We start from the raw sequence: 144,179 nt of genomic DNA, 5'->3' as shown, positions 1-144,179 counted from the left end.
TAGGTTATTACGAAACGCGTTCAAGTGTCGCGTTAAACTAGAAATAAAAATGAGTGTTGGAGAATTTATTTTTCAATTACCATCGACAATGAAAAGAAACATAAGAAATATTGAGAAAATTTGTGTAAGGACTATGCAAGGCCTGATTTGCCTAAAATGCCAAGTTTTCATGAATTAAATGTTTTTCGACTACCTAACCTAAACTAACCTAACTTTTTCGGCTACCTAACCTAACCTAACCTATAAAGATAGGTTAGGTTAGGTTAGGTAGGGTTGGTTAGGTTCGTTCATATATCTACATTAATTTTAACTCTAATAAAAAAAAATTGACCTCATACATAATGAAATGGGTAGCTTTATCATTTCATAAGAAAAAGATTTGAGAAAATATATTAATTCAGGAAATCTTGGCTTATTAGGCAAATCGGGCCTTGCATAGTAGGCCGAAAAGTACGTTCTGGCTACTAGGTACGACATATATATATATATATATATATATATATATATATATATATATAAAACAGCTTCAGCTCCAACAGCTTCATTTCGACTGAGAATCTACTAGAAGCCATCAAAGCAACATCGGTTGGAACCTTGCAGCACATCCCTAAAGCTGCCCGGCCCCAGGCAGCAGCCAAACTATCCAGCCTCTTGAAAAAGGTCAATGACTCCCCCGGAACCATCCAAGCATGGCACAACCTTCTCCTGTTTGGTAACATATGCCTGGCTGTCCCTGCAAGGAGAGACAAATCACTAGCTTCGTCGGTCATTATGGCTATAAATAGTTTTCCTAGAGAGGACAACCAGGCACCCCTCCCCACCCGTGCCAAAAACACCCACGGTAAGAAATGTATCAACAGCAGAACCGAGGCATCCAAAATCAGAGCAACAGTCAGCAAGAAAATAAAAGAAGGCAACACAATATCAGATCAGAGTCATCACCAGTGAAGACACAGTTGCCACCAGGGATGCCCATACTGCACAAGCCCTGAGGGAAAAACACCCACCCAGAGCTCCTCGTGACGACAGTGTTCCCCTAGTCGGTGTCACCAGAGCAGAACCCCTGTGTGTGCTCGAATCCATGGTGCATAAAGCAGCTTTATCCTTCCCACCAGGATCAGCAGGTGGGTTCACAGGACTACGACCCAACCACCTCAAACAAATGCTCAACCCTGCACTGGGAGACATTGCACAGTGCCTCCTGGTGGAACTAACTAGATTCTCCAACACGTGTCTAGCTGGCAACATACCAGAGACCATACGGCCTCTCTTTTTTGGCGCTACCCTCTGTGCCCTGAGGAAAAAAGATGGAGGAATCAGACCGATAGCTGTGGGCAATTCACTCCGGCGTCTCGTCGCTAAGGCTGCTGCTAGAGCAGTTAGTCAGGCAGCAGCCGACATGCTGAAGCCAAAACAGCTTGGGTTTGGCATTCCCCAAGGGTGTGAGGCAGCGGCTCATGCAGCTAGAGCCTACATTGCCAACATTACGAATGAAAAAGCCCTGATAAAGCTGGACTTCAAAAATGCTTTCAATCTGGTTAGAAGGGATGCAGTACTCAGTGCAGTTCATCGCCTTTTTCCTTCCCTCTATCCGTTTGTAAACTCATGCTACAGTAAGAATCTAACTCTGCTTTTTAGGGAACATGAAGTTGAAACACAAGTACGTGTCCAACAGGGTGACCCCCTTGCTCCTTTTCTTTTCTGCCTAGTTATCAAGGAAGTCACCGATAACCTGTCCAGTGAGCTCAACATTTGGTTTTTGGACGATGGTACTCTAGCCGGCTCCCCAGCCTCACTCTTGGACGACATAAGAATAATTCAGGAGCATGGAGCAAGCCTAGGCCTCACTCTGAACCCTTCCAAGTGCGAAATAACCTCCACCAACCAGCACATAATAGAGCATAATAAAGGTTGTTTTGCCTGACATTCATACAACCAACCCTGAGGACAGCACACTCCTAGGTGCTCCTCTTGGAAGGAATGCCATCGACGGGGTCCTCGGTAAGAAGATCACTGACCTGAAGAGGATGAACGAGAGGATTGAAGACATCGATGCTCATGATGCACTTTACCTCATCACCAGATGCTTGTCCCTCCCCAGGCTGACCTACTTTCTAAGATGTTCGCCATCTTTCAACAATAATAAATTAGAAGAGTACGACAGCTTGCTGAAATCAACACTAGAAAAAGCCCTCAATCTTTCCCTCAGCGACTTACAGTGGAAACAGGCCTCCCTTCCTGTCAGACTCGGGGTCCTTGGCGTGCGCACAGCAACACAACTTGCTGTACCAGCGTTCCTGTCCTCTTCAGTGGGGTCTGACAACTTGGTGAAGGAAATCCTACCTGAGCACCTAGTTCAACAGGCAGGGGTACATGATCCCAGCTTCACAGACTGCACAACCAAATGGGTCTCTCTCGCAGGACCAGCACCCCAACCACCGCCTTCTGAAGCCCATAAGCAATCCAGCTGGGATCGCCCCATTGCCGACCAAGAAGCTGCGACTTTGCTAGAAGCTGCGACAACACCACATGACACTGCCCGACTTAGAGCTGTAGCAGCTCCCCATGCAGGTGATTTCCTATTAGCAACCCTAATGTCAGCAACCGGCACCCGTCTCACACCGCCGGCCCTCCGAATTGCCGTGGCTCTCCGCCTCGCTGCCCCAATCCACACCGAATACAGGTGTATTTGCGGCGAGGCAGAGGCTGACAGATACGGACGGCATGGCCTTCTCTGCCAAAGGACAGGAGGATGGCATGCAAGACACGGCGAGGTCAATGACATTATTAAGAGAAGCCTTACCACAGCCGGTTGTCCAGCAGAGAGAGAGCCCCGTTACCTAATGTCCCGCAACTCTGATGAGCCTGTCGGTCGCCCAGACGGAATCACGGTGAACCCCTGGAAGAATGGTAGACAGTTGGTGTGGGACTACACTTGCGTTTCAACTTTAGCCAATACCTATGTTGACTTCAGTGCTACACAAGCAGGAGGAGCTGCCAATCACCGGGAAGCGGCCAAGTCACGTAAATACAGAGACCTTGAGCACCACTACAATTTTGTCCCCATTGCCTCAGAGACACTTGGTGCCTGGGGTAAAAGTGCTGCTAACTTTTTGAAGGAGTTGGGGTCTAAGCTAATCGAAACAACTAGAGACCCTAGAGCTGCCAGTTTTCTTTTTCAGCGCCCTAGTGTGGCAATCCAGAGAGGAAATGCTCACTGCATCCACGGTTCCTGCCCGCCATCTGAGGATCTGGAAGAACTGTACAACTTGTGACAAGCAGCCTTGCACCCTGCATGTAATCAATATTGTAACTTTTTTTGTGTAATGACATTTTCAAATAAAGTTAGATAAATATACACACATACCAAAATAATAGGGGTGGTAGGAGAAGAAAATATCAGTGTTCAGTGAGGATCCACAAGGTCTTCTCTGAGTACTCTTTATTTTTCTTCTCCGAGGCTATGGGTCCCTACACTTGCACCAGAGGTGGTACCCCTTCTAGGTATATATATATATATTTTAAGATGAATAGGAAAACCAGGGATATACTGAACATCTTGTATCAGAATCTTTACTTTAAAAAACATAACTTTTCGAATACTTCTCGTATTCATCATCAGATCTAAAAGAAAAAACAGAAATCACAGTCAAATAGCTGGTAAACAAAGAACTCATACTGAATATAATTGCCTATCAAAGAAAGGAAAAGCTTAAAAAGCAAAACACTTAAGCGCACTTAAAGTGATCAATACAAATAAAACTTATTAACTGTCACATATATTAAAACTAATTTAAAATCCATTAAACTACAAGATGAAATTTATAACTACTAAAACAAACCATTCTATTAAACTTACGTGAAGTGATCAGAAGTGAAACTTGATACCTAACACATAGATACTAAACACTATAACAAATATTTATATAATGTCTACAAATCTACAAAAAATGTATGTAAAATACAAACAGAATAAACGACAATTATAAAGTACTAACCAAAATCTTATAAAAAACTCAAATATTAAATAAAATTAAATACCAAAAAATGTATTATATATCCTACATAGAAGATTATATTAATGTACAATGTTAAGACTTGAAATAAGTAAGAAAGGGCAAGGACATGGTAAACTAAACAAAATTAAACTACCAAAAATAAACTAAAAATCAAATTACAGGGCCTACTGTGCACTATACAGTGTACAATTGGACAGCTGAAAGGTTGCTATTTAACAGAGGCCGCAGTTCCTTTATATATAAGGATTCCATTACTCTCAAATCTGACTGGCCATTCATACAAGTGTCCAGAATTTTAAAATCAGATTCCAGCAGAGAATGATCAAACTCATAACAATGGTTTCTAATCTCCGAAAATGCTGGTTTAGACAATGGTAATCCAGTCCTAAAAGATAATCCCCGGTGCTCAAGTATCCTAATCTTAAAGTTCCGAATGGAACTCCCGACATATCCAGCATTACAGCTGGAACAATTATACATATATACGACATTTGAGCACAAGGGGATAGGCACTTTATCTTTAAATTTAAAATAAGAGCCTATGGTATTTGTGTTGACAAAAATAAATCTAAAGTCTACTTGAGGATAACACTGCTGCAACAGTCTCCTCAAACGACTCCTTACAGAAAAGCTAATACTGCCATAAAATGGTAATTTAATATATTTAAGATCCCTTTCCACTGTAGTAATCCTACACGATGGATGAAACTTCTTATTTAAGAAATTCCTTATAAAAGTATAAACCATATGCACAGGATAACCATTATTTGAAAAAAAATTCACAAAAAAATTAATTTCCTGATCAAAGTTATTCCAATTAGAACATAAAACAAAGGCCCTATTCAGTAGAGTGTAAATAGCATTTTTCTTAAAAATATCAGGAACAAAGGAATTAAAATTTAAACCTAAACCAGTAAAGGTTGGTTTCCTAAAAACATTAGTGTTGAACCCATTGAGGTTATTCACTTTTACATCAAGAAACGACAATGAATTATTAACTTCACACTCTGCAGTAAACCGTATATTACTATGTTGTGCATTAAGATACTCTCTAAAACTAGAAATTATTAGATTAGAAACCATTGTTATGAGTTTGATCATTCTCTGCTGGAATCTGATTTTAAAATTCTGGACACTTGTATGAATGGCCAGTCAGATTTGAGAGTAATGGAATCCTTATATATAAAGGAACTGCGGCCTCTGTTAAATAGCAACCTTTCAGCTGTCCAATTGTACACTGTATAGTGCACAGTAGGCCCTGTAATTTGATTTTTAGTTTATTTTTGGTAGTTTAATTTTGTTTAGTTTACCATGTCCTTGCCCTTTCTTACTTATTTCAAGTCTTAACATTGTACATTAATATAATCTTCTATGTAGGATATATAATACATTTTTTGGTATTTAATTTTATTTAATATTTGAGTTATTTATAAGATTTTGGTTAGTACTTTATAATTGTCGTTTATTCTGTTTGTATTTTACATACATTTTTTGTAGATTTGTAGACATTATATAAATATTTGTTATAGTGTTTAGTATCTATGTGTTAGGTATCAAGTTTCACTTCTGATCACTTCACGTAAGTTTAATAGAATGGTTTGTTTTAGTAGTTATAAATTTCATCTTGTAGTTTAATGGATTTTAAATTAGTTTTAATATATGTGACAGTTAATAAGTTTTATTTGTATTGATCACTTTAAGTGCGCTTAAGTGTTTTGCTTTTTAAGCTTTTCCTTTCTTTGATAGGCAATTATATTCAGTATGAGTTCTTTGTTTACCAGCTATTTGACTGTGATTTCTGTTTTTTCTTTTAGATCTGATGATGAATACGAGAAGTATTCGAAACGTTATGTTTTTTAAAGTAAAGATTCTGATACAAGATGTTCAGTATATCCCTGGTTTTCCTATTCATCTTAAAATTAAGATTCCCGAAGGGAACATCGAAAAAAATATTTTATATATATATATATATATATATATATATATATATATATATATATATATATATATATATATATATATATATATATATATTAAATATGACCGAAAAAGTAAGATTAATAATTCTAACACGAATTTTCTCAATCTTTCGTACATTACGCTTCACTGTTGGAGGTAAATCAAAAATCACTTCTCCAAAATTCATTTTTATTTCTAGTCTGACGCGACACGGGCGCGTTTCGTAAAACTTATTACATTTTCAAAGACTTCACAAATACACAACTGATTAGAACTTACGTATCTCTGATTTTATATCTACATTCGAGTGAGGTGGGAGGGGTGATGTGGCATTAACACAAGACAGAACAAGAGGGGATATTAATAGGGTATTAAAAGTATCAACACAAGACAGAACAGAAACAATGGGTATTGAATAGAAGTGTTTGTAGAAAGCCTATTGGTCCATATTTCTTGATGCTTCTATATTGGAGCGGAGTCTTGAGGTGGGTAGAATATAGTTGTGCAATAATTGGCTGTTGATTGCTGGTGTTGACTTCTTGATGTGTAGTGCCTCGCAAACGTCAAGCCGCCTGCTATCGCTGTATCTATCGATGATTTCTGTGTTGTTTACTAGGATTTCTCTGGCGATGGTTTGGTTATGGGAAGAGATTATATGTTCCTTAATGGAGCCTTGTTGCTTATGCATCGTTAAACGCCTAGAAAGAGATGTTGTTGTCTTGCCTATATACTGGGTTTTTTGGAGCTTACAGTCCCCAAGTGGGCATTTGTAGGCATAGACGACGTTAGTCTCTTTTAAAGCGTTCTGTTTTGTGTCTGGAGAGTTTCTCATGAGTAGGCTGGCCGTTTTTCTGGTTTTATAGTAAATCGTCAGTTGTATCCTCTGATTTTTGTCTGTAGGGATAACGTTTCTATTAACAATATCTTTCAGGACCCTTTCCTCCGTTTTATGAGCTGTGGAAAAGAAGTTCCTGTAAAATAGTCTAATAGGGGGTATAGGTGTTGTGTTAGTTGTCTCTTCAGAGGTTGCATGGCTTTTCACTTTCCTTCTTATGATGTCTTCGATGAAACCATTGGAGAAGCCGTTATTGACTAGGACCTGCCTTACCCTACAGAGTTCTTCGTCGACTTGCTTCCATTCTGAGCTGTGACTGAGAGCACGGTCGACGTATGCGTTAACAACACTCCTCTTGTACCTGTCAGGGCAGTCGCTGTTGGCATTTAGGCACATTCCTATGTTTGTTTCCTTAGTGTAGACTGCAGTGTGGAAACCTCCGCCCTTTTCCATGACTGTTACATCTAGAAAAGGCAGCTTCCCATCCTTTTCCGTCTCGTAAGTGAAACGCAGCACGGAACTCTGCTCAAATGTGCGTGCTGCTTCCGTGCTGCGTTTCACTTACGAGACGGAAAAGGATGGGAAGCTGCCTTTTCTAGATGTAACAGTCATGGAAAAGGGCGGAGGTTTCCACACTGCAGTCTACACTAAGGAAACAAACATAGGAATGTGCCTAAATGCCAACAGCGACTGCCCTGACAGGTACAAGAGGAGTGTTGTTAACGCATACGTCGACCGTGCTCTCAGCCACAGCTCAGAATGGAAGCAAGTCGACGAAGAACTCTGTAGGGTAAGGCAGGTCCTTGTCAATAACGGCTTCTCCAATGGTTTCATCGAAGACATCATAAGAAGGAAAGTGAAAAGCCATGCAACCTCTGAAGAGACAACTAACACAACACCTATACCCCCTATTAGACTATTTTACAGGAACTTCTTTTCCACAGCTCATAAAACGGAGGAAAGGGTCCTGAAAGATATTGTTAATAGAAACGTTATCCCTACAGACAAAAATCAGAGGATACAACTGACGATTTACTATAAAACCAGAAAAACGGCCAGCCTACTCATGAGAAACTCTCCAGACACAAAACAGAACGCTTTAAAAGAGACTAACGTCGTCTATGCCTTCAAATGCCCACTTGGGGACTGTAAGCTCCAAAAAACCCAGTATATAGGCAAGACAACAACATCTCTTTCTAGGCGTTTAACGATGCATAAGCAACAAGGCTCCATTAAGGAACATATAATCTCTTCCCATAACCAAACCATCGCCAGAGAAATCCTAGTAAACAACACAGAAATCATCGATAGATACAGCGATAGCAGGCGGCTTGACATTTGCGAGGCACTACACATCAAGAAGTCAACACCAGCAATCAACAGCCAATTATTGCACAACTATATTCTACCCACCTCAAGACTCCGCTCCAACATATAAGCATCAAGAAATATGGACCAATAGGCTTTCTACAAACACTTCTATTCAATACCCATTGTTTCTGTTCTGTCTTGTGTTGCTACTTTTAATACCCTATTAATATCCCCTCTTGTTCTGTCTTGTGTTAATGCCACATCACCCCTCCCACCTCACTCGAATGTAGATATAAAATCAGAGATACGTAAGTTCTAATCAGTTGTGTATTTGTGAAGTCTTTGAAAATGTAATAAGTTTTACGAAACGCGCCCGTGTCGCGTCAGACTAGAAATAAAAATGAATTTTGGAGAAGTGATTTTTGATTTACCTCCAACAGTGAAGCGTAATGTATGAAAGATTGAGAAAATTCGTGTTAGAATTATTAATCTTACTTTTTCGGTCATATTTAATAATATATGTCTACAGGAAAGACTGCTACCAAAATATACTAATATATATATATATATATATATATATATATATATATATATATATATATATATATATATATATATATATATATATAAAAGTTTGTGAGGGTACCACCTCTGGTGCCAATGTGGGGACCCATAGCCTCGGAGAAGAAAATAAAAAGTATTCAGAGGAGACCTTGTGGTTTCTCACTGAACACTAATATTATCTTCTCCTACCACCCCCATTCTTTTGTATGTACACATATATATTTACTTTATTTGAACTTTGTTACAAAAAAGGAGTTACATATAGGTTACAAAGATGGTTGTCATAGGTTGTCGAGTTCCTCCAGCTCCTCAGATGGCGGGCAGGAACCCTGGATGCAGTGCGCATTTCCCCTCTGTATCGCCACACTGAGGCGCTGGAAAAGAAAGCTTGCAGCTCTCGGGTCCCTTGTTGTTTCAATGAGCCTAGAACCCAGTTCCTTCAAAAAACTGGTAGCACTTTTACCCCAGGCGCCGAGCGTCTCAGAAGCAATGGGGACAAAATTGTAGTGGTGATCCAGTTCTCTATACTTACGGGATTTGGCTGCTTCCCTGTGGGTGGCAGCGCCACCTGGTTGTGCAACACTGAGGTTAATGTAGGTGTTAGCCAGGGTTGATACGCATGTGTAGTCCCATACCAACTGCTTGCCATTCTTCCAGGGGTTCACTGTGATACCATCTGGGCGACCAATAAGAGCATCAGAGTTACGGGGCGTTAGGTAACGGGGCTCTCTTTCAGCTGGGCATCCAGCTGTGGTGAGGCTCCTCTTGATGATGTCGTTAACTTCGCTGTGCCTCGAGTGCCATCCCCCTGTGCTTTGGCAGAGTAGGCCATGGTGACCGTACCTGTCAGCCACCACCTCGCCGCAAATACACCTATATCTGGTGTGGATTGGGGCAGCAAGGCGGAGGGCCACAGCAATTCGGAGGGCGTGTGGTGTGAGACCCGTGCCAGTTGCCGACATTGGGGTTGCTAACAGGAAATCCCCTGCATGTGGTGCTGCTACTGCTGTGAGGCGAGCAATGTCGTGTTGTGTTGTTGCAGCACCCAGGCACTCTGCAGCAACTTGGTCTACAATGGGACCATCCCAGCTGGATTGCTTGTGGGATTTTGGGGATGGTGGTTGAGGTGATTGGCCTGCACGAGAGGCCCACTCTGTGGCACAGCGTGTAAAATTGGGATCATGTACACCTGCCAGCTGATGTAAGTGGGCAGGTAGAATTTCCTTCACAAGGCCGTCGGATGCTGATAAGGAGGACAGGAAGGCTGGAACAGCGATTTGCGTTGCTGTTCGAACTCCGAGGCCCCCAAGTCTTACGGGAAGAGAGGCTTGTTTCCACTGTAGGTCATCGAGAGAGAGGTTAAGGGCTTTTTCTAGCATTGATTTCAGCATTGCATTGATATATATATATATATATATATATATATATATATATATATATATATAGCATTGATATATATATATATATATATATATATATATATATATATATATATATATATATAGCATTGATATATATATATATATATATATATATATATATACATAACAGAATATAACTGTGTTATATATATAACACAGAATATATATATAACACTATGAAAGAACTGAGCCTAGACTAGCCAAGTAGCAAGCCGGTATGCTAAATGATACACGACAGCATATAGTTAAAAGAGGTGTTACATTGTCTGCTATTCCAAGTCTTTCAAGCCCCCCAACGACTCCAACTGATGGTGACAGATCAGACACATGTTCTCCCAATTTAATCATATTTACTAGGGGAAAACTCAAGCCCATATAAAATCACTCACTTACATACACTCAAAAGTGTTATTTAACACACAGAACTCTTCCCCTATGAAAGAACTGAACCTAGGTTAGCTAAATAGCAAACAGGGATGCTAACCGATAAAAAACAGCATATCGTTTAAAGGCCTGTCAGACGGGCGTCTGACAGGCGCTGACGGGCGTTCCACCTCTTCCAAGCCCCAAACAATATCAGCTGATGGTGACAGATCAGACACATGTCCTCCCACTTTTAATTATATTTACTAGGGGAAAACTCGAGCCCATATATATTCACAGAATTACATACACTCACAAGGATATTTTACATTAACACACAACATGTGAGATAACATAGTAGCCTGATGATTAAATGCGACCTCAGAACACGCAAAATATTTACTGAACAAAAAATGTACCACATACGGGCTATTCCCGTGCCACCTCTTGGGTTGCTTAATCTTACAAAAAGATTCTTAATCTTAATCTTTCAATCATTCAATCAACACACACAGAACTCTTCCCCTATGAAGGAACTGAACCTGGGCTAGCCAAGTAGCAAGCTGGTATGCTAGCCGATACACCACAGCAGATAATTAAAAGTGCCGTCACACGGGTGGCTATTCCACGTCTTAAAATAGGATGAAATATTTTTAGTTAACTTTCAAACATTGAAAATGTAACAGCCTACCCGACACACATAATGCTAAACCATAATTTTGATATTTTGTTTTTATTATTAAAAAAAATATTTTTTTTCTAAAACTTAGTTTTCAATGATTTGCAACATTACTCCTTTACACCCCATCTTCATTTGCATCTTTATTATCATGCAAAATTCATTCATTTACATAGGGTGGTGGCTAGAGCCGTGCGCCACATATGCAACATGTTCACCTGCTGGCACTAGCTGCATGCATTGTTGCACAGACCCTGGGCCTGGTTCTAGTCACCATTTTCCTTAATACGCCTCACCCACCGTCCTCATGCCCAGCACCTCACCCACCGTCCTCATGCCCAGCACCTCACCCACTGTCCTCATGCCCAGCACCTCACCCACTGTCCTCATGCCCAGCGCCTCACCCACTGTCCTCATGCCCAGCGCCTCACCCACGGCCCTTATGCCCAGCGCCTCACCCACCGTTCTCATGGCCAACACCTCACCCACTGTCCTCATGCCCAGCGCCTCACCCACTGTCCTCATGCCCAGCGCCTCACCCACTGTCCTCATGCCCAGCGCCTCACCCACTGTCCTCATGCCCAGCACCTCACCCACTGTCCTCATGCCCAGCGCCTCACCCACTGTCCTCATGCCCAGCACCTCACCCACTGTCCTCATGCCCAGCGCCTCACTCACTGTCCTCATGCCCAGCGCCTCACCCACCGTCCACATGGCCAACACCTCACCCACTGTCCTCATGCCCAGCGCCTCACCCACTGTCCTCATGGCCAACACCTCACCCACTGTCCTCATGCCCAGCGCCTCACCCACCGTCCACATGGCCAACACCTCACCCACTGTCCTCATGCCCAGCGCCTCACCCACTGTCCTCATGCCCAGCACCTCACCCACTGTCCTCATGCCCAGCGCCTCACCCACCGTTCTCATGGCCAACACCTCACCCACTGTCCTCATGCCCAGCGCCTCACCCACTGTCCTCATGCCCAGCGCCTCGCCCACCGTCCACATGGCCAACACCTCACCCACTGTCCTCATGCCCAGCGCCTCACCCACTGTCCTCATGGCCAACACCTCACCCACTGTCCTCATGCCCAGCGCCTCACCCACCGTCCACATGGCCAACACCTCACCCACTGTCCTCATGCCCAGCGCCTCACCCACTGTCCTCATGCCCAGCACCTCACCCACTGTCCTCATGCCCAGCGCCTCACCCACCGTTCTCATGGCCAACACCTCACCCACTGTCCTCATGCCCAGCGCCTCACCCACCGTCCACATGGCCAACACCTCACCCACTGTCCTCATGCCCAGCGCCTCACCCACTGTCCTCATGCCCAGCACCTCACCCACTGTCCTCATGCCCAGCGCCTCACCCACCGTTCTCATGGCCAACACCTCACCCACTGTCCTCATGCCCAGCGCCTCACCCACTGTCCTCATGGCCAACACCTCACCCACCGTCCTCATGCCCAGCGCCTCACCCACTGTCCTCATGGCCAACACCTCACCCACGGCCCTTAATACCAGCGCCTCACCCACCGTCCTCATGGCCAACACCTCACCCACGGTCCTTATGACCAGCGCCTCACCCACTGCACCTGTGCTTACCATCTCACCCACGGCCCTAATGCCGAGTGCCTCCCCAACTCACCACCCTCATGCCAAGCGCCTCACCCACGGCCCTCACGTGGCCATAATGACAAGTGCGTCACCCTCGGCACTTATCCCCAGCGGCTCGGCCACCACCCTCAAGCCCAGATCCTCACCCATGGCCCTCATGCCCCGTGCCTCACCTCACCGGCAGCCAGGTGTTGCTGCTGTGAACACCACCACTGTCACTGTCACTATCACCGTCACTATCCTCAACACTGTCACTGTCAGGTGTACTAACTGCATGGTGTTGTGTTCCTGATTGGAGCTGACCGCAGATCGGGGGCGAGGGGAAGATGTTTACGCTGGTGGGAGCACCAGGTAGGTCCTCATTACTCTGCACCATCCTCTACCTTCTTCATCACTCTCACCATCCTCATTGTGGGGTTAGGTGAATAAAATAATTCTTACCTTCCCTTATCTTACCTTCGATAGACTGTTTCGTAGGTTTGTTTGTTTAAAATATTTACATAAATCCACAGTATGAAGTTCATATTGTTGTAATATTTCATTTATAATGAGTTCTCACCTGACAACAAGATTTAATTAGAACTTAAACATTCGGTCAATTAAATTTACCAAAATGCATTCTTAAATTACTTGAAGGACCAGAGTATTGATGTTTACTGAACTTATTTATGTTTGTCGCTGAATAAACTAATTGATATTATAAATTACTAATTATGCCTTATCACCTGAAATTATTAAACAATTTAAGGCAAGACTGCTGAGCTTTGAGGGCACGAGGGCCCGGGGTAGACGCCTCCACCTTACATATACGCCAGGCTGGCCTCACACTCTGGGCCACAGCAAACACACAACGCCTGTACGAAAATTTATTATTAAATTCAAGTGGTCATTGGGTGATTACTCATATTCATGAGTCAATCAGTAGACTGGAGGTATAAAGCTCACACGTTTGTTTGTGGTGAGTATACTCATAACCGGCCCTACACCTCACTTAACGTGCTGAGCATATATACGTATACTTGCCAGAACAATATATTTTTACACGAACTGGAGCCTTAAGCGTCGATCGGAGTTGGACTTGATGAACGATCGTTAGCAGTTATCAACGTCGTAAATCCTCCAATACGTCAATATTGTGTGTGTGTCACCACCAGCCATGGTATCGTCACATCCATGGCGCCACCACCAGCCATTGCATCACCACCAGCCATGGTATCGTCACATCCATGGCGCCACCACCAGCCATTGCATCACCACCAGCCATGGCATCAACACCAGCCATGGTGCCACCACGAGCCATGGCGCCCCCACCAGCCATAGCGCCACCACCAGCCATGGCGTCACCACCAGCCAGGGAGTCAACTGCTGGCGGCCGTGGAGTGAGGCCGTCCTGGTGACCCTCCATGGCTGTTGGGGTTATACCTGGTTGATACCTGGTTGATGGAGTTCTGGGAGCTCTTCTACTCCCCAAGCCCGGCCCGAGGCCAGGCTCGACTTGTGAGAGTTTGGTCCACCAGGCTGTTGCTTGGAGCGGCCAGCAGGCCCACATACCCACCACAGCCCGGTTGGTCCGGCACTCCTTGGAGGAATAAATCTAGTTTCCTCTTGAAAATGTCCACGGTTGTTCCGGCAATATTTCTTATGCTTGCTGGGAGGACGTTGAACAACCGCGGACCTCTGATGTTTATACAGTGTTCTCTGATTGTGCCTATGGCACCTCTGCTCTTCACTGGTTCTATTCTACATTTTCTTCCATGTCGTTCACTCCAGTACGTTGTTATTTTACTGTGTAGATTTGGTACTTGGCCCTCCAGTATCTTCCAGGTGTATATTATTTGATATCTCTCTCGTCTTCTTTCTAGTGAGTACATTTGGAGGGCTTTGAGACGATCCCAATAATTTAGGTGCTTTATTGCGTCTATGCGTGCCGTATATGTTCTCTGTATTCCCTCTATTTTGGCAATCTCTCCTGCTCTGAAGGGTTGTTTGCCATTTTGGTCGCCAGGTGGTGTGGGCATCTCTGCCCTCCCAGTTTGTTCCTGGCTGGCTGCATGTTGACGTGGCGGTACTGACATGGGTGGCCATCTTCCCCCTGTTGTGCGTGTGAACTCCGTGGGCCTGGAGTTTACTTGTACGGCTGGATATATTACCATCGAGATGGTGATGTGTGACATGCTTCGTATCCCGGTGGAGGCTATCTACGGTGTAGAGTTTGTTACAGCCCACGGGGATGTTATTAAGTTCGTGAGGGAGGAGGAGTTCCGGGACTTCCTCCGTCGGTACGAGGCGCGTACGTTGCCGTTGCCGGATGATGCCGGCTCTGTGGCGATTTCGGACCGCAGTGGTGCCCTGACGTATGTCAGTGTCCATGGTGTGCCCCTGGAGTTCCCTGAAAACCTCTTTCGGCATTGCTTTGGGAGGTTTGGTACAGTTGTCAGCGTGCGGGTGAAAACGCTCTCCTCGGGGCTTTATGCTGGGAAGCGAACAAACATTCGCACGTTGGGAATGCTCCTGCGGTCGGATATACCTTCTTCTGTCCAGCTTATTGCATACTACGTCTGAGTGTATTATACCCGGCAGCCTCGTACCTGTTTCCGGTGTGGCCTGTTGGGGCATCAGGCTGCCGGGTACTCTGAGGCCGCAGCTGCTCCTGTCAACTTGTTCCGAGAAGAGGATTTCCCGCCGCTCCCACTGGAGGCAGTCTCCGGTGATGATGAGGAGGTGCACGTCCCGTTCGCTGCTGCAGCTCCCCCGGCAACGTCTGACGTTCCTCCGGTTGTTGCCAACCCTCCTCCGGGTATTGCGGTACCGTCAGTTGGTCTGCCTGATCCTGTCACTGTCCAAGATGCTCCCATGGACCTTCCTGGTGCTCCCTCTGTGGCGTCACTGTCTTCTCCCTCGTCTTCGGATGCTGTGTCTGGCCCTATGTTCGTGACTCAGGTCTCAGATGTGCTGGGTGCTGGGGTGGCTGCGGAGCCTCCTGCTGTGTGTGGCCCGGTTTCCCCTGTGGTGGCGGCTCCTGCCGTTCTGTGTCGGGCGTCGGTTCATCCGGCTCGTGGTACCCGTGTTTCTGGGTCTGCTTCTGACTCTGACACTATCTGGCCGGTGCCCAAACATTCCGGGCGTTCGTCTTCTGCCTGGGCCGATGTTGGTGACTACAGTGACTGTGGGTCTTTGGGTGTTGATGGTGTGGATACGGATACGTCAATTTCTCCGCAGTTAGTGGTGGCAGAGGTCCATGTGCCTGCTGGTGCTGGTGCCTGTGCCTCGGACGTGCCTTCGGTTCTTTCTCCGCCAGGGGACTCTCCGCAGTGGGGGGTGGTGGCTTCCGCTGCCAGGGATGGTGTGGACTCTGGTGCTGGGCGTGGCCTGGTAGTGACTTTATGGAAGGATGCGCATCATCCGGGTTCCTTGCTGTCGTCTGGTGGTGTGCCCGGGGCCGTGGGTGCCCCTGTGGTGGTGCCCTGTCCCGTTCGCTCCTGTGAGGGTGCGCGTTGGGGACCTGAAGGACGTGTTGCCGGCGTCTGTGATGCAGCCGGGTCACTGGACAGAGATTGCCAAGTTACTGCTGTCTGACGGACCGGAGAACTTTCTAGGTTGGCAGGTTCCCTTCATGTGGGGGCGGGTGGTGGCTACTCGCCTCATGGGCACTACCATCTGGGTCCCCTGTTTGTGGGTGTTTGTTGCCCCGGTTCTGGATGTTATGGCGTCCCTGGTGGATGGACGGGACCCTCGGCGGTGGGTGCTCTGGGTAGCGTTCAATGTACAGTTCCCGCGGGCCAAGTTCCCGGGAAAGAATATCCACTGATTTCCTGTGTATTTGCTATATGGAATGCTGTGTGCCCCTCTGGCTGTTTGTTTGCCCTGTTATATTATGTGCTCGTGCCTCTACCATTGTGCGTTTCTTTGCCATATAACATATTAGTTTCTAGTGCTTGGCGTCACTCGTTTCACGTTTTGGCTTGTGTTTTGCCTTTCCTGGCTTCGCGATTCACCCTTAACAAGTACGCCAGGGTGCATCCGATCCCACGATTGTCGTCGCCCCTAACTCAACAATGTGGACTATGATTTTTTTTAAAAGATGGCGTCTGTTTACAAGAGCCCTGAGGAAGCTGATGTGAACCTTGTGTATCTGCGGGAGTTTTGAATGGAACGTGAAAAATAAAAACACCTGGAGGCACGTTGTGCACCCGAAGCCTGGGCCTGCAGGTGCGTTGCGCAGTTAAAGGGTTAAAATAGGGTGGGATACATAACCATTTAATAAGTAATTTACTATATTATTATTTCACACCTTTTGAGTGCTACTGAATGTTCACTATCCCATCGAATGGTGATAATGAAGGGCTAGCCAGATGAAACTCCAATAGTGACATTCAAGTACCACTCAAATCCTAGTTATTGTTGTTAGGTAGGTAAATTTATCCTCCAAAGAGGTAGTGCGTACCCTAGTGAGAATAATTTAGGCTACCTTCAAGATATTTGCCAACAAAGGAGCAAGTACCCAAGCTACTTCAGCAATACTTATTCAAGTCATGTGAAACTTGAACATAAAACCACCATGGCTACTCCTGAGAAGTTAAAGAGAACTTTCATAGGATTTAAAGGCCATCTAACCAGACTGCTCAATAAGTCTGAAGCATTATCCAAAGCAACTCACATTCATTACAACAAATTGGAAAAGTCTCTGAGAGTAGCTGATCTCAAATTTGATCAAGTCAGGTCTACAATCGAATCTTATATCACTGTACTAAATGATGCAGACAGTGATCCTGAGGACATAGACCAAGCTATAGCTGAAACATCTCAATATGAAGATAACACACAAGACAAGTTTAATGTTCTACATGATATAGTAGATAACCATAAACTGAATCCAGATGCCAATGTATCTTGAGTCCAGTGTATTACTACCAGAGGCTCGTTTACCTACTCTAGACTTGTCTTCATTTGCTGGACTGGATGAAGAAAACTGGGATACATTTAGGACTTCATCTGAGGTTCATATTCACTCAAAACCTTCTATTGATAAGGTATCCAAATTTTCTTACCTAAACAGCCTTCTCAAAGGGGAGGCTAAGAAGGTAATAAACAACTTAGCTCTCACAGAGAGTAATTATGCTGAAGCTATCTAACTGTTGCAGGAAGTCTCGTTAAGACGTGGGTCTGAATCCCCAAACAAAGTGAATATACTCAGCATTAATAATATTTATTAAATACAATAATTATTATTATAATAAATGTTATAATAATAATAAAAATATTTAATAATTATCACTCTTCTTTCACCTTGGTCTTGAAGGAGGCGAGTGAAAGGGGGTTGTGACGATCATTGTCTGGAACCCGTAGGTGCGGGACCGGGTCGTCCACATCCCGAGGGTTGTGCGGCCCAGGCTTTCCTTCATGAGGCTGGGGTCATTCATAACCCTTGATGGGGTGGTTCTTCTCCGGCCACCAACCACAGCGGTCTCTGGGGTTGGAGGTCATTGTGCCCTTCTTCACCAACTTCGAGGTCATCCCCGGAACTCACAGTTCCTGCGACGGCGCTGGAACCAATCGTATTGGCGTATGCCTTTCCATTGGAGACTTTCAGCGCCGTGGAGAGAGGGGGACCTGCTGCCTGGGTAACAGCTTCTCCCCCGAATCAACCTACCCTGTCCTTGGCCCTGGTGAGGCCACTCCAGACCAGGCCGACATCAGAGTGCAACTCCATAGTCTCCTGAGACTGATGGATGCCTACTACTACTATCTAACTGTTGAAGTTGAATTACTGCAACGCGGAGTTAAGTATAGCTAATCTGTATTATCAATTGCTAGACATGAATGCACCAAGTAACCAACCAGACTCTCTTCAGACTTTTAGGTTGAAAGTAGAATGTCTAGTGAAAGCTTTAGGTACTAATGTTGATGTACCTGCTTCCGAGTGATCTATAAAGTTGCTTCTACAGAGGAAACTTCTTCGTAGTGTTTTAGCAGAAATCTGCTCTCACAACAAAACCTAGTTTCTCACTCTCGATCAAATATTTGAGGGTTCAAGAATCACGATCAATAGGCTAAAGACTCATGATAAAATTAAACCTGAGTCCAAGCATCCTAATACTGAGAATTCAGTTAAAATAAAATCGACTTTAACCCTCAAACCACTCGGGGTCCAAATGGAATTAACACCTACACGCGCAACAAAAAAAAAAATTCTAAATTTTTTTTTTTCTTTTTAATCTCTTTATTTGTGTTCCCTGAGCACGGGAAAAATAATAAAAAAATTTAATTACACTTACCATGGACGTAAATGACCCGAGAAGATCGTCGATGACGTCACGCCTGATCTTCGCTGGACTGCTGTGCGCCCGGGGTGAGTCAGGCGCGACGGAGAAGGAGCGCGAGTTGCCGCGAATTTATTTTCGTGTTATTATTTACAGTATCTATGGCGTATTTTACACCCATTTTTTTCACTGGTGTTGTTCAATATGTTCTCACAAGATGATTTATAAACATAAAACTGTTGTCAATGTATATTGTATCCACATATTAGTGTCACAAGTATTTGCACAAAAATGTCTTATTTCACAATAAAATATACTATTTCTTATGATTTATTTCCATTATATACACTCACTTATTCTGTATTTACATGTTTTGGCACCAGTCTTGGACATTTAGAAGTCATCAAGACTGTGATACTCGTTGAAACATCGGACATGGCACAGAGGGACCTGACACGCTGTGCACCAAGTCATCACCATCTTTCTTTTCTGTTCCCTCCTCGTTGTTGACCAGCACACACACGCTGGCCTACTGCACGCTTTCCAGTTGGTGGTAAAAACCTGAGATTGTGTGTCAAAAAAGCATCCCTGAAAGCGAGCCTGGGTGTTGGGGCATGGTGCAATACCGGGTTCAGAATGGGCCTCTGTACACCAGGAATTACTTTGCCAAACTTCTGTAGTAATTGTGTTACTACAGTAAAATTGAATGCACGGAAATTACGTTTACCATCTGTTTTGACAAGATACATATTGTAACTGTTCAGCATTGTTACATCAACAAGGTGGAAAAACATTTTCTTGGTCCACTTCACTGTTTTCCGTACACACTCCACTGCCCCCACCATCATATCACATTTATCCACCAAACGCATGTTGATGTTATAGTCCAAGACACAATCTGGCTTATAGATTATTTCTCTGGTGGTTCTGTTCACCTTGCCACTGTCCAGCATTGTTCCAGCATGAATGGTGGTCAACATGTTCACTTCACGCCTGTCTTTCCACCGCACTGAAAGCATTCCACCTGTTTTTCTGAACTCGCAATCACCAACCTGCATAGCACCTGGAAACACTGGCATTTCCCTTCGTTTTGCCTTCACTGTGCCACACACACCAGTTCTATTATCAAGCAAGAACCTAGTTAGCAAGGGACTGGTATAATAGTTATCTGTGTATAAAATGTGGCCCTCGTTCAGATATGGTGCAAGCAGTGACTTCACAACACTACCTGAGAAGCCATGTTGGTCATTAGCAGGAATGTCTACATTTGTACCCGTATACATTATCATATGTAACACAATCCTGTTTCACAGTCACAGAGTACAAAGAATTTCAATCCAAATCGGTGGCGTTTGGAGGGAATATACTGCTTGAAGGCAAGACGTCCTTTGAAAAGCACAAGGGATTCGTCAATCACAAGCTTCTGAGCTGGTACGTAGAAATCCCTGTACTTTCCGATAAGTTCATTCAGTACGTGCCTTACCTTCCAAAGCCTATCTTCATCATTCCTCTCTTCATCATTTGCAAAGTGAAGACACCTGAGGATTATTGCAAATCGGTCTCGAGACATATATTTGCCAAACATTGGTGTTGGAACAGTATGGTCTTTGCTCCAATAATGATCGATTACGTGTTTGACACAATGTTTCATCAACATACACAGTGCCAAAAACACATACATTTCACCTACAGTCGTATCTTTCCATCGCTGCAAACGTGAAAAATCGGATAACTTCTCCTCATCAATGAGATCACTCGCATATTTGTTCGTCTCCTGAACAAGATGTTCCATTAGCGGCTCATCAAAATATGCAGTAAAATAGTCCATTTCACACATATCTGCACCTTTATTAGGGAAAATGTCTGTAATTCCAACATCCGAATTATCAAAAACAGGAATTTGTGGAACAAAATCTGTCCCATCACTCCACACAAAAACACCGGGTGTCTTTCTAGAGCCAATAGCGGCACCACGGCGAGGAAACCGTGTACCAGGAGCTGAAGCAGGTCTAGGAACAGTAGGGGCGGGCAGGGATGGTGATGGAAAATTCCTCGATGTTGAGGGTCTTTGTTCCTGTGGTGCCATGCGGTGCCGCATGGCTCGGCCAGATGCTGCTGACGCGACAAATTGTCGCTTGGCAACACCACACACTCCTTCACTGGCACTAGCAAAACTATTTTCCGATTCTAAGTCACTAAAACCGGAAAATGATTCACCTTCTTCAGAATCGTCGAGCAAAACATCAATATCTTGCAAGGGAGCACATGAACTGTGTGGTCTTGCTGAAATTGGGGTGGAGTGAGGGCGAGGAGGCATGGGCGAGATGCTAGGCCTAGCCCTGGTGGAGCCAGCATGTTCACACTCGTCGTCGGTCGTATCCACCTCTGAAGGCTGTGTATAGTCATGATCAAAGTCTGAGTCGTCTATATCAGACTCATCACCATCCGGGAACAAATTACGAGTAATTTCGTCCTCGGTCAGAGGTCTCGAGGAACGTCTCGCTGAGCGGGGTCGGTCGTCGGAACATGATGCGCTCGCCATGGTGTCCGCCGGGTAACTGAGCTCTGTACACAAAGGGGACCCACGCTGGATTTTTTTTCCCAGGCGGGGTTTGTTTATGTTTGGTCGAGGCTCGCTGATGACTACCCCTATCCCAGGCAGGGCGTTTAAATTATAGCGCTAGACACGAAATCATATATAAATGATGTTCGCAGTTCCGGTTTTGTCACTGATATCATTTATATATGAAATGCGTGGTTTGAGGGTTAAATAAGTCCATTAAATTTAAACCTAAGCCTACTCCATCCACTGGAAAGAGGAGTAGTGATATAGGTATTTATCCTGTATCTCTCTCTGAGACTGTAGTTGATGCATCTTGTGACGATAATCTCTTTCAAGAGAGATTGAGCCTGCTCTTCTCTACATAAAGTTATGTATATTATACAACAATAAGATGCTACCTTCAAGATACGTCTACCAGTAGCACAAAACGTTTTGACCAGGAGGCAAACGTACCCAGGACTCCCTCCCTACTCTACACTCCTTCCATGCCGGCTCTGTCATCAACCAGCAAACTACCATTCCCAGCTTGCCTGTTTCTGATTGGTGACCCGCCAACTGCACACCTGCACCTCAGCGCCCTCTGCAAGTCGATGTCTGGGCTTGAACTAACCACTGAAGTCAGAATATCCTTGGTGCTCTCAAGCCATGAACAACTAACTGATATACGCTGTCTATCAGGTGGATGTTTCTCAGTTAGCACTATATTCTCAGCACCTGTTTAATCACTTTGTCTATATATTATTGTAGAGTAACGTCATCCCTATTCTTCATTCTTATGATATATTTTTTTGACTTGTTTGTTTGCACTGTACATAGCCAAGGGATTGTCTTTGCTTTCAATTTGTTTTCTATATTAATTAAAGTTTCATTGTTCATACTATGTGTTTTGCATGTCTTCCCTTACTTTACCACAGATAAAGATCCAAACAGTCTATCTTTTTTTTTTGTAAGTGTGACTTAGGCATTGACAACAGCCATTGGAGGACTGCTGAACATCTACACTCCTACACGTTCCCGTCACATTTAATGGGGGCCTGTCCGGGATTTTCATTCAGGTACTAGTACCAGAACATCAATTTGTGGTAAGCGTACTTGGCTTTGATAAAGTTGCTTTTCAATATTTTCATTACTTTTAATATTTATATGGTGCTGTGTGTATTGTGCATTCCGTGAGTAGCATATTGTGAGTGTTGGATTACGTGGTGACTGTAGGCTGCAGTCATTCTCTTAATTGGTCATCCCTCCCTCCGTGTTATTACTCGTGTTTTCCACCTTTTGTCCCTAGGATATTTCTCAATCTCAGACAGATCATGATTTTGGTACCCTGATACTTTGGTTTGTCTTTGGGTCAGAGCACCCTATCTTCTGCAATCCTACCGGAGGAAGATAAGAGGGCCATAGTTCCTCAAGCACGGACTTTGTTGCTGAGTTGGGACCTCAGCAGCAGTTCTCGTCACCAGTTGACACTCGCACCCCTACACGTCGGTCAGAGATGATGATATTTACTTAGGTAGGGAATTAGCTTTCTTTTTTCAGAGCACAAAGTTCGCTAATTCTGTATGTATCATATTTCATTTAGTGGGAAAACTCTTGCTTCTGTCCTACAGAGACTCGGCAAGGTATGCCTACGTTCTTGGACTACCTTATTCACTTTTGAAACAATTAAATGTTTCATTTGTTTTAGAAACTATCAGTTTCATTTAATTAGTAGGATTTTCTTGCTCTTATTCTCTTACATTGAGTACCGGGTACAAGATTTCCTGTACTTTTGATTGACTAATCATTTACCCTACTAAAATTAACATTAATTGTTAACAGGATAGTTACCAGTTGCCACGTTATCCTGTTACTGACACTTCCATATCACAAGTATTCGTTGTACATTTATTTGCTATTTTTCACCATGTTTCGTCTCCAAGCTTTTCGTAACGATGCAGCAGGTGAAATTGGGAACTTAAGTTGTGCCAAGAAGACCGGATTACAAACTCTTGCACACGAGTATCAACTAGATGTTCCCCATGGAGCCAACAAAAATGAATTGCACAATTTAATATTGGATCACCTCTTAGATGAAGGGAAGATTGATTCTGAAACTCACGAAAATTATTCTATTGCAGATAGTCATGCTTTGACAACTATGAAACTCAAGCTCGAACTTGCAAAGATCGAGCGGGAGCAACAAAAAGAAGTCCTCCAACAACAAAAGGAAGTTCTACAAATGAGGGAAAGAGAGGCGGCCCTAAGGAAAGAAGAACAAGAAAGAGAGGCGGCCCTAAGGAAGGAAGAGGCTGCCATAAAGAAAGAATAACAAGAACGTGAGGCGGCCCTGGCAAAAGAAGCTCTCCATATAAAGGAAAGAGAGGCTGCAATCAGGAAAGAAGAACAGGAACGTGAGATTACACTACTCCGTGAGCGTGAGCGAGTACAGCTTGAAGCAAAACAACATCACCTGGAGATGCAACGCGAGCATGATAAGAAGCAAGCCGAGATGGCTATAGCATGTCGTCAACAAGAACTCACGTTGAAAACTACACACCACACTCAGCACCAACAATCTACAGCTAATCTTCCCGTAAGTTTCAATGTCTCCCATGCAAGTAAGTTAATGCCACCATTCGTTGAGACAGAGATTGATGTCTTTTTTCACCACTTTTGAGACCAGCAGCGGCTATGTTATGAGCTGATTAAGACGGGAATCCAGCACCTGTGGCCGGTATATCCCGTCCTCACTAGATGGCGTTGTCCATTTGGAGGGGGTTTCGGGAGTGGACTCACAGATGGCGTTGTCGTCACTGCTCCGTGCTACGACGCTGGACTCGGGTCCATAACACCTCCCCACCAACAGGAATTTGGTTTGGGTTTCTATAAAAGAAGAAACAAACCAAATTAGTACGTGGGTACAACTCCAAACGGACTCATGTACACAATGGACTGGAGTGGCGAGGATGTCTTGTCCGCAAAACTGTCCTAATGGGCACCTCTGGCATAAAGGGAACTTGAAGATGGAAGGCAATGACCTGCCTGATATGACTTCCCTCATCTTCATTGAGATGTCAAGCAGGGGCATAATCTCACGTGCCTCGAGTAAGGATCGGTATAGACGCGATCTGGGGTGAATCGACACTTCCATGTGTCGTGGCACCGTTTATGGCTGGTCACAGACGGCATTTCTGGTACCGGTCCGGTAGTCCTTCAGGAAGACGGGAACCTGGAATACAGGGGTCTGATAATCTAGAGTAACAGCGATTGTTGTTAAATCGGTACTTACAGCATAACCGTCTACTAGGTCCACGCCTAGTCCCAACAGGGCTGCTCGTATATCGAAGATGGTGTTCGCTCTGCCACCGTCAGGTCGACCAACGTTCCGTATAACGCCGAATCCAGGTTCGGCTATCACGCGGTGAGTGTCAACCTGTTGGAAACAGTTACTCATAATTTCATTTCCCATACCTCCTGTATCCACCATCACCTTCCACGTCCCTTCTTCGACTGCAACACTCACAGTGCACGTCTCTAATCCCTGGGAACTCTTTAGGATGTTCATGGGAGCCATCATCTGTCGGGTCGTCCACTGGTCCTTACTGAGAACACACACGAGAAGAAAAAATACCGCTAAGAAACATTTGGTTAACTTAGGGATAAGTTTCATGAGCCTGTAATGTCCATAGCCGGCTATATCCATTAGCCTGGTTTGGACCGAAGATGGTATTAGAACCTTCGCACATACCTCACATACCTCTGACGTCTGGGGAATCTCTGGCCGGTTCAGTATACATTGTACTTTGCCATACCGCAAGTACTCATCCGCCTTTACTCCAGACTCTTGGGTATCCGTGGGTGCTTGTACACGAGGCCTCTCTTCTTGCTCAGTCGCTTCTGCCACCATAACCTCATGCTTCTTGTCGGGAGAAGAATCAGGAGACTCTGCTAGAATGCTCTCGATCTGTCGGGGAGAGGAAAAATTAAATATGTTATCTAATTCCATGTCTGTCTGTACCTGGATATTACCAATGCCTGCTGTTACCTCAGACCCTCTTGCTGTTTCGACTGACTCTTCCACAATCTTGGGATGATTGTTGCTCCAATCTGTCAACAAGTCGTTGGCTAGTACTACGTCAATCCCAGCTATTGGCAAGGTATCAACTACTGCCAACGCACATGTGCCGCTGAAGTAAGGCGAGTCTAGATGTACCGGTACTAAGGGGCAACGTACTGCGTCATAGGAAACCCGACCAGGACAACTTTTTGTCTCCCTTCTATACTCACTCCCTCGGGTAACGAGTCTCTCACGATCAGGGACTGGGCTGCTCCACTATCTCTGAGCATTACAACTGATCTACCAGTATGATCACTCGATACATACCCGCCTGAAGTGTGAGGGGCAAATAATCTTGGTCCTTCCTGACTAGTCATAGACTGGCTTCCTACTGGTTGTGTCACACAGCTCATCAACATCACCTCCCTACGTGGGCCGCTACCTCTTCTGCCTCGGCACATAGCAGCTACATGCCCTTTCTGCCCACAAGTCCAACACACCATATTCCTCCTCGGACTACGGTGTTTCGGACTGCTAGGACTAGTCCTTCGAGGGCTACTTGGGGGCGTCTTCATAGCACTTTGTGGGACGGGTCTCTCTTCGTCTTGACGAGGTTTGCCAAACAGGCGTGGGTAATTCTTAGGGACATACCTAGTGGAAGACCTATGCGTCAAGATGTACTCTTCAGCCATAGTGGCTGCTGCACGTAAGGTCTCTACTTGTTGTTCCTCTAGGTATGTCTTCAGATCCCCCGCCAGGCAGTCTTTGAAGTCCTCTAACAGTATGAGCTGCTTGAGGTCTTCTTTGGTCTCCACCTTCCGAGAAGCACACCACTCTTGAAAAAGCCGTTCCTTGATGGTCGCGAACTCGGTGAACGTGTGCTCCGAGGTCTTTTTCAGGTTTCTAAACTTCTGCCTGTAAGCCTCAGGTACCAATTGGTAAGCCAAGCCATGAGCACTACCTTCTTCACCTTGTCGTAATCGCAGGAGTCATCAAGGGACAACGTAGAGTAGGCGATTTGGGCCTTCCCAGTCAAGACAGACTGTATCATGATGGCCCAATTCTCCTTTGGCCATTCCAAAGAGGTTGCGACTTTCTCGAAGGCTGCAAAGAACTTCGAAACTTCCTTCTCGTTAAACTTCGGGACCATTTTGATGTTCCTTACTGGATCGAAAATACCTGTGTCCGTTGTTTGCCTCCGACCACCTAATCGCAATACTTCTAGCTCATGTTGTCTCTCTTTTTCCTTTTCTTCTCTCTCTCGCTCTTCTGTTTCTCTTTCTCGTTCTTCTCTCTCTCGTTTCTCTTCTCTTTCTCGCTCTTCTCTTTCTCGTTTCTCTTCTCTTTCTCGCTCTTCTCTTTCCCACTCTTCTCTTTCCCTTTCTCTTTCTCGCTCTTCTTTCCTTTCTTCTAATTCTAAAGGCCTCATCTCCATTTCTTTTTCTTGTCTCTCTCTTTCCATTTCTAATTTCTTCCATTCTATCTCGCGATTTATTTCCAAGGCACGCATTTTGACAGTTAGAAAGCTTATATTCAGCTCACCTGCATCACTGTCAATGTTACTGCCCTTATCTTCCTTTTCAGCGGAAGCTACTTCCTCACTTTCTTTTGTATTTTGTGCCTCGCTTTCCTGTTTTTCCTCGGCCTTCAAATGCTTGTGAACCTTGGACAAGATCTCCACACGGGAATCACTGGCACGTATCTTTATCTCCAGATAGGCACTCACTTGTACAAGTTCTTGTTTTCCCAGATATTTTAATCTGGCAAGACAGTCCTCCTTGTTCAGAAAGGCCTGAACATCGTCCAGATCGTCGATGGTCGCTTTTTCTGCCATTGTCACTTAGATGGAGCACTAGCACTTAACACACCGCTTCACTTTAGCACTTAATCGCACCTAGCACCTCACTTGCTACTGTTGCGCGTAATCACACAGGGCACCGCACACTACAATATTGCACTAAATCACACCGAGCACCGCACAGGACGTACAACATCCTAATAATTACACACAGGGGGGAATTATATACAGGGGATTGCGCTACATTACTACCCCTGTCAAACATACTTGACAAGGGGTTGGATCCCGCTGGGGAAGCCAATTATGTTACGGCCCTACTAGGACACAACCGGGTTCTTTTCTGGTGTTATTAGAGTTTGGGAATCCGGCCCCAAGTTAGTAGAGGCTTTCAAGGGATGTGTTCCGTAACGCAAGTTAAATTAAAGGGGCAGGGATACAAATGTTCTGATTTATATATATAATTTCACCACCACCATAAATAAATATATATCAGTCACACGGGGGATATAAATACACTATTATGTACAATGACTTGTCTTCCTCCGAAGACCCTGGATGCTCCACGGTGCGCACTTTGGGTAGCCCTGGTTCCTTCCTCCATGGCCCACGATGAATCCTCTATGATTCTCTCGGCGAATCTACCCTGGCCACAGGCCAGCCAAATCACAGTCCCACTGGGTGCTCCGTCGTGGAGGCCTTCAATCACAATCCAGCCTGTGGCTGGCAGGTTCCAATCAGCTCCGCTGTGTAGGCCACTCCACGACCGATACTAGGGTTGCGAGCCCTAGGCAGGAGCCTCGTGTGATCCCGCTGATCACTCTCCTCACTTAAACACCACAGTGGCCAGTCTCTCCCACCAGCCAGCCCTGGATAAGGCGATTCCTGATACTGCCACGTCACAGGCAGGCTAATACTCTCAGCAGAGTTCTTCTGGGGGTGACTCACAGCTTCTTCAGAGCAAACTCGTGAAGAGACCTTGGCTGCCTTGGGTAGACTGATCCATCGTCCAATACAGCAGTCCCAGGTCGACTCTGTAATCAGACATGTCATTAATACTGGGATTAGGGAACCTCACTTACAGGCTTAGACACAAACGTCCACCTCTCTGCTCCATAGATGGTGTTGCTGTCTAAGCGCCACCTCACCAGAGGTCAGCAGCGGCTATGTTATGAGCTGATTAAGACGGGAATCCAGCACCTGTGGCCGGTATATCCCGTCCTCACTAGATGGCGTTGTCCATTTGGAGGGGGTTTTGGGAGCGGACTCACAGATGGCGTTGTCGTCACTGCTCCATGCTACAACGCTGGACTCGGGTCCGTAACAAGTATCAAGGTACACCCCCCACTGTATTGGTATCATTATCCACATTTAAAGGTTCATACCTCCACAGTGAGACCTTCCCTGCTTCTCCTCCCGAAAGCACTAACACAGAGTCAGTGCCTTCCAACTCGGAAATCTTCATACCTATCTTCATACCTATTTGCAGGACAGTAATAGTGCTCCTCTCATCAGAATCTTCAAGGAACATCAGAAGTTGTTCAGCGATGATCCACAGGAGTGTAATGTGGTTCAGCACGACATCCAGCTACTCCCTGACACCCGGTCAATTCGTCAACCTTTCTACCGAATCAGCCCGAGCAAAAAGGAAGTTATGCTTGCTGAAGTACAGTACCTCCTGGATCATGGGCTGGCCACCGCTTGTGAGTCCCCCTTGGGCCTCACCCTGCATCTTGCTGCCGAAACCGCACGGTAAAGTGAGGTTGTGTACCGATTACCGGAAATTGGATCATGTGACTATCAAGGATGCTTACCCATTACCTAGAATAGATGACATCCTTGACGCCATTGGTAATGCTCGGTATCTATCGAAGCTAGACTTACTCAAGGGATACTACCAAGTGTGCTTGACGGAGCGAGCTAAGGAAATATCTGCCTTCACCACTCCTTTTGGCCTTTACAGATACGAACGCCTTCCATTTGGACTATGTAATGCCCCGGCCACCTTCCAGCGAGTTGTCAACTGCGTCATCCAGGGCTTAGATAACACCTACGCCTACTTGGATGATATCGTTGTGGCAACCAACACCTGGAGCGAACATCTGCTTCAGCTGCAACGATTGTTTGCCAAGCTCCTGACAGCCGGCCTCACCATCAACTTGGGCAAGTCCACCTTTGCTAAAGGTAAAGTGGGTTATCTTGGTCATGAGATAGGGAGTGGCAGCCTAGCTCCGTTAAACATACATACCCAAGCCATCCAGCATTACCCACAGCCTTCCAACAGGAAGCAGCTCCTGCACTTCCTTGGTCTTGCCTCCTACTATCGTAGGTTTGTGAAGAATTTTAGTACGGTGGTGACACCATTGATCACTTTAACCAGCCCCAAGCAACGGTATCATTGGACCATTCAGCAAACCATTGCTTTTGAACAACTTAAATCCATGCTCTGTTCTAATCCTATTCTCGCCTTGCCAGATATCACGAAGCCTTTCATCCTCCATGTCGACGCCAGTGGTACCGGCATCGGGGGCGTCCTGATGCAACAACGAGGCGAGGAGGTTCTACCTGTTAGCTACTACAGCTACAAGTTAAAACCTCACCAGAAGAACTACAGCACTATCGAAAAGGAACTTCTCTCCATTGTCCTGAACTTACAGCACTTTGAATCGTACCTACAAAGTGCTCGGTCTACCACCATCTACTCGGACCACAATCCCTTACGCTTCTTGCAGCAAGCCCAATTCAACAATCAACGACTTCTATGAGGGGCTTTGTATCTGCAGAATTTCAACCTGGAGATCTTCTACATCAAGGGTTCTGACAACATCATAGCAGACGCCCTCTCCAGAGTCTATGCCTCCTCTAGAGGCAGCTCCAACTACCACTCTACTATCTGAAGACGTAACTTCACCCATTAGAGCAGGCTTCGGGGGAGAATTGTGACGATAATCTCTTTCAAGAGAGATTGAGGCTGCTCTTCTCTACATAAAGTTACGTATATTATACATCAATAAGATGCTACCTTCAAGATACGTCTACCAGTAGCACAAAACGTTTTGACCAGGAGACAAATGTACCCAAGACTCCCCCCTACTCCATACTCCCTCCATGCCGGCTCCGTCATCAACCAGCAAACTACCATTCCCAGCTTGCCTGCTTCTGATTGGTGACCCGCCGACTGCACACCTGCACCTCAGCGCCCTCTACAAGTCGATGTCTGGGCTTGAACCAGCTATTGAAGTCAGAATATCCTTGTTCTCTCAAGCCGTGAACAACTAACTGATATATGCTGTCTATCAGGTGGATGTTTCTCAGCTAGCGCTATATTCTCAGCACCTATTTAATAACTTTGTCTTTATATTATTGTAGAGTTACGTCATCCCTATTCTTCATTCTTATGTTATTTTTTTTTACTTGTTTGTTTGCACTGTACATAGCCAAGGGATTGCCTTTGTTTTTAATTTGTTTTCTATATTAATTAATGTTTCATTGTTCATACTATGTGTTTTGCGTGTTTTCCCATACTTTACCACAGATAAAGATCCAAGCAGTCTATCTTTTTTTTGTAAGTGTGACTAGGCATTGACACCAGCCATTGGAGGACTGCCGAACATCTACACTCCTACACGTTCCCGTCACAATCTAATAAGAAGACGAGGGAGAGAAATTTCTCTCCCACGAGGGAGAGAAATTGTTTGTTCTTTGAACAAAAAAATATCACTTTTTAAGTGTAGTGTTTATCCTAATTTTAATGTTAGGATTAAACATCTGCAAGAATTGCACAGATGCACTAAGTGCATGGGCTCTCATGAATCCACTTATTGAGTAATCACCTTACGTTTGTACGGCAAATGCTACAAGGGTGCACATCATTACGCCTTATGTAGAAAGGCTCAATTAAATTCTATAAATCCTCGTAAAGATTCTGCTAATTCAACATTAGTTCAATACTGCAAAGAGCATCAGGAGATTAATGTGCTTGCAACTGAGTCAGGCAACAATACTACACTGCCCACGGTTCAATTAAAGTTAATAAACAAGAAATCTAAAGTTAATACTAGAGGTCTTTCGACCATGGTTCACAGAAGACTTTTATCACCAAACACTTAGTTAAACAGCTGAAATTAAAAACTGCCAACCGAGTGAAACTAAACATCTCTGGTTTCTTGGCTAATAATGGACCCTGTGAATATCAATTAGTCAAGTTACTGGTAGGACTGGGAAGTTCCCCTAACCCAATACATGCAGTAGTTGTGGACAAGATTCCTTCAGACCTGCAGGTCACAGGTCTTGCTCACACTGTTAAACATCTCAAATGCAACGGCATGAGGCTAGCTGACTACAAAATAAATTTAGAAAATAAATCTGAGACTGTCTCAGTGACATTGGGATCCTTATTGGAGCCGACTATTATTACAGATTTATCACTGGATGCACCAGACAACTTGGTATGAATTCGTTGTCATCTGCTGGAGGCAAGTTGCTAACCGGACCAGTGCTTTTCCAGCAAAAATCTGCATTAATTGCCAAACAACCAGACCATTCTATAGTGGTGTGACTAGGCTCGAAGCAGTCACCCCTACAGATCAGTGACAAATCTGAAGATAATGTGTCTAATCCCCCCTGTGTTTAAATTGTGGGATTTAGACACTTTAGGTAGTGTCCCTGAGAAGCCTAGTCCAGATGATACATGGACTTACCAGAAATACCTGGATACGGTTGTATATAAAGACAAACAGTACTAAGTGAGACTGCCATGGAAGTTGAATCACTCACAACTTTTGTGTGTGTGTGTGTGAGGGGTGGAGGCCAGCACAACCACAGGCCCACCCCACCATCTGTTTACCCAAGAGACCGATGGTCACCTGAGGTGGCAGTCTAGGCCCTATTGTATTGTGCTATAAGGACCTTTCTCCTCTGGCATACTTAAGCCCCGGCTGTTAGTCCTACTGGGACCCACTGAGGGGGCTCTACCCCTCAGAGCAGGTTTATGACTGTTGGCGCTGATGACTGGTAAAGGCATGTTGTCTGCTCTACTATTTGTCGTGCTAATCATCATCAAATGGTTATAAAAGATTATAACCAGTTATCGGGTGAAATTACTCCAATTAACATTGCCTGAAGGAGCAAGTATGGAAGAGGCGGCTGCCGAACCATCAGGGTTCCCCCCCCCACCATGACCGGTGACACGTGTCACCCCACCACCCAGTGATGGGTTTATGCAGGTGTTAAGTAAAAGCCAGAGAAGGAAACAAGGGAAACAAAAGCCTGGTGAACAACAGGGTGGACGACGTCCAATAGCACCAAGGGGCGAGTACACACGTCTGACGTTCCCTGAAGGCACGAGTGTAGCGGACAAGATAGTGTGGAGCAAGAAACTGAGCGAGGTGTACCCACCTGACCCTGCAGGCGTGCTACGTCCACATGTCAACTCCCCATATGTGTATGTTTCAAGAAAGAAACAGGATGTTGTACTTGCTCTTCTACAAGGGAAAATAGGTGATGTAAAGCTTTCCCATCTAAATAATCCATCACGAAACAAGAAGATGGATGAATACCTAGTCTACAGATACAATCACGGGTATCCACTGGACTGGCCCTATGAGTTAGACGGAGTACACAAAGCAAGAAGATTGAACAAGAATGGAGAGCCTACTGATCAAATAGTTATAGTCAGGAAGAAGGCTGAACCGCCACCTGACAAGTATTGGTTTGCTGGGTTGTATGCGCCCCCCAGCACGTTCAGGTTGTGGGAGCCTGACCCTGTGGAGTGTTACAAGTGCTGTGACAGTGGCCACATAGCTAAGCACTGCTGGTGCCCCACACCCAAGTGTGCTCTCTGTTCCGGTCCTCATGCACTGAAGAACTGTCAGTATAAGAAGACCAGAAACCAAAGAAAGCTGGAACAGGAGCAACAGAACACTGTAACAGAAGCAGGGCAACAACCTGAAACTGTGGCTCCGTCTAAACCGCCGCTGAAGTGTCTCAGATGTGGTACGGAAGGCGTAACCATCTGGCACTCAGACTGTCCCAAACGGCCAGCCTCCCTTGGCACAAAGCGGCAAGTGCCTGAGACTCAACAAGTGCCTACTGATGCTGGCTATAGTACTGTTGACCCATCCCATAGTGGTGACAGTATCAGCAACGCCCCTGACAACACACAACAACCTGAGACAACAGTTGAAGGACAGTTGGCAGCCTTGCAAGTGCAGGTAGCAGAAATGGCCGAAATTATAGAGACGCTACGTCGGGCTCCTTCACAAGAGATACAGCAGCCTCCACACCTCTGTCACAGCTGTCGCCTGCACTGGTAAAAGTTCCTGCGGTGGTGGTGACGACGGCAATGTACACACACAGTACCATCACTTTCATGTACAAACTACAGCAGGCATTCTCATTCCTCAACGTATATGCCAAAAGCCAGAAACTCAATGTAACATTGCTCCCAGATCTAGACAATCATGGGACAATATACATGGGAGATTTTAATGCTAGACATATTACGCTGGGAGACAGTACTAACAACGATAATGGATGCAAATTTATCAAATATGTTTATGACAACAGATTAACCGTGTATACTAAGGATAAACTCATTTATTGGGAGGCAGACTTGATTATGTAATGGGTAGAAACCTTCTGCAAAAAAGTATGGAATGTTCGTTGGTAAATCACTTGGTTAGTGATCACTATGCAGTTTCTGCTTCCTATGAAGTACATTGGGGTGTACCTAATAGACATCAGATACGGAAAATGAATATATGAATATTCCATATGATTTGCATGACCACTTTATTAATTGTATTTCAAAATGGTATCAAGATTATGAAATAACGAATGTACAAGCCTTTTCCAGAGATCTCGTTGATACAATTACTACCTACTACGGCACATGGGTGTGTTGGGGAACAAGCCGTATGCCTAGCAGAAGTTTTTTTTTTTTTTTTACATGCAAATAAATACAATACAATAAATACAATAAAATAATAAACCAAGAACAAACAATCAGACAACAACAAAATACAAAAGCACAAAGCAAATGAATACAAATTAACAGAAATACACTAAATACCGGCCTGAAGGGCCGACAACAAACACACAATAATGAGCATAAACACAATGAAACACAGGAAAAAGAAACAACAACACCGGACAAAAGGGTAATGGAAATACAATAAATACAACAAGACAACGGTCATGAAAAACACAACACCGGCCTGAAGGGCGCACAATAGGTACAACACATTGCAACTAACCACAGGTCACAGCAAGCACACAGACTACTCAAATTGTTCATACTTATCCGGCCACTCCGCCGCCGGGAATCAAACACAATACGCCTCGCAAAGTAACATGACGTCATCCGGAACAGGTTCAGTATTAACCGTACGAGGATCAGGCATCAACTCCGGCACACCCACAACAAAACACCGAGCCCGCTGTACCCAGATGGAAGAAGGGCACCACGGAACAGGATGCACGCAGTCAACAATGTCAAACCGCAAAGGATGCTGAGCATCATACGCCATGCTGGAGGCCAAGACGAGAGGGAGGGGCTCCTTCCCACAAGGCCAGGCAATGGGCAGAGCACTGGGAGCCTCCTCAGCTGCCTCACAGGGCCCCTTGTCAACCACCGGACGTTGCATCTGCATGGACCCCCCACACTTTGCATTCTTCTTCAGTACCAGCTTGAGGCCTTGGCTCGCACCAGAACTCTCACCATCCACGTCCGTAGCAGCGACCACCCCCCACTGCGGAGAACCTGCTGCAGGAGAAAGAAAGAACGTACAACCATTGTCAACAACAGACACATGGACGTCAGCGACGTAGAGCGCAAAGCACCCGGAACTGCCACATCATCGCTCGAAGCTTCACCTGCGCCGAAGTCCTCCACATCAGCCCAAGCAGTTGAAGAAAGCCTGGAACGCTTGGGCACCGGCCGCACATCCTCACTGCCAGAGGCGGACCCAAAACCACGGGCCTCACAAACTGTGCGAACCGACGCCCGTCGCAGGACGGCAGCAGCCTCAACCACAGGGGGAACTGAGCCACACATTACAGGACGCTACGCAGCCCCCCCAACACCCAGCACAGCCGTAACACCTGGCGAGGGTGCAGGACCAGGGGCAGCAGCAGGAGACGAGGAAGATGAAGACGACTCGCAGAGACCATCTGGAAGACCCTCGGGAGGAACTGGCACAGCGAATTGACCAGCGATAGGAGCCACCGGAACACCCGGAGGAGGGACAACAACCACCGGAGGCGTGTCAGGTGACGCAGGGGGGGCCGCATCAGCAGCGAACGGGACCTGCTCTCCTTCATCTCCGGAATCCACGCCCTGAGGGAGCGGCGGGAAATCCTCTTCTCTGAACAAGTTAACAAGCTATGGGAGTTTGTGTAGTTCGCGGGGGAGGGGCCGGACGTGTCGTCGTCGCGCTCTGTTAAAACACTGGAATAAACTGGACTTTTTTAGGATTACAACCATGGATTACGGCCCACAGTGATCACCAAGTGCATAGTGACCCGTAAGAAAGTTGAATACAGAAATTAACAATGAAACTTTGAGTTAAATACAAAATAAAGCTGGTCCCACGTGGTGAGCCAGTGTCACCAGGCTCATGTGTACAGGCATAAGCGATATATATCAAATATAGCGAGCAGTGATACGTTGAACAGTGAAGTGGAACGTGTAACATAACATATAAATTAGTGGATAGTGTTAGAGAATTGTACAAAGAAAAAGTATAAATGTAAAGTTGTGGAGGAGGCATCACACTAGGCTGTTTACACCACAGCCACGAGGCCTACACAGTGTAGAGGACGTCCCTATACTCCCTCAGTGATAATATACTAGTAATATATACTGTAATACGGGAAAGTGGAGCTAGGAACTAGTAATAGAGTAAGTGAATAACATTGCAAGCCGGAAGAAAGCAGAAATTCCCTTAGGGTATTACAGGCAAAAAATCAGTGTATAAATCAAGTAACTGGCAACAGGTGGCATCCTGTCCCCGACCTGGGACAAACAACGGTCAACTAGACGGCCCCAAGGGGACCATAATTTCTCCACAAGGCGATAAGTACCCCCACATAAACTTGAACAAATAAACATATGTAATATTATAAATATACTGTATACATATTATATATACATACATAAAATATTATAAATATATGCATATAATATTATAACATCACAAACCCAACATGGAAGTAGTGTGGTTGAATACTAGACCCGCGCGCACCATCTGCCCAGGTGTCACTCGTGGAGTGGCACCTGGACAGATGGCGCGCAGGTGTCTAGTCCTCAAGGGTTTTGGGGGAATTTCCCGGATGTTATGACGCGTGTCTGAGGTAAGTGGTGCGCGCGGTTCTAGTCCTCGGGGGTTTTGGGGTGCTTTGGGTCAGGAAAGAGGGAAGCCATGTTGTTGGGGATGTAGGAGAGTATGTGGTATAGTAAGAAAATACAAGGAAAAGCGTTAAATATGTATTTGTGTTTGTCATAAACTTAATCCTGTGTGAAGATAATTGTTTTGATGATCGTAAGTAATGTAAGTAGAGGTTGAGGGGATCCAACATAGTGGATATGTTGTTTGGGGTGGAGGGGAGGGGGAGGAGGGAGGGAGAGGAGAACCCCCATACCTGAGAGGAAAGCCTGGACGTCCATTAGTTTTCCCCCTACAGGAAGTCATAAGTGTTGAGGGGTAAGAGAGAGAGAGAGAGAGAGCAGCAGCCTCCTGCGGAAGTGGTTCATTTGCCTTAAAGGCTTTTCGATGTCTTTAGAGTTGAGTGGAGATGTTCATCCCACCGCGGCTCCCCATACACTGCGATTCCGGTAAGGAGGGGAGCGAGGATCATACTCCGCCAGCAGGGGCCCTCACCTGCCAACCATCAATCACTCCCACCCCCTCATCCCCTCCTCTCCCCATACCATCAACCATTGTTCTGTGCAAACCCTTTTAGTATTATTTCTGTTAATATGTGTAAGCTATATCATAATGTGACCAACATGGCGAGAGCAATAAACGAGGGAAAAGTAAACACATTATATATAAATTTATTTCTTTTATTAAACACTTAAGCGATTTACAACGATAATAATAATAATAATAATAATAATAAGACTTCTTCTTGGTGGTTTAGCTAGCAGACAGATGGGGAAAGGCTTTCATTCAGTCCATCGAACCTTCCCACCACGCTAGTCAACCAGTCAATCTGTAGAAAGGGTTTAGGTAGTAGACAGATCGATTGGGAGTCATTCATCCACTCCAACGAACCTTCCCAACATGCTAGTCAATCAGTCAATCTGTAGAAAGGGGAAAAGGTTATAAGTTTTGTTGTTGTTGTCAATGTTGTCAACATAAATACAGACATTAATATGTTCATCATTCAATCCTAACATAAAGTATTACTCACCGCACTATCATCCTAGCCAACTTCGGCACACAGCGTTCCACACTCAGCATCACTACCGTTTAAGCAGAATGTTTGCTTACACACAGGCATTTTCTGAGCGTAATTGAATTTCAACACTTTTTCATCATTCTTGCGAAATTGACCATATTTAAATGCTTCATCAAAGTGAAGAGGGCGGCCTCTAAGCCTAGTCTACAAAAATGATATGCAAAATAAACGGCGTAATTCCCACAGAAGTAACTATTCAAGGATTGAATCCTTTTCTTCATAATATATAGGGTATAGTCTTGGAAGTAAGACATAAACTCTTCGAAATATCTTGAATAAGACCCTATTGCAGGATTGGCATAGCTGTCTAGTATAACTATCTCGCTTCTACCTTCATCCTTATTTACATAGAATGTTATCCAATGGCCCATTTTATTACGAGAACCAGACTCCAGAGTGTTGATTATGAACACCACAGGTCTTTTTTTTTTTATGTATTTTTGTCCATATTTTCCTTACGTCATCAGCTAGGAAACATCCTAGATAGTCTACCTTATCACCTAAATTACTTCTGATAGCCTCATTTATTTCCAAACAATTCATATTAGTATTTTATCCTCGCGTATCGCAAATAACGCGACGATCCACGTTAATGCTGATCACACCTGTTGTAGACCCGTAAACTAGAATGACTTAATTTCTAGCCACTACGCGTTTAAATTCCAAAGCGATCCTCAGATTACCACTTTTTTCAATCGGGATGGTGTCATCGATATCCTCAGGTTGTAAATTAAAGGCCAGTATGGTTCCACCATTCACATATGTGTCATAAGATAATATATTGTCTTTATCGAAGCCTAAGGCTTGTAATGCGGTGTCATACAACTTGGCGCAGTTATGAGGGAAGTCGCACCCAATATTGACAATATTAGTGCTATTCTGCGATATTAATACTTTACTAAGCTCGCAGTTTTCCAAATAAAGCGGGTTGCGATTATATGCACCAGGCACCGCCTCCATATCAAGGATGATCATATATAAATGTTCTGGTATAACAGTCCCCCACGGCTGGTCCATTGTTATAGAGCGCTGACCTGTGCCCAATATATACGTTTTGTATAAAGTTTTATTAAAAGTATACGTAATAGGAGAGTTGTTCTGCACCATGGCCTTATTAACAGCTACTAATCCTTCAGGGTATGGCAATACCCGATCCACCCATAGTCGTGTAGACTTGATATTGTATTTAAAATTGGCGTGTTCATTATCGCTGAGTATAAGCCACTTATCAGGTTGAAGTTCGAGCCGCACCCTGATGTCCACATTATCCAAAACGTATTCACTAACTGATGTGACATCCAGCATTAGTTTAAAACAAGTATTCACGCTACTCGTTTTCATATCAGTCATCCGTTGCTTCTCACCAGCCGAGGCGTTAGTGAAATAACCAGCTTCAATTTTACCAGGATCGACTTGGTTAAAAAACTGTGACAGTTTATCATAGCGGTTAGCCTTACACCCAGAAATCGTAGATAATAACTTTACGTATGACCAGAATGAGAATAATGAGCTGGTTTCAACTACTGTTTCGTTTAAATACACAATAGCGGATTTGAATAGAGTTTGCGATAATCCATTCACCAACGAAACGTTTTTAGCGTCTCCTAAAGGCGTTATTCCATCTTCTTCGGTTAGATCAATAGACAACTCCAAAGCTATAGATGATAAATCCACCAGTTGACCATTCACCCCCTTGATGATGAATTCCAGATAGGTGTCTGTAAACTTATTATTGACCCCAGAATTCACAGGTAATACATCCACCGTTTGTCTGCCTGCAATCGTTGATTCTACCAATCGAGGGGAAAATACTTTAGGAAAGGCTTCACTAACAGCAGCTGTATAATGTTCTAATGGCACCTGGAGGCCCAGAGCGTTATATCCGGCCATGTTCGCGCTTTAGACAACACCAACCGAGTGAGAAGAAGTTATGACAACACATCATTATATTTCGCTTTAGTAAAACGTTTGATGTTTACTAATTTTTTTGTTTGTTTATTCTTTTTCTGCACTCTTCCGCCTATCATTTGCTTCCCCCACTCCTTTCAATGTTTCAATTCCGCGTTTCTTAAGAGATTGTTTGAAAGTTTGTTTGTCATTATTAATATCGTCTAGTACGTTCTGCCCCAAGCTAAGCGCAGCTGGGGCCAGAGTCCTCATGATAAAGGGCACTGCTCGACGCGCTATCCCGCTTAAAAAGGAAAATATTCCTCCTCCACGCGTATAACGTCTACTGCTGTTGAAAATCCGTATATCATCAGTCCCACCACCTCTAGGAGGGGTTAACAGAATGTATAATTCCTCAACAGAGGGGGGGAATAAAGTGGACACGCATTTCTCCGCTTGTTTCAGACGAATGAGGAGTGGCTGGAAAGCGTTGGTGTTATATACCTCCTGCAACGGGGCGTACATGCAAGACTGCTATGGTGCACCCACGTTCATCGAAATGTATTGGGTTACCATCTTGATCCCTAATAGTGATGCTGACGCTGTCTATCATGTTAGTGTTAAGACGCACATATAGTTTTTTATTGTTGCTGTTATCACTTCCATTTAGGGAGATTACATCCAAAATATTTACAGACTGGTTTCCATATCTAGTAGAAGAGATTCTATCGCAATAAACACACAGAATATCAACTCCTTCTCTAGGCATTGGCGGGAATAGACATGTGTTAACTACACTCGAGGCATACTGACGTTTTGCGAATATGTCATATTCTATTTCTGGAACTACGCCCAACACTTTCCCAAAAGCGGTTCCAAATGATAATGTAACTCTCCTGATGTTTTTATGCCCCGTTGCAGAGCTAATATTCTCATCACTAATCACAGTAGTGAACTTGTTTCGATTGGAGGAAGAATCATATTTAATAAAATGCGTTCCATATTTAGCTGAAAATTGTTTTAATGACTTTCCTAAAAAACTCAGTTTAGCATTACTTGAAAATATAGCCTCTATTTCTGTATTAATCGTGGTATTAATTTCTTTTATAGTTCCAGCTAAAACATCAGATGATAATAAATGCTTTGAATGCATGTATTTCCCCTCACCCACTTTCTCATACGTAACACTTACACGTATATATGCCTCGGGATTATCACGCTTAATAACGTAATGTGAAGTGGGGAGGAGTAATTTTTGTAGACACATTTCATAACTCCTCCTGGGATCTAATTCTAGCTGGTTAAACAATCGATTTTGGAAAGATGCGGGGATGTTATTGGGGAATAAATGCGTATCTGATACGCTGGTGGCGTATATCACGTGAGTGTCCATCGCTCTGTCTCCTTAGACCGCTTTTTGCCTAGTAAGGCCAGCTACACATTACACACACATTTATATACACTCACCTGTTAATATACGATCCAGGAAGCATTCCTTTTACTGTGAGGATCAATCTTGACAGTTGCCTTTCTCTTAACAGATGGAGGCTCATACACTTGACTGCTTGCCGTAGTATTACGGAATAAATCTCGTGATGTAGATGTTAGTGTGAAAAACAGTTGAGCAATGGGAAGTTTATCCGGTAAAAAAACAGATTTAAGCACAGTCATTTTATGTATAATGTCATTAATTATATGTATGCCAGATACTGGAGCCAATACATTTCCATTCAGATCCCAACGAACGATACCAGTAGCATCATAATGGTTTAGCAAGGATCTTGCATATTCATGATCTCGCACTTTCAACTTCAAATCTATTAAATGTTTTATGGAAGGGTTGGTATGCAACTGAGGAGGAGGAGGTGGTTTGACAGTAAGATGACGAGCAACAGCTTTCACAGTGGGGTAAGCAGGGCTGTGTGCAGCTTTCCGGTTGTCCACTATTTTACGCGGTACGAGATAAAAGGCTTTCATTTTACTTACTTACTGAACAACCGTGTAATTAAACTAGCTGCAATTGGTAAAATAATGGATAAAATACTGCCTCCTCGTTTGCTGGTTAATATCCGTTTCTTAGTTGTCACAGAAGGTTTCTTACAGGCTAGTGACCGAATAAGCAATTTATATTTTTTCAACTTTTTAACGACCTTGTCAGGCACGGGCAATTTTTTTTTTTAAAAGTTATTAAAAATTTCTGATAAACAATTTATATGTGGTTTCTTCAATTTTTCAATCAACTGCTTTCTCGAGGAATACTGAAGTTTTGATAATAGTTGGATCAATTCCTTGTATTTATAAACTAAGGGCTTCTTCATTATAAATGTAATATCTCAGCAGCATCAATCCATTGATCGAATGATCGATCATAACCTGCGTACCGAACTTTATACTGGAGTTTGCCAGAGACTCTGCGTTGTCCCAATACCTTCTCAATATTAAAGGTTTGAGGCAAATGTGTTGGTGTTAATTCTTGTTTATAGAAGCCACCATCAATTTCTTCCCCATTCAGATCTTTTAGAAAGTATAAAGGGATGTGTTGTCTCCGATCAATACGTGTAACTGTAAAGATCTCTCGGGTGTTCTGCTGCTTAAACCCTTTCTTAAACTTGGAAATGCGATCAGATAGAGTGATGCGTACTGTATCACCAACACTCAATCGAGGAATGACAGCTCTCTTTGATTTGCTCGGGCTTTTATACATTAAATCAAATTGTTTGGCGTGTTCGCTGGGCGAGGATAGAGCGTGCACCTCCGTGGGTGTCTTCCCCTTCAATCCTCTGTGTGGGGTTAAATTATATGTTTTCACAATATCTGGTAGGGCCTGCATGTATTTTAAAGTGTTGCGCGCCGTCATGAACTTGTAAAGTTTACCTTTTAAAGTACGTATGAACCGCTCAGCGATTGAAGCTTTAGTCTCCTGAGAAAATACACTATATAACCGTACTTTCCTTGCTGCCAGCATTTTTTTCATAGCGGCGTTATAAAATTCTCCACCTCGATCAGAATTAATTTTGCGCACTCCCTGAGAATGCGGTGAATCTAGAATTAAAGCTAGAGCTTTACTGGTGCTTTTCCCGTCCTTGGCGCGTAAGGGTACTACTTGGGCGTACCTGGAGAAAATATCTACACATACGAGTAAATATTTCACTCCGTCATTATGTTTGTCCAATAAACTCATCTCGGCCAAGTCTATAGCTTGAAATAGTCGTGGTTTAGGGCTTAACACCCGACGCCGAGGGAATTTATGTGGTTGTAAATAATGCAGCGTATAGGAGTCAGAGCTTTTCAGATAGTCCTTTACATCGGCTAGAGTTATACTAGAGTTTGGCGGCCTTATACAATCTCTGTACCCCTCCAAGCCTCCCGCTAGATGAGGGGTCGTTATATACTCGTTCCAGTACATCTTTCTTGCTCACCATTGGTAAACTATCTCATAGGGCGGTTCGTGAACAATATTACCGTGTAATGTTATCGTAGATGGAGTGTTCGAGCCCAGATCTACTAGCAAATAGCCGTAGGGTTGGCTAATAACTTGCTTATATAACTACAAATTTCTTTGAATCCACTTTCCCAAATATTTGTCGTCCGAGTGTTTCAATTTGTGACAGGTCTCGTGATTTAACCAATATGAAATGAGAAGCATTTATACTAATATTCCTCGAATATTTACCAGGAAAAAATATATTTTGAGTAATCAATATGACGGAAACCATGAAATGTCGGCCCCTAGTAAACATGTCTGATACGATTTTTGAATTCGCAGACTGTGTAAAAAGGTCATCATAGATTACTAAGATATGCGAATCATTATCTACTCGCTCTTCCACAGGATCAATAATGGTTGAATGCTCGATCAGCTTCCCTTTAATTTGTGGATCTGATTGTAATTCAGAGTAACCTCCTCCGCATATGATTATTGAGGAGAACTTGTGTTGATACTTCCTTACAAGTTTACTGCACAAGTAGGATTTTCCGCTGTTTGAATAACCAGCAATAATAACACGAGATGGTTCTCTGAAAATATCTAGATGTTCCGCATGGATTATATCATAGGAACTGTCCATGATTAATGCTTCGTTAAGACTGCTAAAAACTAAGGAACTGAGGTGGTATTTATACAAACATAGTCATTTACAGGTGTTTATTCACATATTTTATGTACAGCAACAACATTTTTTAAACTAAACATAGTTCTTACAGTTCACAAACAATAATATTAAAAATCATATTTTAAAACTAAACATAGTTCTTACAGTTCACAAACAATAATATTAAACATCCTATTCATTTAGTATAAATAGTTCTAGTCATATGGGGCATCCATCTTAATACTACCTAACAATTGTACAACATAAAATCTAGCGAGGGTTGAATAGTTTCTGAGCTGTAGCATCGCGTTTGCTCCAGGGACGGAATATTGGGTAGAGTCTCTGTGCTTGCTCTACTTCTTCCTCCATAATCACTTCTTCCATCTCCTCCTCCTCTCCCACTTCTACATCCATCTCATCATCATTGTTATTGGGAATATCAGGATGCCCATACGCTAGGGACTGTGTGGGGCTTAAAATGTAGCGTTTATCGTCAAATGCTGACAATCCTCTGCAGGTAGTGTGACATGTACAAATCTTTCCTTGCACGTTGCGTATAGATCTCGACACATACCTGATTGAAGTGTTTGTTTCAAGAGTGTGTTGAAATGAGTCATGTGAGAGTTTCTCTTGTAGATGGTATGGTACGCCCTTACACTTACAAGTGTGCTCCCCATCATGAGTGGTGAACGAATATGTTTTAGGTCTGAGAGCAATTAACTGGTTAATAATCTTAGAGCCTATTTCAGACTTGAGCAATCCTAGTTCACCTTCTCGCGCTTTAGAGTAGGATGGATGTGTGTCATTAAAATTACTAAAATCCATACAGTCGAAGAGAGGAGACTTATTCAACTCTTCAAACACATCCTGACAGTCCAGCTTAATGATGAAAGAGTCTGTGTCTGTATATAACAGACTCGCTTTATCCCCATACGCGGGTTTGACAACATCATACCAGAACTCATAGAGTCGCCTCTTAGCAATTTGAAGTATATGATAGCCCAGATACGTAGGAGTGTTGACTAGGAGAGACTTCTGCTTGATAGTGCATATCACACGGTCCTTACTTAACAAAAGACTCCGCTTGAAGAATGGGTTTCGAGCATGTTTCAGGAAATGACTACGATCTGTGACCAAATAGTGTTTGTTCCCATATTTAGATACATCTGTGAGACTCTTTCCATATATAGAGTTTGATACGAGTTTGAAAGCCTTTTTTTTTATCGCGCATTTGGTACTGGCACGTTCACGAACATTGGTTTCAATGAAGTCTTTAAGGTAGCTCTCCTGCTCGAATTCGTAGATGTCGTGAACTTTAGCTACTTCTAATCCAATGCGCATGAGTAACTGTAACAAGTCCAGACTAACGAGGTAGTCTTTCTGAGGAAGGTGAGAAGCAATTAATTTAGTGTTTTTTTAGGCAGCCCGCGACTTTCTTCTGTAAGAATATTCTTACTGTAGGGTGAAATGTGTTCCTCAGTAATGCAAGTATGTGAAAGAACAAGGGGCAGTTCATCTGTATACCTAGCTACCTCAGGTCGGACCTGCAGTGTATCACACAACACCCAATATCCCTTGGACCCGTCACATGGGATATTCTCCAAGCCTTGCTCTAGCAGTGCGTCACGCTCATTGTGTGTCAGTTTCCGAATCCCACCACGAGGGAGCAGTTCAGTCATACACGCCCCGTAAAGACTATTAAAATCTAAGTAAATGATGTAGCTACTATCTTCCCCTAGATCTAAGCCTGTGTGCTGGTTCTCCACATTCGTGTACTGTCTCGTCACACTGGTGAACCCACCTCGGAGATTCCGACGAAGTAAATCATATAACAATGGGTCTGACACAACATCAAGTTCAACTTTCGATTTAAGCAAGAACGCATCCCAAGCAAATGAGGGTAAAGAAATGTAGTGGGAACTGTCTAATTTGTAGAGAGCAAGCATGGTATCTCGCCAGACTGTGAACACATCAACTAGCAATCCTGTGTCCACTTTGAGGTAAAGGAGCAGATACTCCCCTATGTTGCGACATTTAGCCAAATCAAAAATTTCTAAGGCTTGTTTATAATCTTTTTCTGACAACTCTTCGTCTTTTAGTGTATTGTAAAACTTATCGCGAGATGGGAGTTGTGGTTCATCTAACACAGACATAGAGGATAAATAATCATAGCAGAATGATTGTTTACCCGTGAGCAGTTTTGGGATGGCCGCTTTATTTACCCCTTTTAACATAGCCAAAGTGAATGTGGTAGGTTTCCCACTATCGATATGATCCTTGGCTATTCTTCCTAGCGAGCCGTTGAGAAGGGCTAAACTATCCAAAAATCTTAAGTTGTTCACATCAACTTTCATAAATTTAAATCCATCCTTAGCTAATATATCTATTTCACTCGCTTGTCTATCTCTCATCTCGTTTAGGATTACTCCTAAATCATAGGAAGCGTTGTGTAAAAATGAGTAAGTAAGTAAGTAAGTAAGTAATTATCAAAAGAAGGCACCAAACCGGGAAGGCTATGTAGCACCATCAAATACGCAAAATAATCAGAGGGCGCTAAATATCACCAAGGATGCCAATACGAGAACAAAAACGCATAAGGCGAACGATATCAAAAGTATCCGAGTCACCAAGAATTCTATCGAGGGACAGGTGACCGCGAGGGGCGGTCGGAAAGCAAGACACACGCTCGTCCTGGAAGTCAGGACATTCAAGAAGGACATGCACGACCGTAAGAGGGACAATGCAACTAGGACAATAACGAGCAGGGCGGCGCTCCATCAAGTGACCATGGGTTAAGCGAGTATGGCGAATACGCAACCTCGCCAGAGCTGTTTCCCACCGCCGGTTACAGTGGAAGGAGGACGGCCACGAGGAAACACAACATTTAAGAGTACGTAGCTTGTTACCAGTAACAGACAACCAAGAAGCCTGCCAACGGGTAAGGACTGAGGAATGGATAACCGGGTAAAAGTCGGAATACGGAATGCCTTTACGAGAGATGGGACAAGAGCGAACAGCTTCCTTAGCGACAGCATCCGCACGCTCATTTAAAGACACACCAATATGGCTGGGAACCCAACAAAACTCAACCGACTTAAATTTACTGTGAACGAGAAACAGCCAATGCTGGATCTCGACAACTACTGGATGAACCGGATTAAAGGACCCGAGAGCCATGAGGGCACTACGACAGTCAACAACAACCACAAAGGAAGACTGACAACGAGAAAGCAGGAGACGAAGAGCATTGAGAATAGCATAAAGTTCCGCTGTAAAGATGCTAGTCTCTGGAGGCAAGCGACACATATAAGTGCGATCAGGAAAAACAACAGAGTAGCCAACACCGTCCGCTGACTTAGACCCATCGGTGAAGACAGAAACGGAGCGGGAGTGAGAAGAAAAGTGCTCGAGGAAAAGGCGTTTTAGAACCGTAGGAGGGGTAAAAGCTTTAGTGATACGGCTCAAGGAAGTACAAAACCACGGAAGAGGGACCCTCCACGGGGGCAAAGAAGGAACAACACGAGTAGAAACATCAGAAATACGAACGGAGAGAGAATCCTGTAGGCAAGATAACTGGACAGAAAGAGGGAGGTGGTGAAGAGGAACAGGAACCGCAGGAGGGGTAAAAGTTGAAGAATGACAGAGGCGAGAGGAAGGATGTTGCAAGGACCGCGCACGATAGCGAAGACAGTAGCGATCACGGCGGTCCTGGAGAGACAGGAAGCCAGTGTCAACATACAAGCTAAGGATGGGATTCGAATGAAAGGCACCAGAACTGAGGCGCAACCCAGTATGGTGCAAAGCATCAAGACGGCGAAGAGTAGAAGGAGAAGCAGACGAGTAAGCAGGGCAACCATAATCGAGCTTAGACAGGACGAGAGAGGAATGTAAAGCAAGGAGAGTGCGCCTATCTGCCCCCCAAGAAGTATGGGACAAGACCCGAAGGAGGGAAAGGGCCTTAGAGCACTCAACACGGAGGTAAGAGATATGCGGAGACCAAGAAAAACGAGTGTCAATGAATAACCCCAAAAGCTTCGTGGAATCTTTGTATTCAAGGGGATGACCATAAAGTGACAAAGAGGGACGAAGAACAACCCGTTTCCACGTAAAAGTCATGGCACAAGTCTTAGAAGTAGAGAACTTGAAGCCATGACCTGTGGCCCAAGACGACACGGCATCAATTGCAAGTTGAAGCCGGCGTTGAAGGAGAGGCGAATCATTACCCTGACAACAAAGGGTAAGATCATCGACATAGAGAGCGGAGAAGACACCAGAAGGAAGAGAGGAAAGAAGACCATTGAGGGCAACCAGAAAAAGAGTAGTGCTCAGAACACTACCCTGGGGCACACCTTCGTATTGCTGAAAAGAGGGAGAGAGAGCGGTACCAAGGCGCACCCGAAAGGAACGACGAGAGAGGAAGCTGCGGAGAAAGAGAGGGAGATGACCACGAAGGCCAAAAGAATGAAGTTGAGATAGGATATGATAACGCCAAGTGGTGTCGTAAGCCTTTTCTAGGTCAAAAAGGAAGGCAACAACGGAGGTCTTCGCAGCAAAAGCAGTACGAATATAGACCAAGTTCACCAGGACATCTGTCGTGCTGCGGCACTTGCGGAAACCAAATTGAGAAGGGGAGAGGAGGTGATGGTGTTCCAGGAACCACATCAGACGAACGTTAACCATACGTTCAAAGAGTTTGCAGACACAACTTGTGAGAGCAATAGGGCGAAAGTCCTTAGGGGAAGTACCCAGAGACCCCGGTTTGCGAACAGGGAGGACAACGGCATCGAGCCAGTCCTCAGGGACTGACGACGACTCCCAGATCCGATTATACAGACTCAGTAAATACTGAGACGTGCTCGGAGGGAGATGGCGAAGCATCTCATAATGAATACCATCGGAGCCCGCCGCCGTAGAACCGCAGAGGGCCAGGGCAGAACGAAGCATGTCATGTTCATGACATGCCCGAAACGCTTTGCGTAATAGTGGCTTTAGGCATTGTATGTACTAGCTATACCTATAAGTTAAACAATCCCTGTAAATATTTATTGTATGTATGTACCTTACCTAAACAAAATTGTATTGTATTGTTGTAAGTTCAGAGAGAGAGAGGGGATCATTATAGGGAAGCTGAAGATGAGTGCAGAAATCTAAAGGACGAGACTCAAGGACAGGTTTACGAAGAAGGAAAGATTGGGGAAGATGAAGACCAGAGCTAACAGAAGAAAAGTGGGAACCCAGTTCGGAAGCGACCTGCAACGGGTCCGCCACAAGAGTATCATGGAGGTGAAGGACCGGTGAAACATCGGGAACGAACTTACCCGCTTTCTTGCGGATACGCTTCCAGATCTGGGCCAGAGGGGTTTCGGACGTAATTGTTGAGACATAAGATGCCCAACATTCACGTTTAGCCGTACGGATGGCCCTACGGGCCACCGCACTCGCTTTCCGAAAGAAAAGAAAAGAATCGGTCGTCTGCCTACGGCGGTGCCTCTTCCAGGCTGCACGCTTACAGCGGACAGCCCGAGCACAGTCCGCATTCCACCAGGGAACGCACTTCCGTGGACCCCGAGAGGAAGAGCGAGGAATAGAGCGGAAGGCAGCGTTGAAGACAGTGTCATGAAAAAGGAGGAGAGCGCGAGAGAGAGGCAGAAGGGAGAGGTCAGAGAGAGCAGCACTGAGGGGGAAATAGGGTCCAGTCTGCCTTAGCAAACTGCCACCTAGGGAAAGAGAGGGAAGGGCGAAAAGAGAAAAAGGAAACAAGGATGGGGAAATGATCACTTCCATGGAGGTCATCAAAAACCTGCCACGTGAAATCTAAGTAAAGAGAAGAAGAGCAGAGAGAAAGATCAAGACAAGAAAGGGTGTGAGTCCGAGAGTCCAAATGAGTGGGCTCACCAAAATTCAGAAGAGACAGGGAAGAAGAGAGGAGAAACGGCTCAAGGAGGCGACCCCAGGTATTCGTCAGAACGTCACCCCAAAGAGAATGACGACAATTGAAGTCACCCAGCAGGAGCACAGGCTCCGGCAAGGAGTCTAGGAGGTGTTTCAAATCAGGAAGAGAGAGCGGGACACTCGGGGGGAGATAAATGGAACAAACTGTGTACCATTTCCCCACAAAGATACGAGCAGCAGAACAATGGAGAGGCGAAGGAAAAAGTAAAGGAACAAAGGGAACATCAGCCCGAATCAAGAGAGCAGAAGAATTAGAAGCCCCAGCAATGGCTGGGGGGGGGGGGAGAGAAAGGAATAGCCACGAAAACGACCAGGACGAGCACCAAGCATTGGCTCCTGGAGACATAAACAAAGGGGTGAAAACCGCGAAATCAGAAGTTGGAGTTCGAGGAAATTGGCGTAATAACCTCGAACGTTCCATTGAAGAATGGACAACGACGAGAAGAGAAAGGACAAAAACAGAGAACAAGGAAGAAACAAAGGCGAAAGAGCAACAGAGCACATTAAAGAATATCAGGGTCGGGATCAGGGTCAGCAAAGTCAGGGTTAGGGGGCATGGTAAACTGAGCAAAGACGGAGGGAAGGAAACGGGAGAACAGATCAGAGGTGGGCGGGCAGGGTCCGGAGGAGGAGGAGGAAGAGGAGGAGACAACGGAGAGGAGCAGTCAAGGACAGCAGCAGGAAGAGGGGGAGTAGAAAGAGGGGAGCGCACCCCAGCAAGAGCAGCAACCGAAAGGGAAGCAGGGGCCAAAGAAACCTCCATAGCAGGAACAGGGGGCGCAAGCACTGAAACGGGAGGGAAAGGAGCAACAGAGCCAGAAGGAGGAGCTGAGGAAGAAAGCGAAGCCTTCTTACCCGCCGGGGAAGAGGAAGGAGAGGAGCCAGGCTTACGCTTCTGACTTAAAGAGACCGGTGTCCCAGCAACTACGTACCGGGCAACGGATTCCAGTGTCTCAACAGGAGAAGCCGAACGAGAGCACACACGACGGCCGTTAGGAGAGCGATGGACATCCGCCCGCACCGACAGGCGGTGGGGAGAGCCGATAGATGGAGGAAGAGGATGGGAAGGAGGATCGGAGGGGGACGAGGAAGAAGACACAGAAGACACGACAGACCGGGTAGAAGGAAGGGGAACCCCAGACAGAGGACCAGGAGGAGGATCCTTCAGGAGAGAACCCAAAGAAACAGAGGAGGGGGCAGTGGGCGCAACAGGGTCCAAGGCCCGGAAACGGTTGTGAGTCTGAGGAAGGTGGGAAGGACGAGGAAAGGAAGAGCGCAACACGGGAGCATAAGAGATATTAGCATAAGGCGGGAGCCGGCGAACCTGGCGCCTCGCCTCAGGAAAAGATAAACGCTCCCGGTGCTTCAGGTTGAGGACGGCTGCCTCAAGCTTGTAATGGACACACGCACGGGAGAAGGTAGGATGGGCCTCACCGCAGTTGAGGCAACGAGCCAGGGGAGAAGTGCACTCCGACTTAGAGTGACCTTCGCCACCACACAAAGGACAGAGAGAGACAGTCCCGGAGCAGCGGAGGGCACCATGCCCAAACCTCCAGCACTTGTTGTAGAGCCGAGGAGAAGGAATGTACTCCTGGACAGAGCACCTGGCACCATCAAGAATGACAGAGGGTGGAAGGGTCCTACCATCAAAGGTAATCTTCACAACCCGGAGGGGTTGACGGCGACTACCACGAGGGGGACGAGTAAACGTGTCCACCTGGAGAATAGAATGGCCCTGGGCAGCGAGGATATGTCGAATATCGTCGTGGCAGTCGCGCAGGTCCCGAACACCGGTCGCAACATGGGGCGGGAGCAAAATAGTGCCAACACTGGCATTCAACTGAGCGTTCTTCGAGACCCGAACAGGGGTCTCGCCAAGGCAGGATAAGGCAGCCAAGCGGGAAGCAGCATCCTGAGAAGGAGCAGCAACGACACGTGTACCGAGACGAGTGAGGTTGAAAGTAATGGAGGCATCCACGGAATCAATGAGATGTCGATGGAGGGAGAAATCGTCAGGAGGCGCAGAATCAAGAGGAGGAGATCAAAATATTTGGCCCACGAAGCGGGACCAAACAAGGCTTGATAGGTAGCAGAGCTGGAAGGAATCGAGCGAGGGCGGCCGTGACGAGGACGGCGGTGAAAACCCCCAGAGAGAGAGGGGTTAAAAGGCGCAGTAGTTACAACTAGAGAAGGAGCCGCGCCAGGGGACGAGGTAGTCACCACTGGGGGCTTGGGGCTCGACCCAACCACAGAGGAGGGAGGGGAGCCAGGGGAAGGAGTCAGAGAGGCCAAAGGAGGAAGGAGCAAGGTCGGGGCCCAATGCAGCGGAGGCTACAGAGCCCGGTCTTCCAATACGGACCGACTCGGGGGCTTGGTCGCCCACCCCACGAGCCTGAGAAGGTAAGCCAGAAGCAGCCGAAACAGGGGTTATCATCTTGACGAAAAGAAGAATTCATTCACGAATGTGCCCCCACACCCACCATGGAGCCACAATTAGAGGCAGGACACCCAACAAGAAGCTATCGCCGATCTAGTCAGGGCCTCCTAGGGGTGCGTCGTGAGTATACGCCCCACAAACGCCACCTTAAGAAACTGACAGTCCGTCGAGATCGGGTTCAGTGACGAAAGGGGGATTGACAATAAAAGGTTTCCCTCGCTCTCGACGTCAGGTACTACAGTTCTACGGGTGCAAGAGTATGCCTCTTCAAGCACCCGGGCGTCAAAATAGAAGAAGTCCAAGAGAAGAACCAGAACGAGCAAAAGGTCGGCAGGAAACGGCAAGCAGATAGGAGAAGAGGGGGGAGAAAAACGAAACAGAAGGAAAAGGAAAAGATGCCCAGTAGAATTGGAGAGGACGGCAGCAGGAGCACAAGGCTAGAAAAGGACAGAGGACTGTCCCAAGGAGCATCATACTCCGGCAGCCGCCCACGAAGCCCCCACACGGCGACAACGAGCTGAGCGGGGAGGGGGTGTGTGAAAATGAGTATAGGAACTTGTATGAATTTACACACTGCAAATTACATCTATCACAGTAAGCTGCTTGATAATTGTGGAATCTTACTGTGTGGTCGTGATGACGGACTTTGATTACATCTTCCCCGTTAAAAGGTTCATCACAGAGTTCACAGGCTGTTTTTGTCTCAAATAGTGCCTGTTGTTGCTGAGACATGTGAAGTTCATAGGATACTAACCCCTTCTTGATTCTAGCCCATGATACTTCTAGCGTGGTTACAAAGTGATTGACCGCATCTTTACCCAAATAAGTATCTTTCTCAACAATATTCATCTGTCTGTCAATGATGATGTACGCATACGCCACTGCGTTGTGACGTGTTTCTATCATTCCCTTAGGGTTCGAGCGGTCTAACATGCACTCAAAAGTCATAAAAGCACATGTGACTAGGACCATATCCCCGTCCATAGTTACGGAAAGTAATCTTCCTCTCTGGTGGGTAGAATTTGAGAGTCTGATGTACTTTGCATGTACTTTCATGACTCTGCATGCTATCTGCTGGGAGTGATATCAAACAACAGTGACAGAAGCTGTGATGACTTGGGATGCGATCTGGATTGCTGCGCATATTAAGTACATATTGGTTAAAATACTTAATACTAAGTGTTGAGCTTCCAACATCAGCAATGGTATGACATCTGTATATCCCCCTCTTCCCTTCCTAGCTAGTGTAATGTAGTGTCGTTGTCGTCGTCTAGCATTTTCATCTCTTTCTAGTGAATAGATGAATATACTGACTTTATTTATTTTCTCTACCTTGTGAATATCCTCGAATGTTACTGCAGAATTGACATCTGCTGGCCAATTCATGTGTCTGAGACACCAACTAGCATTCACAGATCTAGCGCGAATATTATCTAGATGCATCCCCTTAGCTAAACATTTATAAGCGGCAACACACTGCATAAGGCAAATATCAGCCTCTCCCTCTGGATTGAAAACCAATTTTTTCCCACGCAAGCCTTCAGGATAGTCTACATGCGAGCCTAATCTTATCGGATGTTCAATCTGACCACAGTTAATGTAAAACCCGGTGAGCCGCTCAACCAAGACATTGGACCCCTCCCTCGCTTCCAGGTACTGGGATATTTTCCCGGTCAATTCGTCAGCCCAAAAATCAATAAGAGTTTCTACTTCCTCAAGAGTAATTCTTCGCCCCTCACCTCGTATGGGAAAGCCATCGTTATTTATAGGATCCAATAGATTATCCTCCCCGTCTTGTTGTACATTTAAATTCCTCACAATTAGAGTGATGTCTGGGTAAATTAGGAGGGATGGGTGTTGTGGGGAGAAAAGGGCGCGTATCTCATTAATGAAAAAATCCCTGTATGTTCTCAGATAGAGTCCTGGGGAGGTGTTAACATGTTCTGGTATGGAGAATGAAAGCCGAACATAACCGCCATTATAGTTATCAATTCGATCCAGCAGCTGAGGATGAATTTCTAGGGCAGGTGGAGGAGAGGGAGAGAGAGGTGGTGGGGGTGATGGGAGAGGGCTAGGAGGGGTGGGGGGTGGTGATAGCCCCCCTCCGAAATGAATGGGTGAGACCGCACGGTCAGCTATTACGCCAGACGGTGCTAAGCAGTCAGAATTGACGGACGCTGGCGCGTCAAGGTCACGGTCTGCTGAGCTGTCGTCTGAGTCACTGTCTGTGATGCTGATGTTAATGGTACTGTTCTCACCACTGCTGCTGCTGCTGCTGCTGCTGTTGCTGCTGATGCTGCTGCTGCTGCTGCTGCTGCTGTCGGTGATTGATTGGGGTATGGGGCTGGGGGAGGAACGGGGGGTTGAGTGAGCACGTGAACGAGCCCTCCCCTCCCTGTGAGGAGCCGGATGTGGGTAATGTCCACTCTGCTGTGTCACTCTCACTGCCGCTGCTCTCAGCGCTGCTCTCAGCGCTGCTCTCAGCGCTGCTGGATGCCAAATATATGCACAGCGGTGTGTCGTCTGTAAAAAAAAAGAAAAACATATTATCTCTAGAAAGAATGAAAGCATATATATCTCTAGAAAGAATGAAGGCATATATATCTCTAGAAAGAATGAAAGCATATATATATATATATATATATATATATATATATATATATATATATATATATATATATATATATATATATATATATATATATATATATATGTGTGTAAATTTCATCAAGTCCCTGTTAATATGGGAAGACACAGTGTCTCTGCTTAAGGCACAACTCTCCTAAACACGAGAGTCAAGTATACAACTTTAGAACACTTTCCCACCAGGAGACTCGAACCCTAGCCAGCACAGAAGCCTTCCAGCAACTGGCATAACAGGTACGCCTTAACCCTCTCCACCACCTGCTCAGACCCTTAAAAGAGATGGTAATTTCGGAGTATTTAAATACCCCAAAGATCAACACCTCCCAAGAGCACCAGAGCAAGTGAGGGGTCATTTATACATTAATTTCATCAAGTCCCTGTTAATATGGGAAGACACAGTGTCTCTGCTTAAGGCACAACTCTCCTAAACACGAGAGTCAAGTATACAACTTTAGAACACTTTCCCACCAGGAGACTCGAACCCTAGCCAGCACAGAAGCCTTCCAGCAACTGGCATAACAGGTACGCCTTAACCCTCTCCACCACCTGCTCAGACCCTTAAAAGAGATGGTAATTTCGGAGTATTTAAATACCCCAAAGATCAACACCTCCCAAGAGCACCAGAGCAAGTGAGGGGTCATTTATATGTTAATTTCATCAAGTCCCTGTTAATATGGGAAGACACAGTGTCTCTGCTTAAGGCACAACTCTCCTAAACACGAGAGTCAAGTATACAACTTTAGAACACTTTCCCACCAGGAGACTCGAACCCTAGCCAGCACAGAAGCCTTCCAGCAACTGGCATAACAGGTACGCCTTAACCCTCTCCACCACCTGCTCAGACCCTTAAAAGAGATGGTAATTTCGGAGTATTTAAATACCCCAAAGATCAACACCTCCCAAGAGCACCAGAGCAAGTGAGGGGTCATTTATACGTTAATTTCATCAAGTCCCTGTTAATATGGGAAGACACAGTGTCTCTGCTTAAGGCACAACTCTCCTAAACACGAGAGTCAAGTATACAACTTTAGAACACTTTCCCACCAGGAGACTCGAACCCTAGCCAGCACAGAAGCCTTCCAGTAACTGGCATAACAGGTATGCCTTAACCCTCTCCACCACCTGCTCAGACCCTTAAAAGAAAAGACGCCTTAACCCTCTCCACCACATCTGAGCAGGTGGTGGAGAGGGTTAAGGCGTACCTGTTATGCCAGTTGCTGGAAGGCTTCTGTGCTGGCTAGGGTTCGAGTCTCCTGGTGGGAAAGTGTTCTAAAGTTGTATACTTGACTCTCGTGTTTAGGAGAGTTGTGCCTTAAGCAGAGACACTGTGTCTTCCCATATTAACAGGGACTTGATGAAATTAACGTATAAATGACCCCTCACTTGCTCTGGTGCTCTTGGGAGGTGTTGATCTTTGGGGTATTTAAATACTCCGAAATTACCATCTCTTTTAAGGGTCTGAGCAGGTGGTGGAGAGGGTTAAGGCGTACCTGTTATGCCAGTTGCTGGAAGGCTTCTGTGCTGGCTAGGGTTCGAGTCTCCTGGTGGGAAAGTGTTCTAAAGTTGTATATATATATATATATATATATATATATATATATATATATATATATATATATATATATATATATATATATATATATATATATATATATATATATATATATATATATATAAGACAGTATTAACTTACTTATGTCCTGGTGAAGGGGTTGAGCAGGTGTAAGGCTATGAATCATTAACGTAGTGCTAACTGGGGGCGATATGGTCTCGTAGCCCCCCATCTGCCGGCCTTGTTGAAGGGGTGGGGGTGGCCGCGAGTGAGATCTGCTCTCCTTAGCTCCGTGTGGGAGGAATGTGGAATAGACTCGATGACGTCTATCTGTTCCCTCCGTCGATTGAGGTAGGGATTATAACCTGAAATGGAATAAATGATATTCAGCACAGGTGAATGGGGAAAAATATGTTTATTATGCATGTGTGTTCGCTTGCAACTGGATGAAATACAGATACGAGAAGTGTATTTTATATGCTACCTACGTTTATGTGAAGTTTCATTCCGGCGATAACCTCTTCGCGGGGCAGGTGAGCAATAAGGGCACTTCACGGTTTTGTAAACTGAAATTGGAAAGAACATATTTAACTGTGTGGAATGTAATAGCCCGAATGAGTAAATATTCTCACACTATAGTAGTTTACACGCGATATTTCACCTGTGGATGCAGTAAAATGAACTGTGGAATATTAAATATGAATAACACTCACGGTTATCACAGAAAATCTGCTGACATCGCTTGCATTTGATGTCGTAATGTCCTAGGGGCGTTTTTTCACAGCTTGCGCATTGCAGCCGACACAGTTGATTTGGTGATGGAATATAAAACACTCCGCATTTCATGCAGGCTGTAGAGGTTCGCCTTTCCATGACGCGGAGCTGTATGGCGAGTGTGTGTAGCGGATGAAGACTAACAGTGAACTGGCGGCGCGTTTGTGTGTGTGTGAGGGGAGGGAAATGACCCGGGTCAAATGAGAAGTGATTGATGGCTGACAGGTGCGGGTCTGTCGGCAGGAGTATGAACCTAGCTCCTCCTTAACGAATCCGCAGTAGAGGGGGAACCGCGGTGGGATGAACATCTCCACTCAACTCTGAAGACATCGAAATGCCTTTAAGGCAAATGGGCCACTTCAGCAGGAGGCTGCTGCTCTCTCTCTTACCCCTCAACACTTGCGACTTCCTGTAGGGGGGAAGCTAATGGACGTCCAGACTTTCCTCTCAGGTATGGGGGTTCTCCTCTCCCTCCCCCCTCCCCCTCCACCACCCCAAACAACATATCCGTTATGTTGGATCCCCTCAACCTCTACTTACATTACTTACGATCATCAAAACTATTATCTTCACACTGGATTAAGTCTATGACAAACACACATACATATTTAATGCTTTTCCTTGTATTTTCTTACTATACCACATACTCTCCTACATCCCCAACAACATGGCTTCCGTCTTTCCTGACCCAAAGCACCCCAAAACCCCCGAGGACTAGAACTGCGCGCACCACTTACCTCCGACACGCGTCATAACATCCGGGAAATTCCCCCAAAACCCTTGAGGACTAGACACCTGCGCGCCATCTGTCCAGGTGCCACTCCACGAGTGACACCTGGGCAGATGGTGCGCGCGGGTCTAGTCCTCAACCACACTACTCATGGAGGTGTGTGGAGGCTGCCTTAAGTCACTTCGGAAGACTGTTGTAGGCATTGTATGTAACATTTGTAACATAAAATTTCACCTGAGTTGTACAGGATTACCTAAACAATATGCAAACCGGAAAGGTAAGTACTGGATCTGTCAAAGAGACAGACAGATGTGGGAAAACATTACCAAACTAATGAATAACATTCCTGAAGTACACAGGCTACAATTCACACAAAAACTACCAGAAATATATGCAGAGTATATAAAGACAGCAACGAACTCTGAGCACAACCCAGGGACTGAGAATTTAGTGAGTCAAAGTAGCAATATAGAAGGGCATAGTGTCGATGTACACAAAAATGAAGGCAATATTGTAGAGCAAACTGGTGATATGAATAAGGAGAGAAAAAATAAGACGAATGAGAACACAAATGAGAAAGACGAAAGCAACAAGGAGAAAGATAAGAGCAATACCGAGAATGAATGCAGAAACGAGAAAGTTGGAACAAAAAACACAGAGGTAGCCAAGTCGTTCACGGGTACAAACAAGAATAATACAATCACAGATGAAAATATTTGCAGGTATTATGCAAAAGGACAGTGCAGATATGGGCCCAGAGGCACGGAATGCTCATTCATGCACCCACGGAAATGCCGAAACTGGTTAGGGAACGGCAGATGTCGTTTTGATACAGAGTGTAGATATTTTCACCCTAAGTTATGCAAACTCTCAGTTAATGAGAGGAAATGCTACGATCTTCCTTGCCCCGATTTCCACGTCAGAGGTACACAGCGCTATATAAGAGAAGAAGTCCAATATAATAGCCCTGAAAATTTTTTAGAGGCAGGTACAAACAGAGGAAGAAACAGACAGGCAGAAACGTGGCAGGAGTACGGATGGAGAAGGGGAAATGCCCAAGACTGGACAACGGTTCGTCATCAAGCCCACACATACTACACCCCCCAACTACACAGAGACTACCACACTCCCCAGTATCACTTCCAAAACTGGACAAACCATTACCAAAACAACACACCCTGGGTCAGGGTAGAGAGGAGGGAGAACTACCAAAACCTTCCAGAAGTGACACACAATATGGACAATCATTCATATTTGCAAACATTCAAGGTTTAAAGCCAAAGTCAAGAAATAAAGTTAAGTTCATAAATGGCCTCCTATTAGAGTCAAACTCAATATTTGGGGCATTCACGGAAACTCATACAAAAGATTACATGGATGGTGAAATCTAGATTCCAAATTATAATTTCTATAGATGTGATAGAAAAACTAGGTCAAATGGAGGAGTAGGTCTGTATATTAAAGAAGACCTGGTATGCACAGAACTACTAAACTCAACTAATGAGGTGGTAGAGGTACTTGGAATTAAGGTAGAGAAACTAAACCTAATTATTATTCTAATATATAAACCGCCAGATACAACGATTGAGGAATTCACAGAGCAGATGCACAAAATGGAGAACATACTTGACAACCTAGCAAACCCAGCTCCAGATATTATCTTCCTTGGAGATTTCAATTTACCGAGTCTAAGATGGAGAATGGCAAACATCAAATATCATATGATATATCATATCATAATATCATACCCGGGAAATAACCAACCACAGATCAGAGAACTTTTGAGATTCTGTGACAAATTCTCGCTCAATCAACAGATTACAGAACCAACTAGGAACGAAAACACACTAGACTTGTTATTCACAAACAATGATGAACTAATCAGAGACATCACAATCTCAGATACTTCATACTCAGACCATAAGCTCATTGAAGTGCGAACTAGCATAAATAACGGTAGTAGGTCTAAGAGACCCAACAAGCGAGAAGGAATATTCAATCAATTCAATTTCAACAATAAGAGGATTGACTGGGAACAAATAAATGTAGACCTTGCAACCATTCAATGGGAGACGGTTTTAAGCGACAAAACTCCCACACAGGGAATAGCTCAACTGACAGCTGAAGCTTACAAGGTCTGCTTGAAGCACGTGCCTGTGAGGAGGGGCAGAAAGAGGACCACTCTAGAAAGAGAACGCAGATGACTGTACAGGAGAAGGAAAAAAATAACGGAAATGCTTCGGCAGACACAACTATCACAAGCAAGGAAAACAAGCCTAAGCAGGGAGATCGAAGAAATAGAACAAACGTTGAAGCGATCATATGAGTCTGAGGAAATGGAATTGGAACAGAAAGCTATACAAGAGATAAGGAAAAATCCGAAATATTTTTTCACATACGCAAAATCAAAATCCAAAACCTCGACCAGTATTGGACCGTTAATTACAAATGAAGGTACGTACACAGAGGACAACAAAGAGATTAGTGAAATTCTAAGAAGCCAGTATGAGGCTATGTTTAGCACACCAATAAACAACATGAAAGTTGATGACCCAGACAGCTTCTTTATGAATGACATTCAAGCTGCAGATAATATAACGGATATTACCACAAACTCGGAAGACTTTGAAAGAGAAATTGACAATATGCCTATGCACTCAGCTCCTGGGCCTGACTCATGGAATTCAATATTCATAAAGAAATGTAAAGTACCAATAGCGAGAGCACTCAGCGTAATATGGAGAAAGAGCCTGGATACAGGGGAGATACCAGCAGCACTTAAATCTGCAGATATAGCTCCGTTGCACAAGGAGGGGAGTAAAGCCATGGCAAAAAATTATAGGCCAGTTGCACTAACATCACACATAATAAAAGTGTTTGAAAGAGTGATTAGGAATCAAATTTCTAGTTTTATGGAAAACAATGAATTGCACAATCCAGGACAAAATGGATTTAGAGCGGGAAGATCCTGTCTGTCACAGTTACTCAACCACTATGACAAAATCACAGAAGCCCTAGAAGAAAAGTAAAATGCAGATGTTGTATACACAGACTTTGCAAAGGCATTCGACAAATGTGACCATGGGGTGATAGCTCACAAAATGAGGTCAATGGGAATAACTGGAAAAGTAGGACGCTGGATACTCAATTTCCTGTCGAACAGAACACAAAGAGTAACAGTCAATCAGATAAAATCGAGTCCAAGCGATGTTAAAAGCTCTGTACCTCAAGGTACAGTCTTTGCACCGCTACTGTTCCTTATTCTCATATCTGATATAGACAAAAATACACGTCACAGCTTCGTGTCGTCCTTTGCAGATGACACAAAAATCATCATGAAAATTACCTCTGCTGAAGACATTGAAAAACTACAAGCGGATTTCAACAAAGTTTTCGATTGGGCAGCAGAAAATAACATGATGTTTAACAGTGATAAATTTCAGGTACTCAGGTACGGCAAAAATGAGGATCTGAAACATAATACAGGGTACAAAACACAATCGAATCTTCCCATAGTAGAAAAACAGCATGTCAAGGATTTGGGAATAATGATGTCCGACGATCTAACGTTTAGGGAGCATAACCAAGCAAATATCGCGTCAGCCAGAAAAATGATCGGATGGATTACGAGAACTTTCAAATCGAGGGATCCCATCACAATGGTTGTACTCTTCAAGTCACTTGTGTTGTCCCGTCTCGAGTACTGCTCAGTACTCACTTCCCCCTTCAGAGCAGGAGAGATTGCTGAAATAGAGGGGAATACAGAGAACATATACGGCACGCGTAGACGAGATAAAACACCTAAATTATTGGGATCGTCTCAAAGCTCTCCAAATGTACTCTCTAGAAAGGAGACGAGAGAGATACCAAATAATATACACATGGAAAATACTGGAAGGTCAGGTCGCAAATCTACACAGTGAAATAACAACGTACTGGAGTGAACGATATGGAAGAAAATGCAAGATTGAACCAGTGAAGAGCAGAGGTGCCATAGGCACAATCAGAGAGCACTGTATAAACATCAGAGGTCCGCGGTTGTTCAACGTCCTCCCAGCAACTATAAGAAATATTGCCGGAACAACCGTGGACATCTTCAAGAGAAAACTGGACGGTTTTCTAAAAGAAGTTCCGGATCAGCCGGGCTGTGGTGGGTATGTGGCCCTGCGGGCCGCTCCAAGCAACAGCCTGGTGGACCAGACTCTCACAAGTCGAGCCTGGCCTCGGGCCGGGCTTGGGGAGTAGAAGAACTCCCAGAATCCCATCAACCAGGTATCAACAGGTCCAGCAGGGGCCTCAGAGCACCATGCAGCCTGATGCCCTAACTGGCCACAACGGAAACAAGAACGGGGCTGCCGGGCATAATACACCCGAACGTAGTAACCCAGCAGCCGGACAGAAGATGGGATATCCAACCGCAGGCGCATACCTAAGGTACGGATGTTCGTCTGCTTCCCAGCATACTTCCCCGAGGAAAGCGAGTTCACCCGCACACTGATGACGGCACAATACCTCCCGAAGAAGCGCCGGAGAAGGTCTTCAGGGAACTCCAGGGGCGCACCATGTACACTGACATAAGTCAGGGCTCCACTGCGGTCCGAGAGCGTAACAGAGCCGGCGCCATCCGGCAATGGCAACGAACGCCCTTCGTACCGACGGAGGAAGTCCCGATACTTCTCCTCCCTCACGAACTTGACAATCACCCGGTGGGCCGTAACAAGATCAAGTCCGTAGACAGCCTCCACCGGGACACGAACATCACCGGTTGGTGATGTCACACATCACCAACTCAACGGCTGGATAAGCAGCCTTACACGAGAACTCCAGTCCCACGGAATTCACATGCAGCACAGGAGGAATTGGAAGGCCCCCCCCCCATGTCAGAACTGCCACGTCAGCACGCAGCCAGGCAGGCAACAACACTGGGAGGGCAGAAACGCCCCCACCACCTGGGGACCAAATTGGCAAACAACCCCAGCAGTCACGGGACACGTCCGCACGCCACGGCTGCTCAGGGCGAACTCATATCAGCCTAGCAAAAGTGGACAACACCTACCACCACCTAAGTGGGTCCTTGACCCCGTATTTGTTAAAGAACATGAACGAGTAAAGCAGCTTGGAGATACATACAAAAGAACCAAAGCACATGGTGACTTGCATGCATTTCTAGTTGCAAATAGAGAGGTGAGAGACATGAGCAACGTTATATGTAATAAACATTGGGAAGAGTTCCTACAAAGTATAAATGAGCAAACAACACTTGTTGAAGTTTGGGAAAAGATTCGAAAAATCTCTAGAAGCAACCCCAATCAAACCACTGCACCACAGCCCACTAGAACAAGCAAACATTCTCCTTGATCAATGGGCACTAACATCAAGCTACAACTCATTCCCAATTAACATACAGCACAAACTTAATGACACACGCCCCAACAGACAACGAACTATCAATCTTGCCTTTACAGCTATTGATGTGTCGGACCTTAATGATGTAACTGAATGGGAATTAAATCATGCACTAAAGATGGGCAAATCAACTGCTCTTGGAGAGGACGGTATTACTTACAGTCTACTGAGATTAGTCTCACACGTACCAGGTAATCCACTATTAGTGTTGTACAGAATGAGTTTACGTGAAGGAGTATTACCTGATGTTTGGACAAAGAGTGTCATTGTTCCCATCCCCAAACCACACTCAGATAATTATAGACTCATATCTCTAACAACGTGTGTTTGCAAAGTGCTTGAACGTATTGTTCTTAACCGACTCATGTATCGTATACAGGGGCACCTGTCACCCCAACTGTTTGGATTTATGCCTGGGCTCAGTACACAACACTGTTTTGCTGAGTACTTCGCACATATTGAAGCTTCCCCTCAAACAGTCTTCATCGACCTAGGGGCAGCTTTTGATACAGCAAACAGAGAAATCATACTGGAACAGCTTGCCGAGCTGGGAATACAAGGAAAATTACTGAAATGGATAAAGGGCAATTTGCCTAATCGAACAGCATATGTTTTGTTTAATGGTGTTAAAAGCACAGAGAGCAAACATTTGAACTGGGAACTCCACAAGGAGGGGTCCTCAGTCCCTTGTTGTTCAACGTTCTGATGCATAAACTTATTAAAGATCTTCCAACTAATAATGAAGACTCTGTCATTTGTTATGCTGATGATATATTTTTACAGGCTGCCTCCGAGCCTAGAATGCAAGTTCTGCTCGACGCTTTTGCTACTAGAGCTGAGGAATGTGGCCTCCTTATCTCTGTACAGAAAACTCGTTCCCTCATTCCATGTGGTATTCTACCAGCCAGTTATCATATAGATGGGCGAGCACTTGAGAACTGCGAATCTTACAGATACCTTGGTGTCTCCATTAACGACCCTGGGTACCTTTCTTCTCTCAAGAGGAGACTGTGGGAGAGATTAAAGCCCTTGCGGGTCCTTGTTAGTGTCAATCATGGAATTAACGTGAGACTTGCTAGAATGTTTTATGTATTATTTATACGCTCTGTGATTGACTATAATGCTCTACATCTCACACTGTATACTGACAAAGAGCTGAAATCTCTTGAAACCTTGCAAAATGAAGCTATGCGTCTCATTCTTGGGGCTCCAAAGTCCACGAGAATAGTTAATATGAGATCAGAGTTAAAATTACCTTCCATAAATGAGAGAGAATTTTGTCTATTAGCACATTTTTCAGCGTGAAGGCATTGAGTAGATCTAGACAACTCATGAAGTTTCAAGCTAAACTTTCTAATATGCTACAGTCACCTGAAGTCTATAGAAGAAGAACAAAATCTGATTATGTATTTTGGTTCTACAAGGTAACCAACACCATCAAAATATTAAATATGTACCCAACTCAATTAATGATTAATCAACCAATTACTCCATGGGATAACTGGGATCTATCAGTTGACTTTGTAAATGCGCCCAAAAAGATAGTGTGCACACTACATTATTAAAACAGTTAACACTGAAAAGCATCACTGAAAGTACTCTGAGTATGGGTAACGATGTGTATCAGTGCTATACCGACGGCTCTGTAGAAGAAGGTGGACGATGTACCGGATGTGCATGCAATATATTTGAACAATCTTCTCTCGTACATACAGCAATGAAGCGCATCAATGACTGTGCAAGTACAACTCAAACCGAACTTGCAGGCATATACCTTGCCACTGAATTTTTAAAAGACAAAGGCAGTGGACTTATATACTGTGACTCGCAGAGTGCACTCCTGGCATTGAACGCACATAGAAGTGACACACAGAAAATAGTCAGTGATATTCGAATGAATGTTTTAGCTGTGTCAGGGTTCACCCCCTTCCATCCTGTGGTTAGGGTCGTCCCACGGGTCTTAGCCCCTCAGTACCGTGCGCCACTGCTCGCCCTTGGGCTCCCCCAGTCAACTAAGGGCTGGCCTTATACACCCCTAGCGAGTGGGGAGGTTCAAGCTTCTTATAACTCACCTAGACCTACCTGTCCTGACACTGGAACGCTTTCTTCGAGATCTGGTCTACTCAGGTCTCCAGCTGGGTGTTTATGCTCGTGCCCCAGCAACACGTCAGTGGTCTTAATGGTTATCTTGATCAAGGATGCAATATCATGTGCAGTACAAGGTGTCACTAATGGTCTCAAATATATATATAGCCCCAGAGATTGGAGGCTCGCTTAAACTCATCAGTTAGTTTAAAAGTTTACTGAAGCAAAAGACTATATACACATATAATTGTATAAAGAAATGTCAAAAGGGGGATATCATCCGCTGGTGGCAACACTCCTCGCGGCACGGCTCCTGGCAACACGGTTAGCTGACTGGGTCCACCTGTCAGGGGGCGGGCACAACCTCGTGCCTCTGGCAACACTATCAGTTGATACCTCTAACTGTTAGGACGTCTTGACTTCCCCACGCCTCTAGCAATGTAATCAGCTGGGCGCTTCAGAGTTCGTTGCTGGCTCTTTGCACACCAGCTACCACCTCCAGGATCACTAACATCCCCACCTTAATGCTCACACACACCAACTCACGCCTAAATGAGTTCTTGGCGCCTAGCCTAATATTCTGTTACTTAGACAATAAAATGATGAGTAGAAATATTCACAACATATAAAATACTCTAGCTCGTCTAGATCAAAAGGGGTAAAGGGAGGGACAATTATCTACCTTATTTCACTCCAACCACGAAGTTGACTCGTCCTCTATTGAGGGATGTTAAGGTTCCAGGTCCTGGCGTCTGCTCTGCCGACGACCAGTTCCCACCACACACACAGGTTCCTCCGTCGCCTTCGTGGTAACGTGTCCTCACCGTGCTAATTCCCAACAGGTACTGCCTTCCTCCTCCTCTTCTCTGGGGTACTGGAGACAGGTTCCTCCGTCGTCGTCCTCCACTCTCACTGGCACTGCCGACACCTCGCAGTCCAGCACAGCTTCCCTCGCCTCACTGCCAGTAAATTTGGCCCGGCCGTAGCTACTCGCTTGATGTAGAATACCAGGTCCTCTGGCATCCCAGACGTCACCAGCCCAAAGTTCCCTCTGCTGCAGACTCTTGACAGAGCTCTTTGCTCTCTAATCCGGTCCGTCCTTTCCTCTGGGCACTCCACGGAAGTTGGATGGCTTCTCAGACTGTCTGCAGAATCGAAGCGGAGCTTAAATCTACTGGTAAGGACTCTCTAGATCCGGAGCTCGCTCGAGCGCGTCTTCCCTCTATGACGGCTCGTGACATACTCTTCCCGCCCAGGCGCTAACTGCCCCAAGCCCTCCGCCTCGTGATGTCACACCGCCCGGGCTCTCGTCATTGGTCACTTCCGGCACGTGACCTCACCTGGCCAATCAGGTGTCGAGAAGCGTCAGGACGTCTTGGCGGGAAACAGGATGGCTCTACACCGTCCTGTGCCTCAAAAGGCGTAAGCCCCTTGCATTATTAAACTTAGCTGGCCATTTTATAGCGAGCTCAATCACGCTCCACGCTTTCCCACACATGAAAATGTTCCCTGAACATCAGAGAATACTTAGGCTATGGAGATATGACTCTTCTAAGCTGGGAAGGAAGAAATATAGGGGTGGACACCGTCACAGCTGCTAAAGAAAACAGATTTGAAATTAAATTCCTATGGATACCATCACATGTTTGCATCTCAAGGCTGTTATGCCTCATCTCACTGTTGATATGCTTGCAAAGACAGCCTGTAGAAAACCAGTGGTAGAAATTGATATGTGTGTTTCACTAGCAGTGACAAAGAGAATACCTAAACAAATATCTAATGAAGATCTCATCGACCTAACAAATTCTCAAAGACCAGAAAGTTGTAGCATTAAATATTATGATAGCTATGGTGAGGAGACATTCACATATGGGACTATTAGAACAAGAACCCAGCAATGTGATATTATAGTGGCCAGAATACGACTGGGATATAGATGTATCTGGCAGCTTTCTCAAAACCCAAATGTCGAGTACACAATGTGTCAACTTTGTGAAAGAGAAAACATGCACACTCTTCAACATTATATTGTAGAATGTCCCATATTGACTGACTTTTGCCCTCCTGGGCTAAGGTATTCTGAAATGTGTAATTACTATAAGAGTACTGGAACAATTGATGATATATTGGACTTGTACCCAAGGTTAACCATGTGATGTATCAATTATACAATGTATGTATGTGATGTAACTATATAACCTGAGCTTGTAAAAGCACCTTAATAACCTTCAGTGATTAAGTGCTTAATTGCATACTAGTTTCTCTATCAGCTATTTCACCCTGTCAGAGTAAAAGAGACAAATGTATGTGAATGCATGTGTGTGTGTATGGATATGTATGTGTATAAAGTTTATATGGAAGCTGATCAGAATTACATTTCACCTTTGTAAATGCACATTAATGACACTATGTAAAAGACACATCAAACACTTTATGTAGGGCATACGTAAATCTGTGTATCTATGTATTTACGCATGTAGGTTAGCTTAGCATTTTAAACGCACCGTATCACCTTCTGTGGCTGATTGTTCAATAAACCCTTGAACTATATGTTTAACACATCTCTAACCCTGTCCATGGAGGACAGAAGAAAATGTATATATGCTGGTTAGCATTGTAACTGTGTGGCCACGTCAGTGGTAGAAAAATAAATTGCATCACCACCATCGATATCATCCCCACCAGATATGGAGTCACAAGTAGCCATGGCATCACCACCATCCATTGCATCACCACCAGCCTTTGCATCACCACCAGCCATGGCGTCACCACCAGCCATGGCGTCACCACCAGACATTGCATCACCACCAGCCATGGCGTCACCACCAGCCATGGTGTCACCACCAGCCATGGCGTCACCACCAGCCATGGCGTCACCACCAGCCATGTCGTCACCACCAGCCATGGCGTCACCACCAGCCATGGTGTCACCACCAGCCATGGCGTCACCACCAGCCATGGCGTCACCACCAGCCATGGCATCACCACCAGCCATGGCGTCACCACCAGCCATTGCGTCACCACCAGCCATGGCGTCACCACCAGCCATGCTGTCACCACCATCCATTGCATCACCACCATCCATTGCATCACCACCATCCATTGCATCACCACCAGCCATGGCGTCACCACCAGCCATGGCGTCACCACCAGCCATGGCATCACCACCAGCCATGGCGTCACCACCAGCCATGTCGTCACCACCAGCCATGGCGTCACCACCAGCCATGGCGTCACCAACAGACATTGCATCACCACCAGCCATGGCGTCACCACCAGCCATGGCGTCACCACCAGCCATGGCATCACCACCAGCCATGGCGTCACCACCAGCCATGTCGTCACCACCAGCCATGGCGTCACCACCAGCCATGGTGTCACCACCAGCCATGGTGTCACCACCAGCCATGGCGTCACCACCAGCCATGGCATCACCACCATCCATTGCATCACCACCAGCCATGGCGTCACCACCAGCCATGGCGTCACCACCAGCCATGGCGTCACCACCAGCCATGGCGTCACCACCAGCCATGGCGTCACCACCAGCCATGGCGTCACCACCAGCCATGGCGTCACCACCAGCCATGGTGTCACCTCCAGCCATGGTGTCACCACCAGCCATGGCGTCACCACCATCCATTGCATCACCACCATCCATTGCATCACCACCAGCCATGGCATCACCACCAGCCATGGTGTCACCACCAGCCATGGTGTCACCACCAGCCATGGCGTCACCACCAGCCATGGCGTCACCACCAGCCATGTCGTCACCACCAGCCATGGCGTCACCACCAGCCATGGTGTCACCACCAGCCATGGCGTCACCACCAGCCATGGCGTCACCACCAGCCATGGCATCACCACCAGCCATGGCGTCACCACCAGCCATTGCGTCACCACCAGCCATGGCGTCACCACCAGCCATGCTGTCACCACCATCCATTGCATCACCACCATCCATTGCATCACCACCATCCATTGCATCACCACCAGCCATGGCGTCACCACCAGCCATGGCGTCACCACCAGCCATGGCATCACCACCAGCCATGGCGTCACCACCAGCCATGTCGTCACCACCAGCCATGGCGTCACCACCAGCCATGGCGTCACCAACAGACATTGCATCACCACCAGCCATGGCGTCACCACCAGCCATGGCGTCACCACCAGCCATGGCATCACCACCAGCCATGGCGTCACCACCAGCCATGTCGTCACCACCAGCCATGGCGTCACCACCAGCCATGGTGTCACCACCAGCCATGGTGTCACCACCAGCCATGGCGTCACCACCAGCCATGGCATCACCACCATCCATTGCATCACCACCAGCCATGGCGTCACCACCAGCCATGGCGTCACCACCAGCCATGGCGTCACCACCAGCCATGGCGTCACCACCAGCCATGGCGTCACCACCAGCCATGGCGTCACCACCAGCCATGGCGTCACCACCAGCCATGGTGTCACCTCCAGCCATGGTGTCACCACCAGCCATGGCGTCACCACCATCCATTGCATCACCACCATCCATTGCATCACCACCAGCCATGGCATCACCACCAGCCATGGCGTCACCACCAGCCATGCTGTCACCACCATCCATTGCATCACCACCATCCATTGCATCACCACCATCCATTGCATCACCACCAGCCATGGCGTCACCACCAGCCATGGCGTCACCACCAGCCATGGCATCACCACCAGCCATGGCGTCACCACCAGCCATGTCGTCACCACCAGCCATGGCGTCACCACCAGCCATGGCGTCACCACCAGACATTGCATCACCACCAGACATTGCGACCCCAACAGCAATGGCCTCGCCACATACCATGGCATCGTCATCACCAGACAAGGCGTCACCACCAACTGTTGTGGATTGGGACTTTTAACTCAACTCTATTAATATTTAATTAAGAAATCGAAATACTCGAAGGACCACCACTTTTGAAAAAAGAGGGAAAACAAATAAATGGATTATAAGACTGACACTGTGGTACCAGTGCCTATGGATGTTAGATTATTTGGTAATTATTTGAAGAGCATGAATGGACTGTAATAATAATTAATTGAGAGTTTAAATCCTCAAACTTCAACACTGGGGGGTATTACTAGAAATAATATATATCTAGGATAATGACTGGTGCTGGTTCGATACTAGTTAGTTAATTACATCAATACACATTATAGAATCAGAAATTAAATGTAGATTCAATATGATGATAATATAGTAAGATTATTAAGCCAATGAAATAAGTTGTCAAATCATAGGAAATTATATATGAAACATTACTATACACTGAGAAACAAAATATTAGATTTATATAATTTCTCTTAGAATATTATATGTATAAGAAATGTAAATACATAATAGAAATAATATTAGCATCAGTCAAAGAAATCTACGAAAGAGAGACAGTAAGGCTTAGTTGTAAGAAGACTTCACTAAACCCGTTTCACTGTTCGAATACTCGTAGACGTGATCACATTGCCCAAATAATGGATGATACACCAGTAGGGAATGTCGTGTGTAGAGGAAGAATTGCTCTGCTTGTCCTCACCAACACGCTGTAATCACAAAAATGTTATAGAATTTGACTGGGCTAGAGATTTATTCCACTATTCATTAAAACTTGAGAATAACGTGAAAAGAACCGAACATGAGTGTTTTGGTCGGTAAATGACATAACGACGAGCTACCTACAGTAATAATTTATGAGATAGTGCACTACACATAAAATATACATAACGTAGGCTTGTTGGCACATTTACAGTCGCCGATATCACGTCAATTAGTCCCTTACGTTCACTACTGTTGAAGGTCAAATTCGGGTACGCGATTATCTTCTCAGAAACGAGAATATACAGTACGAAGCACTGTACGACCACGTATTATATCTGCAATGGCTGCCGCTTGTAAATCTGTGTGTGCTCGTGGCGGAGCCGTGTGCAGAAAAGTCACCTCCCTCATACCCCAACCCGTTCTCGCACTTTCGTATAGTGAATATTGACTTATTAAATATGTGCATATGTGACATACTAGTTTACCTTGAAAAGCTTCATAGAAAACACCGACCTTACCTAACCTACTTAGTATGTTAAGATAAGCATCTTATTGCTTCGTAATTACAGTTATTACTTAACCTATTATAGGTATAGGTTAAGTAATAATTATAATTACGAAGCAATAAGATGCTTATCTTAACATACTAAGAAGGTTAGGTAAGGTCGGTGTTTCCTATGAAGCTTTTCAAGGTAAACTAGTATGTTTAGTATGTCACATATGCACGTATTTAATAAGTCAATATTGACTGAAAGAAAGTGCGAGAACGGGTTGCATACCCTGAGGCCCGAACACGCATGCGCAGAGACGCTCATAGCGATCTCGAGCTTAAACCAATTTGGTTTACTAGTAAGTATTGAGGGAAATAAAGGAGTACGATTTAAGCTATCGTCACAAGTAAATATGTTGAATAATAATACCTCTTCTCGCAAGGCAATTGCGAGAAGAGGTATTCGCACAATTCGCGAAATGAATACTTCTTTCATAATGAACAATAATTTTAGAAAGAAAGGACAATTAACTGAACTCTATAAATCTCTAACATTCGTGGAAGACTTCATGTTTCAGTCTGCTATCGACGCTTGGCGTCATGATGGCTGGGTAATTTCTATCTAAATCATGCCTGATTTAGCATATCATGCCTGATACACCAACGATTTTAATTCGACGTGTTAGTGTTATTAGTAAATGTTAATATAGGGAGTTGAGAGGAGATTCGTCACCACCAGCCATGGCCTCTCCACCCGCTATGGCCTCACCACCAGCCATGTCGTCACCACCAGCCATGTCGTCACCAGGATCCATGGATTCACATTCAGCCATAGCGTCACCACCAGCCATGGAGTCACCACCAGCTATAGCATAGTCACACCAGTCTCCGTGGTGTAGTGGTAAGACACTCTCCTGACGTTCCGCGAGCGCTTTGCCATGGTTCGTATCCTGGCCGGGGAGGATTTACTGGGTGCAAATCCTTATTGTAGCCTCTGTTTAACTCAACAGTAAAATGGGTACTTGGTTTTAAAAATGATTCTTCGTGAGGGACGTATTCCAGGGACGTGCCTGAAACGCTACGCGTACTAGTGGCTGTACAAGAATGTAACAACTCTTGTATATATCTATCATCATTATCATCACTACCAGCCATGGAGTCACCACAAGCCATGGCGTCACCATCAGCCATGGCGTCACCACCACCAGCCATGGTGTCACCACCATCCTTTGCGTTATCACCAGCCATGGCGTCATCCCCAACCATTGCGTCACTACCAGCCATAGCGTCATCACCAGCCATGGAGTCATCCCCAGCCATGGCATAATCCCCAATTATGGCGTCACCACCAGCCATGGCGTCACCACCAGCCATGGCGTCACCACCAGCCATTGCATCGTCACCACCAGCCATTGCGTCACCACCAGCCATAATGTCACCACCAGCCATGGCGTCACGACCAGCTGTGGTCTCAAAACCAGCCATGGCGTCACCACCAGCCATAACATCACGACCAGCCATGATGTCACCACCAGCCATGACGTCACCACCAGCCATAATGTCACCACCAGCCATGATGTCACCACCAGCCATGGCGTCACCACCAGCCATAATGTCACCACCAGCCATGATGTCACCACCAGCCATGGCGTCACCACCAGCCATAATGTCACCACCAGCCATGATGTCACCACCAGCAATAACATCATCACCAGCTATGAGTCATCACCAGCCTTGGATTCATCACCAGCTATGAGTCATCACCAGCCATGGCGTCACTGTTACGAACCCGGATCCAGCGTCCGAATACAGAGAGCAGTGACGACCGCGCCATCTGTGGGTCAGCTCCCAATACCCCCTCCAAAAGGACGACGACACCTGGTGAGGACGCCGTGTACCAGCTACGAGGGCCAGTTTCCAGTCCCGTTCAGCACTCTACACCGCCGCCACTGACCTCTGGTGACGTGGTGCTCAGACTACAACGCCATCTATGGAGTGGATATGTCGGGCGTTTGTGTCTGAGCCTGTAAGTGAGGTGTTTTAGTGTCCCTGTTATTGATGACGTGTCTGCTTCCAGAGTCGACCTGGGACTGCTGTGATGGAAGTTGAGTCAGTTTACCCGAGGCAGCCAGTCTCCATACCTTGTACCTTGTTGCAGCCGTTGTGAAGTCGTCCCCCCGGAAGAACACTGTGGTGTGTTAGCCTGCCAGTGGAGTGGCAGTAAAAGGATTATCCGGGACCGACTGTTGGAGACGATTATCCACTGGGGTATTGAGGACAGGAGGGTGATTGGTGATATCACACGAGACTCCTGTCTAGGGCGTTTACCCTAATATCGTCCGTGGAGTGGCCTGACCAGCGTTGTGGGTCCGGAACCTGCCAGCAGACCGGCTGGATTTGTGGTTGACGGCCTCCACGGCGGTGCCCCCAGTGGACCTGTGTTTTGGCTGACCTGTGGCCAGGGTAGGCTCGGCATTCTCAGAGGACACGTTGTGAGGCCACGAAGAAAGCACCGAGGACTCGGCACCTAGCTTCTGGATCCAGAGTCTTCAGCAGAAGACTATATTGTGAATAATCCCCTTGTATAGTGTTAATACCCCTCCCCCTGTGCACTTTTTGATTTTATATATTTAATTGGTGATGGTGATAATTATATTATTAAGTTCTTAACTTTCTTTCCCTACTCCCTTTAAGTTACTTGCGTCACGGATCACATCCCTTGATAGCCACTACTGGCTTGGGAACGGATATATATATCTTCCTCTAACAACATCGGAGTAAGGACCCCGTTGCGTCCCGAGAGGGCCGTAACATAATTGGCATCCCCAGCGGGATCCGTCCCCTTGTTAAGTATGTTTGACAGGGGTGGTGAAGTGGCGTAATCCCTGTATATAATTCCCCCTATGTGTGACGATTGTGACGTTATACGTCCGGTGCGGTGCTCAAGAGTGACTAAGTGCAATATTGTGCAGTGCGGTGCTCGCTGTGACTAAGCGATTAAGTGCAATATTGAGTAGTGCGGTGCTCGGTGATTCAGTGCAATATTGTAGAGCGAAGTGTTCGCTGTGATTCAGTGCAATATTGGGTAGTGCGGTGCCCGAAGTAATTACGTGCAATATTGGCAAGTGCAGTGTTTGGTGCGATACAGTGCAATATTGGCGTAGAACAGTGCTCGGTGCGTGAAGTGCTAACGTGAAAGCAGTGTGTTAAGTGCTAAGTGTTCCATCTGTGACAATGGCAGAAAAAGCTACCATCGATGATCTGGACGAGGTTCAGGCTTTTCTGAACAGGGAGGATTGTCTTGCCAGATTAAAATATCTGAGCAAACCAGAGCTTGTGCTAGTGAGCGCCTACCTGGAGATCAAGATCCGTGCCAGTGATTCCCGTGTGGAAATATTGTCCAAGGTTCACCGGCACTTGAAGGCAGAAGAGAAACAGGAAGGCGAGACTCCTAGTACAAGGGAAGGTGAGGAAATAGCTTCCACAGAAAAGGAAGATAAGGGCAGTGACGTTGACAGTGATGCAGGTGAGCTTAATATCAGCTTCCTAACAGTCAAGATGCGTGCCCTAGAAATAAATCGCGAGATAGAGTGGAAGAAGTTAGAATTGGAACGAGAATTAAAAGATAAAGAAATGGAGATGAAAGATAAGGAAATGGCGATGAGACGTTTAGAATTAGAGGAAAGGAAAGCAGAAAGAGAAAGAGAAGAGAAACGAGAAAGAGAAGAACGAGAAAGAGAAGAGAAACGAGAAAAAGAACGAGAAAGAGAAGAGAGACGAGAAAGAGAAAGAGAAGAACGAGAAAGAGAGAGAAGAGCGAGAAAGGGAAGAAAAAGAAAGAGACAACATGAACTAGAAGTTTTGCGATTAGGCGGTGGTCGGAGGCAAACAACGGACACCAGTAGCTTCGATCCGGTAAGAAACATCAAAATGGTCCCCAAATTCCATGAGAAGGAAGTGTCAAAGTTCTTTGCAGCCTTCGAGAAAGTCGCTGCCTCTTTGGAGTGGCCAAGGGAGAATTGGGCCATCATGATACAGTCAGTCTTGACTGGGAAGGCCCAAATCGCTTACTCCACGTTATCCCTTGACGATTCCGGCGATTACGACAAGGTGAAGAAGGTTGTGCTCATGGCATACCAATTGGTACCTGAGGCTTACAGGCAAAAGTTCAGAAACCTGAAGAAGACCTCAGAGCACACGTTCACCGAATTCGCCACGATCAAGGAGCGACTTTTCCAGGAATGGTGTGCCTCTCGGAAGGTAGAGACCAAGGAAGACCTCGAGCAGCTGATTCTGCTAGAGGACTTCAAGGATTGTTTGTCTGGAGACCTGAAGACGTACCTAGAGGAACAGCAGGTAGAGACCTTGAGTGCGGCAGCCACCATGGCTGAAGAGTATATCCTGACTCATAGGCCATCTGCTAGGTACGTCCCGAAGACCTATTAAAGATATCCAGCCAAACATAAACCGGAAGATAGAACGGCTCCTCGTAGTGTCGCCAAGTCAACCTCAGATAGTCCCTGGAAGATTAGTCCGAAAAGGGATGTATTGTGTTGGACCTGCGGCAAGAGAGGGCATATTGCTGCAAGGTGTCGTGGCAGTACAGGTAATAATCCCCGTAGGAAGGTCATGCTGATAAACAGTATAGTACCACCGACACCCACCCTAGAGAAGAGGAAAGGATTGTTCGCCCCATATACCTCCCCAACCCGTTCTCGCAAATTCGTATAGTCAATATTGACTTATTAACTACGTGCATAGGTGATATACTAAACATAATAGATACCCTTAAAAAGCTTCATAGAAAACACCGACCTTACCTAACCTTGTTAGTATGTTAAGATAAACATCTTATTGCTTCGTAATTACAATTATTACTTAACGTATACCTATAATAGGTTAAGTAACAATTGTAATTACGAAGCTATAAGATGCTTATCTTAAGATACTAACAAGGTTAGGTAAGGTCGGTGTTTTCTATGAAGATTTTTAAGGGTATCTATTATGTTTAGTATATCACCTATGCACTTATTTAATAAGTCAATATTGACTATACGAATTTGCGAGAACGGGTTGACCTCCCAAGGGCATGTAGCCAGTGGCCTTTTGAGTAAGCCCGTAGTCATACTCAGAGACAGTGGAGCGGCCCAGTCTCTAACATTGGAGACATCATTACCCGAAGGTTCATCGGCGAATGGGATGCAGAAGGTAATCCTGGGTGGATTCCCTTCCACCTTGTACGTTGCCCCATTGGTACAAGTGCATCTAGACTCTCAGCACTTCAAAGGTGAGTGTCGGTTGGCCGTGGTGGATAGTCTTCCCATAAAGGGGATTGACGTAATATTAGCCAATGACTTAGCCCTAGGATTGTTACCCAACTGTCCCCTGGTAGTGGATAATCCAGGACGTGAAGAGACCAGTCCTATCGCAGCAGTGCAAACCAGGTCTCAGGCGCACCTCCATGCACCACTAGATCTAAACACTTTGTTTGACTCTCCTCCTATCCCGCAGGTTACAAGTAGCCATACACCAGTCCCACCCGTCCAGATGCCGGTTCCTGAACGCTGGACTCGAGCCCAGCTGATAGAGGAACAGAAGAAGGACCCTCAGGTACGGAAGTTGGCCGACACCGTAGACTCTCCTACGAAAGGAGGGGATCTGTATGTGTGGTCAAGTGATGTACTGTGTCGCCGGCATCCTCCGAAATACCCCCAGTCATGTGCGGTAGGTGATCAGATAGTCGTCCCAGCCGTGTTCAGATCTAAGCTGTTAGAAACGGCCCATGCTAATAGATTTGCTGGACACGGTGGGATCTCTAAGACTTTCCAACGCCTAGCCAAGAGTTTCTACTGGCCGCATATGAAGGAGGACGTACGTCGTTTCTGCAAAACTTGCCACGCCTGCCAGGTGGCCGGGAAACCGAACCAGCCTGTCCCCAAAGCCCCTTTATACCCCATTCCATCAATAGGTGAGCCCTTTGAACACCTCATCTTGGATATAGTAGGCCCACTTCCACCTGCTACCTCAGGGGTGCAGTATTTGCTAACAATACTAGATCGGGTTAGTAGGTACCCAGAAGCGATCCCCCTTAAGACCATCACAGCTAAGGTCTTGGTGAAACAACTGCTCTGGTTCATCTCGCGATACGGTCTTCCCAAGACCATTCAGACGGACCAGGGATCTAACTTCATGTCCCATTTGTTTCGCCAACAGATCGCCGACCTGGGAATTAGACAGGTTACCTCTAGTGCCTACCATCCCGAGTCTCAAGGAGCTTTGGAGCGTTTTCATCAGACGTTGAAGGGCATGCTTCGGAAGTTTTGCTACGACAGGCAGAGTAAGTGGGTTGAAGAACTGCCCTACCTCCTATTTGTGGTAAGATCAGTGCCCAATGAATCCCTAGGAATCTCCCCATTCGAGATGATCTTTGGTCACTCAGTAAGAGGTCCCTTAGAGGTGGCACGAAACCATTGGCTGGACGCGGAAACCAACGAGGACATTGTGGACTGGTTGTCTACAAATAAAGGACGGCTGTTCTCAGCCTGGGAGATGGCTACAAGGAACTTGGAAAATACACAAAGAACTATCAAGAGCAGGTATGATAGAAGGACCAAGCAAAGGGAGTTCCAAGTAGGAGATCTGGTTTTGGTATGTACTCCTACAATAACTGGAAGTTTGAGCGCCAGATTCGTAGGTCCCTATCCGGTTGTAAAGAAGGTTACTAACCTCAATTACCTTCTTAGTACTCCAGACCGCCGTAAGAAAGAGACTCTGGTTTATGTTAATATGATCAAGAGTTACGAGGGGCGGGATACACTCCCCGTGACCTTAGTGACCACTAATGACGACATTGAGGAGGAAGAGGAGGTGTTGACTAACTCAGACATTCTGTTAAACTTGCAGGCAAAGTTGACACACGTGGCCGAAGGACATCAATCATCATTGCTGCAGATGATCCGGCAATACAAACCTATCTTCGACGATGTTCCAGGATTAACATCTGTCTTGAGGCATGATGTCGAGCTGGAGGAAGGAGTCCGACCTATAAAGCAACACCCGTACCGTCTCAACCCACTGAAGAAACGGGTAGTGAAAGAGGAGGTAGATTACATGCTGAAACACCATGTGATAGCCCCGAGCTCGAGCCCATGGTCATCCCCGATACTACTAGTGCCCAAACCTGGTAAGAAATACCGTCTTTGTATTGATTATCGCCAGGTGAATAAGGTCACAGTAGCAGATACCTACCCTCTACCCAGGGTAGAGGAATGTCTGGATGCCATAGGTAAAGCTCGTTACCTGACGAAATTTGACCTGTTCAAAGGCTATTGGCAAGTTCCCCTCACGGACAAGGCCAAACCCATATCAGCATTTGTGACTCCCGACGGGCTGTTTGAATGTCAGGTGATGCCATTCGGGATGAAAAACGCAGCCTCCACTTTCCAGAGACTGATGGGTACTGTGTTGCGTGATGTGGAAAACACCTTAGTCTACATCGATGATGTATTAATATATGATGTAGATTGGCAGGATCATCTGCGTCACATAGAGGATTTCTTCAAGGCCATGCTCCAGTCAGGATTGGTGGTCAACCTGCATAAATCTGAGTTTGCCAGAACCTCTGTCGTCTTCCTAGGTCATAAGGTTGGAGGAGGATGGATTGCGCCGAAGGCCAGCAAGATCGAGGCAATAGTCCAGTATCCTACGCCAGCTACCAGGAAGGACATCTTGCGTTTCCTTGGTATGGCTGGATTTTATCGTAAGTTTGTCCCTAATTTTTCCTCCATCGCCGCCCCCCTGACCGATCTGTTGCAGAAGGGGGTGAAATTAGTATGGAATGAGAATTGCCAGAAGGCATTCGAAAGTCTCAAAGCAATTCTGATCTCTTCTCCGATCCTCAGGTCCCCGAGCTTTGAGGATAGATTTATCCTGACGGTCGACGCCTCTGACTATGGCCTGGGGTCCGTTTTATCCCAGACGGACGAGAAGGGGGTGGAACATCCTGTGGCCTATCATTCTAAGAAGTTCACCCCCAGCCAGCTTAATTACTCGGTCATAGAAAAGGAAACGTTGGCCTTAATTAATTCCGTCCAGCACTTTGAGGTGTATCAAACAAGCAATGGTCATCCTATATTAGTACGGACCGACCATAATCCTCTAAAGTTCCTGGCTCAGTTTAGGCAGAAGAACCGCAGGCTCACCAGATGGAGTCTCCATCTGCAGCAATACCCCCTCCAGATTGAACACATCAAAGGGGTGGACAACGTGGTAGCTGATGCATTATCTCGCATCTAAATCCTCATACTAATTTGGTTTGACTTCTTTTATAGAAACCCAAACCAAATTCCTTTTGGTGGGGAGGTGTTACGAACCCGGATCCAGCGTCCGAACACAGAGAGCAGTGACGACCGCGCCATCTGTGGGTCAGCTCCCGATACCCCCTCCAAAAGGACGACGACACCTGGTGAGGACGCCGTGTACCAGCTACGAGGGCCAGTTTCCAGTCCCGTTCAGCACTCTACACCGCCGCCACTGACCTCTGGTGAGGTGGTGCTCAGACTACAACGCCATCTATGGAGTGGATATGTCGGGCGTTTGTGTCTGAGCCTGTAAGTGAGGTGTTTTAATGTCCCTGTTATTGATGACGTGTCTGCTTCCAGAGTCGACCTGGGACTGCTGTGATGGAAGTTGAGTCAGTCTACCCGAGGCAGCCAGTCTCCATACCTTGTACCTTGTTGCAGCCGTTGTGAAGTCGTCCCCCCGGAAGAACACTGTGGTGTGTTAGCCTGCCAGTGGAGTGGCAGTAAAAGGATTACCCGGGACCGACTGTTGGAGACGATTATCCACTGGGGTATTGAGGACAGGAGGGTGATTGGTGATATCACACGAGAGTCCTGTCTAGGGCGTTTACCCTAATATCGTCCGTGAAGTGGCCTGACCAGCGTTGCGGGTCCGGAACCTGCCAGCAGACCGGCTGGATTTGTGGTTGACGGCCTCCATGGCGGTGCCCCCAGTGGACCTGTGTTTTGGCTGACCTGTGGCCAGGGTAGGCTCGGCATTCTCAGAGGACACGTTGTGAGGCCACGAAGAAAGCACCGAGGACTCGGCACCTAGCTTCTGGATCCAGAGTCTTCAGCAGAAGACTATATTGTGAATAATCCCCTTGTATAGTGTTAATACCCCTCCCCCTGTGCACTTTTTGATTTTATATATTTAATTGGTGATGGTGATAATTATAATATCAAGTTCTTAACTTTCTTTCCCTACTCCCTTTAAGTTACTTGCGTCACGGATCACATCCCTTGATAGCCACTACTGGCTTGGGAACGGATACCCAGCAAACACAAATCATCTACACAACGTTCGCCTATCTCTTCCCATAGGTGTGGGAATGATTTGCATTGAGAATGGTGCAGGAGAGCCTTTGAGAAACTTTTACTCAAAAAATCCAAACACAAAGGTTTAATTATAAATTGTTTTTCTACAATTATTTTCTTCCAAATGTAAAACAAAGTTTTTACATGTTTAAATATAAAATTTATGGTGTTTTTTTGTAAAATTCATTAATAAATTGTGAATGATATATATTGGCTGAGTAAAACCTTTAAAATCCATTTAGTTATAATATGAACAGAAAAAATTAGTTTTCCAAATTTTCTAAAAATCGCTCTTTTTAACACAATTTGACTCCTTATGCATTCCACTAAACACTAATATCATGTTTAAATATATAATTTGTATTATTCCCTAAGATAATTTATATAAATTATAAAAGTTGCTGGAAAGTGGTGAGAAAGAATCTGAAAACGTTTTGTTGTCTTATATTGGCGTGTTCTTATTAACTAGAGTGAGTAAGAGTGAGCGAGAGTGGGTAAGAGTGAGCAAGAGTGACTGAAGGTGAGTGAGAGTGCCAGAGAGTGTGTAAGTGTGAGTAAGAGTGAGTATAAGTAAGAGTGACAGAGTGAGTAAGGGTGACAGAATGAGTAAGAGTGAGAGTAAAGTGATTGAGAGTAAGGGTGAGTATGAGAGTAAGAGTGATTGAGAGGCAGTGAGAGTAAGAGTGATTGAGAGTAAGAGTGATTGAGAGTAAGAGTGATTGGGAGTAAGAGTAAGAGTAAGATTGGGAGTAGGAGTGATTGGGAGTAGGAGTGATTGGGAGTAGGAGTGATTGGGAGTAGGAGTGATTGGGAGTAGGAGTGATTGGGAGTAGGAGTGATTGGGAGTAGGAGTGATTGGGAGTAGGAGTGATTGGGAGTAGGAGTGATTGGGAGTAGGAGTGATTGGGAGTAGGAGTGATTGGGAGTAGGAGTGATTGGGAGTAAGAGTATGAGAGTAAGAGTGAGAGTGAGTATGAATGGGTAAGGGTGACTGACAGAGAGTAAGAGTGACAGAGAGTAAGAGTGACAGAGAGTAAGAGTGAGTATGAGAGTGAGTAAGGATGACTGAGAGTAAGAGTGAGTAATAGTGCGTAAGAGTGATTGAGAGTGAGAGTGATTATGAGAGAGTTAAGAGTGTGAGGTGTGAGAGGGTAGCAGGCCAGGGAGGCAGGATGTGTGGTCACAGGCGAGGCCTAGGCCTCGTGATCTCTAATGTTGGTTTTTATATATATGTTGGATTTTTTGTCCTGTTTCAAATTATAATTATTTAGCAGGAATGTAATAAGATATTGCACAGTATTAATGTGACAATAATATATGCATTATTTCCTTGATAATCAAACTTGTTCAAAGATAATATACAATCTTTGAAGGAAACATTTTGAGAGCGCGAGCTGGCAACACTGTTCTGGTGGTGAGAGAGACATGGTTAGTTGTGCTCAGACCTTCAGTGGTGAAGGGTGTGTCCCAGCTGGCCGCCACCAGCCGCCACCCGCCACCACCCACCACCAGCCGCCACCTGCCACCACCCACCACCCGCCGCCACCACCCACCACCAGCCGCCACCAGCCACCGCCACCCGCCGCCACCACCACCAGCCGCCGCCGCCACCACCACCACCGCCGCCACCACCCATCACCGCCGCCACCACCCACCACAGCCGCCGCCGCCACCACCACCCACCACCACCACCACCACCCACCACTGCCGCCACCACCAGCCGCCACAAGCCGCCACCGCCCGCCACCAGCCGCCATCACCACCACCACCACCACCAGCCGCCATCACCGCCACCAGCTGCCACCAGCCGCCACCACCACCACCACCAGCCGCCATCACCGCCACCAGCTGCCACCACCACCAGCCGCCATCACCGCCACCAGCTGCCACCACCACCAGCCGCCACCACCAGCCGCCACCACCGCCACCACCACCTGCCACCAGCCGCCACCACCGCCCGCTATCAGCCGTCACCGCCCGTTGCCACAGTCGCCACCGCAAGCCGCCACCGCCAGCCGCCACCAGCCCCCCCCACCGCCGATCGTCACCACCCATCACAGCCGCCGCCGCCCGCCACCGCCCGCCACCACCCACCACAGCCGCCACCACCCACCACCCGCCGCCACCACCCACCACCACCCGCCGCCACCACCCACCACCACCAGCCGCCGCCGCCACCACCACCACCCACCACCACCGCCGCCACCACCCACCACCACCAGCCGCCGCCGCCACCACCACCACCCACCACCACCGCCGCCACCACCACCCACCACCACCGCCGCCACCACCCACCACCGCCAGCCGCCACCACTCATTACAGACGCCGCCACCGCCCGCCACCACCGCCAGACACAGCCGCCAGTGTCCGCCACCGCCGCCACTGTCCGCCACCGCCGCCACTGTCCGCCACCGCCGCCACTGTCTGCCACCGCCGCCACTGTCCGCCACCGCCGCCACTGTCCGCCACCGCCGCCACTGTCCGCCACCGCCGCCACTGTCTGCCACCGCCACCACTGTCTGCCGCCGCCACCACTGTCCGCCCGCCGCCACCACTGTCTGCCCGCCGCCACCACTGTCCGCCCGCCGCCACCACTGTCCGCCCGCCGCCACCACTGTCCGCCCGCCGCCACCACTGTCCGCCCGCCGCCTCCACTGTCCGCCCGCCGCCTCCACTGTCCGCCCGCCGCCTCCACTGTCCGCCCGCCGCCACCACTGTCCGCCCGCCGCCACCACTGTCCGCCCGCCGCCACCACTGTCCGCCCGCCGCCTCCACTGTCCGCCCGCCGCCTCCACTGTCCGCCCGCCGCCTCCACTGTCCGCCCGCCGCCGCCACTGTCCGCCCGCCGCCGCCACTGTTCGCCCGCCGCCGCCACTGTCCGCCCGCTGCCGCCACTGTCCGCCCGCCGCCGCCACTGTCCGCCCGCCGCCACTGTCCACCACCACCGCCAAAGCCGCCACGGTCCGCCCGCCGCCACTATCCGCCACCGCCGCCACTGTCCTCCCGCCGCCACTGTCTGCCCACCGCCACTGTCCGCCCGCCGCCGCCCTGTCCGCCCGCTGCCGCCCTGTCTGCCCGCTGCCGCCCTGTCCGCCCGCCGCCACTATCCGCCACTGCCGCCACTATCCGCCACCGCCGCCACTATCCGCCACAGCCGCCACTATCCGCCACCGCCGCCACTATCCGCCACCGCCGCCACTATCCGCCACCGCCGCCACTATCCGCCACAGCCGCCACTATCCGCCACCGCCGCCACTGTCCGCCCGCCACCACTGTCCGCCCGCCACCACTGTCCGCCCGCTGCCACTATCCGCCACCGCCACCACTGTCCGCCACCGCCACCACTGTCTGCCACCGCCACCACTGTCTGCCACCGCCACCACTGTCTGCCACCGCCACCACTGTCCGCCCGCCGCCACCACTGTCCGCCCGCCGCCACCACTGTCCGCCCGCTGCCACCACTGTCCGCCCGCCGCCTCCACTGTCCGCCCGCCGCCTCCACTGTCCGCCCGCCGCCACCACTGTCCGCCCGCCGCCACCACTGTCCGCCCGCCGCCGCCACTGCCCGCCCGCCGCCGCCACTGTCCGCCCGCCGCCGCCACTGTCCACCCGCTGCCGCCACTGTCCGCCCGCCGCCACTGTCCACCACCGCCGCCAAAGCCGCCACGGTCCGCCCGCCGCCACTATCCGCCACAGCCGCCACTATCCGCCACCGCCGCCACTGTCCGCCCGCCGCCACTGTCCGCCCGCCGCCACTATCTGCCACCGCCGCCACTGTCCGCCCGCCGCCACTATCCGCCACCGCTGCCACTGTCCGCCCGCCGCCACTATCCGCCACTGTCCGCCACAGCCGCCACTCTCCGCCGTACAGCCTCCCCTCTCTCCGTTAGTAAATAATTATAATTGTTAGTAAATAATAAAAGAAATATAAATTATTAGATTTTTTTTACCCTTAAATTGGTTTTAATATTTAAATTGAAAATAATAATATAATATAAAATATAATAAAAATAATATAATATAAAATATAATTTAATTTCAAGAAATTTAACTTTAAACACAAAGATGTGAAAAGGGTTCAGATTATTGGCTCAAACCTTTCATAAGAGATTCATATTGGTATATGAATGGATTATGAATGACTCATGTTAGGAGTGTAAAGTTGCCACAACATCTCAAATTAGTGTTAGATACATATGTCTTGGTTATAAGTTTTGGAAACCTATTTAAGTCCACACACAATATCGTATCTGATACGACAAAACAAACGTTTCCAATACTTTCAAATACTTTCCAGATATGTTGTGGCAACCTAAAATTGTTTGCTGGGTATATATATCTTCCTCTAACAACATCAGAGTAAGGACCCCGTTGCGTCCCGAGAGGGCCGTAACAGTCACCACCAGCAATAGCATCACCACCAGCAATAGCATCACCACCAGCCATGGAATCACCACCAGCCATGGAATCACCACCAGCCATGGAATCACCACCAGCCATGGCATCACCACCACTCATGGCATCACCACCACTCATGGCATCACCACCAGCCATGGAATCACCACCAGCCATGGAATCACCACCAGCCATGGCATCACCACCACTCATGGCATCACCACCAGCCATGGAATCACCATCAGTCATGGCATCACCACCAGCCATGGCATCACCACCAACAATGGCATCACCACCAGCCATTGCATCACCACCAGCCATGGGGTCACCACCAGCCATGGCATCACCACCAGCAATGGCATCACCACCAGCAATGGCATCACCACCAGCCATGGCATCACCACCAACAATGGCATCACCACCAGCCATGGGGTCACCACCAGCCATGGCATCACCACCAGCAATGGCATCACCACCAGCAATGACATCACCACCAGCCATGGAATCACCACCAGCCATGGAATCACCACCAGCCATGGAATCACCACCAGCCATGGGGTCACCACCAGCCATGGCATCACCACCAGCAATGGCATCACCACCAGCCATGGAATCACCACCAGCCATAGCATCACCACCAGCAATTGCATCACCACCAGCCATGGTGTCAGCACCAGCCATGGCATCACCACCAGCAATGGCATCACCACCAGCCATGGAATCACCACCAGCCATGGAATCACCACCAGCCATGGAATCACCACCACTCATGGCATCACCACCAGCCATGGCATCACCACCAACAATGGCATCACCACCAGCCATGGGGTCACCACCAGCCATGGCATCACCACCAGCCATGGCGTCACCACCAGCCATGGCGTCACCACCAGCCATGGGGTCACCACCAGCCATGGGGTCACCACCAGCCATGGCATCACCACCAGCCATGGCGTCACCACCAGCCATGGCGTCACCACCAGCCATGGCGTCACCACCAGCCATGGCATCACCACCAGCCTTGACGTCACCACCAGCCATGGCGTCACCACCAGCCATGGCATCACAACCAGCAATAGCATCACCACCAGCCATAGAATCACATCGAGCCATGACATCACCACTAGCAATGAAGTCACCATCAGACATGGCGACATCAGCAGCCATTGCGTCACCACCAGCCATGGCGTCACCATTAGCCATTTCGTTACCACCAGCCATGTCAGCACCTCCAGCCATTGCATCATCATCAGCTATGGTGTCACCACCTGCCATTGCGTCACCACCAGGTACAGCGTCATTACCAGTCATGGCATCAACCACCAGCTATGGTATCGTCAACACCAGCCATGCAATCGTCACCACCAGCAATGGCATCGTCACCACCAACCATGATATCATCGCTACCAGCCATGGAATCGTGACCACCAGCTATTGCATCGTGACCACCTGCCATGGCATTGCCACCACAAGAGAGGATCAACAACAACACCAGTCTGTCCTACCAAAATTGGTCTACCCAGGATGGACCCCTGGACGGGCAAACCCCACTGGACCCCAGGTCGCTTCATAAAGACCCATGGGAGAAAAAAGAAAGAAGAAAGAAGAAAGAAGACAGAAGAGGAGGGAGGGAAGAGAGTTATCAGGGGAAAGCGCCAAGCCATTACGACTATATAGCACATGGAAGGGGTCAGGAGAAGGATTTGGGATGGGACGGGTGGAAAGGAATGGTGCCCAATGTCATGATCCCAGGTAGCCGAAAAACGAGTCTCCCCTTTGAGAATTATTTTATCAAGCCTGACCTGACTATAAGGTCTGGGAAATATGGAGGTGAAGACACCGATGTAAAATAGCTGGTTGGATTTGATGAACAGTTTGAGATTATGGGCAGTGAATAAGAAAATAGATAAATGACTGGTTAGGAGATGTGGATAATTTGCTGGAGGCATGAGGCTCGCTTCTGGAAGGCTTTGAGCTCACTTGAGTGCCCGACATCGCAGGGGAAAGCCGTGCTCCGTTTGAGCTCCCATCAGAAAGGAACCACTAGTGATATATCTCCAAGAAAGGAAAAGTGTGCAGACGTGCCAGCTGTGGAATCGAGCTGGGAAGTTGTGGTCTCAAGTCCTGGACGGCGAGGAGAGAACATTAAGCTGCCCAGAGACATTTTCGTGAGATATGGGAGCACCCTGACCAGACGCCGTCAGAGGGATAGCGCCCTCGACTAGACAATCTGTGGTAAGCCCGATATAAGCCAGTTTATAGTGATTACTTGTAGTTCGTCGTGTGCCCAACGACAGTTGCGAATGTTTATTGATAAGTTAGAAATGTTTTGGTAAGGCAGGAAGCCTAAATGAGAGGACAGAGATGAGAGAGACAGCTCGAGGGACGAGCAACACGTCCCCTCCCGTCGACCGCCTGAAGCACACTGACTGGCGGCGGAGGATCCTCCCAGAGTTGAGGGGCTGCCCACCATGGACCAGCCCAACGGGGGAGTCCACTCACAGTATGTAGAGAGCTGATAGATGTTGGAGGCAAACATATTGTGTGATTATTTTTGTTTAAGGGTTTAAGGGGAAACATTTTTATTGGAGTGTCAATGGGTTGCAGGTTTGTCTTTGGGGAAGAAATTGTTGAGAACTTCGAAGTCAACACAGAGGGAGTAGTTGATGAGTCTCCAAGGAAGTGGAGGAGAGAACCCCGAGCTGTGAGGAGAAGCAGTGAAGAGGAGTGTCACGTGCTTCTGTTGAGGTGGTGAAACACCATAGTAGCCCAAGGAAAACTTCATGGTGTAGCAGCCAGGAGAGCTGTGGAGGACCCTAGTGGAAGTGGTGAAGCTCCATAGTTGCTCAAGGGAAACTTCATGGTGTAGCAGCAAAGAAGTGCTGCAGAGGATCCTGGTAGTTAAACCCGGAAGAACATGAAGAGATCAGGGTAGTGAACTTCCAGATGTGGAAGGGAAGTTCTAAATGATTACTTGTAGGGAGGCATTAGAGTGTTTGTCATTAGCGTGCAAGACTCAGTAAGAGGTGAGTGATTGTTTGCCATTTTTGTCCCAAGGAGTGTTTATACTGAAGTATAGAGTTACAGTCGTAGGCTGGATTACCTACAGATGTATGTGTTCTAGGACTGATAGGGTGATCGATTGATCATTGTTATATATCAAGGAACATTTATACTGATTTATATATGTTATTTCACTCATACCCTGATTTTCCTTGTACATGTTTATAGATATATATATTCTCTTGCTGATAGTGCAACATTGTATTATAGGACTTGACCTACTTGAGGAGGTTGGTAATATTAGGTGGTGAATCAGGAGATAGGATACCACTTGAGAAGCTGAGGATAGAGTTCTGATGGTGTTGGAGTGCAACCTGACCGAAATAGCATAGAGAGTAGGATTCATAATTATTATATGTGTATATGTATTGTGTATGTGCTTTGTCCAGTAAATGTATTAAAATTTGCTGGTGTTTGACCTTGTCCTAGTGAGGCTTCCCATGAAATAGTACAGAAGGAGAGAGAGAGAGAGAGAAAGAACCAAGAACCACTACTGTGGATAGGGTAGGATGGAAAATTAGTAAGTTAAAGGGGATTGAGGAGATCATTTCACATAAGGAGTGAGTGGGGAGTCACAGCGACTCGAGTGGGTGTGTGCACGTGACAACGAGGCTAAGTGTTGGAGCCGCATCCCCTAAACGTGTGACGTTGAGCCCCTCTCCAAGAGCCAGAAGCGCCTAGTGTGATCTCCTAGTGAAGTATAAGCACTCTACCGAGTTGTGGGTTGGTTTGTCCGTAAAGAAGGATCAACAACACGACAACACCACCATCCCACAATCTACAATAAATTGGGGGCCTGTGTCCGGGAGAATGAACTGACACACCCACACCCTGTCCAAGAGTGGATTGGTACACCCCTTGTTGAAATAGATAAACTGTGTGACCGCAGGTGTATATTCTCTCTCTCTCTCTCGGGAAGACTCACAGGACAAAGATGGATAAGGTGCAAGCGTTTGTGGAGTCAGGCAAGCCTGAGGACTTGGAAGGTTGCACGAGGGATCAATTAAAACAAATAGCAGAAAAATGTGGCATCAGGTTGAAAGCATCTAAAGTAGCTGGGATGAAGGATGAGATCCTGAGGCAGTTGAGAGCCAAAAGTGAAGCGGCAGAGCAAGGAGCCCAAAGAGGAGCAGAAAGTGGAAAGGAGGATGATAGCAGGATGAAGTGAGATCCCAGGGATCGAGTACGAGCAGCAAGAGTAGCCGCAGTAGCAGGAGTAGCCGAAATTGGAGCTTGGAGAGATTCCAGTTAGAGCTCCAGATGCAGCGTGAGGAGAGACAGTTCCAGCTGGAAAAGATGAAATTAGAACTCCAGATGAAAAATGAAGCCGAGAAGGAAAAAGAGAAAACCAGGCTGGAAGTAGAGAAAGCAAGACTAGAGGTTGGGAAAGAAAAAGCCCAGGTCGAAAAGGAAAAAGAGAGAACAAAACAAATGCAGATAGAAGCGAACAGCACCTTGGCTGAACAAAGGATTGAACATGGGTTGCCAGAGAGCACCACCCCGGTATCACACTCACCAGATGTTAGCGTTAGGGAGAAGGACATTCCCTTGTTTGTTCCCGAAGAGGCAGAGAGCTTTTTCGAGCACTTTGAAAAAGTGACCAGTATCAAGTAGTGGCCACAGGAGGAATGGGCCCAGCTGGTCCAGTGAAGATTGACCGGTGCAGCCAGAGAGGCATACACCCAACTGTCACTGGAAGAGTGCCAGGATTATGCCACAGTAAAGAGCAGCATATTGCGCTCGTTTCAGCTAACCCCAGAAACTTATAGGAAGCGCTTTAGAGAGATGGTGAAGGTTGGAGCATGTACGTTGCCGAGACGGCAAGGGATCTGGAAAGACGATTCCAGAAGTGGATTGAGGCTGCCGGAGTTGGATCTTACGCTGACCTGAAGCAACTGATGGTCATGGAGATGATGCATCCCGAAACAAAGTTCAAGATCCAAGAAGCAGGGATAAAGGAGGTGAAAGATGCCGCAGATAGGGCAGATATGATTACTGAAGCAAACAAGAGCTTGAGGCAGAACTCCGCTATGACGAGGCGAGGCGAGACGCAGCAATGGCAGATCTCGTGTAGTCTGGGGAGGAAGAAATTATGAAAGACCCAGAGGAGTCTGGGGTGAGAAGAATTTTGATAAATGGGCAGATAAACGTAAGTATCCTAAAACTCAGAACAGTAGGTCGCGCACTTCATATGAAAGTGAAGATGGAGGAGCTAAACGAGAAACTAATCGTGATCCTGGAAATAAAGAGTCCAGTAAAGTCCCACAGAGTGCAGGTAGTGTACCTGGCCCGAGGAACTCTCATGCAAGTGGACAAAGTCAGAGCCACTCTGGTACATATAGAAGAGATTTTTCCCATGTGAGGTGTTACAATTGTAACGGATTGGGTCACGTGATGTGAGATTGTAGGCAGGGCAAAAGAGTTGTGACCCTGGCCATGTGTGACCCCCGAAGTAAATATACTAATGTGTTCCAAGACAAACCACAGAAGGTGAACTTAGTGAACGAGCGGTATAGGCCGTTCATGAGCAAAGGTTGGATCAGTATAAGAGGCCAACCTGAAGTAGAAGTTGGTATTTTAAGAGATAACAGAGCTAATCAGAACTTGATTGTGAGAAGCCTGATTGAGAATGATCGACGGTTAGCGGGCAGTGGGATGATGAAAGTATATGGGTTATTGTCTGAGAGTAACATGCCCGTATATACTGTCCAGCTAAGGTCGGAATATGTGTCGGCAGAGGTGATGTTGGGAGTGTGCCCCGACATACCTGTTCCAGTAGTCCAAGTGATCCTGGGGAATGACTTGTGCGGGACAAAGGTGTTGCCAGGAGTCATAGCGGAGACTGTGCCAGAGGAGTGCCCAGAAGGCCACGGCATGGGTGGGACCCCTGAGAGTGTGAACCTGACTGACATTCGAGGAGATGCGTCAGGAGACCGCCAAGCCATTGAAAACCCTGTCTCGGTAGAGATGAAGGCAGAGGTGGCCGACGAGGAAGATGCTGGAGAAGATGAGAAAGTGTCGATTCAGACAGCAGAAGATATCGACGTAGATATAGCGTGGTTATTTGAGGAAGGTCCGACTCAGGAAGATGGAGTCTCGGTGAGGTCAAAAGTGAAGATGACCCAGCCGAAGAAGAATACTGTGAAGAGAGGGGACCTGAGTAGAGCCCAGCCCGCTGAAATTAAGAGTCGGAAGGCGAATGCAACTGTGCTGAGTAAAAATGAGGAAGGATGTGGACATACTGAGGACAGGAGTAGAGCGTCAAGTTGTCAACGAGCACAGAGGCATATGGATAGTGGAGTTAAGTTGTTTGAGGTGTCAGGAGTTGACATGTTTCATAGAAAACGTGGAGGAGAGATAGTGAAGAAGAGTAGTAGCCGAGAAAGTGAAAGGAGAGGAGACAGTATGTGTGAAGAGATGCTTACGAGCACTCTAGGAAAGGTTAAGCGACATGTACGGTCGAGTGCTGTTGGCTGTAGTACAGTGCTCAGAGAAACTTTTAGGGAACGAAGAAGAGTTGGAGGAGAAGAAGTGGAGTGGTATAGAGGTGAGAAGAGTGGGAAGAGGATGATGATACAAGCATGGAGGAATAGAAAAAAGCAGAGGACTCGATGGAAGTCAAACAGGATGAGGTCTTGGATAAATGAGGAGACGAAAGGGAGGATCGTCGGTGAAGACAAGGGAGTGAAATATGATGACAGGAGACGGAAGTATAATGGCAGTAGATGGAAGTGTGAAGACCACAGAGGAAATACAGACAGTAGATGTCTGACTCTGGACGTGAAGATAAGAAGACGAGGAAACGGAGAGTGGAAACAATAAGTAGAGTGGACCGGTGGAGTGCAGGCGTCCAAGGAGGACAGCCTAGCCAAGAGGTGCCAGAGAAGTCAGATCGTTTGTGAGAAGATCATGTTTCTGGCGAGTTGTGAGCCAGATATTGCAAATTGCAAGGCGTGACCGGATATGCAATGTACATCGATGATATTGTAGTGTTCGCTGATTCCTGGAAGGATCACGTGGATCGACTTTTAGATTTGTTCGGTCGATTGGAGAAGGCCAACATGACGATCAACTTAGCAAAAAGCGAGTTCGGGAGAGCCCGCCTGGAGTACCTTGGATATATAGCAGGGCAAGGCGAGGTTGCTCCGGTAAGAACAAAGGTGGAGGCCATTGACAACTTTCCGGTGCCCAGGAGTAAGAAAGAATTGTTGAGATACCTCGGTATGATTGGATATTACCGTAAGTTCTGTGAAAATTTCTCCACAATAGCCGCTCCTATGACAGAGTTTGCTATCAAAGAGCAGGAAGTGGGAGAGGAATGGAACAGCACAAGAAGCGTTTGAAAAGACCAAAAGACTGTTGACCGAGGCGCCTGTACTAGTGTCGCCAGGTTTTGGAGCACCATTTACGTTATTTGTAGATGCCAGTGATATAGGGGCTGGAGCTGTACTGACGCACCAGAATGATGGAATTTACTGCCCTGTGTCCTTCTTCTCGAAAAAGTTTGTTAAGCACCAGAGGTCGTACAGTACGGTCGAGAAAGAGACTTTGGCCCTGGTGATGGCATTGAAACATTTTGAAGTGTATGTGAGTGGGGAGGACAGCCAGTAACGGTGTTTACAGACCATAATCCCCTAGTTTTCCTGAGAAAAATGAAGCATGCAAACCAGAGGTTAACCAGATGGTTTTTATTGCTCCAAGAATATGACCTGATGATAACGCACACAAGGGGGCGAGACAATGTAGTAGCTGATGCGTTATCTCGAGCCTAGCTACTAGAATAATTCTCAAAAACAAAGGGGAGGGAGTGTTATGATCCCAGGTAGCCGAAAAACGAGTCTCCCCTTTGAGAATTATTCTATCAAGCCTGACCTGACTATAAGGTCTGGGAAATATGGAGGTGAAGACACCGATGTAAAATAGCTGGTTGGATTTGATGAACAGTTTGAGATTATGGGCAGTGAATAAGAAAATAGATAAATGACTGGTTAGGAGATGTGGATAATTTACTGGAGGCGTGAGGCTCGCTTCTGGAGGGCTTTGAGCTCATTTGAGTGCCCGACATTGCAGGGGGGAAGCTGTGCTCCGTTTGAGCTCCCATCAGAAAGGAACCCCTAGTGATATATCTCCAAGAGAGGAGAAGTGTGCAGACATGCCAGCTGTGGAATCGAGCTGGGAAGTTGTGGTCTCAAGTCCTGGACGGTGAGGAGAGAGCATTAAGCCACCCAGAGACATTTTCGTGGGCTATGGGAGCACCCTGACCAGACGCCGTCAGAGGGATAGCGTCCTCGACTAGACAATCTGTGGTATGCCCGATATAAGCCAGTTTATAGTGATTACTTGTAGCTGGTCGTGTGCCCAGCGACAGTAGCGAATGTTTATTGATAAGTTAGAAATGTTTTGGTAAGGCAGGAAGCCTAAATGAGAGGATGGAGATGAGAGAGACAGAGAGAGCAGCACGTCCTTTCCCGTCGACCGCCTGAAGCCAACTGACTGGCGGCGGAGGACCCTCCCAGAGTTGAGGGGCCACCCGTCGGGCAAGGCGGAGCATGGACCAGCCCAACGGGGGAGTCCACTCACAGTATGTAGGGAGCTGATAGATGTTGGAGGCAAACATATTGTGTGATTATTTTTGTTTATGTGTTCAAGGAGAAACATTTTTATTGGAGTGTCAATGGGTTGCAGGTTTGCCTTTGGGGAAGAAGTTGCTGAGAACTTCGAACTCAATACAGAGGGAGTAGTTGATGAGACTCCAAGGAAGTGGAGGAGAGGACCTCGAGCTGTGAGGAGAAGCAGTGAAGAGGAGTGTCATGTTCTTCTGTTGAAGTGGTGAAGCACCATAGTTACCCAAGGAAAACTTCATGGTTTAGCAGCCAGGAGAGCTGTGGAGGACCCTAGTGGAAGTGGTGAAGCTCCATAGTTGCTCAAGGGAAACTTCATGGTGTAGCAGCAAAGAAGTGCTGCAGAGGATCCTGGTAGTTAAACCCGGAAGAACATGAAGAGATCAGGGTAGTGAACTTCCAGATGTGGAAGGGAAGTTCTAAATGATTACTTGTAGGGAGGCATTAGAGTGTTTGTCATTAGCGTGCAAGACTCAGTAAGAGGTGAGTGATTGTTTGCCATTTTTGTCCCAAGGAGTGTTTATACTGAAGTATAGAGTTACGGTCGTAGGCTGGATTACCTACAGATGTATGTGTTCTAGGACTGATAGGGTGATCGATTGATCATTGTTATATATCAAGGAACATTTATACTGATATATATATGTTATTTCACTCATACCCTGATTTTCTTTGTACATGTTTAAAGATATATATATTCTCTTGCTGATAGTGCAACATTGTATTATAGGACTTGACCTACTTGAGGAGGTTGGTAATATTAGGTGGTGAACCAGGAGATAGGATACCACTTGATAAGCTGAGGATAGAGTTCTGATGGTGTTGGAGTGCAACCTGACCGAAATAGTATAGAGTGTAGGATTCATTATTATTATATGTGTATATGTATTGTGTATGTGCTCTGTCCAGTAAATGTATTCAAATTTGCTGGTGTTTGACCTTGTCCTAGTGAGGCTTCCCATGAAATAGTACAGAAGGAGAGAGAGAGAGAAAGAACCAAGAACCACCGCTGTGGACAGGGTAGGATGGAAAACTAGTAAGTTAAAGGGGATTGAGATCATATCTCATAAGGAGAGAGTGGGGAGTCACAGCGGCTCGAGTGGGTGTATGCACATGACAACGAGGCTAAGTATTGGAGCCGCATCCCCTAAACGTGTGACGTTGAGCCCCTCTCCAAGAGCCAGAAGCGCCTAGTGTGATCTCCTAGTGAATGGTGATGACGCCATCCAAAAACACCTACCCAACAATATAGCTACAATATTGAACACAATATTCCAATGGACATATGTTAAATGAATAGTTTAGCACTAATAATGTTGAAATATTAATGGAAAATCAATGTGTTTTATATTGAGCTCATCGGAAGTTATATGCTCCATTTTTATATGTGAAATTCTAACTTTTGGGGAGTTGGTTAAACTCAGCATATTATAATTAATTTCCTAAATATACCTAGAAAAATATCATGCAAATTGTGTATTGTTTGACCTAGTTGGTTGTGTTTGTATTTGTAGATATATAGCACAATTAATATACTTGTGTATTAATTGTGCAGATTATGTATTTTGCATAAGTTGTATGATTATTGCAATTATGTATTGATTATATTTCTATAAATTGTGTATTGTTTTGTGCAAGTTGTATGTATTAATTGTATATGTTTTTGTATATGTATTTGTGGAAATTTTCCAGTTGTGTATTTAATGAATATGTGCTAGTTATGTATTGTTCAGTTGTGTGTGTATTGATTTTATTTTTGAGCAAGTTGTGTAAAAGTCGCAATTGTATTTGTGTAAATCGTGTATTTATGCTAGTTGTGTATTTTCATATTTGGGGTAGTTATGTATTGTACATATTTGTGCTAGATATGTATAAGCGTAAGTTGTGTAATAATTATGAAAGATGTGTAATATATGTGAAAGTTGTGTATTAATTGCATATGTTGTGTTATTGCAATGGACGAATTGTTTATTTATACCTTTGTGTATTGATTGTCATTGTGCAAGTTGAGTAATTATATAGCAAGTTTTCTTGTATTAATTGTGCAAAGATGTATAATAATTACACAAATTGTGTAATAATTGTCCACGTTTTATAATAATTTTTGTTCTAATAGCACATTTATGCAAGTTGTGTTTTTAATTTGTTGAAGTGGAACTGGTGCAACTGTATTTTTGTGTGCAAATTGTGTATTTTGTGTAAGCTCTGTAATCTGAAAAAAATAGACCTTAATAGCGTAAGTGTATTTTGTTTTATGAGGCAATGTATGGGTATTTTGTGAAAATTATGTATGTGGAATTGTGGAATTTTAGTGAAATCGCATTTTTTATTGTCTAAATGCATAAGCATTTTGATATATTTGTGCAAATACCATACTTTGTGTAAATGTCATACTCTGAGTGTACATGCAATATTGTATAAATGGTATATTTTTGTGTGCAACTGATATATTTTGTATGTAAATGTCATATTTTTGTGTGATGGTATATTTTGAGTGTAAATAATATATTTTGTGCATAAATGGCATATTTGGTGTGTAAATGCTGTATTTTCTGTGTATGGCATAACTTACATCTGATTAATGGGGAAATGGTGGCAAAAAACTAAGCTATTCTCTATGAATGTATAGGTTGTGGGGTATGTGAAGGTATGTATGCATGTATTTGCGAGTGTTGGTTTAGAAACAAGTTACCTGCTTTGCGTAGCAAGACTAGGATTTTTTGAGGTGTAGAAATGATTAGCCTATGAATATAGTGGCTAGCATCCAGCTGAGTTGCTAGATGGATGAACTGAGGTGCGATATTTGGATAGCTATTTGATGGATGTGAGGACAGTTGACTAGCCTATGAACACAGCTACTAATCCGCTGTACTGCCAGATGTGTGGTAACTACTTGTGGATTATAGTACGATATCTAGCTATAGGGTTTCATAATTGATGTTGTGTATAAAACTAGAATGAAAGCTATTTATTAAAACTATTATTGTAAACTAATACTTTAAGTGGGATCCCTTGGTTGTTTTAAGCAAAGGGTGGACATGAATATGAATGAGATTGGGTGGAGATATATAGGAGCTGCCTCGTATTGGCCAATAGGACTTCTGCAGTTACCTTTATTCTTATGTTCAGCTCACCTACAATGCTGCCAGATGTACGATTCTGCAAAAATAGCGGTATGACATTTGGGTTGCTCTTATACTTTTGCATTTATCACCGAATAATGATTACAGTTGTGAATAATTAAAATGTATATTCTTAAACCTCCGATTAGGTTAGGTGGGGATGGATAGTATAGCCATTTATAATAATAACATCAAATACAGTACATATACAGGTAGGACGCTAAAGGCCGCATTGGTCATCTGGTGACGTCATACATAGTTGACCAGTTAGGTTATCTTGAGATGATTTCGGGGCTTTAGTGTCCCCGCGGCCCGGTCCTCGACCAGGCCTCCACCCCCAGGAAGCAGCCCGTGACAGCTGACTAACTCCCAGGTACCTATTTACTGCTAGGTAACAGGGGCATAGGGTGAAAGAAACTCTGCCCATTGTTTCTCGCTGGCGCCTGGGATCGAACCCAGGACCACAGGATCACAAGTCCCGCATGCTGTCCGCTCGGCCGACCGGCTCCCTTAGGTGCTGTGACACTTATATGTTAATGGCCAACAATACCTTATCCCTATACTGAGGTTGCTTTTCGTGATGTGGCTAAATAGCAACAACTGGTCTGTAGAATGCATTTGTTTGCTATATAATAAGTTAGGTTAGGATGGTACGATAGGGTTTATGAAATGAATAACAGTAGATATGAGCAATGAGCGAAAATACGAGCCAAGTAGCTGAATATTGGTCTCTAATGGAGTACAGTTGAGGTATTAAGCCTGATTAAGAGTTCACGCTTATGTGTGAACCTCCTGGGATCCGCATTTAGCACGTTGGCGCCTCACACCGCATTAAGGATGATGACGTCAGAAAAGAAGGTAACTGCAGAAGGACTTATTTCAAAGCATGAGAGGCTTGCTTTTACTGAATAAGTATTTTTTTGATTTGTTATATTCTACAGCAAGGTGTGGGAGGCATGTTTTTGAGCGAATGTGAGATGTGCATATATATTTATGCACGTGCAAAATACATTTATGCGTTTATGCAGCAATATTGGATTACAACAAAAATCGCATTGGAATCACCACGCCTGGCAGGGGACTGTTTTCATACAAATGAATGATAGTGGGTTTTACATTTTTATTTGCCCTATGATCAATAAGCAAACCTTGAAGACAGATTGACAAAGATTTAGGAAAATGACTTGGGTAAATACTGGTTCTGTAACAGGGTTGAACTTATTTCTTATGTTAATATGTTATCTTAGCTATAAAATTATATTAGACAATGGGTAATAGTATGGCAATACCTTATTTTGAAAAACGAGCTTATAATGGTTAACACCATTGCACATTAGGCTTGACAGAAGGCACCATTTGAATCCCCCTTTGCTATAAATATTGAAAAATGGGAATAAATACACTATAACAGAAAATGGACTTATTCGGGGAAAAAGAAGACGGAGCGACCATTAGCAATGTCTGTGCAGGGTCACCAGGGGAACAGAATTTGGGTGTGCCAGGAGCCGGACTTTTAATTCCCAGGTAAGTTGATGACGTCATTGACCATTAGCAATGCCTGTGCATGGGTCAGCGGGGTAACGAAAAATACACGGGCCAAAGACGAGCGCTGTGAAAAAAGATTGTAAGAACCCAGGGGCCAATGAAGTGTGTGGAAAAAAAGTTTGTAAAAACCCAGGGGCCAATGACGTGCGTGGTGAAAAAAGTTCGTAAAAACCCAGGGGCCAATGACGTGCGTGGTGAAAAAAGTTTGCAAAAACCCAGGGGCCAAGACATGCGTGGGAAAAAAGTTTGCAAAACCCCGGGGCGAAAGACATGCATATCAGCAATGCCTGTGCATGGGTCAGTGGAGTAACGAAAATGGGAAAAACACAAAATTGCACGTGTTTGGTCCGGTTTCCACTACTATCATCACCACCAGCCATGCAATCGTCACCATCAGCCATGGCATCGTCACCATCAGCGATGGCATCGTCACTACTAGCAATTGCGACATTACCAGCCATGGCGTCACCACTAGCTATGGTCTCAAAACCAGCCATCGTGTCACCACCAGCCATGGCATCACCACCAGCCATAACATCACGACCAGCCTTGGAGTCAACACCAGCCATGGAGTCATCACAAGCCATAACGTCACCAGCCATGGAGTCATCACCAGCCATTGCATCGCCAACAGTTATGGCCTCACCACCAGCCATGGCGTCACCATGAGCCATGGCATCACCACCAGCCATGGCGTCACCACCAGCCATGGTGTCACCACCAGCCATGGTGTCACCACCAGCCATGGCGTCACCACCAGCAATGGCGTCACCACCAGCAATGGCATCACCACCATTGCTGGTGGTGACGCCATGGCTGGTGGTGATGCCATTGCTGGTGGTGACGCCATTGCTGGTGGTGACGCCATGGCTGGTGGTGACACCATGGCTGGTGGTGGTGCCATTGCTGGTGGTGACGCCATTGCTGGTGGTGACGCCATGGCTGGTGGTGACACCATGGCTGGTGGTGGTGCCATTGCTGGTGGTGACGCCATTGCTGGTGGTGATGCCATGGCGTCACCACCAGCAATGGCGTCACCACCAGCAATGGCACCACCACCAGCCATGGTGTCACCACCAGCCATGGCGTCACCACCAGCAATGGCGTCACCACCAGCAATGGCACCACCACCAGCCATGGTGTCACCACCAGCCATGGCGTCACCACCAGCAATGGCGTCACCACCAGCAATGGCATCACCACCAGCCATGGCGTCACCACCAGCAATGGCGTCACAACCAGCAATGGCATCACCACCAGCCATGGCGTCACCACCAGCAATGGCGTCACCACCAGCCATGGCGTCATCACCAGCCATGGCGTCACCACCAGCAATGGCATGACCACCTGCGGAAAATATTAGCAAGCTTTAATTGTTCTTATTCATTGAATATTCTAATATTTACTTTATTTTTATTTTTTAATTGACTTTAATATTATATTATTTTTATTTGATTATTTTTCTTCTGAGTTAGTTCTTAGTTCTTAGTTAGTTAGTAGTGGACTCTATATATTCTAATTCAGCCTGCAAAAATATTTCACACACAGTTGTGGGGACAATTTGTAGCTTAAACCACTTGGAGGTGGATCCTTCATAAACCACAAATTGTTTACCTAGTCTTTGATATATAAATTAAAAATCATTACCTTTTGGTGGTCTAATCTACTGTAATTATAATTAATCTATCTACAGTATAAAATAAAAGGGGACCTTAGCTGATACTGTTGGTGGGGCCTGCTAAGGCTGTGTAATTGTAGTATCCGAATTAGGTGTGGCTCTGTGCCTCAGAGTGCCAAGTAATGGTGGCTGCCTGGAGGCCTACAAGGCTTGATGTACAGCTAGTGGCTGCAATCACAGTTATATTGGTCTGCTCAGATACTTGTAACTCCAACACACAATTACCTACCGAGTGTAAGGAATTAATAATAGTTCCTTAAACATATAAGTACAGGTATGTCAAGGAATATGTGTGTGTAATGCTGAGTAAACTCACTTCATTTGGAGATTTACTCCCACGTCTTAACGATATTTCCTTCAATAATAATAATAATGGCCAGTATTAAATGCAATAGAAATACTGAAAGTTGTTCTTTCCTTTGTTCATGAGATCTTCGGTTGGGCGGATCGTAGAGGACCCTGAATTGAAGCTCAGAGGAAGAACCGTTATGTGTTGTAAAATTTGTCAGGGAGTGCTTCCTCACTGTGTTTACAAATTGCTGCGTGTACGTGATAATGCCTAAGGGAGACATCCTAAAATATTTGGTGGTTCTATTTATGATTAAGGAATAGAGAGTTAAGCTATATTCCTGGTGTTGGAAATTATATTCAGTCCTAGTGAACACTTTTTTATTAAGTTTAAATACTAGACTGAGGTTTAAAAAGAGATGAGATATATAATATATGTCTTGTATGACGTCATGGAATACCAGTTCTCTTTTTCTTTAATGGGTAACTTATGTTATTATGTGTGTCCGATTTCCGACATAATTCCAGGGAGGGGGGGGGGGGGGGAGGAGGAACACGGGTCAAAGTCCCGGTAAAGACTGCAATCACTTTATTCTTTGCCCTCAGAACTAGAGAGGTTCTTTAATTTGAGCTTGCATTGCTTTGCCGCGGTCCGTTCGGAACAGATGTCCCTTACTGGCTCTTCGGGTGCTGGAAGTCGTTGAACGTCTTCTTTTCCGGCCATTTCTAAAGGAACTAGTTTTTCTAATGTTTTGAGAGTAGTGTTGCCTCGGCATTTTACTTTCACTATTCTCAAGATGCCCTGAAGTTCTGCATGAACAGAGACTATTTGGATTATAGGCCACTCTGAGCTTGGCCCATCACTGTCTACCAGAACTATGTTGCCAGGGTTCAAGTTAATTCTGTTGTAGGGGTTGTTTGCCCCTTAATGATCCTCCCTCAGAGCAGTAAGGTATTCTCGAGTTCATACGTCATTCTGCTGACTTATCACTCCTGATAGATGTTTGAAACATTGAACCAAATCACTTTCTCGGACATATGAATGATCCTCTGGTTCCTCATCCGTAAAGGACACTAGGGTGCTGAGAGGTCTCCCATACATCAGATGAGCTGGACTTAATGGTTCACGCTGCAAAACATCATCAGAGAGGTAGGTAAGTGGTCGGTTATTAACTCGTGTTTCTATCTCTATGGCTTAGGTTTGGAGCTCCTGTAGGTCAATCTTTTGACGGTGTAGGGTTTTCCATAGAGAACGTTTCACAGTAACAACCATGCGTTCATAGAAGCCTTCGTGCCATGGTGCTCTGGGAGGTATAAATTTCCAGGGGCACTGCCATTGATTTAGGGCCGTGCGTACCTTTGGGTGTGTCCAGATTTTCCTCAGACATTGTGAGGGAATCTAGATTCCCTCAGCTAGTTTTCCTAGTTTCTAGATTAGGCTAGTCGCTCTAGAAACTGAAGCTTTCAAACTAACATATACTTGTGGGGTGTTGAATGAAAGCTTATGTTAAGGACTGTCGGTTGGGACTGGTTAGAGGTCTGTGATTGCTCTGTAGAGAGAATTACAGAGATTTCCCTGTTTCTGTGAAATAGGATGAGGAGGTGAGAGTGAAATGGTATGAGAGGATACTTGACTAAAACCGTTAGAAGTGAGGGGGGGGGGAGAGTGGGGTGCCCCCCCCCCCCAACATGTGAGACAATGCGCCTTGTCTTTAGGCCTCCCCCTCCTTGTGACATCACGGGATGCCTGAGGCCTGTGATTGGAGTAGGCATGTATGCTCCGAGCTGTGTTTTGGCGCGAAAGGCTGGGATTGGTAGCGGCACGAGGGAACAGTGCCGGCTTCGTGCTGATTGGTCAAGACAAAGTAGGGGGGGGGAGATATGGGCATTTGAGTTTCCCTGCCTGCCATAGAGTCAGTTTGAATTGAGCGGCAAGCGGAGGAAGAAGTGACTGGTGGAGGTGGCAGGCCTGCCATCTCCACCCCCGTTAATCGCTTCTGTCGTCCAAATTACTCATCGAGCATGGCACTCCTGCCATCAGGGGTTGTGTCAAGGCCCAATTGGCGTGAATTGGGGCCAAGGATTTACGGAAGGAACAGTAGAAAAGCTAAAGAGACAGTTGACAGTGTTCACCCATGAGGCAGCTGGCAGAGCCTCATGGTGTAACAGGTGGTTTGAATAACCTGTCTAGTGTTGTTGGACAATTGGCGGAATCGAGCAGGGCCTCCTAGTCTAATTGTGGTGAGATTACAGGCCCATGTTGCACTTTGAGTTCCGCCAGGCAGCGTCAGTGTGGGGACCCCGCCGGCCATTGTCACCCCAGTGTAGAGCAAGGCAGGCTCTGGTTTGCTGGAGTTGTTGGTGATTCCCCGTCAACGTGTGTATGCCCAGGGGCAACCCCCAGGCCACCCAGTCGCCCGGCTCGGCCCGCGCGCTGGCTACCCCACCCGCCTGCCCGCGCGTTGGCTACCACCCTACCCCCCCCCCCCTATCAGCTCGGGAGGGGCGCTGTGGGCCACGCGGTGGCCACATGCCTTGGCCACCTCCTTGGGCCACTTGGCCACCTCCTTGGGCCACTTGGCCACCTCCTTGGGCCACTTGGCCACTTTCGCGGGACAGCCTAGGGCCACATCTTGTCGACGCATGAGGAGCAAGCTAAGTGTTGACAGCTACAGTGGTAGTGACCTAGGAAATGAGTAAAATGATGAGGATAAATGTGAGTAAAATTTATCATTTTGTGCAGTGTGATGAGTACCGGTGGAAATTCCCGGTAAGAGTTGTCTCATAGCCTCGCCAGGCTAGGGAAGCAGCTGAGAGACAGATGTCTGTAGCATGTCCAGGTGACTGGTAGGGCGGTACCTGGAGATAGATGTTGTACACGACCACACTGTAGTTATATATATATATATATATATATATATATATATATATATATATATATATATATATATATATATATATATATATATATATATATGTCGTACCTAGTAGCCAGAACGCACTTCTCAGGCCTACTATGCAAGGCCCGATTTGCCTAATAAGCCAAGTTTTCCTGAATTAATATATTTTCTCTAATTTTTTTCTTATGAAATGATAAAGCTACCCATTTCATTATGTATGAGGTCAATTTTTTTTATTGGAACTAGAATTAACGTAGATATATGACAGAACCTAACGAACCCTACCTAACCTAACCTAACCTATCTTTATAGGTTAGGTTAGGTTAGGTAGCCGAAAAAGTTATGTCAGGTTAGGTTAGGTAGCTTAGGTAGTCGAAAAACAATTAATTCATGAAAACTTGGCCTATTAGGCAAATCGGCCCTTGCATAGTAGGCTGAGAAGTGCGTTCTGGCTACTAGGTACGACATATATATATATATATATATATATATATATATATATATATATATATATATATATATATATATATATATATATATATATATATATATATATATATATATATATATTAGTATATTTTGGTAGCAGTCTTTCCTGTAGACATATATTATTAAATATGACCGAAAAAGTAAGATTAATAATTCTAACACGAATTTTCTCAATCTTTCGTACATTACGCTTCACTGTTGGAGGTAAATCAAAAATCACTTCTCCAAAATTCATTTTTATTTCTAGTCTGACGCGACACGGGCGCGTTTCGTAAAACTTATTACATTTTCAAAGACTTCACAAATACACAACTGATTAGAACTTACGTCTCTCTGATATTATATCTACATTTGAGTGAGGTGGGAAGGGTGATGTGGCATTAACACAAGACAGAACAGGAGGGGATATTAATAGGGTATTAAAAGTATCAACACAAGACAGAACAGAAACAATGGGTATTGAATAGAAGTGTTTGTAGAAAGCCTATTGGTCCATATTTCTTGATGCTTCTATATTGGAGCGGAGTCTTGAGGTGGGTAGAATATAGTTGTGCAATAATTGGCTGTTGATTGCTGGTGTTGACTTCTTGATGTGTAGTGCCTCGCAAACGTCAAGCCGCCTGCTATCGCTGTATCTATCGATGATTTCTGTGTTGTTTACTAGGATTTCTCTGGCGATGGTTTGGTTATGGGAAGAGATTTTATGTTCCTTAATGGAGCCCTGTTGCTTATGCATCGTTAAACGCCTAGAAAGAGATGTTGTTGTCTTGCCTATATACTGGGTTTTTTGGAGCTTACAGTCCCCAAGTGGGCATTTGAAGGCATAGACGACGTTAGTCTCTTTTAAAGCGTTCTGTTTTGTGTCTGGAGAGTTTCTCATGAGTAGGCTGGCCGTTTTTCTGGTTTTATAGTAAATCGTCAGTTGTATCCTCTGATTTTTGTCTGTAGGTTCACAGTTTGTCGAAACTGTGAACGCCAAGAAATCCGGACTCCACCTGCCAAAGATCATTGGGGAATATAAACCTGGATATGCGTATGGAAATGTCAAGACGCACAAGCCTGGAAACCCACTTCGGCCAATCATTAGCCAGATACCCACACCCACGCACAGACTGGCGAAGCGACTCAACGGCCTGCTGACTCCTTATGTTCCTTGCGACTTCAGCCTGAAGTCTCCAAAGGAATTTGTGGACTTACTGCGGGGCACACGGGCCACAGGGATAAGAGCCTCGTTGGACGTAGAATCGCTGTTTACCAACGTACCTGTGGACGAGACAATCGGAATGATAGCCGACAGAGTGTATCGTGATCCAGCCTGTACTCCTCTTGACATGCCAGAAAGTATTCTGAGGAAACTACTCCAAGCTTGTACTAAAGAGGCACCCTTCTTGAGCCCGGATGGGCACATGTATAAGCAAGTAGATGGGGTCGCCATGGGTTCTCCCCTAGGTGTCCTGTTTGCAAACTTCTACATGGGTACCATCGAGCAAAAAGTCTTAGTCGACATGAACTTGAAACCGGCCATATACTGCAGGTATGTTGACGACATTTTTACACAGGTACCTGATGTCAGACATCTGCAGGAGCTGAAGGAGGCATTTGAGCAGAGTTCCGTGCTGCGTTTCACTTACGAGACGGAAAAGGATGGGAAGCTGCCTTTTCTAGATGTAACAGTCATGGAAAAGGGCGGAGGTTTCCACACTGCAGTCTACACTAAGGAAACAAACATAGGAATGTGCCTAAATGCCAACAGCGACTGCCCCGACAGGTACAAGAGGAGTGTTGTTAACGCATACGTCGACCGTGCTCTCAGCCACAGCTCAGAATGGAAGCAAGTCGACGAAGAACTCTGTAGGGTAAGGTAGGTCCTAGTCAATAACGGCTTCTCCAATGGTTTCATCGAAGACATCATAAGAAGGAAAGTGAAAAGCCATGCAACCTCTGAAGAGACAACTAACACAACACCTATACCCCCTATTAGACTATTTTACAGGAACTTCTTTTCCACAGCTCATAAAACGGAGGAAAGGGTCCTGAAAGATATTGTTAATAGAAACGTTATCCCTACAGACAAAAATCAGAGGATACAACTGACGATTTACTATAAAACCAGAAAAACGGCCAGCCTACTCATGAGAAACTCTCCAGACACAAAACAGAACGCTTTAAAAGAGACTAACGTCGTCTATGCCTTCAAATGCCCACTTGGGGACTGTAAGCTCCAAAAAACCCAGTATATAGGCAAGACAACAACACCTCTTTCTAGGCGTTTAACGATGCATAAGCAACAGGGCTCCATTAAGGAACATATAATCTCTTCCCATAACCAAACCATCGCCAGAGAAATCCTAGTAAACAACACAGAAATCATCGATAGATACAGCGATAGCAGGCGGCTTGACGTTTGCGAGGCACTACACATCAAGAAGTCAACACCAGCAATCAACAGCCAATTATTGCACAACTATATTCTACCCACCTCAAGACTCCGCTCCAATATAGAAGCATCAAGAAATATGGACCAATAGGCTTTCTACAAACACTTCTATTCAATACCCATTGTTTCTGTTCTGTCTTGTGTTGATACTTTTAATACCCTATTAATATCCCCTCCTGTTCTGTCTTGTGTTAATGCCACATCACCCTTCCCACCTCACTCAAATGTAGATATAATATCAGAGAGACGTAAGTTCTAATCAGTGGTGTATTTGTGAAGTCTTTGAAAATGTAATAAGTTTTACGAAACGCGCCCGTGTCGCGTCAGACTAGAAATAAAAATGAATTTTGGAGAAGTGATTTTTGATTTACCTCCAACAGTGAAGCGTAATGTACGAAAGATTGAGAAAATTCGTGTTAGAATTATTAATCTTACTTTTTCGGTCATATTTAATAATATATATATATATATATATATATATATATATATATATATATATATATATATATATATATATATATATATATATATATATATATATATATATATATATATATATATATATATATATATATATATATATATATATATATATATATATATATATATATATATATAAGTGTGTAGACTGACTCGAGTATGTACCGGTCAGTGTAGAGATTTACCATATAAATGATCCAGTTGTCGATTCTATATAATCGGTCAGACTGGATTAGTGCTATGAGTATCAGCATGTAAAATTATAATCATTAGAGGTAGGCAGGCCAGGTTGCAGGGATGTCAGTGGGTACCCTGAGGTCTGTGTAGTTAGACATACATTTACCTGATGATATAATTTTCATTGATTATGTGAATGCCATTTCTATGTGTTCATTTGCATGTTTATGTACTGTGTTGTGTGGTAAGTCAGTAGAGGTGATTGCTGACTGATTGCCTAATGATGTCATTAGCATGTGGGGTATGCTGACAGCATCATTATGTTGCAGGTTTGTGCAGTGTTGTTATCAGTTTATACGATATTGCTGCCCTGAGAGCTGAGTTGAGGGTTTAAGGGACCTCTAGGATTATTCAGGGGAATTCACAGTACTTAATGAGAGCAGGCAATTGATTGGTTAATTGCCTTGCTGAGGTAAGTGTGTGTTCACAGTAGTCCTTTGCAACGGTTGCAAGAAAAGGGGGGCAGTAATAATGGTATACTCTTGTGTGTTGCACAACCATGTGTCATTATTGTGTGGGCACAGTAATTAACGAGTTGCAGTAGCCGCAACCGTATGTGGGCAGTGCATTTGTGTTGTTGCATGCCATTGTAGTGTGACCTATGTAACACTGGGGTTACTTTGTTTCTTTAAGTTGTGTTGAGGACTTAAGGATTCAGTGAGTTAATAATTGGGGAATTAACTGGATAAGGGGTGCACACTTATTGTGGAGTGAGTGAGGGCTGTTATGAGAGAGAACAGTGTTGAGCTTGAGTGAGATACGTCTCGGGAGTAATTAACTGTCTGTGTGACAACTAATTGACCACTCTAGCTAATTATGTAATTAGCCTTCTCATCATGAGTTCACGTAGTGGGAGAGGATCTGTCAGTATTTGTGTTAAACGTAATTTGCTCGAGACTAATTACCTTTCTGGGGTATAGCAATTAGTGGCTCATGTTAATTAGTGGAGTAATTAACATCGGAGGGCTCCGATGACCCGGTAAAGCGAGGTCATTGAGCTAGCATAAATCGTTGTATTAATCATATCCTGTCTGAGGACAGTGGATTTGTGGCACATCTTGTTAATTAGGGGTAATTAACTCCTTTCCCGTGAATTCACAGTGTTTGATGAGACCTGCTTAGGCAGTGCAGAGTGAGACGTATTTATGGATGATTAATTATCGGTCCTGGTGGCAATTAATTACTCGGAGCTAATTAGGGTAATTAACACTCACTAGTAATTTTTTGACACAGACTGTTGAGAAGCTACCAAGTTAGGGTAGGCTTAGTTAACGTAACTCAATGGGGATGTAATTAGTGGTCCGTTTGACCTTAATTGAGGATTACTCACTGAATACTTGCTAGGAGTCAAGTGTGATGTAATATAAGTTTGAGTTATTGTTAATAGGACAGACAAGTGTTAATCATTAACGTAGAGTATCATCATGATGTTGTCTAGTGTGAGACAATTGTTTGTGATTACCATAGTACTTTGTTGCTGACTGCTGCGATCAGTCAATTAACGTAATTAATCACTTAAGGCAATTTCTTTTGGTTGTCGTCTGGTGACGAGAGTAGAGTAATAGAGGGATTTGTGGAGCTGTGTCCCAGAATCCCGCCTTGCCTGTCTTTGTTACTATTTACAGGGCAACTTCTTGTAGGGAGTTGCAAAGAGTGTTCACACTGGGTTGTGATAGGGGGGGTCACTGTTGGACTACCCGCCTAATTGCGTGGGTCTCTCCTGGGGGGCGGGAGGACCCCTAAGCTTGTGATTATAGTAGCTGTCAGGGAAACCGAGACACTATTGATAGCATGCTTGTGTCTTCAGTGGATATCCTTCATTTGTTCAGTTAGTTCATGTTGTCAGCCCGAAGTGTCAGCAAGATGGAGCCTGCTGTCACTTCTCGAGGGGCTGTTGAATAGCTGTGTTGCAAATGCCACTTGATGGACAATAACGTAACCATTCGCTGTGGTGTAACTTAGTCTGTGATATTTTTCTTTGATTTGCAATATTGCGTCATCAGTGGGCCACACCTGTGTTCAGGTTAGTTCAGTATGCAGCCTCACAGCAAGGGTTGCTATTTAGCTGTTTGTTATCGTGCCACTGGATGGACATTAACGTAACGTAAACTCGGTAATGTAGTAGTTAGTCTCTTGTTATTAATAAATTGTTATGTTATAGAAAACGGTCTTTGATGTCAACCCTTCAACCATATTATTCCACCATATTTCTGCATATTATTAAATGTTGTTGTGATCTTGATAAGGCGGCTGTTCATGGGAACTCGAATTCCAATTCATAGCGCCACATCAAATATAAATATTTGATTGTGAGAACCCGTCGGTTACCCTTTATTAGTTTTAACGTCCTGTTTAACTAGGAGGAGCCAGCGGCCTATTGTGGACAGGTTTTCACCCCTAGTGGTGGAGGCCTGGCGGTTTGCTCCCGCTTTTCCTTTTTCTATTGGACTCATGCTTAACTGCCGTGAGCAGCCTTTAAACTTGTAGTCCACCTCCTAAGGGAGGTAGGCGTAGAAAAAAATCTCACAGACATGCTTCTCCTGCCAATAAGTTGGACCCATTGTCTGAGATCATTAACTTAGGACAGGATCTACGTGAAGCAAACCTGCAGAAAGCCTGTAAGAATGCCTCAGTCCTCATATCGGGAGTCACTTCTAGATTGACTGCCCTTGTTGTGGCACAAGTGAGAAGACAGATATATGCCTTTATTGTTTTTTTGTCCTTGGTGCCTGTTAGTGTCAGTGCTCCTGTGAAATCTACTCCGGTAGTCTCAAAGGGACGAATATTTTCAACTCCTTCCTTTAGATATGGAAGAGAGCCTGGATATGGACACACTCTGGCATCATGTCCCCGGCAAATAACACAGGATTTAATTATGGATTTTACAGTCTACCTACCTTGGGGTAGTAGTCTTAAGTCTGTGAGAGTACCTAATACCCCACCATGCAGTGTGTTGCATCTGTGCATGTGTAACACAATTAGTTTGCTTACTATGTGGTGACGACGAAGCAATATTGAATTTTTTCCTTCAAGATCTATGTCCGCATGCTGTAAGCGGCCTCCGCATCTGATTATGTTATAATTGTTCGTGTCTACCCAGAGACCCATATCATTTTGTAGCTTCTTAGGGACATTGTCAAATTCTGTCCCGAATGTGTCTGTCTGAGCTCTTTTGACCCAGTACCTTAGAGCACTAGGGAATTTATGCTTGATTGCTATTTTCTTCAGAAAATCAAACACCACTTGGGTGACACCTATTAGGTTTGTTCAGTCCAGAGTACCGATTTGGATCAATTACCAAAGTCCGAGGTAGTTCTGAGTTCTCAATGGGAACAGTGACATTGGTCACAATGACTTGTGGCTTTTGTTTAGGCCACTGGTTGCTGATTAGCCACTGAGGTCCATTGAACAACATCTCTGCCTTTGTTAATTGCCATAAAGTCAGGCCTCAGGAGAGATAGTCAGCTGGATTCTCTTTGGTGGGTACATATCTCAGTTTATACCCTGCTGACAACTCTCGTATTTCTTTAACGTGGTTACTCACATAAGGATTTTTACTATTATTGTTTTTACCCACTGTAGCACTGCCTCATTATCTGACCATACCAGTGTTTCTTCAAAGTGGATGTTGCTTAAGGTCTTGATCAGATAATGAGCCAATCTTGTGCCTAGCAGTAAGGCTGTTAATTCCAGTTGTGGCAATAATCGTTTCTTTAATGGTGCCACTCTGGCCTTTGATGTAAGCAAATTGGCTTGCCCATTTGAGACCAGGTAAGCTACTGTGCCATAAGCCTTTCCTGAGGCATCACAGAATACATGTAGCTTAATTGGTTCCTTTTCATTTACTGTGTTCCGAGGGAACTTGACAGACTCTAGGACACTTAAATCTTTCACTAACCCTTGCCATTTTTCTTGTAAGGTAGGTGTTAGAAGATCATCCCAGCCTATCTTTTGTTGCCAACATTCCTGCATTATCAACTTCCCATTAATTAAGATGGGACTTAATAACCCCAATGGGTCGAAGGGTTTGCTGACTTGTGAGAGTAATTTTCTCATTGTTAGGTTGGTGGTATTTGGCTGCACCGACTTGATTGTCAACTGATCTGCTGTCATATCCCATTCGACGCCTAGTACTTTTGTCAGGTACCTGGTAATTGGGAAAATCATTTTCGATCAGTTGATTTAATTTGGCATTGTTGGAGATCCACGACTGGAGAGGCATATTTGCTCCCATTAATTCTCAATTGGCCTCGTGGTATATGTTGAGCAGTTTACTCTGACTGTTGGTTGTTCCTTGGAAATTGTTCACATACAAGTTATTGCTAATTTCTGTTTTATTTGGGCTATTGGATTTCTTCAAGTGCATGTCTAAAGTAGCTTGAAGCAGAAATAGCAGAAGACGTGGCACCAAATAAAACAGACGTAAACCTGTAAGTGATTAATTCACTGTTTGGATCATTAAGATCCTTGATTCACAGGAACTTTGTATAGTTACGGTCTTCTTCTTGGAGACCTACCCAAAGGAAAGTTTACTGATGTCTGCCGTGTATGCGTAAGTCTCGATGTGGAACTTTAACAGCACATCGTATAGTCTTTGTGTCAGGTTAGGGCCAGTTTGAAGGCAGTCATTTAAGGAAACACTACTCTGCTTTGTCTTAGCACTGCAATTAAATACTCTCCGTAGTTGGGTAGTAGCTGAATTTTTCAGTACAGGGTGGTGTGGCAGGTAGTGTCCTTCCTTTGGGTTATCATTTGTGACAACTCCGATAAATTTGTCATCGAGTTGCTTCTTGATTATTTCATGGTACAATTTCAAGTTCTCTGGATGTCTTTGTAAGCGCAACACCTGTCACCTTAATTGGTTTTGTGCCATAAAATGGTTGACTGGTAGCTGAGGGTGATTCAGTTTCCATGGTAACTTGACTCAGTATTGATTATCTCTGTAGATAACTGAGTCCAGGTATTGTTTGTAAGTCCAGTCATCATCTGGACTAGGTTGTTCAGGGACAATGCCAAGAGTTGCCAGGTCCAATAGTTTATGTACAGGGGAATCAAGCTCATACTCGGACATGTCTCTGAATTGTAGTGGAGACTGTTCTCCTAGTAATGCAACCATTACTAGGTTGGCATGTTGGTAGTCAACAGGTGTGGGTTGCTTCAGCTGTAATACTGGGCCTGTTAGCAAATAGCCACCTGCAGATTGTAACAGGTTCATTCCCTGTTTTTCATCCTTTCCTTTGATAAACTTATGGTAGACATCTGATCCCATAAGGATTCCAATATTGGAGAGGTTGTCTAACGTGATTTTGTCAGCCAATTTGATTCCCTTTTCTTCCAGGAATTTGGCTGTTGTCCCTAGGCCATACACATACAGGTCTGATGGGAATCAATCTACTACAAGAGGTTGTATCGTTCGGACATAACCGCCTAAACGTACTTTAGGTTGTACTACCTTGAAGACTTGGGCTCCTGAGTTAGTCAGGAATCCAGCTATGTCTATTCGTGTCTCTTGAACAGGTTTGAGTTTCAAGGCATCTACCAACTCCTTTGAGATAAAAGTCATTTGGGATCCTTGGTCAAATAATCCACGTACGGTGACTTTGGACTTTCCATTTTTAATGATCAATTGAGCAGTGGGTAGAGCTGATTTATGATCAGACCTTGTTGAGAAGACACTTACGTCGGGCAGTATGGTACAAAGCTGTATTGAAGCAGAAGTTACTTCCATAGTTTGGGAGACTCTGTACTTGAGTCTCAACAAAGTGCTGTATGGTGTTGACCCTGATGGCATCTATTGCAGGTGCGCATTTGAGTTGCACAGGTGTCAGAATTATGTGACCTTATACACCTGGTGCATTTACATAACTCCTTGAGTCATTTTATACGTGTAGCACGATCATGGTAAGCTTTGCAGGTGTACATGGTATTTTGTTCTTCACAGAACACACATGGCATCCAGACATTAATAGCATCTTGGGGAGTCACCGTTTTGGGTGACACATTAACTGTAGGTTTAGAGGGACCCTCTGCATATGTGCCCACACTGCCCTTGTTTCCACTTTGGGGAGGGGGAAGTTGATTTAGATTTATTTGGAGTACTGTTTGTACTCTGTTGTTTACTATTAGTAGTCAAAGAAGGCTTAGATGTCGATTTTCCATCTGTATTATCTCGTTGTCTTTCTATGATGGAACACAAACCTTCTGTTATCTCCTTTACTGTTAGAGAAGATTTGTTATATAAGACAAACAACTTATCCAGTACATCACTGGGTAATTTGCATCTCATATGGACTTATCCATTCCGATTCATCCAGATTCACTTTATTCTTAAGCGCCTTGAGCAAGGACTCAAGCTCCACTCTAAAGACTTGGAGTGAATCAGCTGATCCATCTGGAGGGGAAATATCTAACAGTTTCTAGGTTAGACGTCTGATAGTCATTTCTGGCATAGCATAATTATCCTATATATAAGGAGCTGTACTGCGCTATCATAACCATCATCAGTGAAGGTCAAATTACAGACCACTTTTAACGCTGCATCCTTTAAGACAACTTGTAAATATGTAAATTTTGTGGTCTTTGCTATAGTGGTATTAGAATCCACTGAATGTAACAAATTTGTTCCAGAAGTTATCCCAACTCTCGTCCTCGGTCCCAGAGAAAGTTGGGAGACTAAGTGATGGTAATTTGACTTCTGGTTGTGTCGGGTTTTGGGAAGCTGTGGCTGCAATGTTTGTAGTGGCCTTATGTATGGTTATTAACTTTACAAAGTGTTGTAACTTTGTTTGTATTTCATCTTCATAATCTGTATTTTCTTGTACTACAGCTTCCCTTGCATCTTGATCTATGTTAGTAGCAGCAAGTACATCCTGATATTTCTGGTTTTGCACTTGTACATGCTGATATTAGCTCTGTGCAACCTTATGATGGCCGTCCAGTTCTACATAATCAACTGGAGTTCGATTACATAAATCATCGCATTTTTTTATCTGTCGGGTTAAGTGGCCCTTCATACCAGTGAGGGTCGCTTTTACATTTTTGGCAGTAGACATGATGACTGTATTTGCCAGCCGTGCTGCAGATGTACTAGTGCTAAGCCTTCTTGGACGTTGATTTGGACTGTTTCTAGCACTTGAGCTAGTTGAGCTACTAGTTTCCAAACTAGAGCTCTTTATCATTTAAAATACACATTATATAATCATACACACTATAATTTGAGTGGTAACCTTGTATCAATGCTGGATTTACCTTAAGTTAGCTCCTCAATTATCACTCTTAGTTGGTACAGAGACACAGATTAACACTCAAAGGTGAAACGATTATAGTTAAATTATTATTATAGTTATAGTAATATTATGTACACAACACAACTCGGGTTGTCTTAAGAAACTGAATAAAAATATTTGCTTGCTAGGTTGAAAAATAGGTTCAACTCTAGACATGTGTAAATTCTTACCCTTACACCAGGTTAGCACAATAAATTAGACTAAGTTGCTGTACAACACCAGCATAAAATGTCCTACTCTTGTGTAAGAATTGTTTGTAAATAATGTGACATGCAGCAACTGTTACAGTAGTGGTGTAATGTTAAATATTATGTAATGTTTATGTAAACACTTAAAATTATATATACATATATGAGTAAATTAATTAGCCTCTTATCAACCTCGTGTAATGAAATGCACAATTGTTATTTTGTTTCAGACCTCAGAAAAATAATAGTGCTTGTTGTAAGTTCTGTTCACTTGGTAGCAGAGATTGAAAAAGTTAGGCAAGAAAATTGTATAGCAGTGTCTTCTTGCAATATTTAATGAATATGTATATATGTGTAAATATTGCACTAATGTTTATATAGATCCTAATCAGGATCTTGTATCTAGCTTCAAAGAACCAAAATTTTGTGGGAAAATCCTAGCAAGCTTTAATTGTTTTTATTCTGTGAATATTAAAATATTTACTTTATTTTTATTTTTTTAATTGACTTTAATATTATATTATTTTTATTTGATTATTTTTCTTCTGAGTTAGTTCTTAGTTCTTAGTTAGTTAGTAGTGGACTGTATATATTCTGATTCAGCCTGCAAAAGTATTTCACACACAGTTGGGGGGGACAATTTGTAGCTTAAACCACTTGGAGGTGGATCCTTCATAAACTACAAATTGTTTATTTAGTCCTTGATATATGAATTATAAATCATACCAAATATGGTGGTCTAATCTACTGTAATTATACTTATAGTTACTCTATTAACACTATAAAATAAAAGGTGGCCTTAGCTGATACTGTTGGTGGGGCCTGCTGAGGCTGTGTAATTGTAGCATCAGAATTAGGTGTGGCCCTATGCCTCAGAGTGCCACGTAATGGCGGCTGTCTGGAGGCCTACAAGGCTTGATGTACAGTTAGTGGCTGCAATCACAGTTATATAGGTCTTCTCAGATACTTGTAACTCCAACTCACAATTACCTGCCGAGTGTAAGGAATTAATTATAGTTCCCTAAACATATAAGTACTGGTATGAGATAGAATATGTGTGTGTAATGCTGAGTAAACTCACTTTGTTTGGGGATTTAATCCTACGTCTTAACGAGATTTCCTGCAATAATAATGGCCAGTATTAAATGCAATAGAAATATAAAAAATTGTTCATCCCTTTGTTCATGAGATCTTCGGTTGGGCGAATCGTAGAGGATCCTGTGTTGAAGCTCAGAGAAAGAAAATTTATGTGTTGTAAAATTTGTCAGAGAGTGCTTCTTCACAATGTTTACAAGTTGTTGCATGTACGTGACGACGCCCTAGGGGGAGACGTCCTAAAATATTTGGTGGTTCTATTTATGATTAAGGAATAGAGTGTTAAGCTATATTCCTGGTGTTTGAAATTATTTTCAGTCCTAGTGAACACTTTTTTATTAAGTTTAAATACTAAACTGAGGTTTAAAAAGAGCTGAGATATATAATATACTTCTTGTATGACGTCACAGAATACCTGTTCTCATTTTCTTTAATGGGTAACTTATGTTATTATGTGCGTCATGGCATCACCACCAGCCATGGCGTCACCACCAGCTATGGCGTCACCACCAGCCATGGCGTCAACACCAGCCATGGCATCACCACCAGCCATGGCATCACCACCAGCCATGGGGTCACCTCCAGTCATGACATCATCACCAGCCATGGCGTCACAACCAACTATTGGGTCACAACCAGCCATGGAATCACCACCAGCCATGTCGTTACCACGACAAGCCATGACATCGTCAACATTAGCCATGTCGTCACCACCAGCCAAGGCATCGTCAACACCATCCTAGGTATCGTCACTACCGGCCATGCCATCGTCACCACCAGCAATGCCATCGTCACCACCAGCCATGGAATCGTCACCACAAGCCATGGCATCACCACCATCCATGGCGTCACCACCACCCATTGCGTTACCACTAGCCATGGCATCATTACCAGTCATGGTGTCACCACCAGCCATGGTGTCAACACCAGCTATGGTGTCACCTCCAGCGTGGTATCATCACCATCAGCCATGGCATCACCATTAGCTATGGTGTCGCCACTAGTTATGGTGTCATCACCAGTCATGGTGTCACCACCAGCCATGGCATCATCACCAGCCATGGCGTCACCACCAGCCATAGCATCATCACCAGCTACAGCATCACCACCATCCATGGCGTCATCATCAGCCATGGCGTTATCCCCAGCCATGGGGTCATCACCACCAGCCATGGCGTCACCACCAGACATGGAGTCATCACCAGCAATGACGTCATCACCAGGCAAGGCATCACCATTAGCTATCGAGTCACCACCAGCCATGGCGTCACTACCAACAATGGTGTCACCACCAGCTATGACGTTATCACAAGCCATGGTGTCATTACCAACTATGGTTGCGTCACTTCCCATGGCATCACCACCAGCCTCGAATCACCAAATACACACAGGTGGTACTTACTCGGTTGTACAGCCGGCACTCACGCCCACACACGTCCTACCATACACTGGCGCACTGCTTGTAGGTGGCTAACACAGGCAAATACGAAGAGTTCCCGGATTCTGCCTGTTCCCACGGATTAACGTCGCCGTTGGTGGATCATGGAGATGTATTAGTAGCTACCGCCACTTTGCCTTTACTCAGCTGGCCGACTGAGCAAAGATTATGTCTTAACACAGGCGATGGCTGGATGCAGAATGCCTATAATACAGCTAGGTTCAGCCAAGGTGTCAGCTTCCTGGTCCACCCTTCCAGGCTTCCTGGCCCCCTTGTGGAGGACCGGCTTCCAGGCCTCTTTGAGGAGGACCGGCTTCCCGGCCCCCTTGACGAGGACCGGCTTCCCGGCCCCCTTGACGAGGACCGGCTTCCCGGCCCCCTTGACGAGGACCGGCTTCCCGGCCCCCTTGACGAGGACCGGCTTCCCGGCCCCCTTGACGAGGACCGGCTTCCTGGCCCCCTTGTGGAGGACCGGCTTCCCGGCCCCTTTGAAGAGGACCGGCTTCCGGGCCCCTTTGAGGAGGACCGGCTTCCCGGCCCCCTTGACGAGGACCGGCTTCCTGGCCCCCTTGTGGAGGACCGGCTTCCCGGCCCCCTTGACGAGGACCGGCTTCCCGGCCCCTTTGAGGAGGACCGGCTTCCGGGCCCCTTTGAGGAGGACCGGCTTCCCGGCCCCCTTGACGAGGACCGGCTTCCTGGGCCCCTTGACGAGGACCGGCTTCCTAGTCCTCCTCAAACGAATCAATCAAAGAAAGGCATATAGAGGTCTACCTCCTTCGCCAATCACAGCCTAGCTTCCTTGGCCCTCAAGGAGGCCTCCAAGATGGCCGCCTGCGTTGCTATGGGGACAGAGCGGGTGGCGGTTGGCTCACGCCCCCTCAGCTACTCTGGTCTGTCATACCATTTCCATGTCATACCTGTACTTATATGTTTAGGGAACTATAATTAATTCCGTACACTCGGCAGGTAATTGTGTGTTGGAGTTACAAGTATCTGAGAAGACCAATATAACTGTGATTGCAGCCACTAACTGTACATCAAGCCTTGTAGGCCTCCAGACCGCCGCCATTACGTGGCACTCTGAGGCATAGGGCCACACCTAATTCAGATGCTACAATTACACAGCCTTTGCATTCTCCACCAACAGTATCATCTAAGGCCCCCTTTTATTTTATACTGTAGATAGATTAATTATAATTACAGTAGATTAGACCACCATATGGTATGATTTTAAATTTATATATCAAAGACTAGGTAAACAATATGTGGTTTAGGAAGGATCCACCTCTAATTGGTTTAAGCTACAAATTGTCCCCACAACTGTGTGTGAAATATTTTTGCAGGCTGAATTAGAATATATAGAGTCCACTACTAACTAACTAAGAACTAAGAACTAAATCAGAAGAAAAATAATCAAATAAAAAAATATAATATTAAAGTCAATTAAAAAATAAAAATAAAGTAAATATTTTAATATTCACAGAATAAAAACAATTAAAGCTTGCTAATATTTTCCGCAGGTGGTCATGCCATTGCTGGTTGTGACGCCATGGCTGGTGAAGACGCCATGGCTGGTGGTGACGCCATGGATGGTGGTGACGCCATGGCTGGAGGTGACGCAATGGCTGGTGGAGACGCCATTAATGGTGATGACGTCATGGAAAGTGATAACACCATGGCTGGTGATGACTCCATGGCTGGTGGTGACGCCATGGCTGGTGGTGACGCAATGGCTGGTGGTGACGCAATGGCTGGTGGAGACGCCATTGCTGGTGGTGACGCCATGGCTGGTGATGACGCCATGGCTGGTGGTGACGCAATGGCTGGTGGAGACGCCATTAATGGTGATGACGCCATGGAAAGTGATGACACCAGGGCTGGTGATAACTCCATGGCTGGTGGTGATGCCATGGCTGGTGGTGACACCACGGCTTGTGATGACTCCTTGGCTGGTGTTGACTCTATGGCTGGTGGTGACGCAATGGCTGGTGGTGACGCCATGAATGGTGATGACACAATAGCTAGGGATGATTTCATTGCTGGTGGTGGCGCAATAGCTGGTGGTGACGCAAAGGCTGATGATGACGCAATGGCTGGTGGTGATGCCACCAGTTTTGAGTTCAGATATGAAGGGAAGGTATAGTACAGTTCTACTAGTGTTTTAAGCAGGTTTAGGATGAAAGAAATTGTTGATGACATTTTTGCTTTATGGCCTCATGACCTTAATCTTTTCCAGCCTTTCCTCGCCTCTCTTAACAATCTGGCTCCTTCTATCCATTTCAAAGTTGAGTGGGAATCTAATTCCCTCCTTCCTTTTCTTGATGTTCATGTTCACAGCTCTGTGTCTGGGTTCTCTTTCTCTGTCTACCGTAAACCCATGCATAGTGGCATGTACATTCACTTCTTTTTCTACCATCCTCCTTCTGTTAAGAAAAGTATCCTCGTCTCTCTGTTCCTCCGCGCTCTATGCATCAGCGACCCTCAGTTTCTTGATTCTGAAATTGCCTTTATCTACAAATCCTTCTCTCGCCTTGGTTATCCTTTGCATTTCATCAACTGTGCCTACTCTCAAGCTAAACGAAATTTCTTTCATCCTAAACTTGCTTCCAACACTAGTAGCACTGTAGTATGCCTTCCCTTCATATCTGAACTCAAAACTTTTACCAATACCTTTCGTCCTCTTGACATTAAACTCGCCTTTCGACAAACTAACACACTTCGTAGCAATCTAGTTCACACTGCTCCTCCTGCTTCTAATGCTGCTGGCGTCTACTCTATTTCCTGTTCATCTTGTCCTCTCCAATACTTTGGCGAAACTGGCCATACACTGAATGACAGACTTAAAGAACACAAGAGAAGTGTTAAGTCTGCAGACACTAAAAATGCTCTCTTCTGCCATGTGAGGGATTCTAATCATCCCATTGATTGGTCTTCCTCCAAAATAATCTTTCCTGCCTCTACTCTACACAGGCGCCGTCTTGTAGAATCGGCTCTTTTACACAATGTACCCAACATGAACTTGAGTCCTGGCTTTGTTGCTGTGGACTCTTCCCTTTCACAGTATATACTCAAATGCTCTAATTTTTCTAACAAACGTGACTTAACACAAGCTTACCCTTTCCATTTACCTTTCTTTCTCTTTCCATTTCTTTCTCTCTTCTCCCCTTTTTCTGTTCATTGTCTTCTCCTACGCTCCCTTGCTATCCTCTTCCTATTCCTATTACTATCTCCTTCGGTGGTTATAATAGGAGCTGCCTCGTATGGGCCAATAGGCCTTCTGCAGTTCTCATTAGTACTACTATCCCCTACACCTTACTTTCCTCCTCAGCTCTCTCTTGCCTATTTATTGCCTATCTCTACCTCCTCATCACAATCGACTTGAGAATGGTCCAGGACGGACCGAAACGTCGTCGTCCCTTCAACTTCTAGTGTGTGGTCTGGTCAACATACTTCAGCCACGTTATTGTGACTCATCGCCTGTATATCAATCCTGCCTAACTTGTCAAAAATATTTGAAAAACTAATCTACAAGCAGCTTTACTCTTATCTAGCCAAACACAATATACTTAGCTCTTGTTAATATGGCTTCAGACCCCAAAAAAGCACTAACGATGCACTTATTAGTATGATTAACTTGATTCATGCAGCACTTGATAAAAAAGAGTACCCTGTTGGGTTATTTGTGGACCTGCGTAAGGCTTTTGACACTGTCAACCACCAAAACCTTCTTCTTAAAATACATCATTATGGAGTCAGAGGACACTCCCAGCAATACCTCAAATCTTACCTTACTGACAGGCTTCAGTATGTTTCTGTGAATAATTCAATTTCTCCCACCCTACCCATCAACATCGGTGTTCCTCAGGGCAGCATACTTGGCCCTCTCCACTTTCTCATCTACATTAATGATCTTCCAAATGCCTCCCAACACCTCAAACCAATTCTATTTGCTGACGACACAACCTTCATTTACTCCAGTCCTGACCCCCTTGCTCTGAATGCTACAGTAAATACTGAGCTAAATAAAGTACATCTTTGGCTAACTGCCAACAAACTCACCCTTAACATTGACAAAACTTTCTATATTCTGTTTGGCAATAAATCCTCTAATCAAATAAATCTCAAAATAAACAATACCCAAAGTTGTAACAAATTAGATGGCAAATTCCTTGGCGTTCTCATTGACCACAAGCTGAATTTCCAGGGATACATTCTAAATATATCAAAAAAAGTTTCAAGAACTGTTGGCATTCTTTCTAAGATCAGATATTATGTACCCCGCCCTGCCCTGGTGACTCTCTCTATTACTCCCTCATCTCTCCATATCTCAACCATATCATATGTGCTTGGGGTTCTACTACCCAAAATCTTTTACGTCCTCTAATTACTGAACACAAAGCTGCTATTAGGACAATATCAAACTCTGGCCACAGACATCACTTGGTACCCCTACTCAGATCTCTGAATATGTTAGATATTAAGTCGCTGCACATTCTCTCATGTGTATTATAAATATATATAAAACGCTGAACTGTAATGCCAATCCTGACCTCAAAAGCTTCATTGAAGGTTGTAACAGAACCCATGAGCACCACACCAGTAATAAATACAGTTTTGATATTCCAAGAGTACGAATTAATCAAACTAGAAATGATCTACAAGTCAAGGGACCCAGTGTGAGATTTTTTTCTACGCCTACCTCACTTAGGAGGTGGACTACAAGTTTAAAGGCTGCTCACGGCAGTTAAGCATGAGTCCAATAGATAAAGGAAAAGCGGGAGCAAACCGCCAGGCCTTCACCACTAGGGTGAAAACCTGTCCACAATAGGCCGCTGGCTCCTCATAGTTAAACATCACGTTAAAATTAATAAAGGTTAACCGACGGGTTCTCACAATCAAATATTTATATTTGATGTTGGGCTATGAATATGAATTCGAATTCCCAAGAACAGCCATCATATCAAGATCACATCAACATTTAATCGTAATATGCAGAAATATGGTGGAATAATATGGTTGAAGGGTTGACAACAAAGACCGTTTCTATAACATAACGATTTATTAATAACAAGAGACTAACTACTACATTACCGAGTTTACGTTACGTTAATGTCCATCCAGTGGCACGATAACAAACAGCTAAATAGCAACCCTTGCTGTGCGGCTGCATACTGAACTAACCTGAACACAGGTGTGCCCACTGATGACGCAATATTGCAAATCAAAGAAAAATATCACAGACTAAGTTACACCACAGCGAATGGTTACGTTATTGTACATCAAGTGGCATTTGCAACACAGCTATTCAACAGTCCCCCCAAGATGTGACAGCAGGCTCCATCTTGCTGACACTTCGGGCTGACAACATGAACTAACTGAACAAATGAAGGATATCCACTGAAGACACAAGCATGCTATCAATAGTGTCTTGGTTTCCCTGACAGCTACTATAATCACAAGCTTAGGGGTCCTCCCGCCCCCCAGGAGAGACCCACGTAACTAGGCGGGTAGTCCAACAGTGACTCCCCCTATCACAACCCAGTGTGAACACTCTTTGCAACTCCCTACAAGGAGTTGCACTGTAAACAGTGAACAAAGACAAGCAAGGCGGGATTCTGGGACACAGCTCCACAAATCCCTAGATTACTCTACTCTCGTCACCAGACGACAGCCAAAAGAAATTGCCTTAAGTGATTAATTACGTTAATTGACTGATCGCAGCAGTCAGCAACAAAGTACTATGGTAATCACAAACAATTGTCTCACACTAGACAACAACATGATGATACTCTACGTTAAATCCTCAACACTTGTTTCTCTCAATACAGGGTCATCTCTGTTAACAATAGCTCAAACTCTTATATTACATCACACTTGACTCCTTGCAAGTATTCAGTGAGTAATTTTTAATTAAGGTCAAACGGACCACTAATTACATCCCCATTGAGTTACGTTAACTAAGCCTACCCTAACTTGGTAGCTTCTCAACAGTCTGTGTCAAAAAATTACTAGTGAGTGTTAATTACCCTAATTAGCTCCGAGCAATTAATTAACTGTCACCAGGACTGATAATTAATCATCCATAAATACGTCTCACTCCTCACTGCCTAAGCAGGTCTCATCAAACACTGTGAATTCACGGGAAAGGAGTTAATTACCCCTAATTAACAAGAGTGCCATTAATCCACTGTCCTCAGACAGGATATGATTAATACAACAATTTATGCTAGCTCCATGACCGCGCTTTACCGAGTCATCCGAGCCCTCCAGACCTTAATTACTCCACTAATTAACATGAGCCGCCTAATTGCTATACCCCAGAAGGTAATTAGTCTCGAGCAAATTACGTTAACACAAATACTGACAGATTCTGACAGATCCTCTCCCACTACGTGAATTCATGATGAGAAGGCTAATTACATAATTAGCTAGAGTGGTCAATTAGTTGTCACACAGACAGTTAATTACTCCCGAGACGTATCTCACTCAAGCTCAACACTGTTCTCTCTCATAACAGCCCTCACTCACTCAACAATAAGTGTGCACACCTTATCCAGTTAATTCCCCAATTATTAACTCACTGAATCCTTAAGTCCTCAACACAACTTAAAGAAACAAAGTAACCCCAGTGTTACATAGGTCACACTACAATGGCATGCAACAACACAAATGCATTGCCCACATACGGTTGCGGCTACTGCAACTCGTTAATTACTGTGCCCACACAATAATGACACATGGTTGTGCAACACACAAGAGTATACCAATATTACTGCCCCCCCCCCTTTTCTTGCAACCGTTGCAAAGGACTACTGTGAACACACACTTACCTCAGCAAGGCAATTAACCAATCAACTGCCTGCTCTCATTAAGTACTGTGAATTCCCCTGAATAATCCTAGAGGTTCCTTAAACCCTCAACACAGCTCCCAGGGCAGCAATATCATATAAACTGATAACAACACTGCACAAACCTGCAACATAATGATGCCGTCAGCATACCCCACAGGCTAATGACATCATTAGGCAATCAGTCAGCAATCACCTCTACTGACTTACCACACAACACAGTACATAAACATGCAAATGAACACATAGAAATGGCATTCACATAATCAATGAAAATTATATCATCAGGTAAATGTATGTCTAACTACACAGACCTCAGGGTACCCACATCCCTGCAACCTGGCCTGCCTACCTCTAATGATACAATATATATGCAGTACTCTATGGCATTAATCAAGTCTGAACGATTATATAGAATCGAAAGGCTGGATCACTTATATGGTAAATCTCTACACTGACCGGTACATAATCGAGTCAGTCTACACACTTATATACATCATGATACTACAGTGTGGCCCCGTGTACAACATCTATCTCCAGGTGCCGCCCTACCAGTCACCTGGACGTGCTACAGACAGCTCTCTCTCAGCTGCTTCCCTAGCCTGGCAGGGCTATGAGACAACTCTTACCAGGAATTTCCACCGGTACTCATCACACTGTACACAATGATAATTGTACTCACGTCTAACCTCCTCATTTCACTCATTTCCCAGGTCACCACCACTCTGGCTGTCAACACTTAGCTTGCTCCTCGTGCGTCGACAAGATGTGGCCCTAGGCTGTCCCGGGAAAGTGGCCAAGTGGCCCAAGGGGGTGGCCAAGGCATGTGGCCACCGCGTGGCCCACAGCGCCCCTCCCGAGCTGAGAGAGGGGGGGGGGGGGAGGTAGCCGGCGCGCGGGCAGGCAGGTTGGCCGAGCCGGGCGGCCTGGGGTTGGCCTGAGGGAGGCCCCCGGGCATACCCACGTGGATGGGGAATCACCAACAACTCCATCAAACTAGAGCCTGCCTTGCTCCACACTGACGCCGCCTGGCGGAATTCAAAGTCCCACAGGGGCCTGTAATCTCACCACAATTACACTAGGAGGCCCTGCCTGTATTCCGCCAATTGTCCATCAACACTAGACAGGTTATTTAAACCACCTGTTACACCATGAGGCTCTGCCAGCTGCCTCATGGGTGCCCACTGTCTCTGAGGCTATTTTACTGGTCCTTCTGTACCTCATCGGCCCCAAATTTCACGAAAATTGGGCCTAGACACAACCCGGGATGGCAGGAGTGCCAGTCCTGCTGGACAACACGGTAACGTCCGCGATTAACGGGGGTGGAGGGGGAAAACTCCCCCCCCCCCCCCTCCACCCAACTACGTCCTCGTCCACCTGCTACCCTGCTCAAACTGACGATTTCGCAGGCCAAGGAAACTCAAAATGCCCAAACCTCCTCCCCTACTTTGTCTTGACCAATCAGCACGAAGCCGGCACTGTTCCCTCGTGCCGCTACCAATCACAGCCGTTCGCGCCAAAACACAGCTCAGAGCAGACATGCCTACCCCAATCACAGGCCTCACTCACCCTCAGGCGTCCCGTGACGTCACAAGGAGAGGAGGCCTAAGACAGTGGCGCACTGTCTCACATGGTGGGGGGGGGCAACGTTCACCCCACTCTCCCCCCCACCTCTAACAGTTTGAGTCAAGTACCTCACATACCACTTCACTCTCACCTCCTCATCCTATTTCACAGAAACAGGAAAATCTCTGTAATTCTCTCTACAGAGCAATCACAGACTTCTACCCAGTCCCAAACAACAGTCCTTAACATAAGCTTTCATTCAACACCCCACAAGTATATGTTAGTTTGAAAGATTCAGTTTCTAGAGTCCCTAGAGCGACTAGCCTAATCTAGAAACTAGGAAAACTAGCTGAGGTAATCTAGATTCCCTCACATCCAGAATGTGGAATGACCTTCCCAACCATGTTAAAGACTGTACCTCTCTCAACCAGTTTAAGGTAAAAACGAAGCACTACCTAATAAAATCCCTGTAACCTACCTTATCCCTCTATTGTCAACCCATGTTTGTTTAAAAAAAAAAAAACGCTCTTTGTCGACCTAATTGTTATTTGTGCTGCTTTTTCAGCCATGTTCCCCCTTTTTTGTCTCTATTTTTATTTGTTCTCAACACATTTTATTCTTTATACTCAATTAGTATTAATTTTTAGTCATTAATGTTTTTCCTGCCCGAAACGCTTTGCGTAATAGTGGCTTTAGGCATTGTATGTACTAGCTCTATCTATAAATCGATCAAATTTTGGAAAATCTCTTGTATGTATGTACTTTTCCTGAATAAACATTTATTTATTACTTATTTACTATCCTCTCTAGTACACCTTTGCTCCTCACCTTTCTCTTGCCTATTTATTGCATGTCTCTACTTCATCACAATCGACTTGAGAATGGTCCAGGACGGACCGAAACGTCGTCGTCCCTTCACCTTCTAGTGTGTGGTCTGGTCAACATACTTTAGCCACGTTATTGTGACTCATCACCTGCATAATGTGGAATTTTCAATGGGTTGTCAAATACGGTATTTAAAAGCGTGCAAGTCTTTTTAGGAGAACAAGTGATTGAATCTAATTCTAATTTCAATTACTGTTTTTTTATAAAAGTAAATACATGCATGCCAACCTCTAAGATGGCCACGCTAGGTCGAATTGGTGCCTTTCGCAGTGATAGGAAGGGAAGTGGCATCATTAAAATTTACTGACACCTATTTTACCAATGCGAATGAGAAAGAGAAAGATTTTATTAATGACTGTAAAACTAATTGGCTATCAATGTGTTTTCCCTCAGCCCTGGATATTTCTACCCTAGATCAGTATATCTTAGATAATATTGATTTACATCTAAGATTCGAACTTTCCCCCACAAGCTTAGGGGGAAAGTTAAGCTAAATTCGAGCGCTGCAGATGCCTCTAAATTTAGATTCAATTTTGATTATGCGAAATTATTGGTGACCCGTGTTTTTCCTTACCCAACTGCCTATCTTGCTTTGAATAACTCTTTGACACCTTCTGCAGAAAGTGTAACATATACTTGCAACAAGACACTATCTAAAAACTATGTCCTTGCAGCGAATCAGAGGAGTCTCTTGATTGATCAGCCCTGGTCTCACGTCATACCTCATAAATTATATATGGTTGTAGTTCCAATGAGCGTTTATGCCGGTGAATATAGCGAAAATGGTTTGTATTTTGAAAATTGTAAGATAAGTAATATTGCCATTTATGTAAATAATATCGCCGTATATCGTATTTCGAGTGAATTTCACCATCATTATTCGCGACTTTATTATGAAACAATTCGGGCGATAGGACTGGAGAATGATTCCATTCTTGAATACAGACCTCTTAATAGAGGAAGATCCGTATTTGTACTTAACCCAACTGTGGTAGATACAAGAGATGCTCTACCCGTAGAGAAATCCGGTAACGTATGCATGGAACTTCTTTTTGATGGGGGTTTTACATATAACAGACTGATTCTACTCTTTGCAGAAACGACCGGGATGTTATCCATCGACCACCAAAGAACTGTTTTTTGTGACGTGCGTGCTTAAAACAACAAAATAATGAATTGCCAAGAAATTAATTTAAATTTACAACATAAACTTGGAGAACAAGTGTAACATCTCGGGTGTTATAATGCCGAAGAGATTATGCAGATTGATATTTTAAAACAAAGACCACTGAAACCTATTGCCTTTATAGCTAATATTTTACCAAGTGACAGCAAAATATATATGGGGCATTGGGTGTGTGTATATACTTAGACATGCTCACTCGCCTTTTATTCTTTTTTGACAGATTTGCTCTATCGCCAGATTTTATAGTCCTTATTTTATAAAGTTTATTGAAAAACATATTGTTAGAGAAGTGCATACATCATTGTATAGAATCCAGAGTGATTTTAGTCTCACTTGTGGATTATATTGCATCATCTTTGTACATAAAGTTAGCCACCTGGGATTAAATTAAACCTTGCTATATTTGAAAAATATATTTTCTAAAGTACTTTTTGACTTAAATGATAAGCGTGTTCTATCATACGCCAGACATTATTTACCAATGATGCAGCCTAGTGAGAGAACGTTTTGCAGAGGCCTAGCTATTGGGTCTTATCAATGGTGCAAAAGATTCTTGTGTGAGACACAGCCACACGTTGACGCTTAATTATCATTTATATGAAATAAGATATTTACCCAGCATATAATAAGTAAAGTGGAGACGTAGAAAGTGTAAAGAGGGTGGGGAATGTGGGGTTACTTGCTCCTCCCATAATATTAAGGGGGGGATAAGAACATAAAAACAAAGGTAACTGCAGAAGGCCTATTGGCCCATACGAGGTAGCTCCTATTCTATAACCACCCAATCCCACTCATATACTTGTCCAACCCGCGCTTGAAACAATCGAGGGACACCACCTCCACCACGTTACGCGGCAATTGGTTCCACAAATCAACAACCCTGTTACTGAACCAGTATTTACCCAAGTCTTTCCTAAATCTAAACTTATCCAATTTATACCCATTGTTTCGTGTTCTGTCTTGTGTTGATATTTTTAATACCCTATTAATATCCCCCCTTTTATGTCCATTCATCCACTTGTAAACCTCTATCATGTCACCCCTAACTCTTCGCCTTTTCAGTGAATGCAACTTAAGCTTTGTTAATCTTTCTTCATATGAAAGATTTCTAATTTGGGGAATTAACTTAGTCATCCTACGTTGGACACGTTCAAGTGAATTTATATCCATTCCATAATACGGCGACCAAAACTGAACTGCATAATCTAAATGGGGCCTAACCAGAGCAAGATATAGCTTAAGAACCACACCAGGTGTCTTGTTACTAACGCTTCGATTAATAAATCCCAGTGTCCTATTCGCCTTATTAAGAACATTCACTCATTGATCCTTTTGTTTTAAATTCTTACTAATCATAACTCCCACATCCCTTTCGCAATCCGACTTCGCAATCTCAACACCATCTAGCTCGTATCTTGTAACTCTATCATCATTACCTAGCCTCAGAACTTTATATTTATCAGCATTAAACTGCATTTGCCAATCATTTGACCATTTCAAAACCCTATCTAGATACACTTGAAGTGATAGTGAGTCCTCCTCCGAATTAATTTCCCTACCGATTTTCGTATCATCGGCAAATTTGCAAATGTTGCTACTCAAACCTGAATCTAAATCATCTATATATATTATAAACAACAGAGTGCCCAGGACAGAGCCCTGAGGTACTCCACTAACAACATTATCCCACTCTGACTTAACCCCATTTATACTAACTCTGTTTCCTTTGGAATAGCCATGCCCTAATCCAAGTTAATATAGCACACCCAATACCATGAGCTTCTATTTTATTTAATTAGTCTTTCATGTGGCACTGTATCAAAAGCTTTGCTAAAGTCAAGATACACAACATCACAATCCTTACCACTATCAACTGCCTCAACTATGCTGGAATATAAAGTTAGCAAATTTGTTAAACATGAACGTCCATTTGTAAAACAAAAGTGGATAACAAAGAATTTGAAGAACCTTATAGGTAAAAAGAGAGCTTGGTACAAAAGGATTAAAAATGGGGAGGTCACTTTAGAACAGGAATTCGTACAACTGGTTAGAAATGTTAAAAAAGAGATAAGGAAAGCAAAAAGAAACTATGAAGTTCGCATAGCAGGGCAAGCAAAGACAAATCCTAAAGGGTTTTTTCAGTTATATCGTACTAAGACTAGGGAAAGGATAGGTCCATTAAAAACTGAGACAGGTCAAATAACAGATTGTGATGAAGAGATGAGTAGTATTTTTAATAAATATTTTGTATCTGTATTTACTAAAGAGGAACTTAACAATATGCCTTCAGCCGAACAAGTCTATGTGGGTGGGGACGAGGACAGGTTGACGAGTTTAGCAGTTACCAGGGAGGATGTTCTTAAACAAATAGTAAAACTCAAACCAAACAAATCCCCAGGGCCGGATGAAGTGTTTGCCAGGGTGCTTAAAGAATGCAAAGAGGAGCTTTGTGACCCACTGTCAACCATATTTAATAAATCAATAGAGTCAGGCAGAGTGCCAGAGTTTTGGAAAGTTGCTAATGTGATACCAGTTTTTAAGAAAGGAGATAGATCACTTGCGTCTAACTATCGACCAATTAGCCTAACGTCTATTGTGGGAAAGTTACTCGAATCTATAATAGCAAATAAAATTCGTCTTCATCTTGAAAAACATAAATTAATAATTGAGTCGCAACATGGTTTTATAAATGGCCGTTCATGTTTAACAAATTTGTTATCTTTTTATTCTAGCATTGTTGAGGCAGTTGATAGTGGTAAGGATTGCGATGTTGTATACCTTGACTTTAGCAAAGCTTTTGATACAGTGCCACATGAAAGACTGATTAAAAAAATAGAGTCTCATGGTATTGGGGGTGCTATATTAAGCTGGATTAGGGCATGGCTATACCAAAGGAAACAGAGAGTTAGTATAAATGGAATCAAGTCAGAGTGGGAAAATGTTGTAAGTGGAGTGCCTCAAGGCTCTGTCCTGGGACCTCTGTTGTTTATAATATATATAAATGATTTAGATTCAGGTTTGAGTAGCAACATTTGCAAATTTGCCGATGATACGAAAATCGGTAGGGAAATTAATTCGGAGGAGGACTCACTATCACTTCAAGTTGATCTAGATAGGGTTTTGAAATGGTCAAAGGATTGGCAGATGCAGTTTAATGCTGATAAATGTAAAGTTCTGAGGTTAGGTAATGATGATAGAGTTACAAGATACGAGCTAGATGGTGTTGTGATTGCGAAGTCGGATTGCGAAAGGGATCTGGGAGTTATGATTAGTAAGAATTTAAAACAAAAGGATCAATGCATAAATGTTCGTAATAAGGCAAATCGGACACTTGGATTTATTAATCGCAGCGTTAGTAACAAGACACCTGGTGTGGTTCTCAAGCTATATCTTGCTCTAGTTAGGCCCCATTTAGATTATGCAGTTCAGTTTTGGTCGCCATATTACAGAATGGATATAAATTCACTTGAACGTGTCCAGCGTAGGATGACTAAGTTAATTCCCCAAATTAGAAATCTTTCATATGAAGAAAGATTAACAAAGCTTAAGTTGCATTCACTGGAAAGGCGAAGAGTTAGGGGTGACATGATAGAGGTTTACAAGTGGATGAATGGACATAACCGGGGGGATATTAATAGGGTATTAAAAGTATCAACACAGGACAGAACACGAAACAATGGATATAAATTGGATAAGTTTAGATTTAGGAAAGACTTGGGTAAATACTGGTTCAGTAACAGGGTTGTTGATTTGTGGAACCAATTGCCGCGTAACATTGTGGAGGTGGGGTCCCTCGATTGTTTCAAGCACGGGTTGGACAAGTATATGAGTGGGATTGGGTGGTTATAGAATAGGAGCTGCCTCGTATGGGCCAATAGGCCTTCTGCAGTTACCTTTGTTCTTATGTTCTTATGTTCTTAAAACAATGGTGTGACTCATTTATTAATTTATGTTTTTCAAGATGGAGACGAATTGTATTTGCAATTATTGATTCAAGTAACTTTCCCACAATAGACGTTAGGCTAATTGGCCGATAGTTTGACGCAAGTGATCTATCTCCTTTCTTAAAAATTGGTACCACATTAGCTACCTTCCATGACTCTGGCACTCTGCCTGACTCTATTGATTTATTAAATACGGTAGACAGTGGCTCGGAAAGCTCCTCTTTGCATTCTTTAAGCACCCTGGCAAACACTTCATCCGGCCCTGGGGATTTGTTTGGTTTTAGTTTTTCTAATTGTTTAATTACATCCTCCCTGGTAACTGCTAAACTAGTCAACCTGTCCTCATCCCCACCCACATAGACTTGTTCGGCTGAAGGCATATTGTTAAGTTCTTCTTTAGTAAATACAGATATAAAATATTTGTAAAAAATACTACTCATCTCCGTGTCATTATCCGTTATTTGACCTGTCTCAGATTTTAATGGACCTATCCTTTCCCTAGTCTTAGTTCGATATAACTGAAAAAACCCTTTAGGATTTGACTTTGCTTGCTCTGCTATGCGAACTTCATAGTTTCTTTTTGCTTTCCTAATCTCTTTTTTAACATTTCTAACCAGTTGTAGGAATTCCTGTTCTAACCTGACGTCCCCATTCTTAATCCTTTTGTACCAAGCTCTCTTTTTACCTATAAGGTTCTTTAAATTATTTGTTATCCACTTTGGGTCATTAGTATTCGATCTATTCAATTTGTATGGTATACTACGTTTCTGTGCTTTGTTTAGAATATTCTTAAAAAAGTTATATATTAAATCCACATCGAAATCCCCTTTTACGTCACCTATCGCTGGGTTCATGTCTCGCTCTAAGACCGGCCCACACCCCATATCCAAGACTTTCCAATCTATTTGACCCAAAAAACTTCTTAGGCTATTAAAATCAGCTTTTCGAAAATCTGGCACTTTAACAGAATTTTCTCCTACAGGTCTATTCCATTCTATGCTAAATCTGATTACTTTGTGATCACTGTTCCCTAGCTCACTCCCTATTTCGATGTCATTAATTTGTGTTTCCCTGTTAGTTAACACTAAATCTAAAATATTATTTTCCCGCGTTGGTTCCTTAATGTGTTGCTTAAGAAAGCAATCGTCAATTACTTCTCGAAAATCTTCTGCTTCACTATTCCCTGTTTTGTTCACCCAGTTTATTCCACTAAAATTAAAGTCACCCATGACATAAATACTGTTAGATCTAGATGCTCTAGATCTAGATTTAATTTTATTTCTTAGACTTCTACTGTTAGTGTAATATATCCTAAGTGAATTGTTATTTTGAGGCCCTTTTCTTTCCCTGATCATTTTGCCAATTCTTTTCTCCCACGAACACATACTTTTATTACCTCCTTTTATTACCTACCTTTGGTTTTGAAATGGTCAAAGGATTGGCAGATGCAGTTTAATGCTGATAAATGTAAAGTTCTGAGGTTAGGTAATGATGATAGAGTTACAAGATACGAGCTAGATGGTGTTGTGATTGCGAAGTCGGATTGCGAAAGGGATCTGGGAGTTATGATTAGTAAGAATTTAAAACAAAAGGATCAATGCATAAATGTTCGTAATAAGGCAAATCGGACACTTGGATTTATTAATCGCAGCGTTAGTAACAAGACACCTGGTGTGGTTCTCAAGCTATATCTTGCTCTAGTTAGGCCCCATTTAGATTATGCAGTTCAGTTTTGGTCGCCATATTATAGAATGGATATAAATTCACTTGAACGTGTCCAGCGTAGGATGACTAAGTTAATTCCCCAAATTAGAAATCTTTCATATGAAGAAAGATTAACAAAGCTTAAGTTGCATTCACTGGAAAGGCGAAGAGTTAGGGGTGACATGATAGAGGTTTACAAGTGGATGAATGGACATAACCGGGGGGATATTAATAGGGTATTAAAAGTATCAACACAGGACAGAACACGAAACAATGGATATAAATTGGATAAGTTTAGATTTAGGAAAGACTTGGGTAAATACTGGTTCAGTAACAGGGTTGTTGATTTGTGGAACCAATTGCCGCGTAACATTGTGGAGGTGGGGTCCCTCGATTGTTTCAAGCACGGGTTGGACAAGTATATGAGTGGGATTGGGTGGTTATAGAATAGGAGCTGCCTCGTATGGGCCAATAGGCCTTCTGCAGTTACCTTTGTTCTTATGTTCTTATGTTCTTATGTTCCTTCCTCCAAATCAATTCCCATACCACTATCTACTAACAGTTTAAACCCAAACAAACACCTCTAACCACTGGTTCCAACGAGTTCGCAACAGCAACAACCCCAGCCCTCGATAGATGCACCCCATCATGAGCATACATTTCATTTCTTCCATAGAAGCGTTCCCAGTTGTCTATGAGAGATATTGCATTTGATTTGCAATATCTTTCTAGCCGGCAATTGACACCAAGTGCCCTCGACATCCATTCATTTCCCACTCCCTTTCTTGGAAGAATGCCACATATGATCGGGATTCCTCCCTTGCTCCTAACTAATTCAATGGCTGTCCTAAATCTCTGTATTAGTTCCTCACTCCTAACTCGCCCAACATCATTACCCCCTGCACTAATACAAATAATGGGTTTGTTCCCATTTCCCGTCATAATATCATTCATGTTTTCAACAATATCACCAATACCAGCTCCCGGATAGCAAACCCTTAATCTGTTCCCCCTATCTCTGGCACAAAACGTTCTGTCTAAATACCTCACCTGGGAATCTCCCACAACCAAAATTCGCTTCGGATTAATCCAGTGTAATTGGCCTGTTATGTTGGACATTGTCTTCTGTGTTGGTATCGTTATGTTCTGGTCTTTTCCTTACTCTCATGGTGGGTAGAGTAAATAGTTCCGTGATTTGGGTGTTCATGGTAGGTTGTTCTATTCTTATGCGAATTGCTTCGAGAATTTGTAATCATCTTGCATCTTGGGTTTTGTCTATTATGCAGGTATTCTTGTTCAACATTTCTCTTGTTAGAGTGATGTCATGGGCTTGTCTCATGCGATTCCTAGGGGCACCGGATTGAAGATGGCATGTCAAACGCCTCGTCAGCTTGGTCGTCGTCATACCTATGTACTTAGATTGAAGGTTACATCCTTCGTGGGGGCAAGTGTACATGTATACAACGCTTGACTGCTGTAGAGGGTTCTCCGTCGGCTTCGGGCTGTTTTTGATAAGGAGTTCGGAAGTCTTCTTGGTTTTGTAGAACAATATCAGGTTTATGTTTTGGTTAGGAGTAGTGCTTTTAACTCCTTTACGGATTATTTCTTCATTATTCTTTCCTCTTTTATATGTTCACTGCGCATGGTTGATTTGTAATATAATTTTATTGGAGGTATTATGGTTTCTGTTCTAGGTTCTGGATTATACCAACGGTCCAAGTGTCTTCTTATAGCAGCGTTTATTTCCGCGTTGCTATATCCGTTGTTCACCAATACCTGAGTTACTCTTTCAAACTCTCTACTCACGTTGCTCCATTCAGAGCAGTGGGTAAGTGCTCGACGAATATAAGCATTGAGAACACTGGCTTTGTATCTTTTGGGGCACTCACTTCAACCGTTCAGGCATAATCCTATGTTGGTGGGCTTGGTATAAACGTTGGTGCTTAAAGAGGTTCCTGTTTTTGTTATTAGTACATCCAAGAATGGCAGACTGTTATTTTCACTATTTTCATATGTAAATCGGAGTACTGACTCTCTCTCTAGATGTTTTTTTAGGTCAATTAGCTCATCTGAGTCTTTTACTATTACGAATATGTCATCTACATAACGCCAATAAACAGTTGGTTTTTGTCTGCTACTGAAGAACCTGTCTTCGATGGTTCCCATATAAAAATTAGCAAATAAAACTCCTAAGGGGGAGCCCATTGCTACTCCGTCTATTTGTAAATACATGTCTCCTTGTGGACTGATGAAAGGGGCTTCCTTTGTACATGCTTCGAGAAGACTCTTTAAGTGTGGCTCAGGTATGTCTAATTTGGGGGTGCTCTCGTCTCTGTATACTCTGTCCAGTATCATTCCTATGGTTGTGTCGACTGGGACGTTGGTAAATAGGGATTCAACGTCTAGGGAAGCGATGATTCCATCGGGCTGGGTAGATTTGATCAATTCTAGGAAATCTGCTGATGATTGTAGACTAAACTTACTTGGAGTGTATGGAGTTAGGAGTTCATTGAGTTTTTTTGCCAGGTGATAAGTTGGAGTTGGTATTTGGCTGATTATAGGGCGTAGTGGGTTACCTGGTTTATGCGTCTTAACATACGGCAATGTTAAGACGCATAAACCAGGTAACCCACTACGCCCTATAATCAGCCAAATACCAACTCCAACTTATCACCTGGCAAAAAAACTCAATGAACTTTTAACTCCATACACTCCAAGTAAGTTTAGTCTACAACCATCAGCAGATTTCCTAGAATTGATCAAAGACTTACTAAGAAAAATAATCAAATAAAAATAATATAATTTTAAAGTAAATAAAAAAATAAAGTAAATATTTAATAATCATAGAATAAAAACATTTTAAGCTTGCTAGGAATTTCCCACAGATGCCACCCCTGTGACAGGTAAAACTATGCTTTTCTTGAAAAACAGCACCATCTGTTTCATGAAAGAGCAACACACATGCCATACTAGATATGTTACAATTCAATTTCAATGTTTCTGATTGCATTGATAAATTGCATTTTACTAGATTTTGATTTATTTTCATTTTGATTTGTTTTGTGTGAATTGCATTGAAATTGAGCTGTGTTTACCACACCGTTCATTTCGTGAGAATAGTTTATTTTTATATTTTTTCCTATTTTCATTGAATTTTTTAACTGTTTTTCTTATATTTCAGTGATGGGAACATCAAATCGCTGTTCCCAATTTTCTGATGTGAACATGAGACCATTTAGGAAGGCATCGGACGAGGGAGTGGGGAATGGTGGGGATGACGAGGGGACGGAAGTGAGATATGGTTGGGAGGCCGAGGAGACGGGTGAGAGGGGGAATCGTGGGGAGGACTGGGAGACAGGGAAGGTTGCTGTGGCTAGGTAACGCACGTGTTTGGGTACTGCTAGTATATATATATATATATATATATATATATATATATATATATATATATATATATATATATATATATATATATATATATATATACATATATATATATATATATATATATATATATATATATATATATATATATATATATATATATATATATATATATATATATATTGACAGAATCCTATTTTTTTTTAGGAGGGAGCCAGTTGCCCCACCGAGGGAGGGGTGACCACTCATACATAATAAGGAAGCTGACAAGAATTCTCCTACAAAGAAATTCAAATTAAGAGATGAAGAGGTAGATTAGGAGGTCGAGATGGAGGTCATCTCAGACGGTGTGGGAGAGAAGGCACTTGTCTTTGAAGATGTGGTTGAACAAGCAAAACGTCCAGAGATAGAGAATGAACCAGAGGGGGAGCAGAGCGATATACCAGAATAACAACAATGACAGCTTTATTAGGGACTTTGTATAGTAGTGCAATTAATAAACTTTTAATCAATTGATTGATTTTTCTTTTCCTTATTGAATAATTGTAGCTATAGGATGGATGAAAACACACTCTCTCACTCAGTTAAACAAGGAGACATTGATTCAGTCTTGGGCAGCTTCCACAGACAAATATGATTCTTATACTAACAAAGCCACACAAATACTTACCATCCACTAATGATACCTGAAAACTGATGTCAAACAACGATTAACTCTAATAAGAGAGAAACCATGTAACTCCCAGAGGCAAGTAAGATTCTGATAACATCACACAAATTACTTTCTATCTGTTGAGAGGTGGGGCAAAGATCCAAAGCTCAACCCACACACACAGACACAAATGTAAAGCATTAAACATGTTTGATCATTGAGAGGTGACAAATAGGAGAGTACAAATAGGGGAGCTTACACACACACACACACACACGCACACACACACACACACACACACACACACACACACACACACACACACACACACACACACACACACACACACATACACACATACACACACACACACACACACACACACACACACACGCACACACACACACACACACACACACACACACACACACACACACATACACACACACACACACACACACACACACACACACACACACACACACACACACACACACACACACACACACACACACACACATGAACCAGCGAGACTCGACCTGGTCTTCACCCTGAACGACTCTGACATAAGTGAAATCAGTTTTGAGGCCCCAGTAGGAATGAGCGACCACAGTGTTCTGGTGTTTGAGTACCTGATTGAAGAAGGGTTAATGAACTCGAGGAGGGATACCGAAACCAAAAGGTTAGCATACCGAAAGGGAAACTATGAGGAGATAAGAAAATTCCTAACAGATATAGCATGGGAAACTGAGCTCAGGGAAAAGACGGCCCAAGATATGATGGAATACATCACGCAAAAATGCAAGGACGCAGCCAACAAGTTTGTCCCAGTCCAAAAGGAAAACAGTGAAATGAAGATGAGAAACCCATGGTTTAATCAGAGATGTAGGCTAGCTAAGCAGCAAAGCAAAAGGGCATGGAGAAACTATAGGAATAACAGGACACTGGAGAGCAGAGAAAGATACCAGAATGCCAGGAATGAATATGTCAGGATGAGAAGAGAGGCAGAAAGACAATACGAAAATGACATCGCAAGCAAGGCAAAGACTCAGCCTAAATTGCTGCATAGCCACATCAGGAGAAAAACAACAGTAAAGGAACAGGTTATAAAATTAAGGATAGGGGCGGAAGGATTCACTACAAACGACAAGGAAGTGTGTGAGGAACTGAATAAGAAATTCCAAGAGGTCTTCACCTTAGAGCAAGGAGAAATCCCAGAGATAAGAGAGGGAATAGCTAACCAGGAACCACTGGAAGAGTTTGAGATTACCAGCGGGGAAGTAAGGAAGTGTTTACTAGAATTTGATGTCACAAAGGCTATAGGCTCAGATGGAATCTCCCCTTGGATACTAAAGGAAGGAGCAAAAGAACTGTGCCTCCCGCTCTCCATGGTGTATAACAAATCACTGGCAACAGGGGAACTGCCAGAAATTTGGAAAGCAGCTAACGTAGTCCCGATATACAAGAAAGGGGATAGACAGGAGGCACTGAATTACAGGCCAGTGTCCCTAACCTGCATACCATGCAAGATGATGGAGAAGATTGTGCGAAGAAAGCTAGTGGAGCACCTGGAGTGAAAGAACTTTGTAACACAGCATCAACATGGATTCAGGGATGGCAGGTCCTGCTTCACAGGGATACTTGAATTCTACGACCAGGCAACAAAAATAAGGCAAGAAAGAGAAGGGTGGGCAGACTGCATATTTTTGGATTGTCAAAAAGCCTTTGATACAGTGCCACACAAGAGGCTAGTGAAAAAACTGGAGATGCAGGCTGGAGTGAAAGGGAAGGTACTCCGTTGGATACAGGAGTACCTAAGTAACAGGAGACAACGAGTCAGTGTGAGGGGTGAGGTCTCTGATTGGCGAGACGTTATGAGTGGAGTACCGCAGGGGTCAGTCCTTGGACCTATACTGTTTCTGATTTATGTAAATGATCTTCCAGAGGGTATAGAATCGTTTCTCTCAATGTTTGCCGATGATGCAAAAATTATGAGGAGGATTGAAACTGAGGACGATAGTAGGAGGCTACAAGATGACCTAGACAGACTGAGTGCATGGTCCAACAAATGGCTGTTGAAGTTCAACCCGAGTAAATGCAAAGTAATGAAACTAGGCAGTGGAAATAGGAGGCCAAACACAGGATACAGAATAGGAGATGAAGTACTTAATGAAACGAACAGAGAGAAAGATCTAGGAGTTGATATCACACCAAACCTGTCTCCTGAAGCCCACATAAAAAGAATAACGTCTGCAGCATATGCGAGGCTGGCTAACATCAGAACAGCGTTCAGGAACCTGTGTAAGGAATCATTCAGAATCTTGTACACCACATATGTAAGACCAATCCTGGAGTATGCGGCCCCAGCATGGAGCCCGTACCTTGTCATGCACAAGACGAAGCTGGAAAAAGTCCAAAGGTATGCCACTAGACTAGTCCCAGAACTAAGAGGCATGAGTTACGAGGAAAGGCTGCGGGAAATGCACCTTACGACACTGAAAGACAGAAGAGTAAGGGGAGACATGATCACAACCTACAAAATCCTCAGAGGAATCGACCGGGTAAACAAGGATGAGCTATTCAACACTGGTGGGACGCGAACAAGGGGACACAGGTGGAAACTGAGTACCCACATGAGCCACAGAGACGTTAGAAGGAACTTTTTCAGTGTCAGAGTAGTTAACGGATGGAATGCATTAGGCAGTGATGTGGTGGAGGCTGACTCCATACACAGTTTTAAATGTAGATATGATAGAGCCCAGTAGGCTCAGGAATCTGTACACCAGTTGATTGACAGTTGAGAGGCGGGACCAAAGAGCCAAACCTCAACCCCCGCAAGCACAAATAGGTGAGTACAAATAGGTGAGTACACACACACAGTTGTTGCGGAACGACTGAAAAAGAGCTCAGAAGCAATGGACACAGTGAGGGAGGTAGCGATGCAGGCAGCTACGTCACAGAAAGCAGCAAGGTGCACCACTCAACTGCTGGAAAGAAAAAGATCAGTGATAGTTGTAGGCATCAAAGAACAGGAAGGATCCAACAGGCAATAATGGAATGGCAAGGATAGAGAGGCAGTACATGGGCTACTGAAGGGGTTAAAGAAGGAAGGGGCTGTACATAACATTGAGAAGGTTTTCAGGTTGGGCTGGTACAACAAGGACAGGAACCGACTTGTAAAGGTGGTGTTTACAAACGAAACCACGAAGGAGGATATTCTCGAAAGGAAGAGTCGTCTGCAACATGTGAAGGGATACAAAAAAGTATTACTGCAGAGGGACAGGACGAAGGAGGAGATGGCCAGGGCAGCAGAGGCAAGGCGGAAGCGCAGTGAGAGAGGAGCAAACCAGGAAATCACAGTCCCTAACACAACAGTCCCAGAGACAAGAGGGGAACCCAAAACCAGCATTCATGCAACACCAGAGGGGAGGGCAACACCACCACCTCCCCTCTGCATAGAAACCCTCCCTTCCCCTCACCCTACCTACCCCCACCCAACCCTCCCTCCCCCCCCCACCCCATTCTGACCCTGACACCCCATCCCCATTCCCATCATGTCCCACCTCCCACCTTTCCCCCCCTGTCACCCATTCCCCTTCATCCCATACCCTCCCTATCCCTCCTCCCCCCTCACCCCGTATCCTCCATGTCCCCCCTATCTCCTTAACCCACACCCTACATGTCCCCCCTTCCCTTAAATCCCCCCCCCACCCCAATATCCTCTGAGACCCTGCAAACCATCTCACAGATCCTCTCACCCACGGAACAGCTTCCCACACCAGCAGAATGCTCGCCAAGAAAGGGACGTGAACATGAACCGAAGAAAGTGAGCTTCAAGGCGATGTACACTAACATAGATGGGATTATAAATAAAACAAGTGAACTTGGAGAATGGGCACTAGAAGAAAACCCAGACATAATAGCACTCACAGAAACAAAGCTAACGAAAATCATAACAAAGGCAGTGTTTCCACAGGGCTACTATGTAGTGAGGAAAGAGAGAGAAGGGAGAGGAGGAGGTGGTGTAGCTTTGCTACTAAGAGAAGGTTGGAGTTTCGAAGAGTTGGTAATTCAGAACTGTGAAGGTTTCAGTGACTACATATCAGGCACCATAGCAACTGGAGGACAGAAAATTATAATAGTAGTCATATATAACCCCCCACCGAATGACAGAAGACCCAGACAGGAATATGATAGAAACAACTTGGCCACCATCAATATAATAGAGAGAGCAGCTTCTGTAGCTAGCATGAACGGATCCAGACTTCTAATCATGGAAGACTTCAACCATGGGGAGATAGATTGGGGGAACAGAGACCCACTTGGAGGCCCAGAGACATGGAGAGCTAAGCTGCTGGATGTGGCAACAAGAAACTTTCTAAGTCAACACGTCAAGGGACCGACAAGAACGAGAGGAGGGGATGAACCAGCCTTGCTTGATCTGATATTTACCCTAAATGAGTCGGATATAAGGGAAGTTAAGTTGGAAGCCCCATTGGGAATGAGTGATCATAGTGTATTGAGCTTTGAGTACCTGGTTGAGCTAGGAATTATCACCCCCAAAAAAGAACTGGGAAACAAAGGGCTGGCGTACCGAAAGGGAAACTATGAGCAAATGAATAAATTCCTATGGGATATACATTGGGACACAGAACTCGGAACCAAGTCCGTACAAGACATGATGGACTATGTCACCCAAAAATGTCAGGAGGCTGTAAGCAGGTTTGTCCCAGCCCGACAGGAAAAAACAGAGAAGCAAACGAAGAATCCGTGGTTTAATAGGGAATGTATGAAAGCAAAGGAGCTGAACAAAAGGGCATGGAGGAACTTCCGTAATAACAGAACACCAGAAAGTAGAGAGAGAGATACCAGAGAACCAGGAACGAGTATGTCAGTGTGAGAAGAGCAGCTGAGAAAAGGTATGAAAATGATATAGCTAATAAAGCCAAGACCAAACCAAAGCTACTACACAGTCACATCAGGAGGAAGACAACAGTGAAGGAGCAGGTGATGAAACTTAGGGTGGACGAGGACAGGTACACAGAGAATGACAAAGAGGAGTGTGAAGAACTCAACAAAAGGTTCCAGGATGTCTTTACACTAGAACAGGGAGATGTCACGGCGCTAAAAGAGGTGGCAGCAAACCAGGTGACCTTGGATAGGTTCGAAATTACAAGAGATGAGGTCAAGAAGCACCTATTGGAGCTGGATGTGAGAAAAGCTGTTGGGCTGGATGGAATCTCGCCATGGGTATTGAAAGAGTGTGCAGGAGCACTTTGCTTACCACTCTCCATAGTGTATAGTAGGTCACTGGAAACGGGGGACCTCCCAGAAATAGGGAAGACTGCTAATGTAGTACCAATACAAAAAAGGGTGACAGACAAGAGGCACTGAACTACAGGCCAGTGTCCTTAACTTGTATACCATGCAAGGTGATGGAGAAGATTGTGAGAAAAAACCTAGTAACACATCTGGAGAGAAGAGACTTCGTGACAACCCATCAACATGGGTTCAGGGAGGGTAAATCTTGCATTACAGGCTTGATAGAATTCTACGATCAGGTGACAAAGATTAAGCAAGAAAGAGAAGGGTGGGCGGACTGCATTTTTTTGGACTGTCGGAAAGCCTTTGACACAGTACCCCATAAAAGGTTGATGCATAAGCTGGAGAAGCAAGCAGGAGTAATTGGTAGGGCGCTCCAGTGGATAAGGGAGTACCTAAGCAATAGGAAGCAGAGAGTTACAGTGAGGGGTGAGACCTCAGACTGGCGTGAAGTCACCAGTAGAGTCCCACAGGGCTCTGTACTCTGACCTATCCTGTTTCTGATATACGTAAATGATCTCCCAGAGGGTATAGACTCATTCCTCTCAATGTTTGCTGACGACGCCAAAATTATGAGAAGGATTAAGACAGAGGAGGACAGCTTGAGGCTTCAAGAAAACCTGGACAAGCTGCAGGAATGGTCGAACAAATGGCTGTTAGAGTTTAACCCAAGCAAATGTAATGTAATGAAGATAGGGGTAGGAAGCAGGAGCCCAGATACAAGGTACCATTTGGGAGATGAAATACTTCAAGAGTCAGAGAGAGAGAAAGACTTGGGGGTTGATATCACGGCAGACCTGTCCCCTGAAGCTCATATCAAGAGGATAACATCAGCAGCATATGCCAGGTTGGCTAACATAAGAACGGCCTTTAGAAACTTGTGTAAGGCATCTTTCAGAACATTATATACCACATATGTCAGACCAATCCTGGAGTATGCGGCTCCAGCATGGAGTCCATATCTAGTCAAGCATAAGACTAAACTGGAAAAGGTTCTAAGGTTTGCCACCAGACTAGTACCCGAGCTGAGAGGTATGAGCTACGAGGAGAGACTACGGGAATTAAACCTCCCTTCGTTGGAAGACAGAAGAGTTAGGGGGGACATGATCACTACATTCAAGATTCTCATGGGAATCGACAGGGTTGATAAAGACAGGCTGTTTAACACAAGGGGGGCACACGCACTAGGGGACACAGGTGGAAACTGAGTGCCCAAATGAGCCACTGAGATATTAGAAAGGATCAATAGGCTCAGGAACCTGTACACCTGTTGATTGACGGTTGAGAGGCGGGACCAAAGAGCCAGTGCTCAACCCCCGCAAGCACAACTAGGTGAGTACACACACACACACACACACACACACACACACACACTCACACACACACACACACACACACACACACACACACACACACACACACACACACATACACATACACATACACATACACACACACACACACACACACACACACACACACACACACACACACACACATACACACACACACACACACACACACACAC

General features: G+C 44.9%; 4 protein-coding genes across 4 annotated transcripts; 2 read left to right on the top strand and 2 right to left on the bottom strand.

The window, feature by feature from the left end:
* Positions 1 to 54,513: 54,513 nt before the first annotated feature.
* On the bottom strand, positions 54,514 to 73,113 carry LOC138360267 (golgin subfamily A member 6-like protein 2). Its single transcript, XM_069320193.1, has 3 exons — positions 72,684 to 73,113; positions 56,649 to 56,822; positions 54,514 to 54,782 (listed from the first exon to the last, which is right to left on the bottom strand). The coding sequence occupies exons 1-3, from the start codon at positions 73,111 to 73,113 to the stop codon at positions 54,514 to 54,516; spliced, it is 873 nt and encodes a 290-aa protein (XP_069176294.1).
* A 3,429-nt stretch (positions 73,114 to 76,542) lies between these two features.
* Positions 76,543 to 79,815, top strand: LOC138360266 (uncharacterized). Its single transcript, XM_069320192.1, has one exon. The coding sequence runs from the start codon at positions 76,543 to 76,545 to the stop codon at positions 79,813 to 79,815; it is 3,273 nt and encodes a 1,090-aa protein (XP_069176293.1).
* Positions 79,816 to 116,652: 36,837 nt separating this feature from the next.
* LOC138360265 (golgin subfamily A member 6-like protein 2) lies at positions 116,653 to 117,039 on the bottom strand. The gene has a single exon (XM_069320191.1). The coding sequence runs from the start codon at positions 117,037 to 117,039 to the stop codon at positions 116,653 to 116,655; it is 387 nt and encodes a 128-aa protein (XP_069176292.1).
* Positions 117,040 to 118,907: 1,868 nt separating this feature from the next.
* Positions 118,908 to 119,303, top strand: LOC138360264 (uncharacterized). Its single transcript, XM_069320190.1, has one exon. The coding sequence runs from the start codon at positions 118,908 to 118,910 to the stop codon at positions 119,301 to 119,303; it is 396 nt and encodes a 131-aa protein (XP_069176291.1).
* Positions 119,304 to 144,179: the final 24,876 nt, after the last annotated feature.

Source organism: Procambarus clarkii, unplaced genomic scaffold, assembly GCF_040958095.1.
Source record: "Procambarus clarkii isolate CNS0578487 unplaced genomic scaffold, FALCON_Pclarkii_2.0 HiC_scaffold_104, whole genome shotgun sequence".
Taxonomy (NCBI): domain Eukaryota; kingdom Metazoa; phylum Arthropoda; class Malacostraca; order Decapoda; family Cambaridae; genus Procambarus; species Procambarus clarkii.
This window is presented reverse-complemented; position numbering and strand designations above follow the sequence as displayed.

Excerpts from the sequence above, each read along its gene's own strand:
- LOC138360264 (XM_069320190.1), top strand. The coding sequence starts at position 118,908 with ATGGCTGGTGGAGACGCCATTGCTGGTGGTGACGCCATGGCTGGTGAT.
- LOC138360266 (XM_069320192.1), top strand. The coding sequence starts at position 76,543 with ATGCACTTATTTAATAAGTCAATATTGACTATACGAATTTGCGAGAAC.
- LOC138360267 (XM_069320193.1), bottom strand. The coding sequence starts at position 73,113 with ATGGCTGGTGGTGACATCATGGCTGGTGGTGACATTATGGCTGGTGGT. Across the intron at positions 56,823-72,683 it reads TGGTGACGCCATGGCTTGTG|GTTATAATCCCTACCTCAAT; the intron begins GTGACTCCATGG and ends ATTCCATTTCAG. Across the intron at positions 54,783-56,648 it reads TCGCCCCCAGTTAGCACTAC|ACGACACACCGCTGTGCATA; the intron begins GTTAATGATTCA and ends TTTTTTTTACAG.
- LOC138360265 (XM_069320191.1), bottom strand. The coding sequence starts at position 117,039 with ATGGCTTGTGATAACGTCATAGCTGGTGGTGACACCATTGTTGGTAGT.